The 144,179-nt window shown below is 36.7% G+C and overlaps 10 protein-coding genes and 1 pseudogene across 10 annotated transcripts in view; all 11 read right to left on the minus strand.

The window, feature by feature from the left end:
• Positions 1–37,144: 37,144 nt before the first annotated feature.
• LOC106548761 (vomeronasal type-2 receptor 26-like) lies at positions 37,145–47,503 on the minus strand. Its single transcript, XM_087714630.1, has 6 exons — positions 47,216–47,503; positions 45,719–46,585; positions 42,035–42,262; positions 40,512–40,638; positions 38,351–39,221; positions 37,145–37,721 (listed from the first exon to the last, which is right to left on the minus strand). Exons 1-6 carry the CDS (start codon positions 47,501–47,503, stop codon positions 37,685–37,687), a joined length of 2,418 nt encoding a protein of 805 aa, XP_087570756.1. The 3' UTR covers positions 37,145–37,684.
• Positions 47,504–52,818: 5,315 nt separating this feature from the next.
• LOC106548762 (vomeronasal type-2 receptor 26-like) lies at positions 52,819–58,048 on the minus strand. Its single transcript, XM_014066209.2, has 4 exons — positions 58,034–58,048; positions 57,643–57,870; positions 55,427–55,553; positions 52,819–53,720 (listed from the first exon to the last, which is right to left on the minus strand). The coding sequence occupies exons 1-4, from the start codon at positions 58,046–58,048 to the stop codon at positions 52,819–52,821; spliced, it is 1,272 nt and encodes a 423-aa protein (XP_013921684.2).
• Positions 58,049–58,296: 248 nt separating this feature from the next.
• LOC148046258 (vomeronasal type-2 receptor 26-like) lies at positions 58,297–72,529 on the minus strand. The gene is made up of 4 exons (XM_087714631.1): positions 72,500–72,529; positions 65,034–65,209; positions 63,547–63,838; positions 58,297–59,259 (listed from the first exon to the last, which is right to left on the minus strand). Exons 1-4 carry the CDS (start codon positions 72,527–72,529, stop codon positions 58,297–58,299), a joined length of 1,461 nt encoding a protein of 486 aa, XP_087570757.1.
• A 284-nt stretch (positions 72,530–72,813) lies between these two features.
• On the minus strand, positions 72,814–83,836 carry LOC106548764 (vomeronasal type-2 receptor 26-like). Its single transcript, XM_087714632.1, has 7 exons — positions 83,593–83,836; positions 82,445–82,649; positions 81,649–81,940; positions 79,060–79,929; positions 77,347–77,574; positions 75,412–75,538; positions 72,814–73,715 (listed from the first exon to the last, which is right to left on the minus strand). Exons 1-7 carry the CDS (start codon positions 83,834–83,836, stop codon positions 72,814–72,816), a joined length of 2,868 nt encoding a protein of 955 aa, XP_087570758.1.
• A 2,376-nt stretch (positions 83,837–86,212) lies between these two features.
• LOC148046259 (vomeronasal type-2 receptor 26-like) lies at positions 86,213–98,707 on the minus strand. The gene is made up of 4 exons (XM_087711967.1): positions 97,959–98,707; positions 94,835–95,056; positions 93,936–94,062; positions 86,213–87,108 (listed from the first exon to the last, which is right to left on the minus strand). The coding sequence occupies exons 1-4, from the start codon at positions 98,271–98,273 to the stop codon at positions 86,213–86,215; spliced, it is 1,560 nt and encodes a 519-aa protein (XP_087568093.1). The 5' UTR covers positions 98,274–98,707.
• LOC148046260 (vomeronasal type-2 receptor 26-like) lies at positions 96,116–97,913 on the minus strand. The gene is made up of 2 exons (XM_087712171.1): positions 97,899–97,913; positions 96,116–97,195 (listed from the first exon to the last, which is right to left on the minus strand). Exons 1-2 carry the CDS (start codon positions 97,911–97,913, stop codon positions 96,116–96,118), a joined length of 1,095 nt encoding a protein of 364 aa, XP_087568297.1.
• A 9,600-nt stretch (positions 98,708–108,307) lies between the features above and the next one.
• LOC148046261 (vomeronasal type-2 receptor 26-like) lies at positions 108,308–110,286 on the minus strand. Its single transcript, XM_087714633.1, has 2 exons — positions 110,232–110,286; positions 108,308–109,221 (listed from the first exon to the last, which is right to left on the minus strand). The coding sequence occupies exons 1-2, from the start codon at positions 110,284–110,286 to the stop codon at positions 108,308–108,310; spliced, it is 969 nt and encodes a 322-aa protein (XP_087570759.1).
• A 1,337-nt stretch (positions 110,287–111,623) lies between these two features.
• Positions 111,624–115,395, minus strand: LOC106548765 (vomeronasal type-2 receptor 26-like). The gene is made up of 5 exons (XM_087714634.1): positions 115,193–115,395; positions 114,572–114,863; positions 112,785–113,648; positions 111,882–112,103; positions 111,624–111,680 (listed from the first exon to the last, which is right to left on the minus strand). The coding sequence occupies exons 1-5, from the start codon at positions 115,393–115,395 to the stop codon at positions 111,624–111,626; spliced, it is 1,638 nt and encodes a 545-aa protein (XP_087570760.1).
• A 6,650-nt stretch (positions 115,396–122,045) lies between these two features.
• On the minus strand, positions 122,046–133,795 carry LOC106548766 (vomeronasal type-2 receptor 26-like; annotated as a pseudogene).
• A 1,731-nt stretch (positions 133,796–135,526) lies between these two features.
• On the minus strand, positions 135,527–138,913 carry LOC148046262 (vomeronasal type-2 receptor 26-like). The gene is made up of 3 exons (XM_087714635.1): positions 138,743–138,913; positions 137,202–137,328; positions 135,527–136,428 (listed from the first exon to the last, which is right to left on the minus strand). Exons 1-3 carry the CDS (start codon positions 138,911–138,913, stop codon positions 135,527–135,529), a joined length of 1,200 nt encoding a protein of 399 aa, XP_087570761.1.
• A 2,473-nt stretch (positions 138,914–141,386) lies between these two features.
• LOC148046263 (vomeronasal type-2 receptor 26-like) overlaps positions 141,387–144,179 on the minus strand; it is a 5,212-nt gene continuing 2,419 nt past the window's right edge. The window contains exons 3-4 of the mRNA XM_087714637.1: positions 143,485–143,776; positions 141,387–142,268 (exon numbers count right to left, since the gene is read on the minus strand). Coding sequence (XP_087570763.1) covers positions 141,387–142,268; positions 143,485–143,776 — 1,174 coding nt within the window. The remainder of the gene's footprint in view (positions 142,269–143,484; positions 143,777–144,179) is intronic.

Raw genomic sequence — 144,179 nt, forward strand, 5'->3', positions numbered from 1 at the left:
ATTTCAAATGGTGCTACAGTAGCCTTTTTTTAAAGCATTGTGTCATTATTTTCCTGTATGTAATAGACGTAACTTGCTGAGACAGTTGCCTTGCTTCTTCAATGATTTCTCCACTTAAGCTGATCCCGGTTGTTCAGTTCAGGCCTCGCAACAATGATGTACCATTTGGGGAAAAATATAAAACTTAGCAATCCAGCACCAGAAGCTAAAATAGAGAAAATCTCCACAGCAACCATGTATTTTCCTTTAGTGCTCAGGTAACTTGGAACAAATGACAACCACACACTGCAGAACACTAGCATGCTGAATGTAATAGATTTGGCTTCATTGAAACTGTCAGGTAAATTCCTGGCAAAGTAAGCCACAATAAAGCTGGCAGTGGCTAAAAAGCCTATGTACCCAATCACACTGTAAAACATGGCAGGGGATGCCTCATTACACTGCAGGGTAGTTTCACTCATTCCTGAGTGCATATCAGCATCCGGGAATGGGGGACTGGTTAACAGCCACGCAGTACAAATGCCTACTTGAATAAGAGAACAACAAATAACAATGGAATTGGCCAATCCTTTCCCCATCCTTCTAGTCCTCTTTGTTCCTGGTTGGGTGGCCATGAATGCCAGAACCACAGTGATGGTTTTGGCTAATACTGAAGAAATAGCTATTGAGAAGACTATGCCAAAAACAGATTGTTGCAGGACACACGTGATCTTTTGAGGCTGCCCAATAAAAAGCAGTGTAGAAAGGAAGCAGAGCAGAAGAGAGATGAGAAGGGTGTAAGTGAGGTCTCGGTTATTGGCTTTCACAATGGGAGTGTTATGATGCATTATAAATGTTCTTAATAAGGCAACTGTTATCAGTGAAAGGAAAAGAGCACCAATGGCTAAACCCATTCCTATAGTTTCATTATAGGACAAAAATGTTACAATTTTAGGAACGCAGATATTATGCTGCTTGTTTGGATAATGGCCTTCTTTGCATTCAACACAGTCAGGCATATCTGGAAAACAGAAGTTTATCCTTAGATACACAATGTTTGATACTTATGTAGTTCATATACAAGTTAATTTTAAAGTGTTAAAAGCAATTTTTTACAAGAAAAATTTTTCACTTTTCACAAATGAGTGATTGAAGAATGACCCATTTCTACAAAAACTCAATTTTGGATGCCTTATCTGGATTCTACCAAAATTCATTCACTCTTATGGTTTCTTCTACTGACTTCTCTAGTTCTGTCTAGCATAACTTAACTAGCATTTCAGCTATCTACCTGCTCAGCTGTTTAGCTAGCTATCATTTATCTAAGACAAACTATACACCACCTATCTATCATATTTTTAGGTTAACAAAAACACTGCGACCCAAAACTAATGCCAAATAATTCCAACAATCTGATTTGCTTTTTTCCTGAGTAAATAACAAAATTTAAAATGAAAATGAAATTTACTGAGAAATATAGGCTAAAAGATAGAATTTTCCTTAAGCTGAAAATTTTCATATTTAAGAAAATAACAGTCAATTATATTTCCTATTTTCCATAAGAATCAGTAAATTAAAAATGGAACGATTGAGTACTAACAACTTCATTGTAAATCTGAGAAACTTTAATTTATTCATTCAGTACTTTTCTCAATGACATGAGCCATTACTGATTAATAGTGACTAAAGTCATTGAGAAAAGCACTTTCTCGCTTACCTGCCCATTCAGAAATCTTGCCTTCTGGACAAGGAATGCAATCATAGCAGCAAAATGGCTCCCCTTCTTTTTTTTGTTTTCTGTAACCAGGTTGGCACTTTTCATTACAAACTGAGAAAGGTTGCACCTAATTCATCAGTGAGAGTAGACAACATAAACCAAGATAAACCTTCACAAGGATAACTTTAGATTCCTTACATTCAAAGGACCCATATTACTAGATAGGTTCTTTAGGTAAAAATATTAACCAAAAGTTTTCCTCTTCTGATTTGGAGGCAGCTTATCCAAGCTCACTGGAAAAATCTGAAACTAGAAACAGACTAATCCAACCTTCTATATTTGGAAATTCACTTACATTAAAAGAGTTATTTAACATTGGCTCCAATTTATGCCTCCAATTATTCCATGAATTGCTTTTAGAATGAGTTGCTTGTAAATAAACATTATGTATTAAATCTTAAAACTGAATATGGTTATCTTTTATTGCAGCCAATATAATATAATGCTATGTATTTCATGAAAACTTTTATGGATGTGTGTATTTCTTATATGAGTGTGTTTGTGCATTTGTGTGTGTGTGTATGTGTGTGTGTGTCTGTGGTTGTGCAAATTGTAAGTAGTCCTTAAATTACAACTGGAATGGAGTCTGTCCATTATGCTTGTCACCCAGGAAGATATTAAACAAATCATGTTAAGTGAACATGCCCCCATCCCTCTTCTCTTTCATATATTTGTTAATCAAATGCACAGGTCGTTGAATGTGCACAGAGTAACTCAGGTGTGAGGAAGACAAAGGGGTTGGCTAGTGAATGAACAAGATCACCTGCCTCCCCCCCAGCCTCTCCCCACCCACTAAGATACCTTATGTTCTGCTTCACAACCCTTGGGGTCCACACTGCTGCTTTGGCCTTCTCCATACCAATCCGACCACTGATCACTCATTTATCTTTGGAACATCTCCAAGAGCAGGCAGGGCCACATTGTACAAAATTGGCTGTCTTTTTCTCAGACCCTGGTGAAGCTGTTTTCCTTTCGTCGCTAGATGCTTCTCTCCCCCTCCACTATTAGCTTTGTTAATCTTACATTAGAGGAGTTAATGATTGAGGAGAGAAGGCAATAGCAAACCTCTTTTTCTTGTAGGCTTCTTGCATATACAAGAATGCTAGATCTAATACGTTCCTGCAGGCCTCTATTCTCATCACAAAAGTACCTTTGAGTCTAATGATTCAGAAATCATTAGAATTTTTAATTCTGCCTTGAATCTAAGCATATTTTTAAAAAATCCATTTTTAAAATTACTAAATATTTCTACATCACTAATATAGTCACTTTATAAAATGGGTCACCTCTATTTATTCATTTATGTGAACAAGCCTCTTTATGTATCTAAAAGAAGCTAATTATTATAACATCAAAATGGACAAATGGACAAAATTAAAAAAAAGCATAAATATCTTTTTCTAACTATTAAACTTTTTAAATAAATAAATAATAAAATCTCTCAAGTAAGTGAAACCCATTAAATGAATTTCACAAAAAGGTTGGAAGATGGGATATTGAGAATGTTAGTGATGGATATTATCTTTACCATTACTAGGTGACAATGCACAATCTTCTTAACAGCAATAAAGCATTTTTCATATAGACTGTCTGGAAAAGTATTCACAAACAGAAATGTATTTATGAATGTTTGCATACCATTTACTTAATTTAAAGGTATCTAAGAATAGGATAAATAATAGAAGGAGAGTACAATATAGAAAGTTCAGGAAGAAAGAAAATAGTATCTTAGTTCTGAGTTATGCCATGAGAAAAAGGGAAGTTTGAAAAAAGTGTCTGTTCATATACTTCAGTTTCAACAACTGAAACCCAAGTTGAAATTAATTTATCCTTCTATATTAGAATAATGGTAAAATAATATGTTAACATTTTAATACAAATTATGTGTGTCATACTGTAAATAAGATTTGAACAAATGTGCATTTTAGAGAAGTACAATGTCTATATATTTAGAAACATCCAGATGACAATGTTTTTATATGCACACCAAATCTAAATTGTTATACAATTTAAAGAAATATGTGGCAGATTCATTCTGAGCAATGACACATTTTAGCACACTTTATTAATAATAACCCAAAATGTGAAGGTTATGTCTTACGTGATTAAACCAAGTGTTCCAGACAATAAGATTTTCATTCATAGTCAGTTTTGGATCTCTTGATTCTTGGATGTTAATCATTCCAACCTTTATTCCAACAAAAGACTTGTTTGGAACCAAAACCCAATTTATAACATCAAATGCTGTTAGAAGCACACCATTCTGGTCAAAGGAAACTTTGTCCCCCATGGTATTGTTAAATGACACTTGTTTCAGGAAATGGAGGAGCTGGGGATGAAATGAAAAGCAAATACTTTGAAAAAGAGCTATAGAAATCCCCACCAAAAAATGGACATTAAAATAAAAATGGACATAAATAAGCACAAAATGGATCTACTGGAAAAGGAGGAATTAGCACAAAAAATTAGAGGTGCTAAATAGAATTACTTTGAAAATGCCAATAAACCAGGTAGATGGTTGGTGTATAAATTGAAAAAAGAGAGCGAATCAAAGGAAATATTGCATTTAAGAGATGACCAAGGGCAAATTTGTCTTGGAAATGCAGAGAAGAAGAAAATTATACAAGATTACTATGGTGAGCTGTATGAACAAGATAATATGGAAGAGGGAGGTGTTAAACAATACCTAGAAGAAACCAACCTTCCACAGATACCTAAAGAAATTGAGACAATATTAGAAAGCAGAATAACTATGATGGAGCTAACCAAAGCACTTAAAAAACAAAATAATGGAAAGGCCCCAGTTCCAGACGGGCTGCCAGAGGAATTCTACAAGACACTTCAGGAATTGTTGTTCCTCCCACCATTAGAAGTTATGAACAAGGTGATATCAGAGAGCAGGATACCTTAATATCATATATTACACTTCTGTCAAAAGAGGAGGCTGATTTATCACAAATTAAGAACTAGAGACCCATCTCTTTGTTAAACTCAGACTATAAGTTATTTGCTTCAATATTAGCAGAAAGACTTAAAAAATACTTAAATAGTTTTATCCACCCTGACCAAAATGGGTTTTTACCAAAAAGACAATTTAAAGGTAATATGAGAATAATTCTGGATACTTTGGAGTATTATGAGGCGCACCCCGAAAAACAAATGGCTTTGATGTTTTTAGACGCTCAAAAAACATTTGATAATGTGAATTGGTGATTTATGTTCTTACAACTGGAACAGATGAATTTTGGTAAGAAATTTACCCAAGCCATTCAAACCATATACTACAAACAAACAGCAAAGATAATGATAAATGGAGAATTGACAGATTCTATTGAAATAAAGAAAGATATGACACAAGGCTGCCCATTATCATCTCCACTTTTTGTTTTTACATTAGAAGTCTTAAATAGAAAGATCAGAGAAGAAAAAGAAATAAAAGGAATGAAAATTTAAAAAGAAGAATATAAACTACAAGCATTTGCAGATGACTTGGTTTGTTATTCTTGAGGACCCATTAGAAACGGCACCCAAATTGATAAAGAAAATAGAGGAATATGGAAGAGTAGCAGGTTTGAAAATAAATAAAGATAAAATGAAGATTTTGACAAAATATACCATCAAGACAAAAGGAAGAATTGGCAGAAGCCTTGGAATTCAAGTCACAAACAAGGTCAAATATTTGGGGATATACTTAACTGCAAGATGCGGCACACCTAAAAAGAATAAATATCATAAACTTAAGCAGCACATTGCAACTGACTTGATGAAATGGGAAAACCTACAACTATCAATGTTAGGGAGAATATCTACAATCAAAATGAACATCTTACCCAGAATTCTATAACTATTCCAGACAATTCCAATTAGATTAGGAAAAGACTATTTTGAGGAATTAAATAAAATAGTGCTGAAGTTTATTTGGCAGGGGGAAAAGCAAGAATAAAATTAAAATTGTTACAAGATGCTAGAATAAGAGGAGGACTGGGCTTATCTAACTGGGAATTATATTACCAGGCAAGAAGTTTGATGTGGGTTAAGGAGTGGATAACACTATGGAATTCTAGATTATTGACTGTAGAAGGACATGACTTACTGTTGGATGGCATGCTTTTCTATAGTATAAGGGAACTAAAACACAGGGTTATTTTAGAAGACACTATTCATGGAAAGCTTCGTTACTGAATTGGGAGAAGATCAAAAGGCAATATTATTTAAAAATCCCAGTCTGACTATCAACTATTGAAGCTTTTTCATATCCAATAATATACAAAAAGGAACAAACAGTTAGATATGGTGAAATATTGAATGAAGAGGGTGAACTTAAATCTATGCAAGAGTTGAAACAGGATGGAATATGAATGAATTGGTTTTCATATGTGCAAATACAATCTAGATATGATAAAGATAGTAAAACGGAAGGTTTCTATAATAAAATGACTGATTTAGACAAAATTTTGACAGGTACACATGAAACAGTAATTAAAAAAACTATATGGACATATACTATAGGTTAAGTTAAAGGAAGAACAAGTTAAAGAACCTAAGATAGCTTGGGAGGGGATTTTTGGATATGGGATTGAACTAGAGAAATGGCAGAAATTGTGGTCTCAAAATTATAGAATGACAATGTCAACAGCATACAAGGAAAATTTTTATAAGACGTTTTACAGGTGGCACCTACTCCCAACAAGAATAGCAAGAATGTCCAAGAATAAGTCAGAAAAGTGTGGGAAATGTCATCAGACACTGGGTTCATATTACTATATGTAGTGGACTTGCATAGAAGCTAAACGGTACTGGACTAAAATCCACATGTGGTTGGAGAAAATGATACAAAAACACATATACTTTAAACCAGAGGTTTTTTTATTGGGAATCATACCAGAAACATATAATAAAGATCTGAAATATTTGATTGTAAATGTTTTAACGGCGGCTAGAATTGTATTTGCAAAAAATTGGAAAAATGAGAAAATACCAATGCAGGAGGAAGTTATTTGAAAAACAATGGAATGTGCTGAAATGAGTAAATTGACATTCGAAATTAGAGAACAAGAAGATGAACAATTTTATAAGGTATGGGATTTGTTCTACCAGTGGTTAGATAAAAAAAATATAAAAATGAAAAATCTTGGAGAAGTTTTCATATTGTAATAATAAAATGAGATAGGTGATACCATAAAGGCATATTATTATTAAATAGATTTATAATGATGCAGTGGAATATATAATATATATATGAATCTAATATCTAGAATATTTTGTTTAAAATGAAGGAATAACAATTATAGTTGAATATATGATGTACAATGATAACAACATATCTATGTATATTTAATGGACAATTTGTGACTTTATATACAATTGAAAATGGTTATGGTTATGAAAATGTTGGAGATTTTTTTCATATGGTAAGAACAATAGAATGAGATAGGTGATACTATAAAGAAATATTATTACCATATAGATTAATAATGATGTAATGGAATGTTGGTATATACATGAATCTAATCTTTAGAATAGTTGTTTAAAATGAAGGAATAACAATTGTAAGCTGAACATACGATCTACAATGAAAAAAATGTACCTATGTATACTTGAGGGACAATCTGTGATTTTATATATAATTGAAAGCAGTGATGCACAAATGTTTTTAACCAAACGACATGCTATATGTATATGTAATTGGTGATGGTTTTATGTTTCATGTGTTGTTCATCTTCGTCTAAAAATAAAAAACTCTTTTAAAAAAGAAAAAAAGAAAAACAAATACTTTAGAAAGTGTTCCAACTCAGGGAACTGAAGAAAGATGTGAATATTTGTTTCACCTATCCACTTCCAGACACAACATGTATACCGTAAGTCATTGGAGGTTGGAATAATTTCATGTAAAAGTCAGCTCCAAATGTGTCTCACACTAGGAAATTCTATTGCCTTTGAACTGATTTTAAGTCAATAATTCAGATTGTCTTAATGAGCAATGGTGCAGCAGTAGCTAGATAGTGTAACTTGTTACTTTCTGACTGATTTTCTCCTTGTAAGCTTACTATAACAAAGTAAAAGAGGAACCCAGGAGAGAGGGAAGAAGGAAGGAAAGGAGGAAGAGAGAGCAAGTAAGAAGGAAGGGGAGGTAAGGAGGGGGGGAAGGAAGGAAGGAAAAAAGGAAGGAAGATTTCTGATGCTCCCAGCTCTCTATAAGGAAACTTAATGGGAAATCAGCAGGTAATCAGAATTGAGTTCTGTTCTGAGACTGTGAGTTCTAATTCTGCCTTAGGCATGAAGTGAAGTGGGTGATCTCTCCCTCCCAGACTTATGAAGAAGGCAAGGTTAAACCACTTCCAAAAATCTGGCCATGAAATTTTTGTGTAAATGATTAGAAGTCATTTACACAAAGAAACCTACGTGCACACAAACCCTAAATATTTAAGTGCATTTTTGTAGGAATATATTTCCTGAATACCAATTAATTATTGTGCAACAAATTTTAAATTTCAAATTAACTGAGCAGGAACTTTCCTTGAACTAACTAAATGGAATTGAACTACTTACTTAGGATTAAGCTCTATTTAACTAAATAGGAAATAATTGTGAGTAAACAATTTAATATTATATCAAGCATGAAAAGATACCCCAGATTCTGTTTTTAAACAAAAGATAATTACATCTTATATAACATTAGTCATGTAACAACTTTTTAAATAGGCCATTTAAGAATTTTATGTCAAAAAATGGATTGTGATCTTAATAAAAAAATTGTATACAAAATTTTCTAGAATTGTTTGTTACACAATAATAAGGGTAATAAATTTAATAAATATTGATAAAATTCATATGCCCCCCACCCGTGTTATAGAAAGCATTATACTAATACAAGGATTCCTATTAACAGGTTTGCTCACTGCAGTTTACTTAAATAATTACTTGTATGCTTTTATGGTATTAGCTCCACTACTGAGAATAAAGAACCAATGGGCCTTTCGAAATATTACCTTCCATGATTGCTGAGTAAGAGATGTCCATTTCCTCTTCTCCATCATTTTTTTGTACTTGAATCTGGAGGAATACATGGCATGCAAAGCATGAGCCACAGCAAAGGCAGCATTATAGATGCTGTAGCTATGCCCAGTAATGGTTTTCTCTAAAATGTTTTCAGAAATGTTCTCCAAGTCCTCCAGTCCACTGCAGAGGTTTCTATATTTACGGTTCAGAATCCAATTGGGGAAATTGCAGCCAAAAGCAGAAGACCAAAAGTCCCTCATTAAAAAATCTTCTTTCACATTGGAAGGCTTTCTGTCCCAAATAAATTCCTTAAATCCTTGTAGTTCACTTGAATGGATAGCCAAGGATAAAGCACCATGATAGATTAGTTCAGCAGTTTTTTGACCCCGTTTATTACTATAGTATTTAAGTTCTAGCTGAGCAGTCAAAATCCACACTTTACCATTGATCTTGTTTGTTCTTTCATTATCCCTTCCTAGACGTAACAACATGTCCAAAAATACTGGAGTGCGAATATCACCAAAGAGGAGAAATATATTAGCTGTGCTGGTCATGATTCTATTCCATAATTTATATTTCCATTTTTTAATATTCCCATATTCACTTTTCATTCCTATATTGTAGATTGTATCTATAAAAGCAAAGCAAAGTCCACAAGTAACAAATTCTGGAACCATAATTTGAAATATCCATTCAGAATTTATTCCATTTGCAATGAAAAATCCAACCCAGGTCCACCTGAAATAGAGAAGTAATTTGAGAATTTCCTTATACTGATGGGCTTCATTTGGAACCATTTGGTAGAAGTAAGTGGTTTGGGTGTGATTCATTGTCAATGGAGCAGAGCCATAGGAGAGCTAAAAAGATTGGTAATTGGAGACAAGGCAAAGAATGAAATGGAATGAAGCAAAATTAATGTGTACATCCACTTATTCTTTTTTTATTGTTTAATATTTCATATGCAAATTCATCAGTATTTAAAACAGAATAATTTATCCTTATGTTGGAACCAACTTTGTTAATATGCTAAAGAGATAAACTCTATATTTTCTAAAAAAAAATTGAAAATTCTTTTGGATAAAAAGTACCTTGTGATAAGAATTTATCCTTCACAAGAAGTATAAAGATTTGATAGTATTTCATAAAATATCATTTTTAACGTTATGAAGAGAACATTATAACGTTCTCTTCTTTAACTTCTAAATTTTCAGCTACACTAACAGCACTGAAAAACTGTTTAATGCTGGAATAATCTGGGATGATGCTTCTCAGATGAGCTATGTTGCCACACCAATAAATTTGATATGATTAGAGGAAATAAATCCAAATCTGTCTAAAGAATGTATCAATATCTGATTAAAAAAAGATAATTGGATCACTTCTAAATGCATATAATCTATACATATATCCTACCTGAGGAATTTTGTAGATGCTAAAAATATTTGGGATCTGAGAGGAAGATTCAATGCCAAGTCCTTCAATGATTGCAAGAAGATTGTCTTTACTATCACAATGGTAATTTGGGAGAAATTGCTCCTTTGGAGAAATAAGTTGCATTGCAGAACGAAAGGCCCACCTGGTATTGAAATGGCTATCATAGATATGGAATCCAACAGTGATGTTGGGTAAGACCTGTGGGTCTTCATTGATTTTCTTTATTGCAAAGTCCAAGGCCAGAATATGCTGGTAGTTCTGAGTCATAACCCTACAGTGGGAGTTTCATTATGTGTCAGACTAATTCAGTAATATATAGATATATATTCCATAGTTTAAGAGGCATACTTGGTACAAAAACGTGACCAATCACGCAGAAGTTGATCTATCAATTAGAGGAAGACAGGAATGGACCTCATCTATGTAGTTTCCAACAAACTTACATAAAATGTATGTGAAATTTCTAGAGTAAAAACAAATTAACTATTTATCTTTTTTGAAAGCAATAAGATTCTCTGCAATAAAGTTGAGTTCTACATAGTAGTTTAGGAGTCATGCTTGGTATAAAAATTTTAAAAGTTACCTCAGCATGAGGGCCCACAGCAATCTAAAGGGTGATATTTACTCTGCAAGGTTACTATTTACAGCAGACTATTTTTAAAACAAAGCAACATTTGCAAATTAAGGAGATGATTTAACATTTTATAATATGCAAGCTTCTGTTCTTTCACTCCCAGGATGATTTTCAAATTCATAAATGTATCTGTTGATATACACTATATTGCCAAAAGTATTCGCTCACCGATCCAAATAATCAGAATCAGGTGTTCCAATCACTTCCATGGCCACAGGTGTATAAAATCAAGTACCTAGGCATGCAGACTGTTTTTACAAACATTTGTGAAAGAATGGGTCGCTCTCAGGAGCTCAGTGAATTCCAGAGTGGAACTGTGATAGGATGCCACCTGTGCAACAAATTCAGTCGTGAAATTTCCTCGCTCTTCAATATCCCCCAGTCTACTGTCAGCTGTATTATATGAATGTGGAAGTGTTTGGGAATGACAGCAACTCAGCCACGAAGTGGTAGGCCACGTAAACTTGTCCAACATCAGTGTGTGACCTCACAAATGCGTTTCTGGAATAATGGTCAAAAATTCCCATAAACACACTCCTGAACCTTGTGGACAGCCTTCCCAGAAGAGTTGAAGCTGTTATAGCTGCAAAGGGTGGACCGACGTCATATTGAACCCTATGGATTAGGAATGGGATGTCACTTACTGTAAATTCATATGCGAGTAAAGGCAGGTGAGCAAATACTTTTGGCAATATAGTGTATCTCTACTGAGAACACCAGCTGATTTTGTCCCATCACCCCAAATACTACTTTCAGAGAATACAAAGATTATAAGTAGATAAAGGCTAAGGTGACCCCTTCTATACATAACTTTTTACCAAGAAAGTTATATCAAACATTTAAAATCTCTGGAAGTTGAACTTGATTTTCGTAAAATTTGCATTGCCTTTTTACCTTATGCATATTTGTTTATAAAGACTTTTTCTGATTGATTTAAGATTGTTACATATTTCAGGTTCCTATAAAGGGATAAATTAGCAATAGCAGTAGACTTATATACCGCTTCATAGGGCTTTCAGCCCTCTCTAAGCGGTTTACAGAGAGTCAGCATATTGCCCCCAACAATCTGGGTCCTCATTTTATCCACCTCGGAAGGATGGAAGGCTGAGTCAACCCTGAGCCGGTGGGATTTGAACCGCTGAACTGCTGATCAAGCAGTAGCCTGCAGTGCTGCATTTAACCACTGTGCCACCTTGGCTCATATTGAAAAACAATTGTACAAAGTAGAATTTTAATTTGAAACAACGGCTGAATTAAGAGAATATTGGTATAAATGAATGAAAATGTATTCCTTAGTAAGAAGTTAAATATACATGTTACTCTTTTATGTATCTTCCTAGTTATCTTTAGTAATCTTACTAAATTGTCTTCAAATGTAACTAAACATTAATCAATCTATAATATTTTGACTTCATTAAAATATCTTAAACACTGACTATATAATTAATATTTCCTTGGAGAAGCAGGGCAGCATGATCAGATTTGCAATCTTATTGGATTTCTAGGAAAAGAATGTATTATATCCCTTGCTACAATAAATCATACCAATAAAATTGATCTTCTCCATATAATCTGTGCAAAGGTATCTAATTCCTTACTGGTACTTTTCAGAGTATGTTGGAGGTGGTGATTTATCAAAAGATTTTGGGCTGGAGACAAAGAAGGTATGACGAACAAGGCCACCAAGAAGAAGATCCCCTGGCTTAAGGTACATGTGAAAAATGTGATGGTGATCCACAATTCGACACTTTATGTTCATCTGGTATGTCACACGAGGCAGCAGCAGAACAAACAATCCTACTACAATCAACATACTAAGTACAAATTGACCTTCTAAACTGAAACACAAATGCATGTATAGCTACATCTATGAAAAGAATAGCTGGATTTAAATGAAAATTGAAATGTAATGACTAAACCACAAAGAGCATATGTTTAGATCAATCCCTTTCAAAACCTATCTGTAAATCATTTTTATCCCTGTACTTATATATACTCGCTACAAACATTCATGCATACACCCACACACAAACACATAAGGATATGCTGTTATACTTGTCAACAAGTTGTAATAAAATCAACAGAGACATTGGAAAGTAATAGAAATAATTACAGTTATCTGATAGTTGCCTGGGGCTTCTAATTAGAATAGAATAGAATAGAATAACAGAGCTGGAAGGCAAATTGTAGGTCATCTAGTCCAACCACCTGCCCAAGCAGAAGACCCTATACTAGGGTTGTCAAACTCTAGGCTCGCGGGCTGAATCTTGAAAATAGAAAAGGATTGGCCTGCAGTGTATCTGGCAGCCAAAATGGGGGATGGGAGCTATATGTGCCCCTCTAGGTATTCAACCTAGATGGCCTCCTCCAGAACTCTTCCAGCCAAAATGGGACATAGGGGTCCACATATGGCCCCCTCACAGCCTGTGTTTCACCTGGGTGGCCTCCTGTAGCACACTGCTGGCCAAAATGGGGCATAGGGGAGAATGCACGGTCCTCATGCCACAATTTGGCTGGCAAAGTGCTGCAGGAGGCCACCCAGACCAAAAATGGTCTGTTTGGCCCCCACACCTCATTTTGGTCAGTAGGGTGCTAAAGGAGGTGTCTGTCCCATCTCTCCCCCCCCCCCTTGCTGGCCCACAGAGGAGAACTACAATGCTGATCCAGTCCTCAAAGAAATCCAGTTTGACACCCCTGCCCTACACCATTTCTAACAGATCCAAGTTTCTTCTTGAAAGCCCAATCTCTTCTTGAAAGCTTTCAATGATGAAGCTCCCACAACTACTAGATTCTAGAAAAAAATTAACAGAAAACTTTTTCTTGTGAAATGGAAAGGAGAGAAAAAAAGGGGAGGGGAGGAAAATTAGCTTCTGAAATGTATTTAAAATTATATACACCTATTTTTTTCCTAAAGTCAACCCATATTCAAATTATGGTCAGTTAAAACAAATTTCAGATTGTGATTAATTTTTGAAGCACAATTTACCTAATCTAAAAATTTTGAATAAAAAGTCAGAATTTATCGAATTTTTGTAAGGATCATGAGAGCTTTCTAACTTTGATAAATAAATAGACTTGTACAACAATCCTAAATAAACATTGTTAAAATAGATTGGATTCCAAAAATACATGTCCAGTAAATTTTACTGGAAGGCAATTAATTTCTAAAAATATACTTTTGGAAGATAGTATGATAAGGCTAGTGTCAGGCCTGGAAGCCATCTTTACATTGACCTTTCAAGCCTGCCACATTTTTTTAAATATATATTTTATTCATTTTCACATTCCATTTTACAGTCACTTATATACTGGATATTTGCTATAAGAAAAGAAATAAAATAAAATAAAATAAAAAAAGAAAAACACAACTCATCATCATTCACAACCCCACCTGACACTTCCATCCTCCATACACCCCATCTTCCCCCTCCAACTTTCCTTTCCTCCCTCTAATACTCCCCTTCCCTACTTCCCTTTCCCCTCAACCTTCCTTTCTCCCCTTCCTAGCATTCCCCTTACACCCTCCTTACATTCCCCTTACTCCTTCCTTACTCCTCCCTCTTCTTTCCCTCTACCTCTCCCCTTGGTGTATTCCTTTATTCAGCTCTTATTTATTAATATTGAACTATAATATGATAAAAAAAATAAAGAATAAAAAAATAAAATAAACCAAGGAAAAAAAATATAAAGAAAGAAAAAAAAGAAAGAACAACCGTATACAAGTGCATTCTTCTTCTTATTGAAACTATATTAGCACCCACCCACCCACCCCCCATAGATCCCCATCCCTAATCCCCCCGACTTCCCAGGGCCCACACCTGGCACTGCCCTCTGTCAAACCCCTTCTAAAGTATCTTATGATCGTATGAATTAAAAATAAAAGTAATATAAAAAAATAGATAAAAAGAAATTACAAATTATAAAAAGGAAAAGAAAAGAAAAAAAAGAGAAAAAAAGAAAAAAAAGAACTCTTTGTATTAAGCTCAGCCCCCCATCTTTATTTATGTTTAAACAGTATAAATCATTCTGTATGTATTTTATTCTCGTCTCTTGCTTCTTTGTTATTTACCCCAACCTCCTGTAGACTCTCCAGTTCATCTTCCTTAACCTTATATTCCAATAAACATTTATACAAATTTGTGCAGACATCAGTTTACAATCCAACTCAAAATAATCTCACCAAACTTTCCCTTCTAGTAAAATTTAAGCAGCGTGGGTCATTCCACATATTCAAATATTACTTTACACAAGAATCAGTTTGCATTCTATCTTAAAATAATCTCATCAAGCTTTCCCTTCTAATAGGATTTAAACAACGTAAATCATTCCGCATGCATTTTACCCTCGTCCCTTGCTTCTCTGATATTTACCACTATTTCCCATAGTCCCTCCAAATAATCTTTCTTAACCTTATTTTCGAACAGTAATTCACCCAAGAGTCAAAATTTATACAAATTTGTGCAGACATCAGTTTACAATCTAGCTCAAAATAATCTCACCAAACTTTCCCTTCTAGTAAAATTTAAGCAGCGTGGATCATTCCACATGTTCAAATATTACTTTACACAAGAATCAGTTTGCATTCTATCTTAAAATAATCTCATCAAGCTTTCCCTTCTAATAGGATTTAAACAACGTAAATCATTCCGCATGCATTTTACCCTCGTCCCTTGCTTCTCCAATATTTACCATTATTTCCCATAGTCCCTCCAAATAATCTTTCTTAACCTTATTTTCGAACAATAATTCACACAAGAGTCAGTTTACCTTTTAACTCGAAATACTCTGATCAGGCTTTCGTTCCCCCTCCACCTATCCCGCGTTACCCGGCTCCCTCCTCCCAAACCAAAGTTCAGTAAAGTTACCATCTCCACTCTCTTCACTTTAGAGTCCTGGACAATTTAAATTAAAGTTCAGACATACAAGTCCCGTGAAATATACTTTCAGCATCCACCTAATTCAGTCCCAATATCACACCACCAATATCCAATTCCGCTTTTTCTACCGGAGAGTGATCGCAAACCCCCATTCAATCCACAACTTTAACAAGTATTTTGGAATGTCTAAATCCTCGATCTCCGCTCTTCTGCTTCTCTGAAAGAGGGAGAGCTACCCCCTCCATCTTGCAGCCATGCGGTCTGCTGCTTGCCTTCTCCTTCGACTTGTCTTTCCTCTTTTCCAAGTGAATCAGGAAGTCCCACCTTCAAGGTCTTATAGTAGAAATCTCGAGCCTCCGAAACAGAATTAAGACAGAATCTTTGATTCTTGAATGTGACCGTAATGCCGGATGGTGCTTCCCATTTATACTGTATCTGGTGGTTTCTAAGCTCTTTAGTTAAGAAAGTATAGTCTCTTCTTGCTTTTAACTTCTGAGATGGTATTTCTTTGAAGACAATCAAATCCTGCCCATCAACTCGCAACCTGTTATTGTAAAACTTTTGTATGATCGCTTTCTGGATTCTTTTGTGGAGAAATATATAATTATGTCCCTCGGGAGCTGTCGCTGTTCCGCTACCAACGAATTCTGGCGATAGATTTTCCGAATCTGCCAATCAAAATTAAATCCCGGGCTTCCCACCGCATGGCTGAAGGCCTCAACAAAGGTCTGTTTCAGATTCTCTCGCTCCTTTTCACACAATCCTCTGACTCTTATTGCAAATGCCTTCTTGTTAAAATTTATCATAACAAGCTGTTCTTGAGTATCTCTAATTTTTTGTTGTAATGTTTGGATATTGGTAGTCAAATTAGAATTAGCCTCCTCCAAACTTTCCAATTTATTCTCCATTTCAGCGGTATAATCTGTCAGAGCAGACACGGCTACAAACGTATTCGTCTTCATTTGAGCAATCTTAGTCTCTAAATTATCATATAGCTCCAATACAAATTCTTTAATTTCCTGTTTAAAGTCATTAAGCATTTGAAAGAGAAATTCCTGTGTTAAGAATTCTCCAGTAGAGGGCGTAGGAGACAAGGGCAACGATTTCATAGCAGATTCTTTCATTATAAATAAACAAATAAACAGCGCTCTCGCTCCCCTCTGTTTCCAAAAAAAAAAAATCTTTTGTTTATAGATTTTGGATAATTAAGAAGGAGTGTTCTGCAGGAAGGTAGAGCCGGCTAAATAAATCCCCTATCAGTCACCAACGGAGAAAAATCGCCATTTTAAAGTGCGTTTAAACAAAGAAGCCTCTAGGACAAATGAGGCTGGTGTTTAAGATAGTAAAAAAAAGCAAAAATCTCTCAGGGGTGGGACCCGCTCGTATTTATCATAGCTTCAAACAACTTTGCTTTGTCCTGAGGGGGGAGTCACCTGTCTAGGGCTGCAAAAAAAGCAGCTGAGAAGAACTGGCTGGAGATAAGAGCTCAGCTTACGCTGGATCTAATCTCCGTCCACAGCCAAAAAAAGAAAAAGGCTGTGAACCATGAATAGACCCTAGCCACTGAGCTACTCCCTGCCCCTTTCTAGCCAAAAAGGGGTGATATCTATGATCTTATTTAGATATACAGACCAGTTCTCTGAGAGGAGCTCCACTGAGCCCTCTTCGGCGACAGCCTCCGCCCCCAGAAGCCTCCCCTGCCACATTTTTCTTGAGGATATTCAAGCCTCCAAGTCTTCTTTTGTTAGGAGTGTTACGTGGAAGCTTGTTTCCCAAATTTTGAGTACAGGTCCTTTGTTTTGTTTATTTAATATTTTCAGTTAATGTTTATAAACTCATAAGGAAGAAAAATTAGAGAAAGAAAAATACATATTTTCAGGTTTCTAGTGAGTTTTGAATTAAGTGCCATCTGCATGTCAGTTCAGTTATAATCACTATACCAGTGAGACAGGGGTGGGTTCCTCCCGGTTCGCACCGGTTCATGCGAACCGGTTTGTCAGTGAACCCGGAAGTAATTAACTTCCGGGTTCCTAGCTCTTAGCCCCTGTCGCTGGGTGCCTGCAGGGTTTTTCTTTTTAAAAAACGCCTCTCTGGATGATCTTGAAAACCTGCAAGGTTGCTTTGGAAGGGGACATATGGGCAGCATTTCCCCCTGCCCCCCTCCCCGGGAGCCTGCAGTTTTAAAGCAAGCCTTTGCACAGTAAAGAAAATCTCACGAGCGAGAGAAGTTCTTAATTTCTTTTACTGTGAAGTTGCAGAAGCTTCCGAGGCTGCAGGCAACCAGAGATGGGGTGGGGGAATGCCTCGCAAGTTTTCAAGATCGTCTGCAGAGAGGCGTTTTTAAAAAGAAAATCCTGAAAAGGATTTGGAGAGATGGGCAACTGGTCTTTTTTTGGGGGGGGGGAATCCCCAGAACCAGGAGCGCAGCCCATTCCCCCTCCCAAGAAGACCGTTTTCTTTTTAAAAACGCCTCTGCAGAAGCTTCTCTGTGGAAGCTTCCAACGCTACAGGCAACCAGAAATGGGGTGGGGGAATGCCTCGCAGGTTTTCAAGATCGTCTGCAGAGAGGCATTTTTAAAAAGAAAATCCTGAAAAGGATTTGGAGAGATGGGCAACTGGTCTTTTTTTGGGGGGGGAATCCCCAGAACCAGGAGCGTAGCCCATTCCCCCTCCCAAGAAGACCATTTTCCTTTTAAAAACGCCTCTGCAGAAGCTTCTCTATGGAAGCTTCCAACGCTACAGGCAACCAGAAATGGGGTGGGGAAATGCCTCGCAGGTTTTCAAGATCGTCTGCAGAGGTGTTTTTAAAAAGAAAACGGTCTTCTTGGGAGGGGGAATGGGCTACACTCAGAGGAGCCGGCGCTTGGGGCACCCTGAAACAACGCATCCCCGCCGCCTCGTTCTACTCAGCAAGCGGGGACATCCCATCTGTGCACACTTCTGCTGCCACCACCTCCGCTCCCAAACGCAACTGTCAGCTGCGAGCAGGTGACTGAAGCTGCTGCTTGCAGTCATTTATGGCTGCAGATAGATTGTGCCTGTAGCGGGAAGCTCTTCGTCCTGTGAGAGCTCCTCTCCAGCACTCCTAGTTTGGTAACATCATCAGTGCTAGAAGGGAGTGGGGTTGGGGGGGAGGAGGAGAAAGTTAGGACAAAAAAGAAAAAGATAAGGAGGGAGAGGACTGTGGGGTCCTTTGGTGTTCTCTGAACGTGGTAGTTTTTAATTAGTTTAGGGAATTTTTATTTATTTATTGTTTATAGAATGTTTATTACAAGAAATGTTATTCCTTTTTGCAAATGTTTTATTTGTGATGCAATATGTTGCTTTTAAGTGTTTAGACCAGGTTTATGTGTCTCAAAGTGGCTGCTTTTCTATGGGCAGGCCAGGTTTGTTGCAAGGCAGTGTGTTTCACCCTCCTTGTTTAGGTAATTCTGAAGTGGTTGATGGTTCTGTGAGTGCCTGTCCTTTATAATTTTCCACATTGCCTTGATGGTTTTTATTCCAGTGACTTTGTCTTTCCTGTTCTTAGGCTTAGGAAAAAAAACTGGTTTCATTGGCAGTCTTTTTTGGGGGGGGGGGGATTTTTATTTTTTTTGGTGTTTTCCTAGCACTGTCATAGTTTGTGGGTGTGGGTGTGGGTGTGGGTGGGTGTGTAATGTCCCGCAGTTATCTATGCATTAATAATGATCTAGTAATATTAATAATATCTAGTAATTAGTAATATCTAGTAATAACATCGTCTTCGCCATTCCCACCAGGTCACATGGGTGACAGGCCACTCCCATCTGGTCACATGGGTGGCAAGCCACTCCCATCCGGTCACATGGGCAGCAAGCCACTCCCACAAAGGAGGCCACGCCCACAGAGTAGGTTCGAACAATTTTTGAAACCCACCCCTGCAGTGAGAAAGACCTTCTGTAAAAGTAACTTTAACACACTTAATTGAGAAACAATCTGAGGAAATACAGGAAATGGTTTTGGTTTATTTATTTTATTCTAAAGTTATTTTTTAATTTGCATTTATTTAGTTTATTGCTTTCTGATTTATAGCAAAAAAGGAAAAGAATAAAAGACAAAGATAATAATGGTGCAAATACAATGCAAATATTATTCAAGTATGCATGTTTTGTAATACATTTATATGACTATCATTTTTATTTTTGTTTGTTTTTAATCTGCAGTATATTGTATAAATTCCATATTTCATTATATGTTTCATACAACATTTACATCTAAAGGTATTCCACTCATAAGTGTCAAGTGCAATCAGATCTTCAATCTATTGAAGAAATGAAGCCATATATTTATCTTTCCAATGCTGGAACATCACTCTTTTGTCCATACTAAACTTACAGAGAAAGCATTTACATTATCTGGTTATCATATTCCATGTACTATATAGTTCCAAATAATATTATCCTATGAAAACTTTAGTTTTTGTCTAAATTTTCAGTCATAATTACATAATCCAAACCATTATCATTACACATAAAAAGAATGAATATAAAGTTGGTTTATTTGATCAAAGTTAAAATAGATATGTTTTATCCCAGGTAACCTTTAATGGAAGTTACTGACAACAACACCATAACAACAACATTTTGCCTACTTATTTCTACATAATAAATAGGACATGGGAAGGTCATTTGACATAGGTCACTTGTATTTTAAGAGGGGCTGATAAATTTCTAAAATTATATTTGCAATGAAAATGGGAAGTAAATTGTTTATATATTTATCTTCATTTTTAGTATATTATTACTTTTCTTTTTTATCTCTCTTTTTTTCTTTTCTTAACTTCTACTCTTTTTTCTTCTTTTTTCAGTTTGAATTACCTTTTATTGTTATGGATATAATTTTTAATGTAAACTACCATACTAAAAGCAAACATTCAAATCCCATCAGAATCAGCCAATATAGTTTCAAATAGTTCATCAGTAGAATTTTTTTTTAAAAAAAAATTGCCATATTATCTTCTATCTGTAAGGGATGTTGTAGATTCTTTTCTTCTTCAGCGCTTTCTCCACTTAAGATGATCTTTGTTGTTCAGTTCAGGCCTCACAACAATGATGTACCATTTGGGGAAAAATATGAAACTCAGCAATCCAACACCGGAAGCTAAAATAGAGAAAATCTCTACAGCAACCATGTATTTTCCTTTAGTGCTCAGGTAAGTTGGAACAAATGACAACCACACACTGCAGAACACTAGCATGCTGAATGTAATAGATTTGGCTTCGTTGAAACTGTCAGGTAAATTCCTGGCAAAGAAAGCCACAATAAAGCTGGCAATGGCTAAAAAGCCCATGTACCCAATCACACTGTAAAACATGACAGGTGATGCCTCATTACATTGGAGGGTAATTTCACTCATTCCTGAGTGCATATCAGCATCCAGGAACGGGGGACTGGTTGACAGCCACACAGTACAAATGCCTACTTGAATAAGAGAGCAAAAAATAACAATGGAATTGGCTAATCCTTTCCCCATCGCCTTAGATCTCTTTGTCCCTGGTGGGGTACCCCTGAATGCCAGAACCACAGTAATGGTTTTGGCCAATACTGAAGAGACAGCCACTGAAAAGACAATGCCAAAAAATGATTGCTGCAGAAAACATGTCTCCTTCCGAGGCTGCCCAATAAAAAGCAAAGTACAGAGGAAGCAGAGAAGAAGGGAGGCAAGAAGAATATAAGTGAGATCCCTGTTATTAGCTTTGACGATGGGAGTATTGTGATGCATTCTAAATGTTTTTAACAAGGCAATAGTTATTAGTGAAAGGAAAAGAGCTCCAGTGGTTGAACCCATTCCCATAGGTTCGTTATAGGATAAAAAGGTTACAATTTTTGGAATGCAGACATTCTGATGCTTGTTTGAGTAAAGACCTTTCTTGCACTCAATGCAGTCAGGCATATCTGTAAAACAGAAGCTTAGTCTTAGATACACACATATATTATATTGAGATAGTTCATATAAGTGTTAATGAGGAAGAACAGTGTTTTTCTATAATAGACACTTTTCTCTTGGGAGATGGAACTTGTTTTCTTTATGCACATCCCACTGAAAGGCATTCAGTTCAATATTGGGTCTACTAACTTATCTTGCTCTTTTTTATCCCCCCTCCCATAGAAAGTGCTGTAGGATGGAGTAACCTGCATGTTCATTAATAGAAAGCATTATATCCTGTTATCAGATTTTTTCCACTTAGGTACGTATTTTTTTTTTCCAGTGAAAAAAGGTGCTAAGGTCCTGAAGAGCACTGAGACCAGAAATGATATTCAGCTTATTCTTTCTGGTTTGGGTGAACCGGTAGCAGAAGCAGCTGGAGGATCTGCCCACCCACCCAACATAAAGCACAAGCACTGAGCATGCGCAGAAGGCAGTGTGTGCAGAGATATGGCACATATGAGCGAAGCGAGCACACACTCATGCATGCTCACTAACACTCACATTTGCAAAATGGTAGGGAAAGTAAATGAATCTCACCACTTACTGAGACCATCTATTTCTCCTTTTACTGCCCAGAAATTTCAGAAAAAAACTGTATACTGTTGAAAAAGAATTAAGGAATAAAGGTTACCTATTTAGGATGCTAAACTAACTTACCTACTGGGGACACTGCCTATATGCATAGCCACCTACCTCTTTTATTATGTATTAATATATTTTATTAGAGAGCAATTAAAATGTTTGTCTCTATAATATTTTATTTCTATAATATTTGTTCTTCTAGTGTCTAACTTTTTTCTGTTTAGGCTAAGAAAATGACTGCAACTTAAAACCAATGTGAAATAATTCAAACAACAAACTCTGTTTTTCCCTCTAGGTAATAACACAATTAAAACAGTAAATTAAATTTAGTGGGACAAGTAGATAGGCACAATTTTTTTTAAGTTCATAAGATAAAGGTCCAATATCTAAACAATAGAAGAAGAAATTAGAGAAAAATATATAACTCTAGTGTAATCTTTGTAATAGCTCATGTTCTTTGAGAAAGCACTTTATCTCTTACCTTCCCACTCAGAAATCTTGCTTTCTGGACAGGGAATGCAATCATAGCAGCAAAATGGTTCCCCTTCTTTCTTTTGTTTGCTATAACCAGGTTGGCACTTTTCATTACAAGCAGAGATAGGTTGCACCTTCATCAGTGAGAGTAGACAACATAAACCAACATAAACATTCACACGCTTAATTATAGAATATTTAAGTTCAGAGGAGAATGTGGCAAACAATGGCATTTCACAGGTTATTGTCTTCATAATCCTTCAGGCTAAAATATTCTTATACAAAATTATCCTCTTCTGACTTTGGAACAGTTATTCTAAGCTCACTGGAAGGATACCAAATTTGAAATTGGTTATTTCTATATTTTCTATGAGGAAATTTACTCATTGCTAAAAGACTTAATCTTAAACATTGGTTCAAATTCATAGTGCCAATTATTCCATGGATTGCATTTAGGTACAGCTGCTTGCAGATATAGATTATGTATTAATTATTAAAATTAAATGCAATCTACTTTAAAAAGTCTAATACTATTAATATTCTGTTTACAATGTTAGGAAATGATAATATTTAGAGTCCTCATCAGAATTAAGCATTAAATGTAGTATTTGCATATTGTTGATTTAATTTTAAGGTAAGTAAGCATAGGGGTAGAAAAACAAACGAAATGTACAAAAGAAATGTACAGTATAGAAAGTTGAGAAAGAAAGGCAATAATGCCTTAGTACTGAGTTATGTCATAAAAAAGGGAAGCTTGAAAAAATCATATTTTCCCCAAAATATATCAATAACCAAAATTTAAATATGAACAAAAATAATTCATCCAATATTAGAAGAAGAGCAGTAAAAAGAGACTATCACAAGTAAGATAAAGTTATATTTAATATTCATATAAATGCATGCCCAGTTGAATTGTGTAAATGTGCATGTTAGAGGAGGAGCATAATGTTTGTATGCTTGAAGACATTCAGATGAAATTTATGTTTATTCATACATTAAAATCAGTAGCTAAACCCAAAATTTTACTAAGGTTGAAGAAAGAAGAAACAGAGTAAAACAAAGTATTTGACAAATCCACCATGAACAAGAAATATATTCTGAGTCATATTTTTAGACAATTGTGTCCTACCTGGTTAAACCAGCCATGCCAAACAATGGGATTTTTGTTCATCATCAATTTGTGATCTCTTGTTACTTGTGAGTTGATCATGCCAACTTTTACTCCAATTAAAGACTCATTTGGAAACAAAACCCAGTTTATAACATCAAATGTTGTTAGAAGTACACCATTCTGGTCAAAGGAAATCTTTTCCCCTACAGTATTATTAAAAGACACTTGCTTCAGAAAATAGAGCAGCTGAGGATAAAAGGAAAATAAATGCTTAAGAAAATGTTCCAACACATAAAACTAAACAAAGATGTGAACAATTATGTTATTCCCCCAAACTAGGAAAGATATCTGATAATTTCTTTGAAGCACAGTTCTTTATTGTAGCAAACCTATACTACTCTACTATATTCTTGAAAACTGTTAGGGAGGGGCTCTCTTCACCATTTCTCCCTCACACAAAATATCTGGACTAACCTGATTCTTATTCCTTTTAAATGCACTCCCCACACACTGGAAATCCAGTACTCTCACAGTACTGAGTTCTGTAACTTCTAAAACAATCTAACTATGTTTTAAAAATCAGGTTGTCTTAATGACCAATGATGAACATTTATCCTGCATGGCAATAATAATTTAAATCCAAGCTCCTATCTTCACACACACACACACAAACACATACACACATTTGGCAATATATTATTCACAGTGTTGAGAAATCCAGTAAATTGATATAAGTAAATGGAGATAATGTGAACATTGTGACAGAGAACTTTATGAAATTAGCCTTCATTCAAGAAGATTTATTCCAACTGAAACCTAAATAGTTTGTGTAAGAGCCAGTCTGGTGTAATGGCTAAGATAACAGGCTAAAAATCAGAGCATGAGTTCTGATTCTGCCTTAGGCGCGAAGCCAACTAGGTGAACATTGGCCAGCCCCTCAACCTTTTTTTGGGGGGGGGCACAGTGCTGTACCATATTTAAACATAAAGCCAAGAAAAGTGCAGGAACTAGTTGCCAGGAATCACCTACATGTACATAAATATCATGAATGTCTTTGTAATATGAATGTGTTTCTTGAACACCAGTTAATCTTTGTGGTATTAAATGTAACATTAATTAATTGAGTAGGTAAAGTTATAGCTATTATAACTCACTTTGTAGTAACTATAACTGTAACTATACTAAACTGAGCTCAACTATAGTATATCTAGAATTAAGCTCTATTTAAATTAGTTGTAAGTAAACCTTTTTAGTATTAGGTTGGAAATGAAAAGAAGAGAAGCCTTCCCAAATTCTACATTAAACATTAAAGAGGAAAAGGATATCTTGCAAAATATAAATAATAGTTAACATAGGATTCTTAAGAACGTCGTTAAAGGATGTAGTGTGATCCCTACAAAAGTGTTTCAACAGCAAAATATTTCCAGTATCTTTTTACATACTACTGATAATTATAATAAAAATGGATCAAAATATTGTACACACAGTATTATAGGCATGATTAGCTGACATATGAATTCTTACAACAAGTTGGCCCATCAGGGTTTATATAAACAATCACTACTATATGTTTATTGCAGTAGTGGTCCCAATCAGTGAAAATGATGCATTAGTAGACTTTTTAGATTTACATTACCTTCCATGACTGCTGAGTCAGAGATGTCCATCTCTCCCTTTTCAGCATTCTGTTGTGCTTGAATCTGGATGAGTACATGGCATGGAAAGCATGAGCCACAGCAAAGGCAGCATTATAGATACTATAGCTTTGCCCAGTAATGGTTTTTTCCAAAAGGTTTTCAGAAATGTTCTCCAAGCTCTCTAGTCCAGTGCAGAGATCACTATTTGTATGGTTCAGAATCCAGTTGGGGAAGGTGCAACCAAAAGCAGAAGACCAAAAGTCTTTTATTAAAAAATCTTCTTTTACATTGGAAGGCTTTCTCTCCAGAATGAATTGCAGAAATCCTGGCAGCCCATTGGAATGGACAACCAATGATAAAGCCCCAGAGTAGATAAGTTTAGCAGATATCTGACCCTGTTTATTACTATAGGACTTGGCTTCTAGCTGAGCAGACAAAATCCACACTTTACCTTTTGTTGTGTTTGTTTTCTCACTATCTCTTCCTTGGACTAGCAACCAGTCCAAAAACACTGGAGTTTGAACTTTACCAAAGAGGAGAAATACATTGGCTGTGCTGGTCATGAATTTATTCCATAGTTTAAATGTCCATTTTTTAAAATCACCGTATTCAATTATCATGCCTACATTATGGACTGTATCTATAAAAGCAAAACAAATCCCATGAGCAGCAAATTCTGGAATCATAACTTGAAGTACCCATTCAGAATTAATTCCAGTTGCAATGAAAAATCCTACCCATGTCCACCTGAAATAAAGAAGTAATTCAAGAATCTCTCTGTACTGATAGACTTCATTTGGGACCATTTGGTAAAAATAAGGTGATTGGGTGTGATCCATCATCACTGGAGCAGAGCCATAGGAGAGCTAAACAGAATGATATTTTAAGAAATAATGAAATAGAATAGAACAAGATTATTCTGTGCATGTGTGTGTGTGTGTGTATTAGAGGTGTCAAAGTCAAGGCCCAAGAGTTGGATCTGGCCTGCAGGGTACTTAGATCTGACCGACGGGGCCATCCTGGAAACACCAATGGACTGGCCCACGGTGCATCTGCCAGCAAAAATGTTCACTGGCAGAGGTTTGCAGGAATCCATCGCAGCTGAAAACAGAGCTTGAGAGCCTGTTTTTGCTGGCAGAGCACTTGGGCCATACAGGTGCCCCCAACACAAGTAACATCAAGCTGGTCACTCTCATCCTGGCCATGCCCCCATGGCCCCCATAAAGTGAAACACAATCCTGATGTGGCCTTCAATGAAATTGAGTTTGACACCTCTGTTGGTGTGTGTGTGTGTGTGTGTGTGTGTGTGTGTGTGTGTGTGTATTTTCAAAGGAATTGAAAACATATAGTCGCTGTGTGTATATATCAGAGGTGGGTTCCTACCAGTTCGCACCTATTCGGTAGAACCGGTTCATCAAATCTGCCGAACCAGTTAGAAGAGGTTCCACCAGTGGACCTGGAAAGCAGGCCACACCTACAGAAGAGGTTCCAAAATTTTTTGAAACCCACCACTGTTCCTTGGATATGATTATTCTACACTATCATGCTCATATTTATAAAACTCAGCGCCTCTGTGAAAGGTAAGGATGACTACTGCGTTTGTGGTGCAATCAGAACATTGTGTGTATTGAAGTTGTTTTAACGCAAACCAAAGATGCCTTTTAAAAAACAGGTTTACATCGTATTCTTATGCATGCTAGTGCTGTGTGTGAGGTAATTTAAGGTGGTTCTGACAAGTGTCTTCAGCATCTTCATATCCGGTCACATGGGCGGCAAGCCACTCCCATAAAGGAGGCCACACCCACAGAGTAGGTTCAAAAAAAATTTGAAACCCACCACTGGTATACACACACACACACACACACACACACACACACACACACAGAGTACAGTACAACACAGGTTCAATTCCCAGTAAGGGTATGGCTAACTGATGAAAGCTAAATAGCTTGAAATAGATCTATACTAGTCTCCCTTTATTTATTTATCAGCACAAATATATATATTCCAAAGAATTCAAGGGAAATATCTATACTGTTGCCTCTCCTATGTTCCACAAAGAGAACACTGTAGTAAAATTATATGGAAAGGCAATGACTAGCTCAATCTCACATAGAGAGCTTCTATGGCTGAGAATAGACTAAAGCAGAACATTTGAGCAATGGATGGTCTCTCTGCTTATTTCATTACATAAAATATCACAATGTGTCTCTTTCTATATGATAAACAAGAAACCTAATCTTTTTCTAGAACTCATACTTCATCAATACATTAAAAATAAATTATTTACTATAATTTATAGTTTAGAGTTCTTTTGGATAAAAAAACATTTCCACATTTTTTGACTATCATTTAACATTACTTAGTAAAAAGAGCTTTTAAAGAAAACAAATTTTATTCTGATAAATTATTCACAATTTTTAATATACATAAACATGTATAGAAATACATACATATGTACCATGCATATAACTATGAATACTCTTTTGGAAAAGAGACTTTATGTTTGGTGATATTATACTCAGTCATTTCAAAATATTAAAGAATTTCATAAAGGACATTTCTGCCAGCATATCTAACATGATATCAGTTAACCTGATATCAACTGGGAGACAAACTTAGCAACAAATGGGAGATCAAATAAATGCTGAACCAACAACTTGTATCAGCCAAAAGATAGAAGAAGCAACTAGAGGAAGAGCTATACTGTACCTAATTTGTACTAATAGAAAAGAAGAGAGAGTTGAAGTTGCCAGAACTTTGGGAAAGAATGACCAGAACATATTGGAATTCAATATAATGCAATTCCAAGCAATAGAACATAACCCAGTCAGTGTCTTAAACTTTTAAAAAAACTGAATTAACAAACTCAGAGAGTGCCTAAGAAAAATTCCATGGTGAAAATCCTAAAGGGGAAATAATACATGGGAAACTCTGAAAAATAGGATCATAAATAAGGTGAGCAGATTTTCAGATTGGTAAAGAGGAACACCTTTGACCAGGGGGGGGGGGGCTTGATTAAAAAATTTATACGGAGCAACAAAAATTTTCATACAATGCAAAAATAGTATTGTATTTTTTTTTATTTCATCATAACTACAATTTACAAATATAAATTGTAACTGTTGGCAAACATCAAAATTTTGAACACATGACCATGAGAATGCTGCAATGGTCGCTAAGTGTGAAAATGGTCGCTAAGTGTGAAAAATGGTCATCAGTCACTTTTTTCAATGCCATTGTAACTTTGGTCACTAAGCCCATTATACCACCTTTCTTGCCACAGTTCTTAAGTGAATAACTGCAGCTGATAAGTTCGTAACATAAGTGAATCTTGTTTCCCCATTTGACTTTGTCAAAAGGTCACAAAAAGCAATTACATGACCCCAGGACACTGAAACTATCATAAATACGAATCTGTTGCCAAACATCAAAATTTTGATCGCGTGACCATGAGGATGCTGCAACAGTTGCTAAGACTGTGGAAGAAGAAAAACACAGCTTGAATGATTACATCCAGAGAAGCAAAGAACCAATGATTAAAGAAGTAAATAAAGGAGGCCTTTTAAAGACAACTAAGTCAAAAGCTGAATATAACAAAGAAGTAATTGAGAAGCGAGCTGAAAATTGGAAAAACAAAGCTATGCATAGCCAATACTTAAAAAATATTGAAGGCAAAGCTGACCAAAAGCTAACTTGGAACTGGTTAAGATCAGGAGCACTGAAAAAAGAAACAGAAGGCTTTATTTTGACAGCTCAAGAACAAGCCTTAGCCACAAACTACATGAAGGCAAAAATTCAACATGTTACCCCCAACAGCAAATGTCGCTCTTGTGGGATTTTCGCATACAAACGGACAAAATACTGGCGCATAATACATCAGACATCACACTAGTTGGGAAAATTAGGTTACAATCATAGACATTGCAATACCAGGTGATAGCAGGGTCGATGAGAAGGAATGTGAAAAAAATTGCAAAATATCAGGAATTAAAAATCGAAATTCAATGACTATGGCACAAACCAGCAGTGGTAATTCCAGTGGTAATCGGCACACTGGGTGCTATTCCAAAAGCACTGGAATTACATTTAAAACAGTTAAAAAATTTGCATCAGTCAAATGCAAAAAGCCGCACTGCTTGGACCTGCACGCATATTACGAAAATATGTTACAACGTCCTAGGACCCTGGGTGGGGCCCGACTAGTAACCAGTGCCAAATCCAGCGAAACAACTGGCTGCTGTGATACAATTGTATAATAATAATGAACTAAGTTAGATACAATTGAAGTTTTGATTATTAGGGGGAAAATGTTATAATACAGGATATAGCCAAATAAAAGAGGGATAAGAATAACAAGGTATATATAGATATGGGTATAATATAAGGAAACTGGATGTAAACTTTAAACAGTGATTTGGAAAGGAGGATTAGAAAACTTTGTTATTAAATATTATGGATGTTTAGCTAGAATAGGACATAAGGATTTAGTGTTAGTGGAGGATTTTAAAAATAGTAATTGAAAGGCCAGTATGTGGTTATGTATTAAATTTTGGTATATTTTATGATGGACGCTTAAACAATTATATTTAAGGGAAAATGGAAATATAATGATGGTGATTTGTATAAATATTTGAGTTAAAATACTTAAGTTAATATGTATTATGTTTGTTGACTGTGGAAAAGATGCACGAAAGTCTTTTTGTAACCAACTGATACACTTTCTATAACATGTAAAGAAGAATGCTGTATTTATTTTAAGTTTAAAAATTTAAAAAATTATTAAAAAAAGAATTAAGACAGGCATGCCTCAAATTCAGGTAAGAACCTGGAAGATGATAATCATGCATTGTCTTAAAATGCATTTTTTTCTAGAGGGACTGTCCCCACTAGTGTTGACTGACAACTTCCCCTCCCCCTGAAAGCAGGCAATTGTTCACAAGCTGGGCTCTTATGGGCTCTCACTGGTATTCTTAATATATCTAGGGTTTGATCAAGCAAAGCAAGTAGTAATCAATAGAATGAAGGACATGGATTTCCAAGAAGAACTAAATAGGTTGCTTATCCGCAGTAGGGACAGAATCAAACAGGGTGTGTTGGAATTAGCAAGATATCTAAATGACCTGATCTTCCCAAAACAAAGAATAGCTTTCTTCAGAGCCAGATTTAACATTCTTCCTTCAGCACTCCTCCAGGGCAGATATAAGAGAACACCTATAGCAGAACGGGTTTGCATATGTGGTAAAGGAGAAGTTGAAGATATCTCACATATTCTAATACACTGTGAGCTATATACAAGTTTGTAAGTTTGCACATATTCTCCCCTTATTAGACAGATTGCCAGGGAGGGCAGACAATTTTTATGTAGGTTTTCTCCTCCAGGACATAAACCAGCTACCACGTATGTGGTTGCAAAATTCTGTATTCCTGCAATGTCCACAAGGAAAAAAATGGTTACAGAAGTATAGTTGTCATCTTGTGCCAATTATTTGGACATATCTCTAACAATTTCTGGACCATTGTATTTACTCCCATAGTTATCGGCTTTTCACCCAGATAAACCAGGGAGTGACCTGAACAATTTGAGAACATGTATGTTATTATCCACTTTTAACATCAATACTTTTAAATTATATTTTAATGTCAGTACTTTTTAACATATTGTAAAAAGTAATGTGTATTGTTGTTATTTGGCTGTAATAAAGATTTATACTATACTACAACAAGTAGTCTTTAATGATACTACATCTACATGGGGGAAAGTAAGTGATGGGGTGCCACAAGGTCTTAGCCTCAATACTCTTCAATATCTTCATAAATGATTTAGATGAGGGAAGAGAAGGGGTTCTCATCAAATTTGCAGATGACACTAAATTGGCAGGAATAGCCAACACCCCAGAAGACAAGCTCAGGATCTGAAAAGATCTTAACAGATTTCAACAATGAGCCCTATCAATTAAATGAAATTTAATGTGAAGAAAAGCATTACATTTAGGCAGGATAAATCAAAGATACAAGTACAGATTAAGTGAAACTTGGCTCAAAAATATTAACCTAGGAGTCCTAGTGGACAATCACTTAAACATGAATTAGCAATATGCAACAGCAGCCAAAAAAGCTAATACAATCCTTGGTTGTATAAACAAAGGTATAGAATCACATGAAGTATTTGTACTGATTTATTAATACTGATTAGTATTGATTTATAAAGCCTTTGTAAGGCCACAACTAGAATATCGCATCCAGTTTTGATCACCACATTACAAAAAAGGTGTTGAGACTTTGGAAAAAGTGCAAAGAAAAGTAACTAAGAGGGTTAAATGCCTGGATACTAAAATACAAAAAATTATTGCAGGATTTGGCTTTGACTATTCTAGAAAAAAGGACTGGGGTGGACATGATAGCATTATTTTAGTATCTGAGAAGTTGTCACAAAGAGGAGAGGGTACACTTATTTCCCAAAGCACCAGAGGCAAGACAAGAAACAATGGATGGAAACTACTCAAGAAGAGAAGCAACTTGGAACTAAGGAGAAACTTCCTAACAGTCAGGACAATTAACTATTGGAACAGCTTGGCGTCAGAAGTGCTTCATCGCTGGAGACTTTTAAGAAGAGAGAGGAAAATAACTTGCCTGAAATTATATAGGATCTCCTGCTTGAGCAGGGAGTTGGACTAGAAGACCTCTAAAGTCTCTTCCACCAAGGTGGCGCAGTGGTTAAATGCAGCACTGCAGGCTACTGCTAGATCAGCAGGTCAGCGGTTCAAATCTCACCGGCTCAGGGTTGACTCAGCCTTCCATCCTTCCGAGGTGGGTAAAATGAGGACCCAGATTGTTGGGGGCAATATGCTGACTCTCTGTAAACCGCTTAGAGAGGCCTGAAAGGCCTATGAAGCAGTATATAAGTCTACTGCTATTGCTATTACCTCTATTCTGAGTGACATAATGCATCTGCTGTGGCATCCTTTCCTGAACAAAACATGGCAAAAATTCATCCTTCTCAGATAGTGTGAAGGTTTTGATAGGTATTTGGCACTTTTGACAGTTATTTGACACTTTGACAGCTATTACTTAAATTTTGTGCAAGGAAAGATTTTTAATGATAAAACTCTCTTGGCTGACAGATTAGCTATGCTGCCACACCAATAAAATTAATATGGTTACTGGAAAGAACTCAATCTCTGTGTAGACAGGACACCAATAATTGATGAGAAGACATGATAATTGGATTACTACTAAATGCTTATAATCCATATAACTTACCTGAGGAATCTTATAGATGCTAAAAATATTTGGTATTTGATAGGAAGATTCAATGTCAAGTCCTTCAATAATTGCAAGAAGATTGTCTTTACGATCACAATGGTAATTGGGAAGAAATTGCTCTTTTGGAGAAATAAGTTGCATTGCAGAACCAAAGGCCCACCTGGTATTGATATGGCTATCATAGATATGGAATCCGAAGGTCAAGTTGGGTAAGATTTGGGGATCTTCATTGATTTCCCTTATGGCAAAGACCAAGGCCAAGATATGCTGGTAGTTCTGAGTCATAACCCTACAGTGGGATTTTCATTATGTGTCAGACTAATTTATTGGAAAAAATAAGCCACAGTTTAAGAGGCATACTTGGTACAAAAACTTGACCAATTACCCCAAAAGACAATCTATAGATTAGAGAAAGGCAGAGGTACATCCTTTTATATAGTGTCAAACAAAATTAAATAAAATCTATGTGTAATTTCTGGAGTTGATTTACAATATAGTTTACCTCTACATTTTATGTCTGTATATATTTTGTGTACAGACATTATCAGATTTAAAATCATTATATAGTTCTGATTCCTCTAGAGGAACAATTTTAGAATTAATTTTTTTGGAAGAAATATGGTGATCTGCCATGAAGCAAGAATTAAAAGAAACAATATAAATGAATAAGAATGTATTTCCTATTAGAAAGTTAAACATTGTAATTGCAATTTTTAACAAAGAAAAACTTGAATTAAGAAATGCTAGAAACACTATAAATGAATAAAAATAAGAAAAACTTGAATTAAGAAATTTTTAGTCTAAATGGATGAAAATGTATTTGCTAGGAGAGTTAAATATATAATTATTGCTTTTTATGTACTTATTTGGCTAAATATAGACATCTTAATTAAGTTGATATATTTTGGTTTCATTAAAATTATTTTAAATACTAGTATTTCATTAATATTTCCTTAGAGAAATGAAGGAGCAAAAATTCATTTCCAGTCTGCCCTTTATTTCTCAGAAACAATCTACTTCATTCCTTCATTTCATTAATCACACCATAAATTTGGTCCGCTACATATAATCTATACAGAATTACACGGAGGTCAAGCTCAATTCCTTACAGATATTTTTGAAAGTACATTGGAGGTGGTACTACATCAAAAAGATTTGGTCTGGAGACAAAGAGAGTGTGACAAACAAGGCCACCAAAGAGTAGATCCCCTGGCTGAAGGTACTTGTGAAAAATGTGATGGTGATCTACAATTCGGCACTTTACATGTCTCTGGCCTGTCATATGGGGCAGCAACAGAAAGAGGAATGCTGCTACTATCAACATATTAAGTACAAGCTGACCCTCTGAACTAAAGCACCAATGCATTTACAGCTCCATCTGTCATAACAATATCTAGATATCCATGAAAAGTGAAATATAATGACTAAATCCCAAAGAGTATATGCTTGGAACAATATGGCTAAAATTTGTAAATTTTAGCCCTGACTTTATATACATACAATATGTGCATACAAACACACATTCATATAAACAAAGATACACTTAAACAGGAATACATGACCGTGCTTGCAACAGTTTTTTTCCCCATAAAAACAAGAGGGAAATAGGAAAGCAATATAAATAATTATAGTTGTTTGATAGTTAGCTAGAATTTGTGAATCCTCTATAGCATTGGTAAGAACTAAGTGTGTTATATTTACCCTGAAAACCTATTGTATTCATTCTGTTCTGTAAATAAAAATAAAAATGTTTTTAGAAACACATTATTTCTAATAAAATGCATCACTCCAAAGAATGCTTTTTATTTCCTTCTTGGAACCAAATTAAAATATAAAGACACATAGAAAAATGCAAATTTTCATGTCAGAAGTTACTAAAGTATCTAGATGATGCACATAATGTCTATGGGAAAAGTCTACTTTGGGGAGAACCATTGCTCCATTTTCTTTCATCAGCATTTTCAGATCTCCTCCTCCTGGTGTGCTTTTTGTGGGGAGGGATCTATTATCATGGCCAAAAATCTACCTGGACTGAAATCCTCTGACAATAGGCTGGAAGAGATTCAGGCTGGATAGAGAACTACCATATCCTTCCATGTGATGATTCTATGGACAACTCTAAAATAATTTAAATCTCTATACTTGGAGTTCATCAAAAAGTATATCTCACATTTATTTCTGGCAAGGTTTTATAGATGTGGAGGTGATTCCGTCACCTTATTGACATGATCAAATTATATTATGACCCAGAGGTTAATGATAGCAAACTTTTATTTAAAACAAGTTTTATTTTTTTGAAAAAAATTAACATCACAGAGAGTATATAAAATGGTTTTTAAAAACAGTGATGAGTAATTCATGAATATTAATGTTACCATTTACTTAGTATTCCTTCTATAAGCCAGTCATATTGAAGTAAGAACAATCCTCAGATAATAAGGACCTATGAGATGAAGAACTTTAAAGGTGATCACCAACAGCTTGAATTGCAGTGAGAATCAGACCAGCAACCAATCCAGCTCACAGAACAACAATGTTATATGGGGCACTCTAGGGGCCCCTGCACTCTGCACAAATTGTAGCTTCCAAATTCTCTTCAACGGTAGCCCCACATAGAGCAGTAATTTAATTCCTGTAAATTTTACTGCAATTAAATTCATTTCTTGAAATATACTCCTGGTACATAGCAGGACATCATTAGCCTACTTTCCAAATTTTGAATGAATCTTTGTTTTGTTTGTTTAACATTAAAGTTAATATTTATAAACTCTTAAACATGCACAGTCAGGGAGACAATATATTGAATATTGCCACATAAGAAATCTTATCTACAAATCCTGGCAGTAGGGACAGCAACCATTTTTATAGGTGGAAATAGATGATGTCATCCTCTTGTTATGTGACAGATCATTGAACAAAGACTAATAAGGAAGGAACTTTGCTTTAGTTGGAAACCTTATACCCATTACGGCGAACCACAGGTAGCACACAGAGCCCTCTCTGTGTACACGTGAGCCGTCGTCCCAGCTTAGCTTCATCATGCATATGTGCGGGCCTCCCACTGGCCAACTGATTTTTGGGCCTCTGCCATGCATGCATTGGAGGAGAAGGGCACATGTGGAAGATGCACAGGATGCAGGCGGGAGATGCGCATGGGGTTTGGCGCATCTCCCCACAGCCCATTTCTGTTCCCAGGAGGTTGCAGAAAGGTCTACTTGGCCAAAAAAGGGGCATGGGTGGGTCACATGCACATGTATGGTGGGAAGAGGGAGTACAGAGGGGTCATGAACGCATGTGCAGGGGGATGGGGCACAGGGGAGGTGTCATGCACACATTGTATTATGGGTACGGGTGCATGGACACACTGTCACGTACATGCCTTTCAGCACATAATGACAAAAAGGTTAACCATCACTACCATATATCATTTCGGACTAGCAGCTGTCCAGTCTCTTCTTAAAAACCTACAGTTATAAAGTATCCACAACTTCCAAAGGCAAGCCATTCCACTAGTCAATTGTTCTCACTCTTTAGTTTTAGGTTGCTTAGCATGGAAATGGTTAGTCTCCATCCATTGTTTCTTGTCTTATATTTTGCTGCTTTGGAAAATAGTTTGATCCCCTCATCTATGTAGGAGCCACTCAGATATTGGAACACTGCTATCATGTCCTTCTTTTCATTAGATAAGGAATATCCACTTCCTACAACCATTCTTCAGATATTTTAGCCTCCAGCCTCCTAAGCATTCTTATTGCTATTCCCTGCATTCTTTCTAGAGTCTCAACATCTTTTTAATATTGTGCTCACTAGAAGTGTATGCAGTATTCCATGTGTGATCGTGCTAAGGCTTGGTAAAGCAATATTAGATCTATGGCATCCTGGCATATCTATCAATTCAGCCTCCAAAGTACTTTTTTCCTGCTTGGGCAAGTCATTGTTTTGCTTTTATTTTGCTGTTTATTTTTCCTTCTGGGCTTCACTTTCTTCTAGGACAAGGCCCACATGATGGCCACTTTGATGAGGCACTGTGGCCCCTCACCTTATTTCCCAAGCTTTCCATGAATGCATTCTCCTGCAGCTTACTGTTTTTTTTCCTTTTAGTTCTTATTGAAAAAATATCAATATCATGCAAACATTGGGCAGAATATCACTTCTCAGAATCAGCCAGGAAGATTTGGATGCTTTAGTTAAGGCTACTAGAACATATACATTTAAAAATGTGGAAATTGGTTAACTTGGGAGAAGAAAAATAGTTTCTTCCAAGGTTCAAGGAATTTTGAACTGGGTACATTCTGAATGTGAGCCCAGTGTTATAACCATTATATGATTGAAAAAAAAAGTGTTCTGCAGTTGTATCTTCAGCTTTTTCTTCGGAAACACTTGTGCAAATACAGGAACAGGTTTCAGGTTTTTTTAAATTGTAACTGCGTTTTTGTACTTTATTTCTTTACTTATTTATATGTTGCATATAATTAACAAGACAACAAAAGGAAAGGAACAAAACAAAATGATAATAATGACAGAAATAAATACATTGTCAAAGACAAGAGAAAGTGAAATACCTAAAAATTCCTTTAACCAACAAGTGAAAGAACAAGTGAATATTATTCAAGTACTATTATTTTCTAATTTATTTAAATAAGTATCTTGTTTTTTGAAAGTTTTTTTTAACATAATGTATTTGAATCCCATATTTTATTATGTTTTCCATACAAAGGCTATGTCTATAGATAATCTATTCATAAATAGCAAGAGCAGAGAGGTCTGTAATCTATTAAGTAAGTGTGGCTATGCATTTATGTTTCCAGTATTGAAATATCAGTACATTGGCCATAGTAAGGGAACAGATAATAGATTTATATCATCCAGGCATTAAATTTCATGTATTAGGTACATGAATGTACATTTTAGCTTTTGTCACACAATCACGTTTACATAATCTTTACATATTTACACATTCTCCGAATTTAATTTTTTAAAAGCTGATGGTTTGTACCCACATAAACTTTAGCATTGCATGTATGAATTCAGTTTCACTTTGTATTGTATAATTATATATGTGTGTGCCTATATTGACATAGAAATCTATATATGCCCTGAAAGACCTCAGGAAGGAAAGCAAGTAGTATATTTTGGAACAGAAACTTAGGAAGGTATAACAGATAATGAATTTTCAAATGAGATGACATGGTAAACTGAAGCATAAATCCAATATATTAAAAAGTGCTACCAAATATATGAGTCTAACCAGACCATCTTCTTTAAGAAAAATTCAGCATAATTAGATCTTAGGACAATTATAAGGCTACAGTGAAGATATGCATTGTATCAATGGTGGGAACATTTTCAAGTTCCAAATAGACTAACAAATTAAAAACTGAATTTTTAACTCTTAGAAAAATGTGAGGATGATCTACTCCTGTTCTGCCAAATAATCTTTAAATATGTAGATTACTGGAATTAAATGGAGTGACCATACCTATCTATTTATCTATTTATCTATTTCAATTTCAATCCATGTCCTATGATTTTAATCACGTTTTGTATTTTACCTGGAAGGGATATAACAGATGTATATTATTGAGACAGCTTCCTTCCTTCTTTAGTGGTTCCTCCATTTAAGATGATTTTTGTTGTTCAGTTCAGGCCTCACAACAATGATGTACCATTTGGGGAAAAATATAAAACTCAGCAATCCAGCACTGGAAGCTAAAATAGAGAAAATCTCCACAGCAACCATGTATTTTCCTTTGGTGCTTAGGTAGGTTGGGACAAATGACAACCACACACTACAAAACACTAACATGCTGAAAGTGATGAATTTGGCCTCATTGAAACTGTCAGGTAAATTCCTGGCAAAGAAAGCCACAATGAAGCTGGCAATGGCTAAAAAGCCCATGTACCCAATCACACTGTAAAACATGGCAGGTGATGCCTCATTACATTGGAGGGTAATTTCACCGATTCCTGAGTGCATATTAGCATCCGGGAATGGAGGACTGGTTGACAGCCACACGGTACAAATGGCTACTTGAATAAGAGAACAAGAAATAACAATGGAACAGGCCAGTCCTTTCCCCATCCATCTAGTCCTCTTTGTTCCTGGTTGGGTGGCCATGAATGCCAGAACCACAGTAATGGTTTTGGCCAATACTGAAGAGACAGCCACTGAAAAGACAATGCCAAAAAATGATTGCTGCAGAACACATATCACTTTCTGCGGTTGCCCAATAAAAAGCAAAGTAGAAAGGAAGCAGAGTAGAAGAGAGATGAGAAGAATGTAAGTGAGGTCTCGATTATTGGCTTTGACAATGGGAGTGTCGTGATACAGTACAAATGTTTTTAGCAAGACAGCAGTGATAAGAGCCAGCAAAAGAGCTGCAGTTGCTAAACCAATCCCCATAGGTTCTTTATAAGATAAAAAGGTTACAATTTTGGAGATGCAAACATTCTGATATTTGTTTGGATAAAGGTCGTCTCTGCACTCAGTACAGTCAGGCATATCTGGAAAAGAGAAGTTTAGGCTTAGTTGCACACAAATCTGATACTGAGATAGTTGAGAGTCTACTATTGAGGAAGAGGAATTTTCTGCAAGAAGCACTTTTCCCTTAAAGATAACCCTTTGATAGAGGAGCCCAATATCAGATGCCTTATCTGGATTGCACAGAAAAACATACAAGTCCATCTATTCATTACTCTAGTTCCATGGGTGAGCTGCTGGGGTTCAGAAGGGTTCAGGAAGAACCTCTAGCTAAGATTCTGTGCAATTAAGAGAACCAACTCCTGATCCAACTCCTGGATGGCCCTACCCACCCCACCCTTCCCCTCACAGGAGTCCCCACACATCCTGATTTGAATCCAGGAAAGTTCAGGGCATGCATGCAGAGGCTTGGGCAGGGTAAAAACACACCTACTGGAAGTTTGGGAATACAAAAAATGGGCCCATTTCCAGCTTCCAGAGGCCTATAGTGCCTTGAGAGGCTGTTTTTGCCCTCCTAGAGGTTCAAGGAAAGCCTCTGGAGCCTGGGGAGCAAACTCCCCCTGGGGTGCAGGAGGTTGACTAAGCCACACCCACCTAGAAAGTGGGCAGAGATCCACTTGCTAAAAATTTTGAAGCCCCTATTCTACTTTCTTCCTCCCACTGGCAATACTAAATGAGTATTGCTAATGTACTAAATGGGTACATTAATTCAAATGTTATTGTTGGGAACTTCTTTACCTTGAATATCTGCTGACTAAGAATTAAACCTAATATATCCAAGAACTTTTGGTGTCTTCATTAGCAATTTCCTTTCCAACTACCATATTTTTTCAGAGTATAAGATGCACCTTTTTCCTTCAAAAAAGACTGAAAAACTGGGTGCATCTTATACACTGAATATAGCATTTTTGCCTCCCAAAACCATGCCCCCTTCACCAAGATGGCCATGCAGAGCTTATAGAAGGCTTTCAGAGAGCTCCTGGGGCCTGGGGAGAGCAGAAATGAATGAAAAACAGGCTGTTTTTTGCTCAATTTCCCCCTGCAGCCACCAAGAGTATTCTATAAGGCCCCCAAAGGCTAACGCATTTTTTGGAAAAAATGGATCTATTTTCATAAAATACGGGCCGTTTTTGGGAGGTTTGCAGAGTGCAAAAACCTTTTTTTATTTGCCTCTTCAAAACCTTGGTGTGTCTTATACTCTGAAAAATATGGTAATGGGATTTTCCATGAGGTTACAGGAATTGCCTTGCAGCCTTGTATATTAATTGCATTGGTCACTGACCTGCTTTTGAAAATTTTACGGCCTATCTTACCTCCCCACTGAGAAATCTTGCCTTCTGGACAGGGAATGCAATCATAGCAGCAGAATGACTCTCCTTCCTTCTTTTGTTTTCTGAAACCAGGTTGGCACTTTTCATTACAAATAGAAACTGGTTGCACCTAATTCACCAATGACAAGAGATGACATAAATCAACACCAACATCTACCAGGGTGAGTTTTGAAGCCTTCCAGTCCAGAAGAGAACATGGCATCTTTTACTGGAGAATTTTTTTAAAGTTAAATTACATTGGACTCAAATTATCGAGTTCCACTAATTTCCTATCGAAATGTGTCTTCTCAATCATGGGAATAAAAAGTGTGGTTTTGGCTTTTTCTTTTTCTTTCTGTACTAAAAAAAGAAAGAAAAAGTAACAAAAAGAATTAAGAATGAAAAGTATAAAGAAAAAGTTTTTTTCTTTGCTCTTTCAATATTTTTTCAACGTTACAGTCAATAAATATGGGAATGGTAAAATATGTAATTCTTCTGAAGATTTTCCTTTTAAATTTTCCTTTTAAAAAAAAGCATTCTGATTTATGTACTAAACTTGAGAAATAATCTGGAGATAGAGATGTTTTTATTGATCTGAAACTGTTCTGGATCTAAATTGCTAAAAGTAAGAACAAAATATATTATTATAATCCACCACTGATATATAGGGTGGATTCTGGATCCTGTTCCAACTGATATATAGGGCGTGCACATGCATCTTAACACATCTGTGAGCCTCCATGTTTCTCCAGATGCTCAGCGGAGCATCACACAGGTGCTGTATGTGCCATGCGCATGCATGGAAGGACTGAAAACTTAAAAGACCGGTAAGGAGCTCGGGCGGGCGGGTGGGAACAGTATCTGGTGCTCTGGTATGCCTCTACCAGGATGTACTTCCTGCAACCCACCACTGATTTTATACACACACACATAGAGACACATATATACATACACATACACATACATACATACATACATACATACATACATACATACATATATTCAGGATCCAATATACTGCAACCCACCACTGATTTTATACACACACACACAGAGACACATATATACATACACATACACATACACATACACATACATACATACATACATACATACATACATACATACATACATACATACATACATATATTCAGGATCCAATATACTAAACCATTACACTAAAATTGACTCTAAAACAATGACTTATATTTTGGGGCCAACTTTAAAAACATAGATGAAGTATTCAGGAATTACACCAACTAAACTTGATATTTTTTTAAAAAAAGAAATTGAGTATAGAAAAAAGAAGAAAAGAAGGTTAATATATCCTGAATGAGATATATAAGAAGAGTCACATTTTAGAAGAGACAAAAAAGGGAGATGGGGTTCATTCATCATTTGTATATACACTATATACTCACAAACTGTTTGCACACAAACAACTATTTGGGTCATTTTTATGGCATTCCCATTCTTATTATTTATACTGCTTGGTAACTTCCCAACAGTTTGCATGTATATCCTACCTGGTTAAACCAATGGTGCCACAGAATGGAATTTTCATTAATGATAACTTTTTGATCATCTGGAATTTGAGAATTGATTATTCCAACTTTTACTCTAGTAAAAGAGTAGTTTAAAAGTAAAACCCAATTAATGACATCAAGTGCTGTTAGAAACACACCATTCTGGTCAAAGGAAACTTTATCCCCTACGCTATTGTTGAAAGATACTTGTTTCAGAAAATGAAATATCTAGAGGGAAGGGAAACAAATGTTTCAGAAATTTTTCTGTTAAGAAGGAATTGAATATTTGTGAAATATAGCCTCAAAACAAAAGGCTGTATTTTTTACAAAACAAATGTATTTTTTTTCTTAAAAAACACTTCAGATGTAAGATCCACTTCCAAACTTCTGGTGGCATTCTGTAACTTCTAAAATAAGTCACTTTAAAAAATAATAATCATCATTTTGTGTCAATTAGCAGAAATAAGCATTAGCTTTAGCTAGCATGGTCAGTTATGAGAGTTGATAGAGCCAGTGCAAAGACACCTGGCTAGGTGTCACTCATATTGTTGAAAAATCAATTAAGTTATTCCCAAAATTAGTATTACAGAATTGATGCTTGATAATATTATACTGGGGAATTTTAAAAATATAGATTTCATTCAAGATTGATTCTTAGTCAGAGAGAGGAGAGCTGACATAGCGACGGCACAACTTGCAATCTTGATACTCTGAGATTGCAGTTGAATTTCTGCCACTGGATGGTCCATTTGGACTTAAACTGTCCTGCAGAAAAGGTGATTGAGAAGGGCACCTCCTGCTGATCTTAGAGACACTGCAAAGTCCCTGAAAGATCCAGAATAGACCTTTTTTTTCCAGTGACAGAAATGCAGCTAATGAAGCTGTTGAAGTTGGGACAACTCCAGAACGGGAAGAAAGCAGAAAGAGAAAGTGTGTCATATTGGTGAGGAAATTTTATTATTAGACACTACCCAAGAAAAAAAATTAAGTTAAGATTGAAGACAGAAGACCGTAGACGATGAGATTGATCTGCATTCAACTTAGTGTGTTATCCAGTTTCTATTTTTTTTCATGGATGGAACTTTTGCAGGGGCTCCCTATTTTTTTAACTGAATGGATTAATTCTTTCTTCTTCTTTTTTCACTTATGCTTATCCCTATGGATTAAAATTCTCCTTTTTTATAATGCTTGATTTGATGATTTGATTGATTGGATTGCTTTTGATCTCCATTTAAAAGTTTTTTCTTTCTTTCTTAAGCTTGGAATATAAAGAAGATAATAAGAAGGATTATAAAGGGGGTTGTAACAACAGGAGGAAAAGCAGTTACACTGCCACTTAGAGGCTGGAGACTGGATACATTGTTTTTTCTTCTTTCTCTTTGATCACCTGATATTCAAGGTTCTTTCCAATTGTTTACTGACAGTGATAGTAGGAAGAGCACAAATTATTTATACAGGTGCCTTTTGGAAGTTCTATCACTAGCTATTGGAGGGAAGACAATATTTTGACTTGAAAGATAATAAATGAACCTGTTTGAAGTTTATTAAAATATCCTTGAATCCTATAGTGGCAGTGTCTGCAAAATTGAAAGAATGGCTCAGCAGGAAAAAGAAACTAACATTGCAAATGATTATGTTTGGAATTCAAAATTTATTAGTTGTGACAGAAGAATTGAAATGAGATTGGAGAATATGGAATACAAAATAGAAAAATCTGCTGGAGAAACTGAGGATGTTTACCAAATGAAGAAAGTGGAGGAGAGAGTTCAAAAGATGGAAGAAAAAAATGAGCAAAGAAATAAGAAAACTGTGGATATTGACAACAAAGTGAGTGTGGTTGATAATGGCAAGAGTGGAATTTGGAAAGGGGAGATAGATGGATTGGAACTCTACCCCAGACTTCAAAACACAGAAGAAGAAAAGAGAGAAAAATTGTTGGAGATAAGTAGAGAAATCTTGACAGAATCACTAGCGATGACCAAAGATAAGCTGATGGAAAGAACAATGCAATAATACAATAGCAGAATTGGAAGGGACCTTGGAGGTCTTCTAGGCCATTCCCCCTGGTTTTCAAGCTTTTATGAGATACGAAAGGAATAACATGTTGTCAATAGAAGTTTATGCAAGATTTATTAAGAAAGTAACTAGAACATTAATGCTACAAATGACAAGAGATATAAGACAAGAGATACTATTACAGAAAAGATACAGGTTGATGCAATGAAAATGTATAATAAAAAATTAAGCTAAATTTAGTTTACTAGTAGTGTATATAAAATGAAGTGACAATAGCTATACTTAAATAATGGTTAATAATGATAACAATATATATAGATATATTAGTTTGATAATATGAAATTTTATATAAACAACACATGGAGATTATGAGGGGAGGTTTAAAAGTTTTATCTAGTATATGTTATAAAGATGTATTGTGATGGATGATTTTAGGATGATTGAATGGAGTGTTATCATATAATCTATTCTAGATTTTGAATATTATATATAAAAGGATGTAAAAACAATTGTTAAATTAAGGTTGAGATATAATAATTGTGATATACATGAATATAGGTGAATTTAAAATATGCGATTTGATATGAAAAGCAGGTGGTGACTATGGAAGAGATGCATGGAAATACTGTAACCAACTGACACACTTTCTATAATTTGTAATGGAAGATGGTTTTTTTATGTTTGTTTGTCTTCGTTCAAAAGCAAATAAAAATTGTTTTAAAAAAGATTGATTCTTAGTGAAATATAAATATAAATGAACAAATCTGACTCTATTATAGAATATTATTATTAAGAACAGTGAATAATTGAGAAATTTATTAATCAATTTACCGTATTTTCACCCATATAACCCGCGGGTTATATGCGTTTTTTACATGCACAGCGCCCCCTGCGGGTTATATGCGTGGGCGGGGTATACGGAAAATATTTTACACGATCGGAGGCTTGCGCAGGCTTCTTTCTCCGTTTCTTCCCCCACCCCGATCTCAGCTGTTTCCTTCTCCTCCGTTCCTTTCCTCTTCCCCAGCTTGCGCAGGCTTCTTTCTCCGTTTCTTCCCCCACCCCGATCTCAGCTGATTCCTTCTCCTCCGTTCCTTTCCTCTTCCCCAGCTTGCGCAGGCTTCTTTCTCCGTTTCTTCCCCCTCCCATCTCAGCTGTTTCCCTTCTCTCTTACTCGTCGCGGGTTATATGCGTGGGCGGGGTATACGGAAAATATTTTACACGATCCCGAAAACCCGCGGGTTATTCGCGTGGGCGGGTTATTTGCGTGGGCGGGTTATATGGGTGAAAATACGGTAGTAGCTTTTGGGTAAAATTATTTATATTATCCTGTACATAACAGAATTCACATTTGTTTTTTGAGTATTTTTCAGAAGGAATTTGAAAGTATGTATACATTAACTAGATATCTTAATGAAACACAAAAATTAAATTTTTGCAATTTTCTTCTAGACTTTCTCTTTTACAAAACCTTCCATGTTTTAAAATGTTGGAAAGCATAGATAGTAAAACACTCAGAATTATGCTGATCTTGCATTTCTACAAATAAATTCTATCTAAGATTTTGCTTAAAACATTACTAATAGGCTACGGAAGATTTTTTTGTGTGGTGTTAATGGCCCCAGCACTGACAACAAAGAACCTGTGGATCTTTCAAATATACCTTACCTCCCATAACTTGGGAGTCAGAAATGTCCATTCCTCCTTCTCCATCATTCTTTTGAACTTGAATCTGGAGGAATGCATGACATGCAAAGCATGAGCCACCGCAAAGGCAGCATTATAGATGCTGTAGCTATTCCCAGTGATGGATTTTTCAAAGTTTTTTTCAGGAACATTCTCCAGTCTCTCTAGTCCAGAACAGAGACCACTATTTTCATGTTTCACAACCCAGTTGGGGAAGGTGCAGCCAAAACTATAAGACCAAAAGTCCCTTATGAAGTAATCTTCTTTTGCATTGGAAGGCTTCCTATCCTGAATAAATTCCTGAAATCCTGGCAGCTCGTTGGAATGGACAGCCAAGGATAAAGCACCATGGTAGACCCGCTTAGAAATTCTCAGTTCCTTTTTATTGCTGTAGTTTTTAAGCTCTAACTGGACAGTCAAAATCCACACTTTACCCTTTATATTGTTTGTTATATCACTGTCTTGTTCAAGAGAAAGCAACCAGGCCACAACCACGAGAGTGCGAAGATCACCAAACAGGAGAAATACGTTGGCTGTGCTAGTCATGATTCTATTCCATATTTTAAATGCCCATTTTTTTATACTTCCAAATTCCATAACCATGCCTACATTGTAGACTGTATCTATAAAAGCAAAACAAATGCCATGAGTGGCAAATTCTGGAACCATAACTTGAAAAATCCATTCTGAGTTAATTCCAGTTGCCATGAAAAATCCAATCCAGGTCCACCTGAAAATGAGAAGCAATTCAAGAATTTCCCTGCACTGATGGGCTTCATTTGGAACCATTTGGTAAAAGTGAGGAGATTGGGTATGATCCATACTCATTGGAGCAGAGCCATAGGAGATCTAAATAGATTGGTAATTGAAAAAATAACAAAGAAATATTAATGTGTACTGTATATCTTCTTGTTGTTGTTGGTAGTAGTAGTAGTAGTAGTAGTAGTAGTAGTAGTAGTAGTAGTAGCAGCAGCAGCAGCAGCAGCAGCTAGTACTAGTGATCCCAGTACCACTGGGGTCACATTTCAGTAATAAATTAATTGTTGAAAAAAATGTTGCCTGGAACAAAAGTATGGCAATTATTTGTCTTTTCAGGAAAATTGAAACTTTTGATAACAGTGGCCAGCCAAAGTCACTCCAACAGTGAGGTTGGCAGCATATAAATTTAAATATAAATCATGAATAAATGAGATATTGATTGATTGATCAAATTTCTATGGCCATCCATCTTAAACAAACCGGCTTTGTGGAAAAGAAAATAATAAATTTTATATTTATATTAATTAGTTTTAAATGTTATGAAGTGAGACAACTTTACACTAGCAATTTTGAAAGATATTTTAAGCTGACACTTCTTAGATTACTTCGGTTGCCTCACAAATAAATTCTATATGATTAAAAATACCTCTACCTATCTCCACATAAAGGATCAGGAGGGGGGGAGAAAGATAATCTTTAAAATCTGAGCATACGTCCTACCTGAGGAATCTTGTAGATGCTGAAAATGTGTGGTATATAATGAGAGGATTCAATATCAAGCCCTTCAAGCACTGTAAGAAGATTGGCTTTACTGCCACAGTGGTAATTGGGGAGAAAATGCTTCTTTGGAGAAATAAGTTGCATTGCAGAACGAAAGGCCCACCTGGTATTGAAATGACTATCATAGATATGGAATCCAAGGGTAATATTGGGTAGGATATGGGGATCTTCATTGATTTCCTTTATGGCAAAGACCAAGGCCAGGATATGCTGGTAGTTCTGAGTCATAACCCTACCTCATTGTGAGGAGCCAAAGCAAGTAAAAAATAAAACCAGTAAACTAGTAAATAGTTGGATCAGAGTATTTTAAAAATAAAGGAAAACTTGCAGATTAAGGGGGTGATTTATATTTTTTAAAATATACCTGCTTTTTTGCTTTCATATCAATTGATTTTAGAATGCATAAATGACATATCTCTATTCTCTTAGTGGAGCTAATATTGGGCAAATAACACAAAAGGCTGCTAACAGGGAATCCAAGACCTATAGATTAGAGGAAGGCAAGGTCGTATTCATTCTACACAGTTGTCAAGAAATTTGTATGAAACATGAGAACTCTCTGAGCATTGATCATGACTAAAATTAAACTACACACAATTGCTTACAGATAGCTTTCAGAGTACGTTGGAGATGGTGGTTCAACAAAAAAATTTGTACTGGAGACAAAGAAAGTCTGAGACATAAGGCCACCAAGGAGTAGCTCCTCTGGTTGAAGGTACTTGTGAAAAATGAGATGATGATCCACAATTTGACAATTAAAATTTTTCTGCCGTGCCATGTGAGGCAGTAGTAGAAAAAGTAACACTACTACTATCAGCATACTAAGTACAAATTGTCCTATAAACTAACACAATTACCACAGGCATTAAAAACCACTATAAAAGCAATGATTAGATTTGAATGAAAATTGAAATGTGTGTCCTTGAATTGATTTGACTGAAATATTTCAGTAAATTTTAACCCTAAGTATACAGAGCATACATATAACATATACGCTCAGAAAAATGAACATGTCTACCACACAAATATATACTCTTATTCTTGTCAACAAGTTTAATATTTGGCAGCACAGAGATTGGAAAGCAGGGAAATAATTATAGCTCTTTGGTAAATTATCTAAAATTGATGAATCCTCTATAGCATTTCTGAAAATTGTTTTTGTTATCTTCCCCTTGAAAGTTTATTATAACTGGTTTGGTTGTAAATAAAACTTTTTGTGCCAGATTTCATTTCTATTAACATGCATTACTGCAAAGAGCTATTTTTTATCTTCAGAGAGACAAATGTAGGCACTAGAAATTAGGCAAAAATTTGGAACAGCAGTGCTATATGTCTGAATATACTTAAAATACTGGAATGACAGAAGCTATAAGATATATAAACACATCTACTTTGGGATGACCCCTTGCCATCAACTTTTTCATCATCATCCCCAGCATTGTCATCAGCATTTTAAAGCAACCTCAGTGAAAATATGGAATGTTCACCTCATTCCTTCCTTCAGCTTTCTTAGATTTAATGTATGCAGGGAATTATGGCCCATGCCTTGGTCGATTCCGGGGCTACCACAAACTTTATGGATGCAGCGTTTGCTACAGCATACGATGTCCCTCTGTTTCCGGTGGACCCACCGATGCGGGTCGAGACTATTAATGGCCGGTTGCTTCTGTCTGGGCCTGTCAGGGCCACCATGCAGCCTTTGTGCCTGATTCTCGGGGAGCACGAGGAGGCCATCCAATTTTATGTTACTTCGGCCCTGCATTTCCCAGTGGTCTTGGGCTTGGCTTGGCTGCAGGAGCACAACCCTCAGATCTACTGGCCATAAAATCTGATCACGTTCTCTTCCCTGCAATGCTTTGACCACACTCAGCAGGTCTGTGCGGCCCAGGTACCCAGCTCGCCCAAGGTGTCTGTGCTGCCAGGTTTAGCGGAGTTTGTGGATGTCTTCAGCAAGCAGGAGGCAGATTAACTGCCACCGCACTGGCCTTATGACTGTCCCATGGACCTGGTACCTGATGCGAAGCTCAGTACAGGTCATCTGTATTCCATGTTCGAGCCAGAGTTGGCCACATTGCAAGACTTTCTTGACAAGAACCTCACCCAGGGGTTTATCCAGCCTTTGTCTTCGCTCTTGTCTGCCCTGGTTTTGTTCGTGAAAAAGAAGACTGGGGAACTGAGACTTTGTTGCGATTACCGGCACCTGAATGCCATCACAGTACATAACCGTTACCCACTGCCCCTGATTCCTGAGTTGTTGGAGCGGCTCCGGGAGGCAACGATGTTTACAAAACTGGACTTGCGTGGGGCTTACAATCTGGTCTGAGTCAGGGCGGGGGACAAATGGAAGATGGCCTTTGGCATCCGGTATGGACATTTTGAGTACATGGTCATGCCATTCGGGTTGACCAATGTGCCGGCAGTCTTCCAACACTTTATGAATGACATCTTCCGGGACCTTTTGGATCAGTTTGTCGTCATTTACCTGGACGACATCTTGATCTACTTGACGTCCCAGAAGAATCATCAACAACACTTGGTTTCTGGTCTTGCAATGACTCTGAGAACATCATTTGTTCGCAAAACTGGAGAAGTGTCAGTTTTGGCAGACTACCATCGAGTTCCTGGGGCACTGTATCTCCCCTGAGGGAATTGTGATGGAGGAGGTGCAAGGTGGAGGCATTGCTCAGTTGGCAACCTCCTCAAAGTATGAAGGATGTGCAGAGACTCCGCGGGTTTGCCAACTATTACCGGACCTTCATCCCCAGCTTTGCTTTCTTGACCGCGCCCCTCACTTGGCTCCTGCAAAAGAAAGTGCCTTTTCGCTAGGGGCCCATGGAGCAACAGGCCTTTTATGAGGGAGCCGATCTTAAAGCACCCTGATCCCCATCATCCCTTTGTAGTGGAGGTGGACGCATCTGACATCACAGTGGGTGCGGTGTTACTGCAGGCTCATGCCCCTTTTCCCTTGCGCTTACTACTCTCAGAAACTCAATGTTTCCTAATGCAATTACACCATCTGAGAGAAGGAGTTGTTGGCTATCCAGGTGGTGTTTGAGGCCTGGAGGCATCACCTGGAGGGGGCTATCTTGGCAGGCTGGATTGCTGCCAAGGTCAGTCTGTGCTGGATTTCTGCCAAGATCTAGTCTGTGTATTAATAAATCCTTGAAGTATCTTTGCCTCAGTGTGCTTTGGTGTATGAAGAGAGGGAGTCAGAACACTTAGACATTATTTCTGCATGACATGTCTTGATGTCTGACTTTTTCCTTTCTATTGGAGGTTTGTATTTGCAACCTTCTTTGTTTATCTTCTTTCTTGTTACTCATTCTTTAATTGATACTGGAGTGTCATGCTTATGATTAATTAATACTCTTAATATATTTACTGAAACTATGAACTGCAATTCAGTACAAAATATTAAAAATAAATTGATGTACTTTGGTTTAAATATTGGTTGTGAAATCTGACATATTTGCTTACTAAGAGATCAAGTGAATTGAATTACTTTATTATTTTGGATCTTTCTTCTATTACCTGAGGAAGTACTATATGATAGAAAGAAGTTAGAAGCCAAGATTGGTTAAGTCAGTGTTTTTCAACCTTTTTTGTGCAAAGGCACATTTTTTTCATGAAAAAAATCACAAGGCATACTACCATTAGAAAATGTTAAAAAAAAAATAACTCTGTGCCTATATTGATTATACATAAAGTAATTCTCTTGAATAGGAATCAAATAAACAAAAAGAAATTATTTTATAATTGTTCATATTTCTGTTTACTTACTCAGTGCGAAACCTGGGCCTGTTTTTCTAAACACAAAGCTGATATTTGGGGCCGCAGGGACTTAATAGAGGCATCCCTGTGTCCCAAAAGCAACTTTCGGGACACAGAGATGTCCCGAGGCAAAAACACCCGGCGGGTGTTTTTCCCACGGCACACCTTACACTATGTCACGGCACACTAGTGTGCCGCGGCACAGTGGTTGAAAAACACTGGGTTAAGTAATATGACTTTAAAGTCATTATCAACTTTTAATGACCATATGGATATATTTTCTCCATGAGAATCAGTCCCACATTTGAATGCCTATGATGATTCTCAGACATCCAGGTCATAGTTGTATCAAAAATGGTTTTTATTTTGAAAAGGCAAGTAACTTTTTTTAATTTATTTTTTTGAGGAAGAAGAAAACAATTCGCTTTCTATCCTGGAAGTTCCATCAGTTGTATTGGATGGTGTTGGAGATGGAAGGACAATTATTGACAGTTGAGATTAGTTGGTTGTAGTGGTGGAATCTTTCCATTCCCACCAGGAATGGTAAGCAAACTTTTAACCCAATGGTGTAGAGTTCTGAGCAATGGTTCCAATCTGGAACCATTTTGTGTTCCAGTGGGTGATAAAAATTAAAATGGAAGTATGTGTTAGTTTTTCTGCAAGTTTCAATGTCAAAATCCTTGTCTTCCTTAACTGCACAACACAATCCAGGAAAACCAAACAGTTTTCCTTAGCATCTTCCCTTGTTGTGAACTTAATGCATCTGTCCACAAACCTGATGTGCTTCGTGAAGAAAGCTTCCACTTCCTTGCTTTAATCTTGACCCAAGTATCAACTACATACCTTTACCAGTAGGTGGATGGAATTCCTGTGAAGGAGTTTAGGGTTTTGGTTTCTACATCTTACATGTAGAAATTTGACATAATGGGGGACACAAGTAAATCCAAAACTCAGCCATCTTCATTGTATTTAAGATAGGCAGAAGTCCAACATGGCAGAAATATGTCCTGACTGAGATTACCTAATATACCTAATGATACCTAATGTGCTATCTTGTAGCAGATGTGTCTACATACACAACACCTGCTTCTGTTAACTGCTGTTCCTAACATCAAATCAACAAAGATTAATTCATTAATATTTAATTTGCCACATGATTTTGCATTGTTGTTCTTTAACAGACTAATACAGATATCTTATGTAATATGAGTACCTAAATATTTAAAGATAAATATTTCAATCTAGTTTTCCAATATAGTTTTCTTAAAAGGTAGATTGCAGTTTGACTTAAAAGAAAAAACAGTATGCAGATTTTTTCCCCCAATAAATAGTTATGAATCATGTATTTTATAAAACACTCAAAAAATAAACCACATATTTGCCACATATCTTTTTATTGTAAATTCAATTTGTCAATACCAGTACAATGAAAAGTAGTCTCATATAAACTGTTTCAAAATGTAAAGAATACTTCACCTGTATTTATTGGAGGAAAAGCTATATGATTATTTGCTTAACTTTATATTTTTCTTTTCTTAAATAAATGGAAAAAGTCAAGCTATCTGGTATTTTCCTATCCCTTGTCTTTGTATGTGGTGGGGGGATGGTGAAGGTTGGGGGTAAATCTCAAGGAGATACAAAGAAGTGTGATGGGGGTTAAATGTGGGCAAATAGTAGTAGGCTGCCCACAACATAGTAATATCATTATAGAGGACAGACTGAACATGTCTCATCTCTAGGTTCTATATAATAGCAAAATACGTTTTTAGTCTTCAGTAATTCCGTCTAATCAGTTGTTCTCTCTTGTTCAGCTCTGGCCTCAAGAGAATAATATAGCATTTGGGGGGAAAAATAAATCCCATCAAACCAGCACTGGAAGCAAAGATGGAGAAGATCTCCACAGCAACCATGTACTTTCCTTTGGTGCTCAAATAGGTTGGAACAAAAGACAGCCACACAGTGCAAAACACCAACATACTGAATGTGATGAATTTGGCTTCATTGAAAGTATCAGGTAACTTCCTGGCAAGGAAAGCCACAGAGAAGCTGATAATAGCCAGAAAGCCCAAGTAACCCAGGACACAATAAAACATAATCACTGACCCCTCGTTACACTGTATTATGATTTCTTCATTCACTGAATGAGTATCAGTCTCTACAAAAGGTGGAGAAGTCCACATCCATGAAATGCAAATGCATGCCTGAATCAGGGTGCAGAAAAAAAGGACTGAGATGGCCAGTCTTGTCCCCACCCATCTTCTCATCTTGGATCCAGGTTTGGTGGCTAAGAATGCCAAAACTACTGTGATAGTCTTTGCCAACACACAAGAAACTACCACTGAGAAGATGGTTCCAAAAGCAGCCTGTCGGATAAGACAGGTCACATGCTCAGGACGGCCAAGGAACAAGAACACACAGAGGAAGCAAAGCAGGAGGGACACCAGAAGTGTGTAAGTGAGGTTTCGATTATTGGCTACAACAATTGGACTGTTGTGATGCTTTAGGAATATTCCCAGCACCAGAACTGTAATCAAAGAAAATAAAAGGGCAGAGAAAGAAAAACTGATCCCAAGAGGTTCTCCATAAGATAAGAAACTTACATATCTAGGCAGACAGAAATTTTTGTTTTTATTTGGATAGAATTCATTTCTGCAGTTGTAACAATCTCTCATATCTGAAAAACAAAAAAAATTACATGGTTTCAATTCCTATATCAAATCTATGTTTTGTTGTTTGTTTGTTGGATTTATATGCCATCCTTCTCCCAAAGGACTCAGGGCGGCGTACAACATTAAAAAACACATATTATAAAAGTTAAAAAGGAAATTAAATAAAGTATCAAAAAACAAACCCAATTAATATTAACAATAACATTTTAAAAATTAGATTAAAATTAACAATTAAATTAATCATTTATTTTATTCTGTTCAGGCCAGGCCAGCTTCCTGCAGAAGCCAACTTTTTAGGATGAGTCAGAAGGACCAGAGGTCAGGGATTATGCGAAGCTCAGGGGGCAGCTCATTCCAGAGGGAAGACAATCCCACAGAGAAGGCTCTCCCCCTGGGGGTTGCTAGCCAACACTGTCTGGCCGACAGCACCCTGAAGAGTCCAACTCTGTGGGATCGCACTGGATGGTGGGAGACTACTGGTGGCAGTAGGTGGTCTCGCAGGTACCCTGGGCCTAAGCCATGGAGCTCTTTAAAGGTCAAATTAGTACCTTGAATCGCACCCGGAAAACAACTGGCAACCAGTGCAGGCTGCCTAAAACCCAATTGATATCACAAATATAGTTTCTAGAGCCTTCTCTTTGCCCCAATCAGCGGTCCAAATGGGTCATTTTCATTTTTTTTTCCTCTGAAGGGGATCCTAGGAATGTAATTTTATTATACTTCATTGTTTCAAAAAGTGATAATTGACTCTTGCTGTTATTAATTCTGATTGCGGAACCATTCAATTATTAATACTGAAAAATCTGCTATCTTCTTCTCATGATGACAACAATAACAATCATGATAATGACGACCTAAGGATCTATAGAGCTATCTTTTTTTCCACTTTCCCTCTCGTCTATTTTTTTCTCCTCTATCATTTCAAAAGATAACATTAACCTAAATGTATGTATCATTTGTCCTTTTCTAAGCATCTTCTTTGTATTCAACACTTTCCTCTAAACTTTTCAGCTCTGACAAAAGCAGAAAATTACTGATTTATCATTTTATGTATATCCTACCTTTTCTTTAACAGCTAAAGATGATATATTTAAAAGCATCTCTCATTTTACCTCCCTAATAATGGAGACCCAATCGATGGATCCATTTGAGAGAGACTACAGTAATCTTTGATTTACAACACTCTGTTTAGTGACCTTTTGAATTTACGATGGTACTGAAAAGCAACTTATAACTATTTTTCACACTTATGACCACACATCCTGATGGTCACATGATCAAAATTTAGATGCTTGGCAACTGACTCATATTTATTATGGTTGCAGTGTCCCCATACACTGCAACCATTATCGTACATATGTACATATCTTCATGTGATCACCTTTTGCAACCTTCTGACAAACAAAGTCAATGGGGAAGCCAGACTCACTTAACAACTCTGTTACTAATTTAACAACTGCAGTAAATCACTTAACAAATGTGGCAAGGAAAGTCATAAAATGAGACAAAAATCACTTAATAAATTTCTCACTTAGCAACAAAAAAATTCTGTATCAATAGTGGTAATGTCAAGAACTACCTGTAATTAAAAAAAACACTTCATAACCTCCATGATTGAATAGGAATTTAAAGCATATTTTCACAGGTTCACATCCAACATCTTCTAGATATAATTTTCTGTGCATAGCCATTTATTTATCTTAATTTTTACCTTCGTTCTCTGAAACCTTCCCATCTGGACATGGAATGCAGTCATAGCAACAGAATGGCTTCCCTTCCTTCACTTTCTTGCTAGTACCAGGTTGGCAATGTCCATTACATATCGAGATTGGCTGGACCTAATTAGAAATGTAAGAAGAGAGTAAATTTGAGAACAATCATCGATTAAAAATTCAATTGATTCTTGTTCTTCTCCTTTTGTTATTAGAGTTACAGAATAATAAGATTTGAAAGAGTTCACATTTCTTTGTCAAAATGCAATCCTGTAGATGGGATCTACTTCTGATCATCTGATTGCTATACAAAGATGAATAAGTATATGAATTTAAAAGCATTTTAATGTTTGAAAATATTTTTCACTGATTTCCAATATATTTTTGTTTATTAGATTTGTTTGATACATGTATTTTATTCAATGGACAAGATATGTCCATAATATGTCAAATATTTAATAATTTAAACTTTATCAAACCATGTTCTTTTCTGGTCAGACTTTGCACTTTCTTTTTTTAAAAAATCTACCAAATGCTTGGATAAATGGTAAAATAATGGCATCACCAAATGTCTAGACTTATATAAATTAGGTACATTATATTATTACACATGAATGCTGGATCATTGGAAGAGCATGAGAATCAAGACTCTTGCTTTGTACCAAACTATGCTATGAATATCTATAGGAATATAGTAATACATCTACAATATGCATGTGTTTGGGCATCAAGAGACAGTCGTACAAGCATTATTTAAATAAGGAAGACTACCATAAGTAAGTTTTGTTTCCAATAAGGAGCCAGATCCAGAAACCAGCTCAATGAAATCCACCAAATACACTGTAGTCTCTAAAACTTCTCCAGTTATTCCACAAACATGCCCATATTTATTAAAGGCACACAAGAAGGAAGAATAACAAGGAAGTGCTTGGCTATACCAATAACCAGCCAGATGTAGTAGAATGAATATGGTTAATCTTTAAGAAAACTAGAGCAGATCTAAGTCAACAGATTTGGGTGAAATCAGTTTTTATAGTAATTATGCAATCAAAGCTATTATGACAAATGATGCATGATTTGAAGAAAACCCATTGTGTTTGGACTAACTCCTTACATTTTAATATACAGTAAATTGTCTTTGGAATTATTTATTTTTGTTCTTAACCTCTCTGATTAAAAACTTTTAATAATTATGAGCATGCATTAGATTGAAAATTAGATGATAAGCCTGATGCTGCAGTTCAAGCCAAATAAGCTTGTGAGGACTGGAAAGTATGCTTATACATTTAGCAACATGTAAACTCATATGTATTTATTTTCACTAAATATGCACACCTGGAAAGATTGTAACCTAAAACCTAAATTTGTATGACTTTTTGAGCAGGAATGATTGTTCCTATTATTCTTAATAGTTTGGTTGAAAATTGGAGCAAAAGACTTTGTTCTCAAAAATAATTCAATGTATATTCTGCTTTACATTTCCATCAACACATTTTCAGACAATTTCAAAACATGCTCCAGATATTATTTCAGTAGACCTTCATTTGTTATACCATAGAATTCTATGTAGATTTCTGAGGATCCAGTGGCAGAACAAGATGCCAGACACAGATGTCCACTCCAGAGGAGGCCTCCCATCAGTTCACACCTTGCTGATGAAAGTTCAGACACGTTGAGCAGGCCATGTTGCAAGGATGCCAGACCATCACATCTCCAAACAGTTGCTTTATAATGAACTGTCTCAAGGAAAGCGATCACACGTGGGACAAAGGAAGTGTTACAAAGACACCTTGAAAACCTCCTTCAAGTCCCTGGAATTTGACACCACCTCCTGGGAAACCCTGGCACAAGATCAATCAATATGGTGCATGCCGATCCACCAAGGCTGCCAGACATCTGAGGACAGAAGAACAACCATAGCACAAGAGAAGCAAGCACTCTGAAAAGCCAGAGCTGCAAATGCTGCAACAATGATGCCCACAGATGTCTGTCCGACATGTAGCAAAATATTTCATGCCCATATAGGCCTTAACAACCACCTGCGGACACATTGTGCACCGCTCACATCCTGTTTGGTGTCAAGGTCCTCTTTGAACACTATAGACAAATATCATCAGCATCATTTGTTAAAACAGTTAGTTTATAGTACTTTTTTTCATTTTTAAATCAAAAATTATTAGGATTAATCATTAAACTGAAGAACAGTGAAACTTACTTGGTTAAACCAACTGTGCCATACTATGGCATCTTTGTTGATGGTCAATGTTTCTCCTAGAGAAGTTTCATGAGCCATTCTCCCAATTTTTCTTCTATGAAAAGATAGATTTGAGGAAGTAATCCAGTTTATAATGTCCATTCCAACTAATAACCTCCTGTTCTCATCAAAGGAGATATAGTCTCCAGCACTATTGTTAAATGAGACACTACTGAGAAAGTGATGAAGCTGGTTTGAAAATGAAAATTAAATTTAAGTGGGTTTTTTTTCTTTTCCCTGAAGAATCTCCCTTCCTTTTCCCTTCTTTTCTTTTCCATAAGGGAAACCATAATGTAGGAACACTTCCTATCAGCCTTTTGAATTTGTGTTGCTTAATGGGGAGAAATCATACTGAAGAATTTATCATTGTGTTACATAGTTTTGCAAATGTTGATCTCTTGGTTTCTCTGTTCACAGATTAGATGGATTTTTTTTAAAAAAAAGAAAATCATTTACATCTTGGTCAAGTGCTAAGTTTACTTAAACAGAGTTAACATTTTTGCCTATATTCAAAGGAAGACATTACCACTGCATTTATACTAGTGAATTTTCCAACATTTTATTTATTCCATATCATGATGTGCATTAAATATTAACATTAAGCATGAATTTCCTCTAAAGGAAGTTCAAGTTCATGTTCAATGTGTCTGCAAATTTATGGACAATAGATGGAAAAGCTAGGGATAAAATTTCCCATACTGCAAATTTGAAGCCTTTTACCTGCAGAGAATGCATCATTTTGGATTGATCCATTCTTGCTTTTTGGCTGAGACTTGATGCAGTCATGGCATGTAAGGCATAGGCCACACTATGGACAGCATTGTATATACTGTAGCTATGGCCAATCATATTCATTTCAAAAAAGGGGCCAGGTACATTCTGCAGCTTTTCCTTGCCTGTGCACATGAGTCCTTCAACTTTATCCTGAATTCTATTTGGAAATGCACAATTAAAGACATGTTGCCAGAAGTCCATCAAAAAGCCATCCTCTTTGTTATTTAATGGCTTCTGACTCTGAATGAAATCTTGAAACCCATGAAGTTCTTTGGTGTGAATTGTAAAGGACAGAGCACCATGTAACAATCTTAAACTCCAGGTCCTTTGATAGTTCAAAACACTGAGCTCCATCTGAGTAGTCATTATCCATACTTTACCTTTTAATGGATTTATATATGATTTTTGCTCTCCAAATTCAGAAATGTGGGGAAACCATATCAAAAACAAAACAGAGTAAGATACTCCATAGAACACCACTGTATTGGCTTTGCTTGCTGTAATAACTTCATACATTTTTGCTCCTTGGTTTAACATGTTTTCATGTTCAGCAGAGTAATTTATTCCAGGGAACATTTCTATAAAGGCAAAACAGATGCCTTGATTGGAAAATGCTGGAATAATAGCATGCACAAATCTTTCTCCTTTGTCATCGTCCATAGCAAGGATCCCAATCCATGTCCATAAGAAATAGAGAAGCAAAGAGAGGATTCCAACATGCTGAAGATTATCCTTAGGGGCCATCTGGTAGAAAGACAGACCTGGAGATTTATCATTTATCTCTGGAGCTGATCCATAAGTGATCTGAATATAATTCATTAAATGAAATAGATTACTAACAGCATTTAGACAGCAAATTCTACATTGCTATACTTTGAAATCTACTACACTTTACACATATTTACAGAAATACTATGTATGATGATTTAAGATGATGGAAAACCTTAATTTCTTCAGACAATTTTAAAATACAGTTCAGATCACCTCTTGTCTACCTTGATACTATTAACTTCATCTAGTATCATCTCAGATACTGAAATGTTTTTTTTAAAAAAAATGTGTCCATGATCTATGACCATCTCACTCAGAAACATAACATCAATTCTAGTTTTACACCAAGTACACTTTCAATGATTATGAGATTATAAGAGGGCCTTCCATTTTTTTCTTCTGTTTTAATTTTTTAAAAAGCCAACACAATTCTAGACTGCACAAACAGAGGGATAGAATCAAGATCACTTGAAGTGTTAATACCACTTTATAATGCCTTGGTAAGGACACACTTGGAATACTGTATTTGGTTTTGGTTGCCACGATGTAGAAAAGATGTAGATACTCTAGAAAGAATGCAGAGAAGACCAATAAAGATGATTAGGGGACTGGAGACTAAAACATATGAAGAACTGTTGCAGGAACTGGGTATGTCTAGTTTAATGAAAAAAAGGATTAGGGGAGACATGATAGCAGTGTTCCGATATCTCAGGGGTTGCCACAAAAAAGAGGGAGTCAAACTATTCTCTGAAGCACCTGAGGGTAGAACAAAAAGTAGTGGGTGGAAAGAGAAGCAATTTAGAACTAAGGAGAAGTTGTGAATGCCCCAACACTGGAAGTCTTTAAGAAGATGTTGGATAGCCATTTGTCTGGAACAGTATAGGTTTCCTTCCTAGGCAGTGGGTTAGACTTGAAGACCTCCAAGGTCCCTTCCAACTCTGCTATTGTATTCTATTGTAATTGTGTCTGATTCTCAGAGACTGATTGGACAAGTCGCTGCAATTTTCTTGACAACTTTTTTAGAAATAGTTTGCTATCTCCTTCTTCCTAGGGTTGAGAGAAAATGACTAGGCCAAGATTACCCAGCTAGCTTTGTGCCTAAGGCAGGATTAGAATTCACAGTCTCTAGCCGGATGCTTTAATCACTACACAAAATTGTCTCTTCCATCAATTTACTTAATGGTAAATAAAGCAGTGAATTTAGCCGAGGTGGTGCAGTGGTTAGGGTGCAGTACTGCAAGCCACTTCAGCTGACTGTTATCTGCAGTTCAGCAGTTCAAATCTCACCGGCTCAGGGTTGACTCAGCCTTCCATCCTTCCGAGGTGGGTAAAATGAGGACCTGGATTGTTGTTGGGGGCAATATGCTGACTCTGTAAACCACTTAGAGGGGGCTGAAAGCCCTATGAAGCAGTATATAAGTCTAACTGCTATTGCTATTGCTATATTATTGGAGACAAATTCTTATGGCAGACATTTATTTTACAAATTAATGTGTTTTCCCAAAATTTAACATCAGTGGATGGAAGCTAGGATTTAAACCCATAACATCTGTAAACATTACAAAAATCCATTAAGAAAATAACTGGATTTGTCTCTATCCTGTAGATTCCATTAAATCAGGAGCATAAAATATATAATGATATTGGGGAATATCAGGAATTAAGTTATGATATACATTCAGAAAGATTATATTTAAAAGAACATTCTACAAAACATCAGTTGCACTCCTATCTAAATATACTTAAATGAAACAGAAGGAAGGAAGGAAGGAAGGAAGGAAGGAAGGAAGGAAGGAAGGAAGGAAGGTAGGTAGGTAGATAGATAGATAGATAGATAGATAGATAGATAGATAGATAGATAGATAGATAGATAGATAGATAAATCTACATCTCTCTGTCTGTCTCTCTCTGTGTGTGTGTCCCTTGACATGCAGGTGGCACACAGAGCCATCTCTGCAACCACATGAGCTGTTGCTCCTGCTCAGCACCACTGTGCATGGCACATGCCAGCCAGCTGATTTTTGGGTTTCTGCCAGACATGTGTGGGGACAGGGTGCATGCGGGAGATGCACACACATGCACAGATGGACGCACACATGCATAGAGTAGTATGTGCATGTACAGGATCATGCACGCATGCACAAGATCATGCCCAAATGTGTGGGGTACAGGAGGAGCACAGTGGCCCATGCTTGTTCCCAAGAGACTGCAAGGAGACCTACCAGACCAAAGGGGCATCATGGGGGATTCACGTGACACTATAGATATAATTCATTACTCTTCCTGTCTAATACAGGATTGGGATAAATAAATATCTGAGCAACGCTGGGTTATCAGCTAGAATGAAATAATTCACTACACTTGATTACATACTTGGCATACTGCTTCATATGTGCATGCACAAACCCTAAGTGAATATATATTTGTATATGATAGCAGTCAGTCCCAATCTGATATTAAACTAAAGTTTTTGGGGCTAAACAATCTCCAATATTTTTAAATACAGTTCTGAGAATTTTGAGGGAGTTTGGGAGGACTTTTGCAGTGCATTCTTTAATATGCTGTAGAATTCACTCTGTCAATTTTATCCTTTTTGTTTCTTCGATCCCATAAGCTCCCACCTCACTTTAAGACCTTGTGAAATGTTCTGACAGGGTAGCGATGTTCCAATATCTAAGGGGCTGCCAAAAGAAAAAAAAGGGTCAAGCTATTCTCCAAAGCACCTTAAGACAGAACAAGAAGCAATGAATCAAAACTAATCAAGGAGAGAACCAACCTAGAAATAAGGAGAAATTTCATTTGAGTAATAATAATTTCCTGAGGAAAATACAGAGAACTTTTCCACAATAAATCAGTGGAACAGCTTGCCTTCAGAATTTTTGAGTGTTCAATCACTGGAGGTTTTCAAGAAGAGATTGTACAACCACTTCTCTGAAATAGTATTAGTCTTCTACTTGAGCAGGGGTGGAACTAGATGACTTCCAAGGTCCTTTCCAACTCTGTTATTCTTTTATTTCTAATTCCTCTTTTAAAAACATGAGTACTTTTCTTGAGCCTATTTATCCAACCAAAGAGCTCTCATCTCACAATGTTAGTCTGAATCACCATCAAATTGATTATGAAAATCTATATATCTGGTTACAAAAATAATGTTTAATGGATAAACAAGTGATTCTAAGAGGGACGAGACATTTGAAGCATTGTTACAGAAGAAAAATGTAATATCTTGGATCAAGGCATGAAAAAATGAAATTTAGTAGATGCAACCGTCAATATTCTCCCAACTAGCAATTGAATCTGTACAGTATGCCCTGATGAAAATGTTATTTCTGTATGATGAAAGGAGAGGTGAATATTAGATTGTCTGCCAGATCATGACCTCTAGATTTTAAGACCTTGTGATTACACATTGAGTCATGCAATTGCTTAAAAATTCATATTTATAGGAAGGAAGGTGGCAAAGATGTTTCTCTCTGTTGATTCTAAAGAAAAAGAAGATAAATGAGCCTAATATATTGTTTCATTGCCTTTATTGGAACGTTTTCAGAAGAATAGATGATTCACATTTCTTTCTTGACAATTTTTCATTTTTCTATTGGAAGAATTCAGATAGAAATTTGACACTATAAAATCTTAGTTAGCTCACCATATCTAAATTGGCAACATTATATTAGCTCTAATGCCCAGGTAGGGTGGATCACCAAGTCAATGGATTCTCTGAAATATAAGCAAAGATCAATTGGGTTAATACGGTGATGAAAGGTATCAGGATTCCCAGTGTTGTGTACTAGAACTGAGAAATAAGTAGCAATTAGAGAGAGAGAAAACAAACTATTTATATATTGGAATTTCCATGAAAATTGGACAGGTAAATTCATAAGGTCACCAGGAAATTGAGCTTGATCTGGAAGATATGTTATCATTCTTCCAGTAATTGAGTAGGATATGTGGATTTCCAGAGGAATAAATACTTTCTGTCTGATATTAATTTTCTCCAACCAATATTTTTTTCAAGCTAGAATAGTTCTTTGAGTAGTTTTATTTTAAAATGATTGTTTATGTTATTTCTGATCCACTTATTTCAGTTTCTTGAATAGAAAAATCCAATAAGGAAAGATAAGAATGAAACAAAAGCTATGAAGGGCTAAAGATATTGTATATCTAAGAAGGATGAGAGACAATAAGATTGTAATTTCCTTCCTTCCTTTCATTTGATTTGTCTTTTATTTTAGGAAAAAACAATCTTAATATAAATAAATTAACAACAAAAATAAAGCCTAATTCCAATGTTACAGTATAAGAGAAAAGCCATTATCTTACCTGCGGAATTTTGTAGACATCCAAAATATTTGCCATATGAAGGGATGTTTGGGCATCAAGTCCTCCAATGACTACTATTAAGTTATTTTGGATACCACATTTATAATTGGGCATGAATCTATCTGATGTAGATATCAGCTGTGTTATGGCGCGATATGTTCTCTTTGCATTGAAATAGCTGTCATAGATGTGGAAACCCAAGGAAACATTAGGTAGCAACTGAGAATTTTTATTTATTTCCTTTACTGCAAATGCCAAAGCCAGAATGTGCTGATAATGCTTAGTCAGGATGCTAGAACAAGAGTTGCATTATAAATCAGCAGGATAGATTATATTCCACATTTCTAAATATTTCACATTAAATTTATGTTATTATTATTATTGAAACAAACCTTGCTCTGGCAGTTACATATTGATAAAAGATAGATTTTACCAGTGTAAATTATTAACTTTATAAGTAGAGTACTTCATTTGAGTTCTGTCTTTTTTTTAGATGATTATTTATCAAAATAATTTAATTATCAGTTCAAATGAATATGGAGAATCACATACCTTTGTACTAATAATATCAGGCCAAAATACTGGGCCCAGAAATACAGGATTCATTTGATAGAAATGCAAAGGAGGGGCTCCAAATACTAAATGGTTGCCTAATCAGATTTTGACCACACAGCAGTATATATCTCTTTTAGAAAAGAAAGATTTATAAGATCCATGTTGTATCTAGGTGTACATTTCAAAGAAAGTCATGCTCCCCAGGAGATTAAAGTGCTGTTCTGTATTGTTCAAAGGTTGAAAAACCAAAACATGCAAGTTTTGGATTGAAAGCCAGTTTGTTATAGTGATTAACCAGGCTAGAAACAATGACTATGAATTCTAGTCTGTGAATTCTAGTCACACCTTGGATACAAAGCCAACTAGATGACCTTGGATTATACCCTGTCATCCCCAGGAAGATGTCAATGGTAAACTGATTCTGAAAAAAAAATACCTGTAGGGACATGTCCAGCCAGTTTTTGAAGATTGAACAGAATTGAATGGAAGGGGAGGGGGAATTATAGATAGGGAGAGACCAAAATTACTGCTAATTGATGCTTTCTTCATAAGAGATTTTGGAAGTAGCTGATGCTGACTACAAAATGACTGGATGGCTTGGAAAAATCTCTATTTCTGATCATGTATAATGTAAATCTACAGTGTTTGATGGGGGTAAGCAAGGAAATTAATTATCCCTAGGACAGATGTATTTGTGATTTTTTGGCAATGAAAATAGAACAGGTCAGGGCATAGAAGAAGAGAGAATGGAATGACAGAACATTTGCTAAGGAACAAATATTTAAAGGCAGTTAAAATCAAGCAACTAATTTACTGCCAAATCAATACTTTATATATAGTAGCAATCTGCTTCTTAGTAAGCAGGCAGGAGACTATTGAAAATATCTATATTAAACTGTAGATGTAAGGAAGGAAAATGAAAAATTCCTTACCTAAGATCCTGATATACCACTGGTGGAGGTTCTACATCAAAAGTCAAAGGATCAGAAACAATAAAAGTTAGAGAAACAACAGCACCAATGATGAAATCTCCAAGCTTATAATACTTATGAACTGGAGGTTGTGGATCACGAACATAATGTCTGAATACATGAACCTGGCAAGCTATCTGAGAAAGTAGCAGCATCAATAGTATCATCATTTTGAGTACAGATACAAATAATCCAAATCAGGTCTCTTTTTTAAACTACAATGCTTTAATTAAAATCATGATTAAAATAATTTTATGAATAAACATTTCAAGTTTTTCAAGTTATTTAACTGGAATATATAAAGTAGGAAATCTGAGACCACAGACGAGTAATTTTGTTTGTCTCAAATCTTTAGCTCTTCATTATACCTTTTGTTAAGGCATAATGAAATTGCACAGGAGAATTAGACAAACAACAGGATTAAATTAGTGATTAACTCATAATAACCATTTTACACTTGGGAAATCCTTATGTTCAATTTGTTTATTACAAATGAACAGAACCTTACCAGCCCTAACAAAGGACACTTGAGTTTGAAAGATCTATTTCAAGAAACAGACAGAAATTTTAGGAATATTATTTGGGACTACAAAAGAAATGTTCATGCATAAAAATCTTTCACTTTTGTATTCTCTAATTTTTTTCAGGTTTTAATGTCTCAAATTCTGAGACTATAGTTCTGAGTGTTGTCATTCTAATCATGCAAAAATGATAAAGTACAGAGTTATGAATACTATTGTTATTATTTATATTATTATTTGTGTCCGTGTGTCTGCGCGTGTATTGCCTGGGTAAAATTAATTTTGAGAAGCCTGTGTCATCAGTGCTATATATTGTAAACATCTTATCTTGGTTATGGCAAGAAACCTTCAAAATTTTGATTTTATTCAGTGCAACAAAAAAAATTCTTTTTCCCTTCTCTTATAATTGTATTATGGGAATTTTTTATACTATCCTTATTTTTTATTTTTTTTATTAACAAACATGTAAAATACACACACACAAAACTTAGATGTATACCACATTTATATAATACAATACGAACAGGAACTTCCTGTTCTTTATAATAGCAATTATCAATCGATACCGCTCACCTTATATTATTTCCCTTTCTATTGTATTTCATTTGGATTTCACCATTCTTAACCCTCTTATTTTACTCATAACTATTATTTTTTGAGTTTTGTTATATTCCTTCATGATTTTTGTTTCTTTCCTCCATCCACCTATACCATTTATCCCATATCTGGTAGAATTCTGATTCTTCTTTTCCCTGTATTTCTTTAGTTAGTTTATCCATTTCAGCACAATCCATAACCTTTCTTATTATTTTATCTTCGCTTGGAATTATTTTGTTTTTCCATTTCTGGGCAAAGGCAATCCTTACCACCGTAATTATATGTAGCATTAAATACTGGATTTCTTTTTTGTATTTCACAGATATTATTCCTAAAAAAAAACAACCTTCAGGTTTCCATTCTATATTAACCCCTGTTATTGCCTCCAGCCAATTTTTGATCCTTTTCCTAAAAATTTTAGCCTCCTCACAAGTCCACCATAAATGGTAATAAGTTCCGTGTATTGATTCGCATTTCCAACATTTTGGGGAAGGTATTTGTTAAGATTTTAGCTAACCTTGGTGGTGACAGGTACCATCTGTAAAACATTTTGTACTGGTTTTCCTTGTTTGCAACTGATAAGTGTCATTTTTAAATTTGTTCCCAAAATTTTTTCCCATTTGTCTAATTCAATATTACAGCCAAAGCTCTGTGCCCATTTTATCATTTGTTCCTTCATAATTTCCTCTTCCATTTTATACTTCAGGAGGAATTTATATATTCTCCCTATTATCTTTCTATCTGAGCTTTGAATAATTTTATCTAATTTGTATGGTTCTGTTTCGATGTCATATAATTTAGTATTTTTATTGTATTTAGTTTTGATTTGGAGGTAAGTTAGCAAGTCAACTTTCATGTTCTGATCTGCCAATTCTTCAATTGTTTTTAAATTTCCCTGTGTATCAATTAAGTCTCTGTATCTTAGCATTTTGTTCAAATCTATAAAATTTGGGTGAGTTGTCCTTTCTGTCGGTGATAGCCAATTTGGGATTTTCACATATGGATTTTTTTGATTTTGAGCCATTTTTGCAATAACACTCTTCTGATTAAATGATTTTGAAAGTATTTGTGTGTTTTATTATTATCATCCCATAGGAATGTATGCCAGCCTGCTTGCAGATCATGGCCTTCTAAGATCAAAATTATTTTATTCTTTAGCTCTATCCAATCCTTCACCAGTGTTATTGTTACTGCTGATGTGTATAGTTTAGTTTAGTTTACTTTATTTGTATACCGCCCTTTTCCCTGGGGGGACTCAGGGTGGCTCACAATTCAGGGGGAGGGGAGGACAAACAAGTTACAGACACAAAGACAATACATCATTAAAAAAGCACAGCAGTCATACTATTCAAGTGGGGCTGAAGTCTTTAGCCCCAAGCCTGTCAGGACAGCCAGGATTTAAGGGCTACGCGGAAGATCTGGAGGGTGGTGAGGGTACGAATCTCCACGGGGAATTCGTTCCAAAGGGTCGGAGAAGCCACCGAGAAGGCTCTCCTCCGGGTAGTTGCCAGCCAACATTGGCCGGCTGATGGAATTCGGAGGAGGCCTAATCTATGGGATCTTATTGGCCTAGTGGAGGTAATTGGCAGTAGGCGGTCTCTCAAGTATCCAGATCCAATACCATGAAGGGCTTTGTAGGTGACAACTAGCACCTTGAAGCGCACCTGGAGATCAACAGGCTGCCAGTGCAGCTCGCGGAGGATAGGTGTTACGTGCATTGACTTTAGTTTAATCTTTGCTTTTCATCCCTGCCAAATGAACCTAGTGGTTATTTTGTTTAATTCTTGAAAGAATGTTTTACCCGGATTAATAGGTGCGCTTGCAACAGGAATAGGATCTTCGTAAAATATTCATTTTAATTGTCGCTATATGTTCCATGAGTGATAGCTGAATGTTTTTCCAATTTTCTAAATCTTTCTTTATTTGTATCACTAATTTATTATAATTATCTTCTTTAATTGTGGAACATTTTGCGAAACACCCAGATCCTCAAATATTTCACTTTCTTAGTTATTTGCATTCTGGTTGCTACTTCCAGTTCCTCTTCTTGCATTTTTGTCATGTTCTTGGTTATCATTTTTGTTTTGTCTTTATTGATCTTTAGTCCTGTCACTTTGCCATATTCTTCTAATTTTTGAATTAATTTCAGGCTGGATTCTAATGGGTCCTCTAGAACAAATACTAAGTCATCAGCATAGGCTTGAGCCTTATATTCTTCATTTTTGAGTCTTAAACCTTTTATTCCCTGGTCCTTCTGAATTTCATTTAATAAAATTTCCAAAGTTAATATAACCAGCAAAGGAGAGAGTGGACATCCCTGCCTGACTCCTTTTTTTATTTCAATTTTCTCTGTTAGATCTCCATTCATCAGAACTTTGGCTGTCTGGGTGTTATAAAATCGTTCTATCATTTTTATAAATTTTTCTCCAAATTTCATCTTGTCTAATAGTGTTATTATAAATTTCCAGATTACGTTATCAAATGCTTTTTGTGCATCAAGGAAAACCAGTACCATTTGTTTTTCTGGATGTGTCTCCTAATACTCTATTATGTTTAGGATGACTCTCGTATTATTTTTAATGTGTCTGTGAGGTAAAAATCTGTTTTCATCCAGGTGTATTTGTTCATTTAAAACCTGTTTAATTCTTCCTGTCATAATTGCTGCAAATATTTTATAATTGGAGTTTAGTAATGAAATTGGCCTGTAATTTTGAATTTCTTGTAGGTTGGTTTCTTTTTTGAGGATTAGCTATATTATTGCTTCTGTCCATGATTCAGGTATCTTGGCTTTTCCTAAAACTTCATTAAACATTTCCACTCCTAGCTCTTCCAATATTATTTTGTTATATTTGTATAACTCCACCGGTATTCTGTCTGGTCCGGGGTTTTTATTATTTTTCTGGTTTTTCAGGACTAATTCCACTTTGGCTAACGTTATTGGCATGTTTATCGCCTCCTTTTGTTCTTTTCAGATTGGTGTTATCTTTTCTGTGTTTAAATAATGTTTTATTTTGATTTCCTCAATACTATCTTCCGTGTATAGTTTTGTGAAGTATTTATGAGTAATATGCTTCTTTTCTTCCGCTTTATATTGAATTCTTCCCTCATCATCTTTTAATTGATATATCATCCTTTTTTCTCTTTCATTCTTCAATCTGTATGCCAGCCATCGTCCAGGTTTGTTGGCTTGTTCAAAGTAATTTCGTCTAGCTGCTTTAATTTTCTGTGCTAATTCCTTTTGAGTGATTAAGTTGATGTTATGTTTTATCATCTCTCTTTTTCCTTTTTTAATTTTATTCTTTGGATCTTTCTGTAGTTCACCTTCGGCTTCCCTAAGTTCTTTTTGCATACATTCTTGTTGCTCTTTTGGTTTTCTAGTTTTTCTTGCCATGTAGGCAATCGTGGGACCTCTTGTGTATGCTTTCATAGTATCCCAGAGATTTTGAATTGAGGTATCTTCTTTTTTATTTATTCTAAAGAATAGTTTTAATTCTTTCCCCAGCATTTCAGTGTATTCTATTTCATTTACAATATTTGAATTAATCATCCATCTTTTTCTTCTTCTTTGATCTTTCCATCTTAATGTTATTGGATTATGATCTGCCCACTCATTTGCTTCTATTTCAATTTCGTCTAATTGATTACATAACCCAGATGAGATCCAAGCCATGTCAATTCTTGATAGAAACTGATGAGGGTTCGAATAAAAGGCATATTGCTTTCTTGTTTTGTGCCTTTCTCTCTAAATATTCCATTACCATCTCAAAAAAAGGATTTGGGTATTGTATTTTTTTTGTTTTATTTTTCTTTTTGCTTTCATAGTCTATTTTTTATCCACTATTGCATTATAATTCCTAATTAAGGAAATATTTTCATAGTCTAATTCATTTATTTTGTTGTGTAATTTCCTATAGAATTCCTCTTGTTTCTGATTTGGTGCATATATGACTATTAATAATATTGGTTTTTCTGTTATCTCTCATTCAATCATTAGCATCCTGCCTTCTTCATCAAAGTAGATTTCTTTGGAGTTTATGATTTATAACACTTTGGCTTGCTTTTGGATATAATTTGTATTTTGTATGAAAAATGTAAGTGTAGCAGCACAAGAGAAACCTGTAGGCATGAAGTTAATGGTTACTATCCCAAGAGCAGAGATTCATTTGCACCTCTGTGGTTAGAGCTTTCCCCTTGAAGACCACATCTGATAGTCCACAGATGTCTCTCAATTGTATCAGTTATACAGGTATTCAATTCTAGTAATATGTATGTATGTATGTATGTATGTATGTATGTATGTATGTATGTATATATCAGCTTCTGCCACCATTGGTTTTCTTGCATCAGGCTTCATGGTTCAAATTTATAATCCACTAGGTGTCACCATCTCCTCAGTATCACTGTTAGTGTCAGTCAGTTAATACAACAAGTCCAGCAGAAAAGGGAAATAAAGGGGAGTGAGTAAAGTCACCCTCTAATCATTCCAAAACAGTCCTCTCTCTACTCTCTCTGGTACTGTTCTAAGTTCCGAGGTGAATAAATACCAAATACTTGTAAGTTCAACAATTCTTTGGGAAAACAAAACAATAGAAGAGCAAAAAGAAAAAAGTCAACTATCAACCCAACTGTTAAACAAACTTTTCTGTGCCTTCCAAGTCTTCTCAGCAGTTACTATGTTCTACTCCTGTTGTCCATGCCGGGTTTTCGTTCTCAGTTTGGCCAATTCCTTCAAGTTATTCAGCTGTCAATTCCAACTGTCTATGCTCTCACTTCTTTTCAGCAAAATTCTGAACTACAAAAACAGTCTCCTTCCCAGAGCCTTTGTGTTGTCCTCTTCTTCTTTTGGTTGTCAATAATAATAATTACTTTCAACTGCTTTCTCTCTCTGCTTCCTTCTTCTGTGGTCGCCATCGCTCCAGTCCTAACTAAATGGCAGGATAGATCCTCATCCATTTAGTGGGTTTCTCCTACCCACTGGGGGATTTGCCTTATCACCCCAACATCTTCAGAGTTTCCCCCTTAATCTGCTGGTCCCTTCAGGATCCACAGCGCTCAAAAATGAGCCCAAACAAAGAAGTTAGAGTTAGAGGGTAGGAGAGCTCCTGTTCATCAGCTCCAAGCATGATGACATCACCACAGGAAGTCCTATCTATCCTTATTTTTATACTACCCCTATTTTCTGTATTTGTGACATCATAAATTAACCCATATTGTACATTTTCTTTATATGCTTCTGCTTTTAAATCAGTGTATGCTTCCCAGAGTCACCATTTGAGAATTGTAGTAATATAAATCCTTAACACAAACTGTCAGTGTATTCATGCCTGGCAGGGACACAGTAACAAGGTCAGCCAATAAAAATGGCTCAGTAACAAGGTCAGCCAATGGAAGCTGAGACAGTAAGGATCCTGGGGGTGAATTGGCTGTGCTAAGCTCTGAGAACTGAAACTGAAACTAATCTGCTGCTGGAGTGAAATCAATCTCTCCTCTGCTTGTGTTTTGCTTGTATCTACCACATTGGAAGAATCAGATTTATATTTACTTCATGTATTATATCCAAAGCGAAGTTAATAAATCCTGCTGAATTAGTTACCTGTGTGTGCTTTTTGGATTTGATTTCTGCAACAAACTCTGACACAAACAAACACAGATATATATCAAAAAGGGAGAAAAAATATAAACAAATGTGAAGCACTACCACCAAATGATTTATAACACTTTGGCTTGCTTTTGGATATAATTTGTATTTTGTATGAAAAATGTGAGTAAGTGTAGCAGCACAAGAGAAACTTGTAGGCATGAAGTTAATGGTTACCATCCCAAGAGCAGAGATTCATTTGCACCTCTGTGGTTAGAGCTTTCTCCTTGAAGACCACATCTGATAGTCCACAGCAGGACAGAAAATTTTCAGTTCCTCAAGAAATGGTTTGAATGAAATTGAATGAAAGTTCATAGGTAAAATATTCTGAATATATAGAAGGATGCATTTTTGGCATCCCTTATTTTCAGTCTATTTATCTATCTTTTTATAGCCAGATTGAACAATACAGTTTCTATTTTTCAGCATTGGTATATACACACATTTCAATCTCTCTTTATACAGATGATGCTTTACTACTTTTACATGTGCATAGTGGCCTGATGCAGATATTTCATATGTTTTACCAAGTACTATTTAAAACAGGTCAAAATCAACTACCAAGATCATGGTGCTTGCTAAAAGACTAATGTTACATGTATATTAACTACATGTGTCTTAACCAAACATCATTTGATAGAGCAAGTCAAAGTACTCAAATGCTGACTTACTCTTTCTGTAACACCATTTGTAGAGCCCATCTTGACAATATTATGCGCATACACAGTCTCAGCTCTACAACTGTTCCATTTCTTCAAGGAAGCCCAATTTGTACCTTTACTGTTAAAGTTTTCTAAGCTAAGATGCATGTTCAACTCATTTTAGGAAGTCATTTAGACGATACATAATTTTTCACAAAAAGGAAATCTAACCATGCCAGCCATGCATAATATTTAACTTAAAGGGAAAAGAGAAAAAAAGTTATACATAGGAAACAAGAGAAGAAAACATCCAGAGAACCAGATTGTAAATTATTACCAAAACATTATTTCTTTCTTTTCATTAACTGTTTCCTACTGTTTAGCTCAGGCCTCCATAAAATAATGAAACACTTGGGGAGAAAAATGCATCCTAGCAATCCAGCACTGGAGGCTAAGATAGAGAAGATCTCCACAGCTACAGTATATTTTCCTTTAGTGCTCAGGTAAGTTGGAACAAAGGATAACCAAACACTGCAGAAAACCAACATGCTGAATGTGATAAATTTGGCTTCATTAAAAGTATCTGGTAACTTCCTGGCAAGAAAGGCCACCATGAAACTTACCATAGACAAAAACCCCAGATAGCTCAGCACAGAATAAAACATAGTCATGGAACCTTGATTACATTCCAGAACAATTTGATCTTCCATTGAGTCCATGTCAATATCTGGGAAGGGAGGAGCATTTGATAGCCATATAATACATATGCTTGATTGAATAAGGGAACAGAAAAGAACAATGGAATAAGCAAATTTTTTCCCCACCCATTTTTTCAATACAGAATTTGGCTTGGTAGCCAAGAAAGCCAGAACAACTATGATGGTTTTTGCCAGCACACAAGAAACAGCCACTGAGAAGATCATACTAAAAGTGGTTTGGCACAGGAGACACAAGATTTTCCCAGGCCGGTCAATAAAAAGCAAGGCTGATAGAAAGCAGAGCAAGAGGGAAATTAGGAGAGCATAGGTGAGGTCCCGGTTGTTGGCTATGACAATGGGTGTGTTGTGATGCTTCAGAAATATTCCAAGCATGAAGGCTGTGATCAGCGCAAAGGAAACAGCAAACAATCCTAAGCAAAGTCCCAAAGGTTCTTCAAAAGACAGAAAGCTTACAGTTTTCAGAATGCAGAAATCCTGGGTCTTGCTTGGATATTTTTCATTTGAACATTTGTTGCAATCATTCATATCTGGGGAGGGAGGGGGAATGAAAATTCACCTTCTAATACAAACCTTGCAAACAAATCACAAGGATTGCAGATTACATAATCAACATCTGTGACCTTCCCTGTTTAACAATGGCAACAAGGAGTGCTAGAATTTTCATTGATAAGTGGCATAATTGCATGACAGTATGTTTATGACCTCATTGACTAGCAGCAGAAATACTAATCCCAATCACTGTTGTTTCGGGAAGACTACCTTTATATTTTCCTTTCCTTCCATGTATGCCTATATATATATATATATCTCCAATGAATAAATTATATTCATATTTATGTGTGCATGCAGAAATAGATAGGATATGAGACAGATAGGAGGAGGGAGGGAGAGGGAGGGGGAGAAAGTGAGAAAAAAAGAAAGCGAGAGAGAGGGGGGAGAGAGAGATCTTTTTTATTACCCTTCTAGGTAATTATTGCATTATTTTTCATATGTACATTAGGTATATAATTAGCTAAAATAATTTAATAAATTAACTAAAAATAATTCAGTACTCATGACATCTAATTCTAATTAATTGAACTATTTTTATCAGGACTGTGAAAACTGTGCAATACTTCATCAGTTAAATAAAAATTTTGGCTGTTTAAAACAATTGCCTTTTCAAAAAAATCTCCAGAAAGTTACAAAAAACAATATAAGAGGTGGTGGTGGTGGTGGTCGTATCAGAAAAAAAAAGAAGCTGAAGAAATAGTCAACCATCTAGTTAGCTGCTTCAAGACTACATAGATTAGCTAAAATAGCAACATGACAAGTAGAAACAACGTACTTTTGAAGATATGCAAGAAATATTATTTTTCTGCAAGCAAGAACTAGTGGGACCATAAGATAAAGAAAGTATTAAAAATGAAGAAGCTAAATTGCACTGGTACTTTAAATTCAAATTTGAAAAACAGACACCTGCTACATAACATGCCAGATTTAATCATTGAGGTACATAGTACATTGGACCCTCCAGTCATGGCCATAATCCATTTCAGGACTTTGGTCAGCATCCAATTTGGTCGTGGTCAGAAGCATTTGTGACCTGAGGTTCTACTGTATGTAGTAACATCCATAATATATTCAATACATCTTCAATCAATTAAGACTAAAAATTAATCTAATGATGAGCCTACAATCTTCAGTAGCTTAATCTGTGGACCTGCATGGAGTTATTCAATATGTTTTTCAGGTGCAATGTTTTACGTCTGCATTTTCCCACTTCTTAGATGAAATTCATTTCTAAGAATGAGCTTGATATTCCTCAGGAAACACTAACCTATTTATTTCAGATAAATGTAAATAATATTATTGCACTCTAATTAACAATATTTTCCTTTCTTCTCATCTGATGCATGAGATTTGAGTGCTACATGTGGCTCTTATACCTTCTGCATTGCTTTTCTAGATAAGACATAACTTTCATTTGCCAAGCCTGCTTCAGATGATATAGATGGTACATTTGGGTTGGTTGCTTAAACTTTCAATAATAGGATGTGGTAAGTCAGCTGTGATTGTAAAGCACTATCATCATAGGTATCTCTTGAATCCTCAGTCAATAACATCTCAATGAATAGAAACAACAGACATTATTCCCAAAGAATCCTATCCAAACCACCAACAACACCACATTTTATGTTGTATCATAACATGACTGATAAATAGTTACATTAAGATGCTTACCCTTCTTGCTTGAAATCTTCCCTTGAGGACATGGAATGCAATCAAAGCAACAAAATGGCTGCCCCTCCCTCATTTTCTTCCTTGATCCTGGAATGCAACTCTGACTGCACAGAGAGATGGGTTGTGCCTAATCCTCCCACAACAAACAAACAAACACATTCAACAGATTAAACCTTAACCTGAAAATTATCCTCTTGGAAATTTCTCAAAGTTGCAAAAAGAAATGAAGGGAAATATCTTGTGTATTTCCAACTTCTTGAAAGTTAAATACATAGGAAAAGTGCACAGAGACACTGCGTTGCACAGAGGTTGTGATTGTGACTAATATAATTACATTTTATTGAAAGTCACCCAGAGTTGCTGGTTCATGGAGATAGGCAGCATATCAATTTAATAAATAAATCTCCTTTTCAAATATTCCCATCATATCAGGGGTCCAATACTATTTATCATTAATCAAATTTATTCATCACCTATTTCACTGTATGTGACTCTAGATTGTTTAAAAAAAGAAATCATAAAAGCCATATAAAAATAAATTTGAAAAAATGGCAAGAGAGTCCTAAAGTTACCAGCACACTCAGGGCTGTGCACCATTGAGTTCAAGCCTAGGTACTGGCAAATGTTTCTCTCTCCCAAAGTGAAAAGAAAAATATCTGCTGCAAACCCTGCAGGGTGTCAGGAAGGGCCTCTGGCCAGTAAATGCTCAGCTCTATCCAGTCGCCCTCACTTTACCCTGAATTAAGAAATTACAGGGACATAAAAAAGGAACTTTTTTTTCTTATACATTCTAATGAGCAATAAAAGTTGTAAGAACTTTTATTAAAAGAGGAGAATATAGTTCAAACATGGTTCCAGTATGGCCAATTACAGGCCAGGTGGAAAATAGACCAAAAAACTGGTTTTATCCAAGTTGAGGATAACTTGTTTAAACAAATAAGAGATCAAAGCTTAATGCATATAAAGAGGATATATAATGTATTAATACAGATGGATTCGGAAACAGAATTAGTTAAAGATTGTATGATAAAATGGGCTCAAAATATTGAAGAACCAATAATGTTGGATACATGGGAAAGAATCTGGGTAAGAAATGTGAAATTTACACAAGCTCAAAATCTGAGAGAAATTTTTTACAAGATGTTCTATAGATGGCATTTAGATCCTAAAAAGTTGGTTTGTATGTAACCGAATGTACAGCCTAAATGTTGGAGGTGTGGTTCTCTCGATGCTACATATTATCATATATGGTGGACCTGCCAAAAGGTTAAGGCATTCTGGATAAAAATATGGTGGGTTATGCAAAATATTTTTAAAAGAAGGATAAAGTTTATTCCTCAGTTATTTTTACTAGGTATATGTACTGACTTTACAATGGTAGAGACTAACTTGATTCTGCACATACAAAAAAATTGTACTTCAATGTTTTAATGATTGATGAATGATGAAATATTTGTGTTTTTTAAAAGAAATAAAACTCTTTTCTGAATTCAAAAAAAAAGTTGTAAGAACTTTAGAAGAGAATAATGACAAAGATAATATGAACTGTACATTTCTTCTTAAATAAACATAAAGTAACTTTTTGCATGTTAATATAATGTATATAAGTCATTACCAGCTTTAATGCATTGCAAAGGACTAAATCTACTTAAAATATTTTTTTCTTTCTGCAAACTAAATTTCTCAGTACAACCAATTTGACAAAACCAAGGTAAGCATGTTTAAAAAGATAGAAATCTAATAGAATAAAATGGGTTCCGGTTTCCTGTAATCATTTCAATTCAATCAATAGCATATCAAAAGTATAGAAGTTGGTTGAAATTCATTTGCTATAGATTGCCTAATGAGCGACATTAAGCTAAAGCAATATTTGACTTTAATGCACATGGGATTTCTTCTGAGGGATGTGCCTTTTCAAACATCAATAAATTATACCTGATTAAACCAACTATGCCATGTTATAATATTTTCAGTGATGGTGAACACTTTGCCTGGAATGGCCTGGGGGTCCACCCTTCCAACTTTCACGCGTTGAAAGGACTGATTGGAAGAAATGATCCAGTTAATCACATCGAATCCAGCTTCCAACTGTCCATCCTGATTAAAAGTGATAGTTTCCCCAGCACTATTGTTGAAGGAGATGGTCCTAACAAACTGGTGGAGCTGGATTGAAAGGGAAAAGACAAAAATAAAAGATAAGGTGAAAAATAAAAGATAAGGTACGATAAGGTGGATAGGTCATGCATAAAAACTTGCCAAAAAACCCATAATTTGATTTTTCTTTTCAAAAATTCCAATTTTACTGATACTATCGTAAAGGTAAAGGTTCTTCTTTCACATATGTACTAGTTGTTCCCCACTCTAAGGGGCAGTGCTCATCTCAGTTTCAAAGCCAAAGAGCCAGCGCTGTCTGAAGATGTCTCTGTGGTCAAGTGGCCAGCATGATTAAACCCTGAAGGGGCACAGAATGTTGTCACCGTCCCACCAAAGATGGTTCCTATTTTTCTACTTGCATTTTTACATGCTTTCGAACCACTAGGTTGGCAAAAGCTGGGACAAGTAATGGGAGCTCACTCTGTTAGACAGCACTAGGGACTTGAACCACTGAACTGCCAACTTTTTTGATCAACAAACTCAGTGCCTTAGACACTGAGCCACCAATTCCCTCTACTATCATACTGAAGACTAAAAAGACAGATGTCAATCATATTCTTTTAATGGCCCAATAATCCCTTGTAGAGTGGAGTCTGGGCAACTAAATGAAGCTGAATGTTTTCTGTTGCCCACACAGAGATTTTTTCCAGCAGATATATTCTCAGTATGAACTCACAGCCTCTTGATTGTGAGGCAAGACCTCCAGCTCCAGGCCACTGCACCGTTTCTAAATACAGACTTCAATGTACTCTTTAAACTCTAGTGAAGATGTTATCAAATACATATGTCAAGTTAAATATTTTCCTTTCTATCTAGTAATTTTCTCACCAGCTTTCTGGTACATCACCTTCATAGCTTAAGAAATATTTCAATAGTGAGTACAGGGATAAACTATGCAAATCAACAATGGTTTTGGAACATGAATTCATATATTTATTGTTCAAGACATATGATATTGGAAATAAGCTTCACCCACAAATGATTGCTAATAGTTCTTGTTGTAAAGGAATAGATTGGTGTTGTTTATTTACTGATTGTACTTTTATTGGCCAATGACAGAAATAAAATGCTGTTCTATCAAATATATGTTCCATATTAAACTATATTTGCCTTGTACCTTTAGAATAGACACACAGCCATTCTTGCTTTGACTTTTTCACCAGCTTTTTTGTTTAGTGCTGGAACTTTACTGCAGTAGAGGAGTTTCAATGCTGAGCACAGGAATAAACTATACAACATTGTAAAATGTAAAATGAATTCATATATTTATAATATAGTGCAAATGACATTGGAAAAGTGATTTCCATCTCAAATCTGCTAGAAGTGTCGAGCTTTTCTAGTCTTCAAAACAAAAATAAATGACTCTTGGGCCATACAGTAGTAGAAGCTATGCCTACTACTATTAAACTAGTTGGGATACAAAATAGATTGCAATGAGAAAACTCTTTCAACTTGGTTGAATGGGGAAAGTATTAAACTTATTTCAAAAATTACCTTCCACAAGTCATGAACCTTAACATCTACTCCTTTAGCCGTTCTTTTTCCCTTATATTTGAGTCCTCTAGTTATCGTAGAAGACATTTCACTTAAAGCATGGGCCACAGCATAAACAGCATTGTAGACATTGTAGCTTTGACCAGTCATTTGCATTTCAAAGAAAGTTGCAGGAAGACTCTGTAGGTCTTCTTTCCCTGTGCAAATTTTTCCTTTCACTTCATCTAGATGTTGATTTTGAAACACACAACCAAAGGCTTGTTGCCAGAAGTCCCTGATAAAACCATCTGGGTTGTGGATTGTTGGGCTTTGATTTTTAAGAAACAGTTCAAAATCTGGTAGATCATTGGAGTGAACTACAAAGTGCAAAGCTCCATTGGAAAATTCTGCATCCCAATCCTTTTGAAAAACAAATGAAGTGAGTTCCACCTGTGCTGTTAGTATCCATACTTTACCTCTTGGATTCTTAGTAACATGTTCTAATTCAGATAGATATGGAAACCATCTAAAAATAGCCACAGAGTAAGAATCTCCATTGACAACTAGTACATTGGCTTCATTGAGCATGATTTTATCATGTATTCTTGCTCCCTTTATCATATTTTCTCTTCCATCAATATCAAAAGATGGTTTAGGAATTTTTTCTATAAAAGAAAAACAAATACTACTTTGGGAGAACAGAGGAACAACTGTTCGGATAAATCTTTCTCCATCATCATTATCCATAGCAATGATACCAATCCACAACCATCTGAAATGTAGAAGCAAAGAGAGAATTCCTACATATTGGATTAATTCTCTTGGCACCATCTGATAGAAAGGCAGTTCTGGGGTTTTATCATCCATCACTGGAGGAGAGCCATATATGAGCTAAAGAGAGATATGGAGAAAAAGGGCAAGGGTCCAATAATGATGACATGACACATTGTCCAAATATTGTTGTTAATTTTTTTTTGTATTTTTAAACTGCCATTTGACCATGATATTTATCTCTTAACACAGAGTGTATTAAAAATTCATGTTCATTATCTTTCATTTCGTTCAAAGTAAATGGTTCAGTTTCATCCACTTTTTCCATATCATCATTTCCCCCAATTTTTAGTTTTTCCCATAAAGTCAATTTAGCATGAGAAAAATGCTAGACACTATATTACCTATGTTTCTATCTAACTGATTCCAGAGACTGTAGGGTATTAATTTATTTAGATCCTAATGCTGTCCATCCAACCAAATGTTTATTTGTGAGTATGTGTGTGTGTTCTCCCAAATCAAAAAATTAACACAGTTGTCTTCCTATATTTATTAGTTGACAATAGGTAAACTTAATGATATAGTTACAGATTTGGAAAACTAAACCATCTCTCATGAATTATAAATTACTAACTAGTAACTGTATTTTATTGAAGATATTCTCAGAATTGGAGAACCCTTAAAAATTTATAAAAGAATCTATTTCTGTAAAAATATTTTTCAGATATATAAAAATTGGAATCTTACATTATAAATTAATCTGGGAATAATATTCATTTTGTGAATATTCACATTTCCCCAACATTGCAGCAATGCAGCATTAAAAAGAAAAATGTATGCTCCATTTTACTTCAATTCAGCAGATTAAAAAAAGTATAATAATGATAGTTACTTAAATCTATTATAAATATAGATGTACTTTAATAACCACGCTTAGAATTGAAACTTTATTGATAAAATGTTATATTTTACTTTTTTTCTTTTTCTTTTGTTCTATTTTCCATTTTTAAAGCACTTTCAGTGTATTTTTTTTCTTTGACAATGTATCTATTACGTTGTGCTTTTCTCCATTTTTGGTTTTTATTTTAAAAGCAACAAAAGAACGCATTAAAATGTAACATTCTTGCTGACAATATAAACAGAGAATTATTTTCCCTGCATCTTGACACCTGTTAATGTATTACTGGTGTGGACTAAAAAAAAGGCATTTAACAGGTAATTATTTTGGCCAGAGGCATAATTGGAATTATAGTGTTCCTCTATAGTGTTCCTCTCATTAATTTATCTATTCAACCAGAATCACTCACAGGCTTGGAAATGCTTAACTCTATCTTAATTCATTTTGTCTTTCTGTGTTTTACATGCAATCCAGTTATTACTATTATGGTTAATTGCATAGTCAGCCTGATATTCAGACTGGGTTTGATATTTTTGTCTATGTATAAAGTCCTTTCCAAGGACCTGGGAGAGGCAGATATGGATGTTTGATAGTGTAACTGATATTGTTGGATGGAAGCTGTTCTGAGTATTTTTTTTACCTTTTACAATTGACTGATGGTGAATTTGTCAATGTCGAAGGTTATTATTATTCCTTTTCTACATTCTGCATCCATGTCATTAAGAATTTAATGACATAAGCTACAAACAACAGTATTGCATAGAAATAGTGTGCTATTTTCTTCCTTTTTTCAAATTGCTTCAACAATGGATGCTTTTCACCATAAATATCTTACTCCTTTAAAAAAATCAGAAATATCACTGGATATCTCTGCATATAGGCTTTTGTCTCAGATCCAATATTGCACAGATGTTTTATACATAAACAGAAATATATCTTACCTGTGGAATTTTGTAGATATCCAAGACAGTTGCTACATAAAGGGAGACATCTGGATCTAGTCCTCCAATGACTGCCACCAGATTATTCTGGGTGCTACATTTAAAATTGGGGACAAAGTTCTCAAATGAAGATAGGAGTTGTATCACAGCACGATAACTCCATTTTGCATTGAAATAACTGTCAAAGATGTGGAAGCCCATAGTGCAATTGGATAAAATCTGATGGTTTTCATTAATTTCCTTTATTGCAAATGTCAAGGCTGTAATATGCTGGTAATTCTTGGGCACCATACTATAAAGGAAGTTTTATTTTAATAGAGTATTTCTAAGAAAGGTGTCTAATTCTTATTCTATAACCTAGTGCATCAACAAAAATAATTGGACAGATGACTAACTTCATCAAACTATTCAATTTTTATAAAAACTAAAGAAAACATAATAATAGACCCCCTACAAATATGAGTGTTATAAATTGCTATAAAACATACCTACTATTTAAGAAAGAGGAAAGAATAGTCATTTCACAGTCTAACTGTGGGAAAAAGGAAAAACCTCAAAAGATATCATATTATCTTCCAGATTTGTCACATACAAAACCCAAATGCTTCCATACTTTTTTCTATAACAATAAATTTCACCCCATGTAAATAAGTAAGAAATATAATTTCTCTTCCACCAGCCTTTTTTTAAAAAAAATTGATTAACTTTCTGCATTACCCAAGACATATATTAAATTTGTAGCTGCTCAAAAATATGTTGGAATTTAAGAAATGAAAGTAGAATGCCAATTTCATACATAATTTCATCCAACACTGTTAGAGAAGGCTCTAGGTTAAAGGTTATTTTATCATCAATTATGTACGCCTGAGATGTAATGAAGCCAACAATAATATCTCCTGGTTGATTGTGTACATGAATTGGAGAATGTGGCTCCTTCTCTTTGCAGATCTTAGCATCAGTCACATTCAGTATTTTGGCAAGCAGTATTTGCAGCTGTAGAGCTAGCAACCCATACATATTAAAGAAAAGGATTGTGTACCCTTATTTCTTTGGAAATAATGTCTGTGAGTATGATAGCTTGACTTCTCCCCTTTGTTCCAAGATATCACCATGGTTTTTCTAAAATTGATGTGGTCTCAAGAAATCTGTAGAGATTTCAAGAAATATTATCAACTAAGGTTGTAATTAAAGAGAAATAAACCATGTTGGGAATTCCCATTGACGTGAAGTTGAAAACATGCCTTGCTTTAGAGGATCAACATGTTTATTGAAACTATAATGTTTTCACTACTTGTACAATAAGAAACTCTTCCGACTGTAATTCTTTCAAACATGAAGTAGCAATAAACTATGTGAACTAAATCTAGGATAAAATAAACTTTCTATAAGATTAGTAACAAAAGATTAATAACAAAAAGAGTTGATATACTAATGACTTTAACCATATTTTATATCACATTATTAAAGGGATCAGTAAGGTGGAAGGCAGAATATAGACAATATGAGAGTGAGCTACAGCCAAGGTAGTCAAGCAATTAGATCTCTCTCTCTCTCTCTCTCTCTCTCTCTCTCTCTCTCTCTCTCTCTCTCTCTCTCTCTCTCTCTCTCTCTCTCTCTCTCTCTCTCTCCCTCCCTCCCTCCCTCCCTCCCTCCCTCCCTCCCTCTCTCTCTATCTCTCTCTCTCTCTCTTTTGGGGGGGAGGTATGGAAAGGGCTGATGAGATTTGAGTGGCAAACCTGAGGGCTGGAGTTGACCACATACAATTCAGGAGTCAAGCTCCTTTCACCATCTGATCCCTCTTCCACTTGGAAATCAACCCTGTCTTCAGGCTGAAGATGGGACTCAGGCATGGAAATTTTACCATCCGTGTCAGTGGAGACCTCAGCGATGGGGGGCTTTGAGTTCTTGGAGTAGGGGCCAATGGAGATCTTAGGGGGCCCTCACAGTGTTTGGACTTGGTCCTGGCCTTGCGGGGACTTGAGTCCGTAGTCTTGCCCTTGTCTTTTTCTGGGGCCTTATCCTGAGGTAGTTTGGACCTAGAGGTTTTATCAGGCCTAGGAACATCCTCCCTCACCGGTCCACCCCTTTTCCTGGAAGCCACTTCAATAGGAGCAGAAGGAGGAACAACGGCTGGAAGGGAATCCCGAGGAGACCCAGGGAGACTGGCATCAGAGCCATTGGAAGCCATTTTACTCGTGATTGCAGAGTCACAAAATGGCCACCAAGGATTTTCCCCACCTAAACTGCTTCAAAATGGCCACCAGAATCTTCAATCCCCTGAGGGATAACAAGAGCGAACCAACAATGTCGGCTAATTTGCTATGGCCTCGTGATCTTCCTGAGGCCTCCATGCTGCCAGTGCAATGAAGATCTGTCCAGCAATGGCTGACAACCGCTGGCAAGGCAATGAAAGGCTGCAGCAGCCCAGTGGTGGCAGTAGTAGCTTGCCAGCAGCAGTGCAATGATAGCGGCCTGGCAACAGTGGCAGAGGTGGTGGCACTGGAAGCAGCACAATCAGCAAAAGTGGAGAAGCCACGAGAAGAGGTGAAGGTGGTGGAGATGATGCTTACTAATCACCATGCACTGGAACCGTGGGCCTATAGCTCCCTTGATGAGCCTGAGGGGCCAGGCAAGGGCCCTGATTCAGAAAACCACCCACAATGCTTCTAATCCACAGCAGATCCAATATAGGTGAATTTAAACTCTTTTTAAAAAGCCAATTAACTGAATGAAATGAAATTTAGAATAAAAATATAGCTAATTAGTAAAATTTTGCTGGGAGAGATCCAAGACATAGCCAGTCCAAGGATAAGGACTGAGTCTAAGCTGGGAGGAGCTAGCACAGAGGGCATGACTTATCAATTTGGTAGACACCGTCCCTATTGGATACTGGATGGAATAACCCATGTCTGGATGATGTCTTCACCGTCCTGAGAAGGGGCATATCAGGTAAGTAACCAATGCCCATTCAACCTTCGCCTTGTTGTATTTTGTTAGGTAAGCTCCCCATTGGGAGAGTGAGTACGTTCAGTGAAGCATTGTGAGAGTTGTGTTGGAGAACACACAAACCAGCATACAGAGACACTGCAGTTTAAATAGGCTTTTACTTTTATGGAAATAGAGATATCAGAGTCCATCGAACAGTCCAAGACATACACAGATAAGACAGTTATCAATGTCTTTCAGTTAATGGATAATCCAAATAAAATAGTGCAGTATCATATAATCAGTTCAGTACTCAAAATTTTGCAGTTGCAAAACTTACAATAGCTCATGGCACTTCCAGCTTCCCAAAACACTCAAATCAATCTAACAAAACAGAGAACTAACAGTCATTCTTGCTCCCTCTTATGGCCAATTGAGGAAAACAGCAACCAATCACATTTTACAGTATGTTTAAAGAAACAAGTACAACATTGTTATATGATTTATATATTGCCAACCCAACCATTAGAATTATATTCCTAACATATATTGCTTCCTTACTTCATTGTATGGTTACATCTTTGCTAAGTTTAATAGTACTATTTGTTTTTTAATATTTTGACATTTTGTATTGTTATATTTATCTTGTTGTAATTTACCTATAGTTGCTTGATGATGAGATGGAGGCATATAAATTTAATAATAAATAAAAATAAAGTGACGTACTGAAGAAACTGGATTATTTTCTCCAAATCTCTGTTTTTTAAAGCTTCATTTATTTCCCTAACTTTGGGGTTCCATCGTTATTTCAGGCTGGTAGGCTTTGTCTCAAATTTCTATTTTTCTAAATCTGCTTATTCTTTTCATGTTGCTTTAGGTTGGTAGGAATAAATAAATTGCTGAGAGTTTGCTAAGGGCACAAAATTACTGCTATTGCATATATTGTTTATATTCTTCTATCCAGAATCAGGAAATCCTAAATTTATTTCTCTAATCCCAGAAAACAAGATTGGAATCCCATAAGCTTTATGTTCCCAGTGATGGTTTGAGGACCAAATAGAAATAAAAACACCCATCATAAAAATGCATCAGTATGGTCCACTGATGTAACAAACACTTGATACCTATTGTCACACCAACATCACATAACATATGCTACCCATTGAATTACAAATTGTAGAAAGTGTCAAGTCAGCCACCCTCAGCAACCAAGAAAGAAACCACTTAACTCCATTTCATAGAATTAAGAGTACTTTTACTGGTTATGAAAAGATAGCAGCTAAGCAAAGCAAGATCTGAGGCAAAAGCCTGTGAAATCATACATATCAATATGTGACCCAACCCCCTCCATCTGGTAACCCCATTCCTAGTCCAATCTGCAAATCCCTCAGGTGTCATGTGAGTTCCATCTTCAAAAAACATCGTCAAGTTGGTGTACAGGACAGTTGGCCTTGGCAGGCCCATCCACTATCTCCAGCATGCGCAATAGATGGTGAGAACAAAAACCCCTTTTTACAATCTCTCCTGTACTTAAAACTTCCCTTCCCAAATACCATCCCCCCTCCCCATTTCAATGGAAGCCGAAAGCAAGTAGAGAAACAGAGGCTGATAGTAAGTCACTCATAAGCTTTATTCAATGTCATCTTCTTATTAGGTATTGTTTATTGTTCAGCTCAGGCCTCATAATAATTATATAACATTTGGGAGAAAAGATGCAAACTAGAAGCCCAGCACCAGATGTTAAGATAGAAAAGATCTCCACAGCAATCATGTATTTTCCTTTGGTGCTTAGATAGGTTGGAACAAAAGAGATCCAAACACTGCAAAAGACCAACATGCTGAAACTGATAAATTTGGCTTCATTGAAACTGTCAGGTAATTTCCTGGCCAAAAATGCCACTATGAAACTCACAATGGATAGAAAGCCCATATAACCCAGAACGCAATAAAACATAATCACTGACCCTTCGTTGCATTCTAATACAATTTCTTCAGTTACCAAATGCAAATCCTCATCTGGGAAGGGTGGAGTAGTCCCCAACCAAAAGGTACAAATACCAGTTTGAACAAATGAACAAGAAAAAGCAATGGCGATAGCTAGTCTTTTCCCTAACCATTCATTCATTCTGGATCCTGGCTTGATAAGCATGAAAGCTAAAATGACTGTGATGGTTTTTGCAAGGACACAACAGATAGCTGCTGAAAACACAACGCTAAACACAGTTTGTCGGAGAAGACAAGTCACTTTATTAGGCTGACCAATGAAGAGCAATGCAGAAAGGAAACAGAGCAGAAGGGAGATGAGAAGGCTGTAGGTCAGGTCCCGGTTGTTGGCTTTAACAATGGGAGTGGCATGGTGCTTTATAAATGTTCCCAGCACCAAAACTGTGATTAATGAAAAGAAAAGTGTTGCAGTGCATAAGCAGATACCCAGTGGCTCTTTATAAGACAAAAATGTTACAGTTTTGGGAATACAAAAATCACGTTTTTTGTTCGGATATGTTTTGTCTGTGCATTTATAACAGTCGTTCATATCTGAAAAAATGGAAAAGAAATATAATTTAAATCTCATAGCTCTGTTTTAAAATCAGCATTTGTTTGTTTGTTTGTGTAATTAGTTAGTTAGTTAGTTAGTTAGTTAGTTAGTTAGTTAGTTATAGCTGCACTTCTCACACACTTACAAGTTCAAAACAAGGAATCCCACCAGCTCCCAGTGCCCAAGGAAAACATAGACTCCATTCACTGCGAGCAATAGCAGAGCTCAACCAACCCCTGAACCAAACACCTGGGAAAACAGCTAGATCTTCAGTGTCTTGTAAAAAATTAACAGAGTTTAGGCCACCTGAACCTCTGGAAGTAATGCTGTTCTATGGGACAGGTGATACCACTAAGAAGGCATGACTCCAACAAAATTACATTAGTAGAAAAGACCTGGAACATGGTCTATCTACTCTATCTAATGGGAAAGGTAGAAACAATGAAGAGATGTGGTCTGGTCCTATGCCATGGAAGGCTTTATATATGATGACAAGCACATTACATATAAAGTGAATTGTATTTGGTAACCTAAATCAGACAAGTAATGATTTCAGTAAAAGAGAAACAAATGATATTATAATCAATATATGTTTTCGTAGATTTTCATGGGTGTAGGTATGCTGGTCTTGTATCGGGTCTTTTCCTGAGGTTAATCTCTAAAACTGAACACTTTAACAAGAGAATAATTATGGAAGCTATCAAAATAGAGAAATACTCCCACAACATAACCCAGCCGTTGCAGCACAAAACAACAACTGACACACAACCAGCGCCAATCAGCACCAATCCACCAATCATGATACAACCACACAACCAATCATTCCACTCACTGAAACAATGCCAACACTCCACACCGCTCCCCAAGTTTTATAGAAAGACGGCAGCTCCAACCATGCTTTAAGACCAAAACCCAGCCTGAAGATGGCAAGTGAGACCTCACCGAAATTTTGCCGTGACAATCTCAATCTTACATGGGAAAACACCCGAATACAACAAGACCAGCATACCTACACCCATGAAAATCTATGAAAAAAATATCTACCTCTACTTACCACTACCTCCATATATAGAGAGGCTGGAGTTTTCGGCTTAAAGTGTGGTTTGAGCTGCCGTCTTTCTATAAATCTTAGTGGGAGTGTGTGGAGTGCTGGCATTGTTTCAGTAAGTAGATTGATTGGCTGTGTGGCTGTATCATGATTGGTAGATTGTTGCTGATTGGTGATGGCTGTGTGTCCATTGTTTTGTGTTTTAGCGGCTGGGTGGTGGGTGGGGCTTGTTTGTTTACCAGGGCTGGTTTCCAGATGTCTCGTAGGTGGGCTGTCACTCTGGCTTAGATATGTTGATGACACTTTTGTGATTTGGCCACACAGGAAAGAAAAATTGGACAACTTCCTCACAAATCTCCTAATCTACAAAAAATCCAATGGTTCCCTAGGACACACCACCTACTGGAAAACACACACACACCTACTGCTATTTAAATGCACAATCCCAAAACCACCCTGCACAGATCAACTCAGTAGCCAAGACCCTCATCTCCAGAACCAAATGCCTAGCCAACAAAGACCACCTGAAAACTGAATTACACACTCTCACAAACGTATTAATCTCCAATGGATTCCAAAGAAAAACAATTACCAACCTAATCCAAAGGGAGACTCCCCTCAAAAACTGAGACACAGAACAGGACAACTGCATCACCCTCCTCCCTTACACCAAAGGCACCATAGATAAAATCAGCAAAATTCTCCACAAACACAATATCAAGACAGCCTTCAACACTGACCAAAAAATACCCAACATCGTAAGAAACCCCAGACAAAATCCAGCTAGAAAACCAAGGAGTCTACCAAACACCATGCAAAATCTGCCCTGTAACATACATAGGACAAATGTACAGGAGAATAAATGCACACATCGCAGAACACAAGAATGCAGTCAGAAAAAAAGGGAAAAAATGCCTCTCTTTTCAAGCACCTTAAAGCTACAGGACATGAAATTAATTTTGAAGGAACCAAATTAATCTCCAAAACTGAATACTTCAACAAGAGAATAATTATGGAAGCTATCGAAATAGAGAAACACCCCCACAACATAAATAAACGTGATGATACCTCTCACCTACCAGACATCTGGAAACCAGCCCTGGTAAACAAACAAGCCCCATCCACAACCCAGGCTGTTACAGCACAAAATAACAATGGACACACAGCCAGCATCAATCAGCACCAATCTACCAATCATGATACAGCCACACAGCCAATCAATCCACTTACTGAAACAATGCCAGCACTCCACACACCCCCACCAAGATTTATAGAAAGACAGCAGCTCCGACCATTCTTTAAATCGAAAAATCCAGCCTGAAAATGGCGAGTGACAAACTCTGATTCTCCCAGAGTTCTCCTTCTTCAGACGAAACTTTTTTAGTCTCCAAATAGCACCTTTGTTAACAGGAGATGGAAATGCTGAATTATATTTCAGATTGTTTATTCTTATGGAGCTTCACAGATTTCCTTCCCCACAATTTGATCCAAAAATTTTCTTTGAGATAGAAGTGGTTTTTTTAACTATCATTGAACAGTTAGAAATTGCATATGTGGGTATAGTAAAAACAACACAGGAAATTTAAAATAATTGGGATATTAAAAATAAGAAAAAAGAAAAGGGAAGTTATATTAACCTGTAAAATAGCATGGAAAAATCATAAGATAATAATTTGAGTGGACAAATTTTCTTCTCTTGTTCACTGACAATCAGAACACTTTTAATTGTTTGACAGATATTTTGCTGTGCCTGATATAATCTGAGCAGTGATGTGTGGTGAGGGTTACCGTTGGTGAGGCAAGAGCGCAGCAGTGGCGAGAAGCAATGTCCCCACCTCTGTGTCTGACAGCGTCTCGCGTTTATGGTGGACATAAACGTGAGATGCCTGTCAGACACAGTGGCGGGGGTGTTGCTTCTCGCTGCTGCCACGCTTTGCTGCCTCGTCCCCCCACCTATTCCAATGAACAATCCTGCAGCCAGCCCAACACCGAGTGGGGAGGAGGAGGAGGAGGAGGAGGAGGAGAGCGGTGAGTCCTTGTGCCGGCCGGCAGGCCAGGCAGGGAGCAGGTCGGGCCGGGGGGGTGGACTGGCTAGCTGGGGAGGGGGGATCAGGTAGCCCCCACCGCTGCTGACAGCAGCTTTGGTGTCCTGGCTCCATCCAAGCTGCTTCTCGCTGCCGTTGTACTCCAATGTCTTGCTCCCCCCGCCTCCTCCGACGAACAATCCTCCACTTTCTTCAGCTTGGATGGTGCCGGGACACCCAAGCTGCTGTCAGCAGCAGCAGAGGCCATCTGAGTGGCCATGATCCCCCCTCCCCATCCAGCCAGCCCACCCACTCCCTGCCCGAACTGCTTCCCGCCTGGCCAGCTGGCCGGCACAAAGACTCACTGCTCTTCTCCTCCTCCTCCTCCTCCTCATCTTCCCTGCTCGGTGCTGGGCTGGCTGTAGGCCGGGGCAGTGGGAATGTCGGCACTTGGCAGCTCCCGTGATGCAAAGTGCCCGGAGGGGCACTTTGCATCGCAGGAGCTGCTAAGGGCCAGGTCTGCAGCAAAGGCGCCAAGGCGCCCAGTAGAAAATGCCAGCCAGAGAAGAAATTGCTGCTGAAGAAACAGCAGCTGGCAGCCCAGAGCAACCTCTCCAGAATCACGCTTGATGGAAACTGCTAGATTGCGCAGTCGCTCAACTGCCCTTGCATAGGCATGATTCGCTGCTCCAAGATCAGGAGGTGGGAGAATCAGTGCCTCCTTTGCATACAATTTTTTTTTCTTTTTAACCCTTTCTTAACTTTTAAAAGGCAAAAAATTCCTTATGCAAAGGAGGCCCCGAGTTCTCTGGCCTCCTCCCATAGTTAACACTGAGCAGATACCAAGCCACTGTGACTTGGAATCTGGTAGCAACTACCCTGGCTTTAATTATTTTTAAAAAATTCTTTAAAATTCTTTCCTTTCCCTCAGGAGACTGGTGAGGCCCCAGGTCCCCTGCCTCTAGTGACTGCACATCCCTGAATCTGAGCATGTACTCTTCATAAGTACAAAATTTGGTCTGAAAGTTTCAGATAGTATGATACACACATTAATATTTCTGCCTGATAAATCTTTCAAAAGAAATGAAATAAAATGTCTTTTAAATATAGAAATTACAATGCTCTACATTCTCTTTTGCATGAGATCCATAAAAATTAATTAGAATTGATTGATTAATTGATTCATTAATAGATTCATTTTCATTGATTGATTGAAACAATGGATGGAAACTAATCAAGGAGAGAAACAACCTAGAACTCAGGAGAAATTTCCTAACAGTGAGAACAATTAATCAGTTGAATGGCTTGCCTTCAGAAGTTATGAGTGCTTCATCACTGAAGACGTTTTAGAAGAGACTGGACAGCCACTTGTTTGAAATGGTATAGAGTCACCTGCTTAAGTATAGGGTTGGACTAGAAAGACCTCCAAGGTTCCTTCCAACTCTATGATTCTATGTTCTGATTGAATGATATCAAGTTATTCTGGACTCTTAGCAATCACATTGAAAAAAAAATTTCCCCATGATAATTTGTCCCTAAACTTTCAGGTTTTTAAAAGTGCAATCATCACCATTTAACTGAGTCCAAAATTGGGAGGAAGGGGGGGGGGTACATGCACTTGGGGAGGGGGGGTTGCATGCATAGAATTGTGGGTGTGGGCCAGTGACGTGCGGTGAAGTTCACAGCCGGTGAGGCAAGCGGGCAGGACCTCTATATTCTCCTCCCCCCACCCCTCCAATCTAGGCAGGACCAAGCCACTCCGGAAAAAAAAAACCTGCCCGCCTCTTGCCTTTGAAGGAGAGGAGGAGGAGGAGGAGGGCTCCTGCTTGGGGAGGGGAGGTTGGACAAGCTGAAGGGTTCATCTCCCCATCGCATAAGGATCGGAGGGCTTGTCTCGGAGCCCGCCTCTCCGAGCGTGTGCTCGCTCGCTATAGCTGGGTGAGGGGGGCGGCGGGGGCTTTAAGGCAAGCGTCTGAACACAAGAAATGAATAATCTCCCCGAGCAGCCTCACACACCAGAAGCACCGAGGAGGGCAGCAGCGACTGGCGTTGACAGAGCCCCCTACCTCCGCCCACCCTCGCGCGCCAGGATTTTCCTTGTGGCATTTCACCATCCACCCCCTCACCCCAGCTGCAGCTGAGGAGAGGGAGGAAAGCCAAGGAGAGCCCCCCTTTCCCATGCAAAGCCCCCTTAAAGTAGAGAACAAGCCCGCTCTATGGCGGACAGGCGCGCTGGCACTTTAAAGTGCATGCCAGCACTTTAGCTTGTCCCTCGGCCGCCATTCAGCGAAACATGTTTCACTGAATGGCGGCCGAGGTCTAAACTGCCAGCTTCCCTTCGCGCCGGCCCGCCATTCAGTGAAACATGTCCTGGTTTGTGGACGGGCTGCACGCTTGCACTTTAAAGTGCATGCCGCCCGGCCACAAACCAGGACATGTTTCGCTCTATGGCGCACTGAGGCGGCATGGCTTTAAAAAATTAAAAAATGAAATGAAAAATAAAAAATAAAAAATGAAAAATAATAAATGAAAAATGAAAAATAAAAATAGATGTGCTAGCCCACACACCAGCAGAGGCAGGTAAAAAAAAAACCACACACACACGCACATACACATAATAAAAACAAATTACATTTATTTACATTACAAATAAATTGAATTCCTCCCCCCCTCCCTCTGACCCACATACCTTCCAGCTGCATCGAAAATGCTAGATTTGGTCTAGCCAGGGCCAGGCAGGCTAGGCTAGTTGCTGCTAGAGTCACCACGTGGATGACTCTGCTTAAACATTTTAAAATAGGCTCTAAACAAAGTGCCCTCTGCAGGAGGAGGCGGGAGTATCACGTGCCTCATTTGCATACATAATTTTCACGTTTTAACCCTTGGTTGACACTTAAAAGGCAAAAAAATCCTTATGCAAAGGAGGCCCATAGTTCTCTAGCCTCCTCCTATTATCTGCACTAAGGAGACTCAGAGTCACTGTGACTTCGAGTTTGGGAGCAACTACCTTGGCCTTTTTAATTATTTTGAAAATAGTTTCTTTTCCCTCAGGAGACTGGTGAGGCCCCACCTCCCCTGCCTCTAGTGACTGCACGTCACTGGTGTGGGCATGAACTTTTGGCACACAATGGGAAAAAGGTTAGCCATCACTGTCCTATACTATTGTGAAAGATGGATATTGATGCTGTACAAATATTCAAGGGTGTGATTTGTTTAGTAAACATTGAACAAGTCATCTCTTGAAACTGGTTCATATTGAAGTATGCAAAACTGTTTTCTTTGCATATCCTTGGAGAAGCCTGTTGTTTGGATTTGTCAACTGGCCAATGGGACAAAAGAAGAAGTTCTGAATGATTCAAATGACAGAATTACATCAAAATAAATTGCATTGCTTCTCCTCGAGAGCCGAGGTGGTGCAGTAGTTAGAGTGCAGCACTGCAGACTACTTCAGCTGACTGCAGTTCTGCAGTTCGGCTGTTCAAATCTCACCGGCTCAAGGTTGACTCAGCCTTCCATCCTTCCGAGGTGGGTAAAATGAGGACCCGGATTGTTGGGGGCAATATGCTGACTCTGTAAACTGCTTAGAGAGGGCTGAAAGCCCTATGAAGCGGTATATAAGTCTAACTGCTATTGCTATTGCTTTGCTGGGACAAAGAAATTCATATTGTCTCTGTAGTACAAGCTTATTTGTCCAGGAAAGTCTAAATAATTTTGCACAGATTTAATTAATACATTTGCACCAAATATGCCTTACCTTTCTCATCAGCTATCTTCCCTTCCGGACATGGGATGCAATCATAACAGCAAAATGGTTCTCCTTCCTTTACTTTCTTGCTGGATCCCGGAGAACAGCTTTCACTGCACACAGAAATAGGTTGTGTCTAATTAAAAACACAGTAAAAATATAGTATAAGTATATTTCAAATTGTACAGATACTACCATAAATCCAAGGTACTAGACAAAGTATCACTATGTTTATTTGTACTTGATATGAAGATCTATATTTTTTTCTTATTTTTCCTTTTTTTCCTTTGCAGTACATTCTACTTTTTACTTTTATTTTTTCTGACTTTAGTTGGTATTATATTTGTATTATAGCAGTAGACTTATATACCACTTCATAGGCCTTTCAGGCCTCTCTAAGCGGTTTACAGAGAGTCAGCATATTGCCCCCAACAATCTGGGTCCTCATTTTACCCACCTCGGAAGGATGGAAGGCTGAGTCAACCCTGAGCCGGTGAGATTTGAACCGCTGACCTGCTGATCTAGCAGTAGCCTGCAGTGCTGCATTTAACCACTGCGCCACCTTGGCTCTTACTTTTTTAGAAAAACAATAAATTGTTTTTTTAAAAAAACATTAGCCAGAATATTTCTGGGGGGAAAATCTAACTAAGTTTCATTTCAGGGATAAAATTATATTTAAAAAAAATAAACCTGGAAGAGGAACAGATATAAAGCTCAAGCCATTAAGGAAGTTCATTACATATAAATCCATCACATACCTAATAACACTGTGTACAGAATAACACTATGACCAATATTCATTCTCTCCCCCTCCCTCTTTCATCTTCATTGATAAAATATAGTAAAATAGATTAACTATTTCACTGATTTCCTCAACATCTCACATTTTAGTAGCTGAATCTTCTTACCTGATTGAACCAACTATGCCATGTGATAGCATCCTCCCTGATGATCAGCTTTTGATCTGCTGGAGTCTGAGGATCCACCCTGCCAACCTTCACTCTTGATTTGTTTGAGGAAGTAATCCAATTGATCACGTCAAATCCAGCAACTACTTCTCCATTCTGATTGAAGGCAATTTTATCCCCAGCACTGTTGTTAAATGAGACACTTTTCAGAAAGGGATGGAGCTGGATTGAAGGAGGAAAAGCAAAATTTAGAAGAGGCTGTAAAAAGTCTTTAATGGCATAACTAGAAAAAAGCATGGCTTCTTTGATGATGGAGGAAGCCTAGTGGAAGAAAAGTATATTTTATGAAGCAGAGATGCCAAAGAAGTAAACTAAATTGGATGATCCTAACTAAATCCTATGGATTTAAGAAAAATTTGATCAATTTATATTTTTCTAGACAGTTACCAAGTCCTAATGTCTAAAGCTATACATAGCTATACATAGACTGGAACATATTTGAATATGTTTCATTCTGTTGTTTTTGTTGCTATTGCTGTCATTATGACTGCTATAGTTAAGATTCATTGCATAGTCAGCCAAATGTTCCAAATGTATTTGGCATTTTATCCACTTTTGAGTTCTTTCAAAGGACCTGGGATAGACAGAGTATTGATGGTGTTAGAAGTATTGTTGCAGGGTATAAACTGTTGGAGCAAAGCTGTCTTTTACCATTGACTGATGGTGCCTTTGTCAATTCCGAATATTTAACTGGTGCTCCAATTGTTTTGGGATATCACCCAAGGTGCCTATTGCTATTGGTACTACATTTGCTTTCTTTTGCCATAATCATTTTATTTCTATTTGCAAGTCTTTATATTTTGTTGTCGTCTTCAGTTTTTTTCTCTTATATTTTGCTGTGTTCAGGTACTGCCATGTCCTGTTATAATTATGGCCAAATTAATGTCCATAGTATAATTGAATGAACATTGACTCTTATGATTCAGACCCAGACAAAGAGTCACAAATGTATTTCCATAAAATGTATGTTGTATTTGTAAAGAATTTGTAAAATTTCCTGCTCTAAATTCAGGAATGTGACTGACCACTGAAATACTTTTCATTGTGATATGGGATATAGGGCTTTCTGAGCAATTAGGATCAACCATACATTTGGGCTGGGCTTGAGTTAGATGTGAGCAACAGTAATATGAAGAATAAGGCATGAGAAGAATATGGAAAGCATGATGAAATGAAAGTATGTTAAAACTAATACTGGGAAGGAAAGTATGGTGTGTTCAGTCATACACAAAGTTTTCTAAGAGCCAAGTAAAAGATGTGAAAGAAAATTGAGCCATCCAAGATCAGAGGAGGTAGCGAAGTTTTTGGTCTGCTGAGGAGTGAGCCTGATTCAAGATCAGGAACACTAGACAGATACAAAAGAGATACAGTAATAGACAAAGTTTCTTTCAGCAAATTTGAAACAGGAATTCTGAGTTTTAAATTTCCTCCCAGCTGGGTGGGTCTATGTAGTACCTGCCAAAATTGTATACGCTGTCCTTTCCTGTGTCTTTTCACCATTGTTTTTTTGTCTTTGAATCTGAATAATGACATTTGCAGAGCATGAGCTACTGCATAGATGGTATTGTAGAGGCTATAGCTATGGCCAGTCATGCTCATTTCAAAGAATGAGTCAGGAAGGCTCTCCAGCTTCTCCTTCCCTGAACAAATATTCTTCATGTAATTGCCTCCAGTTCCATTTGGGAGCCTACAATTGAAGGCAACTTCCCAGAAGGTCTTTATAAAATCATCTTCAGGTACATGGAAAGGATTTTGTCTCTCAAGAAATTGGGAAAATCCTGGTATGTAACTAACATGAATTGTGAAAACTAGGGAGCCATCAAATAATTCTTCATTCCAGTCCTTTTGGTAGATGAATGAAGTTTGTTCCACCTGAGCTGTTCTTATCCACACTTTACCTTGAAGTGTATGGTCCTCCAATAAAATTGCAATCCATCTAAAATATGTCATAGAATAAGATTCTCCATAGGCCAAAATGATGTTTGCTTTTGTCTGTATTAGTTTATGTCGTATCTTTTCTCCCTCTTTCATCATTTTATCAAATGCAATAGCATATCTTAGTGTAGGGATTCTTTCAATGAGGGCAAAACAAACACCCTGCTGTGAAAACATTTGAACAATGGTTTGTAGAAATCTTTCTCCATTTTCATTATCCATCACAATGATCCCAACCCATATCCATCTGAAATGCAGGAGCAAAGCAAGAATTCCCTCATACTGAAGAGCCTCCTGAGGAATCATTTGATAGGAAGAAATGCTTTCAGCTTCCTTATTTCTCACAGAAGCAGGACTATAGATCAACTGAATATTTATATGTAAAGGAAAAGATTAAAAGAATACTTTACATTTTGCTTTCAAATATTCAAAAACCTTCACTCTCAGCACCTACTTTAAGTATTTTTCATTAATTATTCTTGTACTTTGATTGAGTGGAAAATAAGAAAACACTACAAGTTGTAGGTGGAAGGTTATCATACAAATGAATGTTTAAGTAGATGTGTTATAATTTTAGGAATGCAACCTTTGTTGCTTTTCTTTATTTTCTCTATATTTTATTTATCCTGATTTATTCCTATATGCATCTGTTATTTATGCTTCTGAAATACAACACTTTATTTTACCTTTACTAAATTTAATCAAAATATTTTTTTAAAAACACTTCATATACTTTATTATTTAAACTGAGGAAATACTAACCAGCCACAAAAGTCAATAAATTTTCAGGATCATTGTTGCAAGGAATATTTGAAAAGATAAACACTTTATACAACATATGAATTATCTATGTTAAAGGTTAGGAATATATAATTTTGCAAGTAAATTAAAAAGAATTTAAACATTGGCACTGGTTATGAAAGTTAGCCATAGGATCAGACCTTTGCTTATAACAAAAATGAAACCACTGATTTCTAATACTATTATTTAATTTGCCTCTAATTTTATGTGCTTTTAAATTTCAGTGTCCAATCCATAAAACAGAATCTATATAGGCAAACACTCATACTGAAGGCATCAACATACTGAACATATACATAGATTATTAATGAAAGCATGTAGACCTTACCTGTGGAATCTTGTAGGTATTTACAAGAGTTGCAACATGAAGGGAGGTTTGGGCATCAAGACCACCAATGATTGCTATAACATTATTCTGAGCATTGCATGAATAGTTGGGGACAAATTTCTCAAAAGAAGATATAAGAAGTAATGTGGCATGATAAGTCCACTGTGCATTGAAATAACTGTCATAAATTCGGAAACCCAGGGTAAGATTAGTCAAGATCAGAGGTGTTTCATTGATTTCCTTTACTGCAAATGTCAAGGCCAGGATATGCTGATAATTCTTAAGCAATAAACTAGAAGAAGAATTACAACTCATATTGGAAGTAAAAATTACTTTTAAAAAATAATTGTCACTATCACTGATCTACATTATGTTCATTAGAAGTTATTAGTATTTAATCTGTTTTTTATGGAAATCATTAACATAAGGTATGATAACCATTAAAAATCAATCTCAATAAGGTTAATCAGTATTTTATATAAAATGAATATTTGCAAGTATTTGCAAAATAATTATTATTCTAGCAATGGAAGACAAGGCATTTTTCTACTCATATCCCCAATTTTGTATTATACACATTCATTCTTTATAATATTTTAATTCTACTAACTGTCTATTAATAAGTACAGCAAAAAAACATTTCAATTTTTAATAGTGATAACAGAATAAATTGAGAGTAAGAAAAATTCAATTTATTTAATATTATAAATGTGAACCTCATGAAATAAGCTGTGATATATCAATGCAGTAATTTACATTGGGGAAATAACATCTGGCAAAATTTGTCACTATATTCCAAACATGTGGCTCTGCCTTATGAAGTTGGCTGCATGACTGATTTACTGCCTACCCAAATGACCTTCCTTAACTACATTAATATTATTCCTTACTTGAAATCATCAACTGATGCTGGCAGAGGATATTCTATGAACTCTATTTCATTATTAGATAAAATGAAATTTTGAGATACAACAACACCAATTATGTAGTCTCCTTCTTGATGATACTTGTGGATTGGGTTGTGTGGATGATTGATTCTGCATCCTACAAAATAAGGCTCGCATGTTGTATGAGGAATCATCACTAGTAGCAAGAGGTGTAATACCATCATCCTAAGTGAATCTTTTCTCATTATTTTTCCACTTATAATACCTTCATAACAGTCCAAAATTATGGTGAGTTGATATTAACATGAATTTATCATGTTCAATTTAGAGAGTGTAAAGGTTAAACCACCAGCCATATCCTTGTCTATTCTTCACTTGTGACAATTAGTAGACAAAGCTATGCATTCTCCATAACCCATGTTGTTATTGTAAAATGGATTCCATAGAGGAGGACTACAAAAACATTAATTATAGCAGTCTATAATTCAATAATTAAACAAAAAAGCAGTCTTCAAAAAATACACATGAAAATTACGGAAAAAAACAATTGTTGTCACATATTCTGAACAGAAGTCCTCTCTTCTACTTAAATGGAAAAGAATGGCCAGAATCAGAATAGAGCTGGAAGGTACTTTGGAAGTTTTCTAGTTCAACTCCCTGCTCAAGCAGATCTTATACAGTTTCAGACAAGTGACTTTCCAGTCTGTTCTTTAAAACTTCCAGTGATGAAGCACTGACAACGTCAGAAGGCAAACTGTTCCACTGGTTAATTGTCCCAATTATTAGGAAGTTTCTCCTTAATTCCATGTTGCTTCTCTCCTTGATTAGTTTCCATCCATTGTTTCTTCTCTTGCCTATAGGTGCTTTGGTAAATAAATTGACCCTCACCTCTTTGTGGCAACCTTGTGGCAATATTGGAATACTGCTATCATGTCCCGTCCCATCCCCTAGTCCTTCTTTTCTCTAGACTAGCCAAATCTGCAATCATTCTTCCTATGTTTAAGTCTCCAGGCCTTTAATTATATTACTTGCTCTTCTTTGCACTTTTTCCAAAGTCTCTACAACTTTTTTTATAATATGGTGACCAAAACTGGATGTAGTATTCCTGGTTTGATCTTACTAAAACTTTATAAAGTGGTACTTCATGTGATTTTGATTCTTTCTATCTGTTTAAAAAGCCAAGGATTGCATTAGCTTTTTTTGGCTGCTGCCACACATTACTTGTTCATGTTTTCATGATCGTCCATTAGGACTCCAAGGTCTCTCTCATACTTATTGTTTTTGAGCCAGGTTTTGCCTAATCTGTACTTGTACCTTTGGTTTTTCTTGTCCAGGAAAAAAAAACCTTGCTTTTCTCCACATTAAATTCCATTTTGTTGGATAGGGCCCATTGTTAAAGTCTTTTTAAAAAATGATCCTGAGCTTGTTTTCTGAGTTATTTGCTATTTCTGCCAGTATAGTGTCATCTGAAAATTTGATGAGTTCCCTTTCTATTTCCTCATCTACAGTAAGTCATTTATAAAGATATTAAGAGTGCTGGGCCTAAGATACAACCTTATGGTACCCAACTGCTTACTTTCCTCCATGTAGATGTAGTATCATTAGAAACTACTCGTTGAGTATCTGAGCAGAGTTTTTCACAAACTTATTATTTTGGTGGTAATCGTGCAGACTAAAATTATAAGTGAATAATAAAATTGTGCTCTATAAATATTGCAACATACATGCTGAAATATGAGGAAGTGGTATCATAATATATGACTACTGATCTTTACTGATTATCTTATAACTTTAATGAAGTCTTTCCCACAGTCAGCATTTCATGAGTGGAACTACATTGACATATGTAAGTGGCTCCTCTCAAAGTTCCCCCTTTCTTAATTAGTTTTCAATATAATTGGCAGAAATTATGACTAGATTAAATAAAAGAGTAAAATGTATTCATAGCACTGACCATCAATGTGGTGTGGCAGAAAAAAACTAAATGGTCCATGTGCCCCGTAAATACATTCATAATTAAGAACAGATATACACATTGGGAAAAGAAGACCTTCTTCCCCAATAATGAAAGTTATAACATTTAAGGAGAGATAATAGCAGTCCTTTTCCACACCACTTAAATGGATAGTCTTAGCTGCTATTGGACACAAAGTGATGGAGGTAACAGAAAGGAACATTTGGATTTGGATTGGATTTATTTCATTTATATGCCGCCCTTTTCCCCGAAGGGGACTCAGGGCGGCTCACAATTCAGTCAGGGAAAGGGGTACAGACAGGGGATAAAAAGACGAACATAACAGTACACAATTTAAAACACACAACAACCATACCATTCGAGGAGGGGGGCAAAAGCTCTTTAGCCCCAGGCCTGTCAGAACAGCCAGGTTTTAAGGGCTTTGTGGAAGGCCTGGAGGGTGGTGAGGGTTTGAATCTCCACGGGGAGTTCATTCCAGAGGGTCGGAGCAGCCACAGAGAAGGCTCTCCTCCAGGTAGTCACCAGTCGGCATTGGCCGGCGGATGGAATTCGGAGGACGCCTAATCTGTGGGATCTGATTAGTCTATTGGAGGTAATTGGCAGCAGGTGGTCTCTCAAGTACCCAGGTCCAATACCATGAAGGGCTTTATAAGTGACGACTAGCGCCTTGAAGTGTATCCGAAGACCAATAGGCAGCCAGTGCAGCTCGCAAAAGATAGGTGTTACGTGGGTGAACCGAGGTGCACCCACGATCGCTCGCGTGGCTGCATTCTGGACAAGCTGAAGTCTCCGAATGCTCTTCAAGGGCTGCCCCATGTAGAGCACATTGCAGTAGTCCAGTCTAGAGGTCACAAGGGCACAAGTGACTGTTGTGAGGGCCTCCCGGTTCAGGTAGGGACACAACTGGTGCACCAGGCGAACCTGGGCAAATGCCCCCCTGGAAACAGCCGACAAGTGGTGTTCGAAAGTCAGCTGTGGGTCCAAGAGGACTCCCAAATTGCGAACCCTGTCTGACCCCCCCAGCCTGAGAGATGGAAAACTTGGCCAATTAGTAGGAGGGAAACACACCAGCCACTCAGTCTTATCCGGATTGAGTACAAGCTTGTTAACCCCCATCCAGGCCCTAACAGCCTCGAAGCACTGGCACATCACGTCAACCACTTCACTGAGTTGACACGGGGCGGACAGATACAACTGTGTATCGTCCGCATACTGATGGTATTTTATCCCGTGCCGTCGAATGATCTCACCCAGCGGCTTCATGTAGATATTAAACAGGAGGGGGGACAGGACCGAACCCTGCGGCACCCCATAATTCAGGGGCCTAGGGGTCAATCTCTGCCCTCCGACTAACACCGACTGCGACCTGTCCGAGAGGTAAGAGGAGAACCACCATAGAACAGTGCCTCCCACCCCCACCTCCCGCAGTTGTCGCAGAAGGATACCATGGTCGATGGTATCGAAGGCCGCTGAGAGGTCAAGGAGCACTAGGACGGAGGCATGACCTCCATCCCTGGCTCTCCAGAGATCATCGGTCAGCGCGACCAAAGCGGTTTCCATGCTGTAGCCAGGCCTAAATCCCGACTGGAAGGGATCTAGATAATCGGTTTCCTCCAAGGACCGCTGGAGCTGAAAGGCCACTACTTTCTCAACAACCTTCCCCACGAAGGGGAGGTTGGAGACTGGACGATAGTTGTTTAAAACAGCTGGATCCAAAGATGGCTTCTTCAGGAGGGGTCTCACCACCGCCGCCTTTAAAGTGGGGGGAAGAACCCCTCCCGAAGGGAGGCGGTAACAACCACCTGGATCCAGCCCCGTGTCACCTCCCTGCTGTTAGCAACCAGCCAGGAGGGGCACGGGTCCAGCACACATGTGGAGGCACTTACGGCTCCCATGGCCTTGTCCACGTCCTCAGGGGTAACAGCTTGAAAATCAATCCAGTGATGTCCATCCCGATTCTCCCCTGGTGCCTCGGCTGGCTCTGCACAATTGGAGTCCAGGTCCGTCTGAAGCCAAGCAACTTTATCCGCGAGGAATTGAACATAGTGCTCAGCTCTGCCTTGCAAAGGATCGCCTGTTTTCCTCCTGTTTAGGAGGGAACGGGTTATCTTGAACAAGGGGGCTGGGCGCGACTCAGCGGAAGCTATCAGAGAGGCAATGTGTGTCCTTTTTGTCGTCCTGATTGCCCGGAGGTAGACTCTGATGCTGGATGTTAAGAGCGCTCGGTCTGACTCAGACTTACTGGATCTCCATCGTTTCTCTAGGCGTCTCTTACGGCGCTTCATCTCCCGGAGTTCCTCAGTAAACCAAGGAGCCCTCCTGGATCCACTGCCTTGGATTGGCCGTAAAGGCGCAATCCGGTTAAGAGCCTCTGCCACTGCTGAATTCCAGGCAGCAACCAGAGTCTCCATTGGACTGCGGGCGAGGGTATCAGGAACAACACAAAGCTCTGTCTGAAAGCCCAAAGGGTCCATAAGGCGCCTGGGATGGAACCACCTAATCGGTTTCTCCTCCCTACAGTGGGGGTTTGGTCTCCGAAAGTCAAGCCTCAGTAGGTAGTGGTTCAACCATGACAGGGGTAAGGTCTCGCTAATCCTCAAACCAAGATCACAACTCCACTGCTCCAAGAGGAATACAAGGTCGAGTGTGTGACCCGCCGAGTGAGTCGGGCCCCGAATTACTTGGGTCAAGCCCATGGCTATCATGGAAGCCATGAACTCCTGTGCTCCATCAGAGTGTTCACCAAGCGAAGGCAAATTGAAATCCCCCAGAACCATAAGCCTGGGGAACTCAATTGCCAGCTCAGCTACTGACTCGAGGAGCGAGGGGAGGGCTGCTGCAACACTGTTGAGAGGCAGGTACGTTAACAGCAAGCCCACTTGACCCTTGAGGTCCAACTTCACCAGCAAGGACTCACACCCGACAAGCTCCGGAGCAGGGATCCTACGAGGTACTAGAGACTCTCGGATAACAATAGCCACACCCCCACCCCTTCACTGGGGTCGCGGCTGATGAAGCACCTGAAAACCCTCTGGGCACATTTCAGTGAGGGGGACTCCTCCCTCCGGGCCCAGCCTGGTTTCAGTAATACATGCCATGTCTGCCCCCTCATCTAAAATTAGGTCCCGGATGAGGGGAGCCTTGTGAACTACAGACCTGGCATTTAGTGACAGCAGCCTGCGACCAGGGTCCTGATTACTCACACCATCTGGCCTTGGAGTGGGACTCATAGGGCCGGAAGGAGGGATCTCTGTAACATAGTGAGTCCTCCTTCCCCGGTAATGGCCAGCCCTAAAGTCCCCGTCATATCTGCCCCTCCCTGTTAAGCCTCTAATGCTCCGGCCCACTCTCGTATCCGTAGTCCCTCCACCCACCCGCATAGCCCCCGCATTTCCCCACAGGCCCTTCGAATCAGTCATCCTGAGATTGGAGTAGGCCCAGATCCCATCAACACTTCTGCAAAGCACTCAGTGTGGGGGAACCTGGTTCCCATCCCAATCTCGCTTACACCCCCAAACACTCACTCACACCCCTACAAAAATTTAAAAATACAACAATATAATATAAAAGGGAATTAAACAGTTAAAAAGTTAAAAAGTGTGGGATCATTCAATCAAATACATACGTACCACATGCACTCTCCATACAAAAAGAAAAAATTGCGCAGCTATTAAAAGATGTAAAAAATGTGCAAGTTCGAGTAAAGTTTGTAGGTGGGTTCGCAAAAAAGTCCAGTCCGGTGGGGTTCCCAGACATATAAATATAATATAAAGAGGGAGAAAGATTTTGTCTTCTCTCTTCTTGCGTGATAGATGGTAAAGATGGTATAGATGGTATTGGAATAGAAGCTCCAAAGGGGCTAAGATGAAGTCTCTTGACAACAATGGGTGGCAATGATCATACCAGCCAGGACCAGATCGTAAGTCCAATGTCCAATGTCCAGTAGCCGTGAGTAGGGAACCATATAGTAAAGTCCCGTATGAGTAAGAGCAAACCGAGGGCCAGGGAAGAGAGGAAAGGCCGCACTGTAGAAAAGGCCTAGGGAGTAGACTAAGGGGCCGTGGCAATGGCCGCAAGGCCAACTGCCAGGTCTTATACCGTCCCATATCAAACCAACTACCCCTTTATAAAGTCAGCCAACAGAGTCCAAAAAGATTCCAAGGAAACAGGGCCAAAGATGTCGAAAAATGCCAAGAGCATCCAGTAATGAGATCCGCCAGAGTAGAGGAGGAGGGGGGGCGCGTAGAGAGACTACGGCAGCCAGGGGGAAAAACCAGCTGCCTTGTCTCATCCAGCATCGTTCGAATCACCCATCTCCTTTGGTAGAACAATCATCCTTAAGACCATTGGAAAAAAACCTTTTGACTTCTAGAGGATATTTGTCTACTTACAAGAGCCATAATCATGGCCAACTTCATCCTATTAAATGATTATCCTTAAGAGTGATAAACTTGCTTAAATCTTAATACCTTCTAGGCTGGGTTTCAAAAAAATTTAGAACCTCTTCTGTAGGTGTTGCCTGCTTTATGGGAGTGGCTTGCTGGCCATGTGACTGGGTGAGCATGGCCAACTTGTAAAATGTGGTGAAACTCACTTAACAATGCTCTTGCTTAGCAACCACAATGTTGGCTCAGAAACTCTGGCATTTGATGCACGCAAGTCTTAAAGCTGTCAAGTTACAAGACCCTTGCACCCCTAACCCTTGAGAAAAAAACCCAGTGTGTTCAAACTTGACAGCTTTAACACTTGTGGACTTCAACTCCCAGAATTCCTCCTCTCACACTTCATCTTGATGATGTGTGGATGGGCGGGGGGAGGAAGGTGGAACTGGTTCTAAAAGGCACTGAAGATTTGTGGAACCTCTTCTATAGAAGAGATTAGAACTAGCAGGAACCCACCCCTGCTTCTAGGCCTACTCACTCATTGATACTAGATCCTTCATTAAAAATTAAACTTTTGCCTTTAATCAGGCACGGTAATCAGATACAGGGTTGCTAGTCAATTTCTTTAAATAGTCTATATGCAAGTAATCGCACACACTGTATAGTCATTAAAATTGCTGAGTCTATAATGCCAATTAGACACTACTGTTTTTTACCTAACTAGGAGCCAACGATGCTACATTTCCTTTCAAATCATATATACAATTAAAAAATATATTATTAGGATATCAGAGAACAAAAACAAGTTGTCTCCCTTTTTAGAATTTTCAACTTATTTAGCCACTCTTGAGATTTTACACTTTTCAATCCAGGCCAGAAGACAATTGCAATAGAAGAAAATATACTGTATGTAGGTCAATGTGGAACCAAGTATCATATACTTGGTCTCTATGAATTTGGTTGTTTGCTTGCAGATGTTTAAATACCTGACTAGTTGATAAGCCGAGCCGAGGTGGCGCAGTGGTTAAATGCAGCACTGCAGGCTACTTCAGCTGACTGCAGTTCTGCAGTTCGGCTGTTCAAATCTCACTGGCTCAAGGTTGACTCAGCCTTCCATCCTTCCGAGGTGGGTAAAATGAGGACCCGGATTGTTGTTGGGGGCAATATGCTGACTCTGTCAACCGCTTAGAGAGGGCTGAAAGCCCTATGAAGCGGTATATAAGTCTAACTGCTATTGCTATAAGGTAATAAAACATCTGCAACTAAACCAAAACCAAAGAACAGCATATATGCCGCTGAAGACCAATCCTGTTGAGACCACCATTCCAACATCAAGAGAATGAAATAATCCTTCCTATTTTTAGATGACCTTCCATACTCAGTTAAAGTACCTCTAAAAGAAATTGCAAAGGACAAAACAAAATTCTTCCACCAACTTCTCTTACCCCCTCATATTCCAACTCAGCTTCTAATTGTCTTCAGAATGTTGTAATTTCCCAACTGGTCTTCAAAGTGAAATTACAAAAGAAAAAAGTTTTGGGTCAATACTACCAGTACGAAAAAATAATAAAAGCTGCACACTTCCTCAAGCAAGAGTTTTGTCTAATTAGTTCTCTCTGAAACCATAATACTGACCAACTTGCCATACAATAACTTTCCATCCATCCATCCATCCATCCATCCATCCATCCATCTATCCCTCACAAATAATCAGTCTATCCTTAATTTTACCTTTCAGTCTTTGTTCCCAGTGAAAATGGCATAGGTAACTTTCTAGTTCCCTCTAAGATTCATGATCAACCAGCCATATATCATCAAAAACAAAAGAACCCATCTTCTATAAAATAGAAGTAAGTCTCCCTTCAGGATCTCTACCTCAAATCTAGCATTTGCTCATGAATAAAGTACAAGGAACAGGACTCTTACATTCAATATCCACAGCAAAAGGCCAAAGCAACCTAGTATATGTCAGAGGATCACAATCAACTAGAAAATTTCCTGAGAAAACCAGAAAATTTTCTTCATCCTTGTTCCCTTATGGAGGACATTGGATATGCCATTCCCATCTACAAAATTGTTTCTTTTATGATGCAGAACAGTGATCAGATTGTCTAGTATCCTGCTTTCCATCTCCATTCTGCCGATGTTACATATATTAAAAAGTTAAGACTGGAACAGCCAAAGATCATTCTCTTTTTAAAACAAAACAGTAAGTAATTATCATAAACTGATCCAAAAATCATTTTCTATGGATAGATGGATGGATGGATGGATGGATGGATGGATGGATGGATGGATGATAGATAGATAGATAGATAGATAGATAGATAGATAGATAGATAGATAGATAGATAGATAGATAGATAGATAGATAGATAGATAGATCTTTGTATCCTTTTACTCAAATTTGCTCTGCACAATTAGTTTAATTTGAGATATTTGTGCTTCCTATGATCTAGACGAAGTGTTTCACTGAGAGTGTGCTGAATGTAAATTATACTTGAAATTACAGTAATTTGCCAACAGAAGATTCATATGAAAGACATCCTGCATTTGTTCCTGTAGAGCATGGGTGTCAAATTGCAATTATGTTGCAGTCACATGATGTATCATGATGTTTTTTCCCTTCATGGACCTGGGGTGAGCGTGCTTCCCCTGCTATAGAGAACTGACATGGGGAAAACCATCATAAAGATTGGGTAATTATCTGTAATGTAACAGTATGGCCCTCAAAATATAAAGCAGAGTTTTTCAAACTTGCCAACTTTAAGAAGTGTGGACTTCAACAAATAAAACTGAATGTAGATAAAATATCAGAATATCTTTAGAGTTAACAATATTATGACTATTGAAATCTGTACTACTTTAAAAATAATACATCATACATGAATGTCTGAAAGTAAGAAAAAAGTGGAAATATGATAATTACATTTTAAAAGTGACTTCTAAATACACTCTTAATCAGTAGGCAACAGGGAGAAGAATTTTAAGAAAGATGTATTTAATAACATTATTAGGAAAGAATATTTTGCTTCACAGATGTAAAGTGCACAAACCTCTCTATGCTGAACACTATACCAAATAATTGGATTGTTTACATTTAATTCATTTAATTGAATTAGTAATATTTCTATTCTGTAGCTGCCTGATATTCAGCTCCTGTCTCAGAACTATAATGTAGCATTTGGGGAAAAAGATGCAGACCAGAAGCCCAGCACTTGAGGCTAACATTGAGAAAATCTCCACAGCCACTGTGAACTTCCCCTTGGTGCTCAGGTAGGTTGGAACAAAGGATATCCAAACACTGCAGAAAACCAACATGCTGAAAGTAATGAACTTGGCTTCATTAAAGGTATCTGGTAATTTCCTGGCAAAGAAAGCAGCTATAAAACTGATTGTGGCCAAAAAGCCCATATAACACCTTGCAAAATAAAACATAATCATGGACCCTTCCTTACATTCTAGGACAATTTTTCCAGCTTCTGAGTGCAGGTCAGCATTTGGGGCTGGAGGAGAAATCAACAGCCACAGAGTGCAAACCCCAGTTTGAATTAAGAAGCCAGATAAAACAAAAGTGTAGCCCAGTCTTTTTCCTACCCACTTTTTTATTCCACTTCCTGGCTTAGTTGCCATAAAAGCCAGGACCACAGTCAAAGTCTTCGCCAGCACACAAGAAATAGCCACAGAGAAGATGATGCTGAAACCAATTTGTCGGAGAATACACGTCACCTTGCTTGGCCGACCAATGAATAGTAATGCACAAAGAAAGCAGAGCAGGAGGGTGATGAGGAGCATGTAGGTAAGATCCCGGTTGCTGGCCTTGACAATGGGAGTGTTGTGATGCATTAGAAATGTCCTTAGTATGAGAACTGTGATTGTGGAACAGAAAAGAGAAAAGCAGGCTAAACTGATTCCCAAAGGGTCTTTATAGGACAAGAAACTTATGTCCTTGGGAATACATGAATCCTGGTTTTTGCTGGGATATTTTTCATCTGTACAGCTGTAGCAGTCATTCAAATCTAAAACAGAAAATATATAGTCAAAGTCTCAAACTATGCAAAAATATTCATAACCTTTGTTATTTCTTACATAAGTGAATAACTGATGAGTCTCTCTTCCATATTCAGCAATGAAGAAAACAATTTATATATTGGCTATAAACCATTAGGGAGCAATGTCCAACAAAGACTACTATCAATCTGATACCACCAGATGGTCAGAGAAAATGAGAAAGTCCAAAGAAAACCTGGTGCCAAACATTTCAGGAAAATGTGAAACTATCAACTTTAAATGGAAGTATGTGGAGACTAACTGTGGACTGAGAGCTAGGGTATATACTTGTAGCTCAATGGGAACATGGTAAGATAAACCATATCTATATACTTTGATTAAATGCAACAGTCCTAGCATACAAACAGCAAAACTCACAATAAATTACAATTTTAAGATTTAAAAATGTTGGCAGTTTGTAATTACTTTATAGTAATTCGTGGAATTTTGGCTTCTATATCTGGACTGAAAAAATATAAATGGCCACTGGATGGTGGCAAAGGGTAGAAAATTCTTATTATTTGTTATAAACTGATATTTGTGATATCCAAATTCTAGTTATGCAGGTAATCCTCAATTTACAAGCAACCATTCAAAGTTGCATTGAAAAAAGTGGCTTATAACCAGTTCTTGCACTTATGACCTTTGCAGCAACCTCATGGTCATGCAATCAAAATTCAGGAATTGGCAACCAACATAGCTATAATGGTTGCAGTGCCCTTGGGCCATGTGATCATTATTGAAACCTTCCCAGGTGGCTTCTGACAAGGAGGAAGCCACCTGGGAAGGTTTCCACCCTAATGGAGGAAACTGCATTTGCTTAATAACCAAATAATTCACTCAACAACTGTGGTGATTCGCTTAACAATCATGGTGAAGAAGATCATAAAATTGGGTGTGACTTACTTAAGAATCATCTTGCTTAACAATGGAATTTGTGGTTCCAATTGTGATTGTAAGTCAAGTACTACTACAGTACCCTTTAGCTGATCAACTGGGATAAATATCAGTTGGATTTCTCTATATTGGTCCATTATCTTGAGTCCAAATCATTCAGTGATTGAAGGCAGATGTAAGAGGCTTCTCAATTTGCAGAAGCCAACTACAGAATGAACAGAAGTTGCCCTAATTATTTCTCATTGATTTTATAATATCTGTACCTGTTGTGTTCTAAGCATGGTTAGATATCAAGGAAGGACAGGTGAGGGTAATAATCAACATCAAAATTGCATTTATGACTGGCTGGTTAAGGCATGAACTGCATGCATTTAAAAAGGATGGAGTTTTGATTACCTAGTCATAGCCATTAGTTAGTGGTTATTAACCTCCCTGCATATAATGCACCTAACACTAAGGAGTCACATTAAGTGTGCTGCATATTTTAAACAGGTAGTTGTTACAAACCAAAGATGTGTTTTGCAATCAAATAACAACAAAATAGCAGTCCTGAATGAGTTTTCTGAAATCAGAACCATTCATAACCATCAAAATACCTGATTTCACCCTTTCAAAATTTAAAAAAAGTGTTTAAAATGGTTACTTATTCATTTATTTGATTGAATATTTACTTAAAATGAAAAAGAAATTATAACATACCTGAGAAATTGAAATTTAAATAGAATGCTAATTATAAATAAAAAAAATTAGAACATTAAAAAATTGGGAGACCATTAAAAAGTCCAATGCTGAGCACAAGAAAATTCTTTGAAATAGAAAAGATATCCAGGATTAGAAAAGTAAAACCAAACTGTTCACTAGAAGCAATTGGAACAAAGCTAAATGTAAAATATTTGTACATGTAATGTGACAAGAATCCAGGAAGGCAAGAATCACTAAAATAGGCCTTGATCTTAGGGAAAATGGATTGAATAACAATGAAAAAGTGAATAACAGAAGAAAATGTATCCAAATATTTTCATGACTGACAGCTATTTGCAGGTAGGTCTTACAAAATGATATTCATCAGCTCATGAAGATTTGGAAACAACTATGCAACTGAAAAAAAATATTATCCTTACCCTCCTTTTCTGCAATTTTCCCTTCGGGACATGAGATACAAGAATAGCAGCAAAATGGTCTCCCTTCTGTTACTTGCTTCCTAGAACCTGGATTACAGCTAGGTGTACATAGGGAAACAGGAGTAGTCTAATTTATGAACCAAAACCAACATAAAAGAAAGCAATCATTTTTTAGTACTGTGATTCTGAGCTGTGGTTGTTCTCTTTAGCAAGGTTACATAAATGTACAGTTTTTTCAGCATACTGTCATAATAATACAGTAAAAAAGCTTTGTTGCTTTGTAACGAAGTAACAAGCTTTGGGAAATGTTGGGCTTCAGTGTTTAGTGACCATAGTCCGGAAAATAAATGCTATCAACAAATGTGGCTGGCATTTTCACAGGCAAAATTGTCTGCTATACATCCCAATAGCTTTAAGAAGAAAGAAGAAAGTCTGAATATTAGCAAAATCAAGTTACCTGCCCTGCACAATATCAATAACCTACCCAAGATATTGCCCAACCAGGAATCAGATGGTTTAACAGGTTAACAACCAATTTAACAACTAACCAACCAATTTCAATATTCATATACAGATTCGAAATTTCCAGATGTTCTGTTCCTGAAACCTACCTGATTAAACCTACTGTTCCATCTTATGGCATCTTCCTCAATTATGAATGTTTGGTATACAGGAGACTGAGGGCCTATCTTTCCAATTTTCACTTTTGACTGTTTTTCAGAAAGAATAAAATTTATTATATCAAACCCATCCACTAACATTCCATCTGGGTCAAAGGTGATTTTGTCGCCAAGGCTATTATTAAACATGACCTGTCTCAAAAATGGATGGAGCTAAAATTTAAAAAAAAGGAGAGAGAAAACCAATTAATGTAGAAAATCCTGTGAATCAAAATATATGTGCAGATAAAACATTCTATGGCTGGTTTCATTCACTTATTTTATTTTTTCTGTTATTCTTGCTAATACTGTTAATTGTCTTAATTCATCCCTCCTAACAATTCCAGTTTGTGAAAATCTTGCAAAATGATTCTGCCCTTTTAAAAAAAAAATCAAAACAGATACCATCAAATACCACTGGCAGCACATACAAATACATATAAGTATCCCTCCTCATAAAACAATAGGGGAAAATCTATGTTTGAAATGCTGACTCATTTTTATTGCAACCCCAATCTTGTTCTCTGTCCACTGAGAACTAATCCTGGTTTGCCTTCATTTCAGTTTTAGATTTATACAGGGGCACTAAAAGCCAGTTGTGTTTAATACTAGGCTGAGAACTAATAGATGGCTGACATTTAAGTATACCTGTGGCTAAAATGGTAAGGTTCCATGTCAGATTTTCAGTGTGTGTTGAAAGTGATTGGAGATGTAATTATTTTTCATGAATTTATACATTGTAGCAGAGACATTTCAATTGAATTAAATTACATTATACTATGTAATGTAAAGGAAACTGTATGACCGTGAAGAGAACCTGGAATTAGGACTATAGAATATTACAAGCACATTTACCTGCCAAACTGGTTGGTTATGTAGCTTCAGTTGACCTTCTATCTTTGTCCTGTGTCTGAATCCAGCTGTATGCATAGCATGTAAAGCATGGGCTATAGCAAAAACAGCATTGTAGACACTGTAGCTATTGCCAGACATGCTCATTTCAAAAATGGTATAAGAGAGGTTCTCGGGTTGTTCATCTCCAGTGCAAGAAGGTTCCTCCATTTCATCCACAAATGTACTTGGAAATACACAGCCAAAGGCCTGCTCCCAGAAGTTTTTGAAAAAACCATCTCCTTTCATAGTGAAAGGGTTTCGATTCTCTATAAACTGATGAAATCCAGGTACATCCCTGGAATGAAACATGAAAGCTAGAGAGCCACGAAACATGTCTAAATCCCAATCTCTTTGAAATACAAAGGATGCAATCTCCATTTGGGCTGTGATGATCCATAGTTTTCCTAAGGGTTTCCTAGGCTTACTATCTACATCTTCCTCTGATTGATAAGAGAGTATTCTAAAAAATCCGAATGAATTAGATTCACCATAAACAAGTATCACCGTAGCCTTACTACATGTCAATATATCATAAATCATCTTCCCTTTATGCAGTATTTCAGAGATATTAGTAATAAAAGTTATAACAGGGATTTTCTGTACGAATGCAAAGCAAATCCCCTTCTGGGAAAACATGGGTATCACTGTTTGTACAAATCTCTCTCCATTGTCAGTATCCATAACCACCACCCCAATCCATATCCATTTGAAGTGTAAAAGTAGAGACAGAATCCCTTCATATTGAAGCTCTTCCTTAGGAACCATCTGGTAGAAAGGAAGACCAGGAGATTTGTCTTTCTTCACTGGAGTGGGACTATAGGTGAGCTAAAGACATCCATGAAAGGTGAAAAAGAACAATTACAATTGGACCCATATCACATCCTGCATTAATTTGCATTGTTCTTATTGGTTCATAAAGATGATAGTTTTCAGTAACAATAAAGGAGAATATTTGTAATCAGGGTTGAAATGAAGAGTCCTTCAAGATCTTGCTTGTTTTCTTGAAGATGTTCCATTATGCTAACTAAAGTAACCTCATCATTTGCTGGTAAGGAGTTGGGTTTAGTTCTCAGTTTATATTCTAGTGCCTTCCCATGTCAGTGTTGGTAAGGGTGATGGTCTTATTGATTCTTTGGGTGGGATGTTTGCTGTTTGCTTATTTGGTAGTTTCTTGATTGGGGTATTGTTTACTTGATTGTTGGTCTGATGGTAATCTTGGAGTTAATCTATGCTGATATGGGTGCTGATTGCTGGTGGAAAGGTGCTTGTGGTTTTTTATTCCCTTTTTTGGGTGGTTGATTGTCTCTTATCATAGAATATAGATCTTGTTTATAGGTGTGTGTATTGATGGCGGATTTGTCAAAGTGCCAGTCTTCTAGAATTCCCTGATGGCTTGGTCTAGGATGGTCACATTTTCCCAACTGAAACTATGGTTAAATCTGCTATATGTTGTGAAATTAAAGAGTTTTCATTATGTCTTCTGACTTCTAGGTAATGTTCGTGGCTGTGTTCTGCCAGTCTTCTGCCTGTTAGTGTTTTTATATGGATTTAAATGTTATTGTTTGCTATGTAAAGAAAACCATTGATGAAACACACCTTCTCCATGGTTCCAGGTTTAAAACACTTTACAACTATCCTTGGATATCTTAATTATGTAAGCTGATTCCAGGATACTGAAAGAACAAAAGTAGACCCACCAAATCAAAGAAATGTTAAAAGAAGTGTTAAACTTCATTTGCAAACTTTACCTGAGGAATCTTATAGGTATCCAGAACAATTGCCATATCAAGAGAAGTAAGAGAATCCAGTCCACCAATCACTGCAAGAAGCTTATTCTGCATGTTACAGTTGTAATTTGGGAAAAAATGTTCAAGTGTATATATAAGCAGCATTGTGGAATGGTATGTCCATTTTGCATTGTAATAATTGTCATAAATATGAAATCCCAAGCTGATATTCGGTAAAATCTGAGGGTTTTCATTAATCTGCTTTACTGCAAAGGCCAAAGCCAGGATGTGTTGGTAATTCTTGGGAAGTATTCTAGAATGAGTGTCAGATAATGTTTTATAGTTCTGAAACATTTTGCAGCATTTATTACATTTATTATTGTATCTTATAGAAGATGTATATTACTTTGGAGTGTGTAATGTTAAATATAATGTAACATTCATATACTCAAATTCTTATATTGTCATGTTACATGATAGTTCCAATAATCATACAGAATAATATCTTTAAAAAATTCCACACCTTACTTATGGACAATGGAAATTGTCTGCCTAGTTTCTAAAGTTTCTTCAATTTCCTATAACATCATCTGGCATTCTAATTAACATAAATGCACATACAGACTAAAGTGAATTTCTTACGTAAGTTCCTCAGGCGTAGCTGGTGGAGGTTCCTTTATGAAATCTTTGGCATAGGAGAGGAAGATACCATGAGATGCGATACCACCAATAATGAGATCTCCAGATTGACGATAGCTGTGAAGTGGGTGTTCTGGATACCGGACATTACATTTTGCTGTAAGAGCTTCATATGCTGTGTATGGAAGCAGAGTTAACAGAAGCATCGCTCCTACCAACATTTTGAAGTCAGTAGAAAAATATTATCTCTGCATATTCTTTTATCTACAAAGCAGCCATTAGAATCTCCACTGATTCAGCAGCATACAAGCAGAATGAATTTTAATTACTGTTATTCCAATAGTAAATGATTAACAGTCTTCTGGCCAATCTAAAACTCCAAATATTGAATATTCAGGTCATATTGACAAACAGATATCCCCATCCCTTCCTTTAATGCTAAGGTTAAATTTATCCAATATTTCATTGACTGTGTTCAAGAGTTTATCTTTGAAAACAAACTGCAATTTCATAATCAGCTAATTTAATTATAGATATTATACTAATTGCAAGAATGGGAATACTTTCCCATGTAGAATATCTAAAAGAATCAACATATTTATCATGACTGAAGGGATTTGTTTTCTATCTTCTTCAGTAATAAATATATCCCTACCCCCATCCCAATACTGGGCTGTAGAAAAAAAGATAATCCCAAATATGAAGACTTTGTTGCATATCTGACACTTTATGCATATCATCCTAGAGTTAACCTGCTTTTCAGAATGGTTTCCAAATACCAAAATATTGACATTTCAATGCATAGAAACTCTAAGATGAATTGTTTTAATAGACTTTGTACTCCCCCCCCCCTGTGGTATCCTAGTGTAATGCTAGTTCATTTTCAGTGAACAAATGTGCCTTAACTGACTGAAAGCCTTTATTTTTAGACTATCTTCCTTCTATAAGAATATATTGATGGAATCAGCACAATTTTTCTTATTATTTTCTCCATCACCTTTCCAAATTCTCCAAGATGCTCCAAACCCATATGTACTCTTATCATTGATGTTTCTACTGGTATGCCAAAACCTGACTTGCCAAAATAAGTTTCTTGATGCTGCAGTATACAGTTCATAAAATGCTTAAATGCTGAATGACAACAAATAGAAATATCAACTCATTTTGGCCACTGGATTGCAAATACACATACTTTCTCTGGTAAATGAGCAGAAGCCATATGGTATATTAACTCTTCCAATGCAGTACTTATTTGTTAAGATTTTCCAGGAGTTAGCAGAGCAAAATAAGTTGTGAACATTTGTCAAATAGAAAATCCAGGTATTCTTCTAACATAGTTTGCAGTGCGTAATAGATGAAAAACTGTCTACTTGAATACATCCACAATAGCATAAATAAAACTCAATTTTCCTATAGGTTAGAGTCAATTTGCAATCATAACACAACACTTTTGAATGTAAATTTAGACAAGTCACCAAGAATTGCATTACTGCTGCTGGTGGAAAAATGGAATATAAATGAAACAAAAAAGGAATTGATTGTAAATTTGAAAATGGCAGCTAGATTAGTGATGGCTAACTATTGGGGACAAAATTGGAATATTCAAAGAAATGAGTGGTATAAAGAAATTTTGAATATGATAAATTAACAACAGAAATTAAATTTAAAATTTAAATTTAAATTTAAAATTTAAAAAAGGGATGACCAAAGCAAATAATTATAATGAAATATGGGGGGATTTTATAAAATCAGTGTTGCTGGAAGGCAAAAGGAATAAACCCACTCAAGAATATATGTTGTTTTGGAGGGGATAAGGACACAATTGGAATATATTGCATATATTTTAGTTGTTATAGATGAAGAAATATAAGAGGGAAAACCGGTCTCCAGGGAGGTGAGGGTGCACTGTAATATGTATTTTTTCCTTTTTCTTTCTTTTTTTATATTCAGATATACGTACTATGTTTGTGTTATTTGTATTTAAAAAATAAAAAAACAATCATAATGCAGCAGAAAAGTGGCTCTTTTCTGGTGGCTCCACACCAGTGGTGGGTTTCAAAAATTTTTAGAACCTCTTCTGTGGGTGTGGCCTGCTTTGTGGGAGTGGCTTGCCAGCCATGTGACCAGGTGGGAATGGCTTTCCAGCAATGTGACTGGGTGGCCATGGCCAACTTGTAAAATTTGGTGAAACTCACTTAACAACGCTCTTGCTTAGCAACCAAAATGTTGGCTCAGAAACACTGGCATTTGAAACACGCAAGTCTTAAAGCTGTCAAGTTACAAGACCCTTGCACCCCTAACCCTTTAGGGGAAAAAACCAGGGTTGTTCAAACTTGACAGCTTTAAGACTTGTGGATTTCAACTCCCAGAATTCCTCCTCTTGCTCTTAATCTTGATGATGTGCAGAGGGATAGGGGGAGGGAGCTGGAACCGGTTCTAAAAGGCACTGTAGATTTGTGGAACCTCTTCTATAGAAGAGGTTAGAACTGACAGGAACCCATCCCTGCTCCACACACACAAAAACCTAATCAGTATTATCTACTCCATTCTGAATGAAAATGTTTATCAACAGTCTGTTTCTTCAGAGCTTTGGTATACAATAAATGGTCACCAGTCAAAACAAGAAATACCATGGAATGGCATTCTGAAAGAGAATTATTGGATTCAGTCTATATTCAAAACAATATAATGTTTCTCTGAAAATCTCCTCTTCTTTGCCTAATTGCATTATCTTGGTGAAGGTCTTAGAATCTTAGGGATAGAAGTGATAATTTTATGGCACAGATTATCCCTTATAAAGCGGCATCATCCCATTACAATGAAATGATTTCTTTCAACCATCCATTTTCTTTCAATACTTATGACCCAGCCACGTCTTGTCTCTGATCTTCAGGCCCACGTGGAGAGATTTCTAGATCCGTGCCAGCTCGCTGCCTTCTTGGGCATGGCCAAAGGATTGCCGCCAGACACCAGCCTCCCTGCTCTGGTTCTCGGCCTCTTGCTTGCGGGAAAGCCCCCAGAGCTGCGAGTGCAGTTGCCAGTTTTGTTGGGAAGGAGGAGGTGTAGCCCATAGGAAGGAGCTGGAAGTGGGAGACAGATGCCACATTCGGGGCTCAGCGCAGCGCGAACACTCTGAGCTCTGCGCTGCTGCCATCCACTGCACAGGGGATCCTGCCAAGGAAATGGGGTGAAAAGAAATTCAGCATCGGTGCTCCTGAAGGGAAGCTGTAAGGGGAAATTCTTGCACTATGGAGGCGTCATTGTCCCTATTTGGAATGGGAAGTGAAGAGGGAACATGGCTTGTCATGTTTGGGGAGGGGCAGAACTTGGGGGGGGAGAACTGCCTCTTGGGAGCCTGCTTGGGGAGCTCCTCCCCCCCAGCTGGAAAGGGCAGAAGAGCAGAACAAGAGCAGAAGAGCATTTATTTCTAAGTAAATGGTAGCAAATGGATTTAATTTTTACCTTGCCTTTCCTGCTGATCAACTTAAGGGGATGTAGATGCCTAACATTCCCACCTCTTCCTTTTCCCCCACCCCAATGATTCCATATGGTGAGTCTGGCCCAAAGCCCCTCCAGGCTCCTAAGGAGGCTTCAACCCATAACTACTGGTTTCTAGCTAGACCTGGGCCACCATGGCTCTCTAGCCTGCTGCCAAGCTGGTCATGTTGGCAACAGCTCAGGAGAACAAGCAAGTACCAGAGGACCCTGCTGTGGGTCCAAACTGCAACAAATTGATCCAAAAGACAACCTTGCAAGGTGCATTCAGGGATCTCTGACGGGGGATGTGACTTCCTGGCCTGGCTCCCCTTCTGGCCCAAAGGCTCCCTCCCACCATTTCTCTTTTGGGCTAAGGAGAAAGGCCAGGAAAGTCCATAGCTGGCATGCACAGGGCCAACTTAACAGCATTATGGGCCCTCTAGGCAAAGAAGTGTTCTGGGGCCTCTATGACAACTACCCAGAGAAATAAAAATGTAAATGATAAATATTTCACAATATATAATTACATATTGTTTTTGTGATTAATCACTATGCTTTAATTATGTTTAATTTGTAATAATGAAAATACATCATAATATCAGATATTTACATTACAATTCATAATAGTAGCAAAATTACAGTTATGAAGTAGCAACAAAAATAATTTTATGGTTGGGGGTCACCACACCTTGAGGAACTGTATGAAAGGGTCATGGCATTGGGAAGGTTGAGAACCACTGGTATAGGTGCTTCTTTGCTCAATAGTAGTAACTGTGAGAGCGATCTTGGAGTCCTAGTGGACAACCATTTAAATATGAGCCAGCAGTGTGCAGCAGCTGCCAAAAAAGCCAACACAGTTCTAGGCTGCATAAGCAGAGGGATAGAATCAAGATCACATGAAGTGTTAATACCACTTTATAATGCCTTAGTAAGCCCACACTTGGAATACTGCATTCAGTTTTAGTCACCACGATGTAGAAAAGATGTGGAGACTCTAGAAAGAGTGCAGAGAAGAGCAACAAAGATGATTATAGCAGTGTTCCAATATCTCAGGTGTTGCCACAAAGAAGAGGGAGTCAAACTATTCTAGGAGCTGGGCTGCAAAAGGAAAGATAATGTAAAGTATTAAGACTGACACTTCATTCATGTTATCATAGGACTTACCCTGCGTTTCAATATGGTAACTGAAGGACTAAACTTCCACACCTAGAAAGTCTAAGAAACATTGATTCCTGCATATTTTAATTAGAAATAAAACAGTTGTTTTCTTCTAAACTGAAAACATATTTTTAAAATATTTTTCTTCTTTCCAAGAGAAGGTAGCATAATTTACTATTACACACTCAAATTTTCCAAGATCCTCCAAACCATGTGCACTTTTGTCATCAATACTGCTACTGGGAGGCTATAGAAAAATTATATATGCCTTAAGTTTATAGGCTCAGCAATTTCACTATAATGGCATTCCATATTACTTTATTCTGAATTAAATTTTTTTATCAAAATGTTTTTTGTGAGAATGTTCCCAATAAATCCAATGTGAACAAATGAAATTGGATTTTTTTTTTCTATTATAACCTCAAGAAATCAGCAAAAATGTTAGGTTCCAGTTTGAACTGACACAGACAAATAGCTGTTGCCATATATCTTAAACATTGAACGTTGACTCAGAAGGAAAAATGAAGCTTTGATTTTGAGATTTATTGATTAGACAAGGGTTATTTGTTATAGAAATGACATTTACAACATATAACATAGATATAGACTGTAACATTCATTTAACTGATGGGTCCTTGGTGGTCTCTGAACTTGCATATTTTTATGCAAACCTTTCATTACCAAACTAGGTAACATCTTCAGTGTTCGTAAGGAGTGCTGCTTGTTGTCAGTTTATATTTTAGTGGCTTGCCTGTCATTGCTGGTGGGAGTGGGGGGTCTTAGAGATTCTTTTATTGCATTGTTAGTTGTTGACTTCTTTGGCAGCTTCTTGATTGGGAAATTATTTATTTGTTGGTCTGATGTTAAACTTGGAATTAATTTATGTTGATTTGGGTGTTGTTTGCTGGTGGAAAGGAGTCTTGGTTCCTTTTGGGCTGAGTGATAGTCTTTTTTGCATAATGTATAGATGTTATTAATATCTATATGTCTATTGAGGGCTGATTTGTCAGAGTGCCAGGCTTCAAAAATTCCCTGGCATTTTTGGAATTGGCTTGGTTTAGGATGATCATATTTTTCCAATTGAAATCCTAAACACAGAAAAAAGGAAATAGAGAATCTATTCAAAATATTCCAACAAAATGGATACCCATACAACTTTATCAAGAAGTGCCTAACCACTCAAGCTATCAATAGATACACAGCCATTAACAACACTTACAAACTATGCAAAAGATACCCAACCCAAAAAGGAACAAAAAGACTCAAGCACTTCTCCATCAGCAACCAGTAACCAGACTAGCATAGATTAACTCCAAGGTTATCATCAGAGCATTAAGTAAACAAAATCTCAATTAAAAAAAATGTCAGGAAAGCCATTAGGTTATAAACTGATAGCAAACAACACTCCTTACTAGCAACGATGATGTTATCTAGTTTGAGTAATGAAACAACCCCTTGTGTCAACTCTGAGCTCCAAATATTCTCCTTTATTGGTTTATTTAACTGCATTGAAAAGACACAGAAGTTGATGGGTTTTTTCCCCCTTTAGTCTACATTTTTCTCTTTCCCTTTTTCCCCTTTCCCATTTTGTCATATATTATAAATTCTAATAAGTACAATAAAATTACATTATAAAAAGAAAGTCAAGACACAAAATAGCAGCTCATTGCGGGCTTGGGTGGGCAAATATACATACTTTATCTGACAAATGAGTAGAAGTCAATTGATGCATCAATTCTTTCAAGGTGGCAATCATGTGACCAACAATGCTGCAACCATTGTAAATACTTGTAATCATAATTAGTGGCCAAATGCCCAAATTCTTCTCATCTGACCATGGGGATGCTGTGATAGTCATAAGTGTCGTAAGTCAATTGAATGGTTGGTAAATAAATGATCACAAATGAAAAATCACCTGTAATGAAATTTCTGTGCAATACAAATTGAAGTAAAATGTTTTCTGTGAATTTGATGATCATTGTTATTATCTAAACTTTACAGTCATAATATTACCTCAAAATGGGAAAGGTGAAAGATGACTTGAAGATACATGCTGGTTACTTTTCCAGGTATCTTCAAAATGAATGCGTTCCTAATGAAATATAGTCCTTTAACAACACAATCAATATAAATGCTTGGAAAAATATTCAGCACAATTTCTATAGTAAAACACACATAAACATGGAAGTCTACCTGCATATTACATTTTAGGGCACATTCACTACTTTGTCTGTCTTCTTAGCTGTCTGTTGTTCAAATCTGGTCTCAGAACAATTATGTAGCATTTGGGGAAAAAGATACAGATCAGCAGCCCAGCACTCGAAGTTAACATTGAGAAAATCTCCACAGCCACTGTGTATTTCCCTTTGGTGCTTAGGTAGGTTGGAACAAAGGATATCCAAACACTGCAGAAGACCAGCATGCTGAAAATTATGAACTTGGCTTCATTAAAAGTATCTGGTAATTTCCTGGCAAAGAAAGCCACTATGAAGCTGATCATGGCCAAGAAGCCCATATAACACTTTGCACTATAAAACATAATCACGGAACCTTCTTTACATAGTAGAACAATTTTTTCAGTCTCTGAGTGCAGATCAGCATCTGGGACAGGAGGAGAGCTGGACAACCATATAGTGCAAATCCCTACCTGGATTAAAAAGCCAGAAAAAACAAAAATGAAGCCCAGCCTTTTCCCCACCCACTTCTTTATCCCACTTCCTGGCTTTGTTGCCTTGAAAGCCAGGACCACAGTCACAGTCTTGGCCAGAACACAGGAAATAGCCACAGAGAAGTTGATGCTGAAAATAGTTTGTCGGAGAATACATGCCACCTTGTTTGGCTGACCGATGAATAGTAATGCACAAAGGAAGCAGAGCAGGAGGGTGATCAGGAGCATGTAGGTAAGATCCCGGTTGCTGGCCTTGACAATGGGAGTGTTGTGATGCATTAGAAACATCCTTAGTACCAGAATTGTGATTATGGAACAGAAAAGAGAAAAACAGGCTAAACTGATCCCCAAAGGTTCTTTGAAAGACAAGAAACTTATGTTCTTGGGAATACATGAATCCTGGTTTTTGTTGGGATATTTTTCTTCTGTGCAACTATAACAGTCATTCAGATCTGTAATTAAAAGGATCTTATCTAAGTTTCAGATGAATGCATAAACCTTAGGAGTGTTCTTATATCGATACACATGAATAAATAAGAAATTGAAAATAATAACCTTATAGAAAGGACTAGATACAATATGCACTAAAGAAAATGTTACACGTCATAGAAAGTCTTCCTTTAACTGTGAATAGACAAATATTTCCTGGAAAGCTCTATGCTACTAAAATTCTCATTTTTACAACCTTTAACTGGGTGAAGCAATGTATCAAAGAGCAACATATTTGAACCGATAGAGCTCAAATGTGCTATCTTGCAAAATGGTTACAAAATCCAAGATCCACGCCTCCTAAGAGGATGACCCTTGGGAAATTATGTCTATTTTACCTCCCAGGCTACTGCTGCAAGATGCTGCTGTAGTCACGTGATTCTCTTTTTAATGATCTATGACAGTTCCCAATCACAGTCATAGTCCCTCCCTCCCCAGCAGCTGCTACTTATCTACCTGCTGGGAAGGGAAAGAAAGGGATGGAAAGAGCAAAAGGAAGGAAGGAGGGGAAGGAGAAATAGGGAGGAAAGAATCCACATATACTCCTGCCAGCCCACACAACCTCCCCATTTGCCTTTGCTGAATTGTTCCCCCTGTGCACTTTTTCCAACCCATTCACACCTATTGCACAACCCCATTAACCCTTCCCTGCCAATTCTGCTTGTGCCATCCCTGATTCTTACTGCCCCTCTCATGCACTCCCAAGTACTGTCATGTATCTTTCCCAACTTATATCAATCCCCCCAGTAAGGTATCTGATTCACATAGAATTTCTCACACATTCTAAAGCAACACCAGATGTCTTTCACAACTCACCCCCATTCTCCCAAATGCTCTCCTTCACCCATATAGTACTCACCCATCACCCTTCCCACACACCCTGTCAACCATCCACATATTTTCCCATCCACACACACCCATCATCTTTTGAAAACTCCTGGGCTATGTTTCTCTGCTTAAGTAATCATATATTGGTGCCACTTTTAAAAAGGCTGATTTAACATGAAAATCTTGTTTCCGCATCTTTCCTTTTTTTTGTTGAAAATGAAAGGAGAGAGTATGAATTCCACTCTTGGTCTAAAACTCACAGATTTCTGGTTTCTAGCCTGGTGCCTTCATTACTACACTGGTTCTCAGAATAATGAAAACAATAGAAAAAATACCTGAAAAACCCCAAGGTAGTTACATGCTACCATTATTAATAATATTATAACTGTATGAGAAGTCAAATAAATAATTAGACAATTTTTTTAAAAAATAATGTTTTTCACTTCATAAGGAGTTAGATGCAAATGAATAAAGTATTCTCACCCTCCTTTTCTGAAATCTTTCCTTCTGGACATGACATGCAAGAGTAACAACAAAATGGTTCCCCATCCATGACCTGTTTCCTGGACCCTGGATAACAGCTTGGTGTACATACAGAAACAGGACGTGTCTAACTTATAAATCGAAAATAACAAAAAATTGGTAATCTTTCAGCACTGTATTTCTGAACTCTTATTTATTATCTGCAGCATAGCTGTCATGAATTAAAATGTACCATGCAATGTTAACTTGAACATCATTTTCATGCTTATGTACAATAGCAACAACAACAAAAATTAGAAATCTAGGCTGATCAATCAATTTAACATTTGATTTTATGGCTAATTGTGATTTTATTTCTATACTTAAAAATCAATTTAATATTTCTGATTCAGAATACTTCCTAAAAAAGTATTTATTAGAGACAACACATAGTTTCAAATTAAATTAATAAACATCCCCAGAACAACCTTAACTGCCTTGTCAGTTTTATTGATCATCACTGAAAATCAGTGTTGATATCATATTGCAGCTTGTTGCTGCAACCTACCTGGTTAAACCAGCTGTGCCATGTTATGGCATCTTCCTCAATGAAGAATGATTGATCTGTAGAAGACCGAGGGTCTATCCTTCCAATTTTCACTTTTGTAATCTTTTTAGAAAGAATAAAATTGATGATATCAAATCCAGCTATTAACTTTCCATCTTGGTCAAAGGATATCTTGTATCCAACACTGTTATTAAATGAGACCTGTCTCAAAAAGTGATGGAGCTAAATTACAAAAAAAGGACAAATGTTGAGGGAAAAAATGTAGACTAAAACCAAGTGCCATTGGAAAGCCCCCAGTTCTGTTTTCATTCATTTAAATGTTTGTTTATTTATTCATTCAACGTAATTTTCATTTCTTACTGCATTGTTTTTTTGGAGTTCCCTTCCCATTCTGTCTGTCTTTAATTTTTCTGTTAATATTTTGAAGGGTGGAAGGGAAAATCTCTTAAAGCACTTTTGAATATTGCCCTAAAGTATTTGTTTTATGATAGTATTAATTACATAAAATGACAGCCTTTGCCTGAGAGGATGATATGTATGTGATGGTATCCATTTATCAATATCAAGTCCTAGGCATCCACAAAGAATTAGGATCAAGGACTGTACATAACTGGAGGTGGCTATTGGACTAATTAGCTGACTCCACCTTACCCCTTTGCTTCTTACTCCCCTTTTCCCTATATTTTAGAATTTAGCAGAATAACAGAGTTGGAAGGGACCATGGAGATCTTGTAGTCCAACCACCTGATCAAGTAGAAAAATGGTTGTCCAATCTCTTCTTCAAAAACAATGTTGGATAATTGACAACTTCTGTAGGCAAGTCATTCCACTCACTAGTTGTTCTAACTGTCAAGAAATTTCTCCTTAGTTCTAGATTGGTTTATTTTAATTGTTTGATTCCTTTGCTAGTGTTATGATTATATTTTTATCATTTTTCCCATTTTATTATTGTAAGCTGCCCTGGGTAGCCACTTGACTAGCCCCAATCAAGATAGGTGGCAAAATTTAACAAATAAATAATACATAAAAATATTAGTTTTGGTCACTGTGATGCCAAAAAGATACTGACACTTTTTTCTAGAGTGAAGAGAAGAACAGTAAAGATCATTAGAGGGCTGGGCACTAAAATATATGATGAACTGGATATTTCTATTTTAGTGAAAAGAAGGACTAGGAACTAGAGATGACATGATTGCAGTTTTTCCAATATTTATGAGACTGTCACCAGGAACAGGGGGGTCAACCTATTCACAAAGCACCTGAGGGCCAAACAAGAAATAACATATGGAAACAAGGAGAAATCCAACCAAGAACCAAGAAGAAATTTCTGACACTGAGAACAATTAATCAGTTGAACGAATTGCCTTCAGAAGTTGTGGGTACACCATCATTGCAGGTTTTAGAGGAGATTAGACAGCCATTTGTCCAAAACAGTATAGAGTGGAACACCTCCAAAATTCCTTCCAAGTCTTTATTTTGTTGTGGAAGATTGATAAAATGACTGAAAATCTCAAACTGAAACTGATACTATCAATAAATTGAAATTGTTTTTGAACTAAAAAAGGATAGTAGATGAGGCAAGACTCATTTCAATAGGATGATTCTAAGAATGGAAAGAAAAATAGATTTATTGTGTTTCTGTGCTGGAGAATCAAGATTCAAGAGAATGATGAACATATTACCTGCCAAAATGATTGTTTGTGAAGCTGCAGTCCATCACCCACCATCGTTCTATATCTGAATCCAGATGCAATCATATCCTGGAAAGCATGGGCTATGGCATAAACAGCAAATGCTGTAGCTGTGACCAGTCATATCCATTTCAAAACTGGGGGGAGAAAGGCTCTTCAATTTTTCTGTCCCTGTGCAATGCTTCACATTTATTTCATTTACAACTGTATCTGGAAATAGACAGCCAAACGTTTTCTCCCAAAAGGTTTTGATAAAACCATCTCCTGTTGCACCAGATGGTGTTTGATTCTCTATAAACTCATGAAAGCCAGGTACATGATTGGAATGAAAGTTGAAGGCCAAAGCTCCATGGAAAATTTCTAAATCCTAATCTCTTTGAAATCCAAAAGAAGTCAGCTCCATTTGGGCTGTGGTGATCCACACTTTGCCTAGGGGGTTCTTGTGTTTACTTTCTACTTCTTCATCTGAGAAATAGGATATAAATCTAAAAAATCCCAAGGAATGTGATTCACTGTAGGCCAGTATCACTTTAACCTTGTTATTGTCTCTCAGTGTATTATATATTATATTTCCCTGTTTTAGCATCCACTCAATATTTGTTATAAAGGTCGGGATGGGGATCTTTTGAATGAATGCAAAACAGACACCTTTCTGAGAAAACATGGGAAATACAGTTTGCACAAATCTTTCTCCGTTCTCATTATCCATAACTACCACTCCAATCCATATCCATTTGAAATGCAAAAGTAGAGCCAGAATCCCCTTGTACTGAAGGTCTTCCTTAGGAACCATCTGGTAGAAGGGAAGACCATGAGATTTGTCCTTCATCACTGGAGTGGGACTATAGGTGAGCTAAAGAGATCAATGAAGAAAGGATAGAAAAGTAAAAAGTATAGTAGTCACAAGTATGCCAAACTGTCTAAAACATGGGACATAAATGCTTTCTACTTAGAATTTATATTCTTTCATTATGTGCCACCCTAATTAATGAAGAACATAAAAGAAGTGCTTATACTGATACCTAAGGAGAATTGTAGTTTTTCTAGGAAGAAAACTACTTATAAATATATGATCATTAGCATATCTAATCCAACCCTGCTCTAGTTTGATCTTATGAAATGATAACTGCAATTGAATTAATGTATAAAAGCAGTGTGATTTTAATAATCATTTTTATCAAATTATATTTGTGCTTATCCAAGCAGAAAAGACATTCCATCTTCAAATAACTTTGAAGGCATATAATTCAATCTTCCTTTAAATAGGAAAGAGGGAGGGAGGGATAGATGGAGGGAGGGAGGGAGGGAGGGAGGAAGGAAGGAAGGAAGGAAGGAAGGAAGGAAGGAAGGAAGGAAGGAAGGAAGGAAGGAAGGAAGGAAGGAAGGAAGGAAAGAAAGCTCCTGTAAACCTTAAAGTATATGTCATACAACCAAGAGCTGGATTTCGGCTTCTGCTGGTTTGCTCCGGGATGTGCTATGGTGCATGTGTGCTTGATGTGTGCTATGCACGCATGCTCAGTAGTAACCAAAATGGTGAAGTAGTAAACAAAAGAACAAGATGGTAGTGCCAGTTTGGGGCATGGCAGGCTGAGTTACTATCTACTCGGCCGAACTGGTCCGAACTGGTAGGAACCCACCTCTGATACAATTTCTGTCAGAGACCATTTAAAAATATTAAGCAAATGCATGCTAAAACATACCAAAACAAATCCTTAGCAAATGAATAATTCTTTACATTTGCATAATTTCTTTTTCTATCTTCTTTTTTTTGGGGGGGTTAGATCTCTGCTTTTTTTTCTTATTCACATTGCATCAATATTCTTCTTTGATTTTAATTTTTTAATTTATCAAAATATAAAATACAAAAAATAAATAAAGTAATGAGAAAAAAAGGGAGAAAAACGGAAAGAAGAACAAATGTAGGGAAAGGGGGGAAGTGAGAAAAAAGTATCACCCTCAGACTGTTTGTAGTATAGTAGACTAGGATAATAAGATACACTCAACTTTTTAGCCATTTTTATAAAATGAACCTATCTAATCAACAAAATTCAAAGTCAATGTTTCATTTTTTCCCCACCTCAAACACCATGTTCAGAAGTGGTTTCCAAGTGGAAACAAAGTTAGCTGTATTACATCTCTACTAACTCCATCAGCTTTTGCAAAAATCCATTTTGGAAACTAAAGTATATTTCCATTTTTGCACAGAGAAATTCTTGCTGCTATCAGCATATATAACATCAAATTCTATTTTTTCAAATTCTTCGTCCATTAAACCTAAGAGAAAAATCTCTGGTTTTACTTTTATATTCACTTTAATAATATTTTGCATTACAATGTAAATCTTGCTTCAATGTTTGTTTGGTTTGTCACAGGTCCACCATAGATAATAAAAAGTTCATTCTTTACATTTACATTTCTAACATATTGGAAATATCTTTATACATTTTGACAGTTTATTCAGAATTAAATACCAATACATCATTTTATAAATAAATATTTTAAATTATAATTTACTGAAATTTTTAAACACTTCATTCACATGTTTCCCATTATTCAAGTATTAAAAGTAAAGGTTCCCCTTGCACATATGTGCTAGTCATTTCTGAATCTAGGAGGCGGTGCTCATCTCACTGAAAGCACACAGAACACTGTTACCTTCTTACCAAAGGTGGTTCCCATTTTTCTACTTGCATTTTTACATGCTTTCAAACAGCTAGGTTGGCAGAAGCTGGCACAAGTAATGGGAGCTCATTCCATTATATGGCACTAGGGATTCGAACCATGAACCTGCTGATTTTTCTGATTGACAAGCTCAGCACCTTAGCCACTGATCCACCATGTCCCTTTTCAAGAATTAATTATATGCAAAATTATTTGCCCATTGAGTCTACATTAATAAATGGGAAATGTTATCCACATTTATACCAGTTATTTTTTTAAGGAAATTCCTGTGAGAATTTTGAGAAAGAAAAAGACTGTTAGGGAGATATTTTTCTACCTTCCTAACAGTCACTCTGAAGAAGTGAAGGAGGGGGGGATATTTCACTTGAACAAACTTGAAGGACTGATATTTACTTATCAAGGACAAAGATTGAATTCTATAGAAAAAACCAAGGATTTCCTGATTAAACATACATTAATTTTGGGACTAACCAAGGAAATGGATATAGACTATCAATGGGAGGCAGAGCAACCTTAAATACCAGACATAGAAAAACAGGGAGACTATACAGGAAATTGCTGCATTGTCTATAAGTGAAGAATAAGTATATAATGTTGAATATTAATGTGGCAAAAGATACTGGGTAAAATTAGAAAGAAAGAAAATGAATTGCAAATGACACCAATGTATTCTAGAATCTTACACCAAGTTAAACTACTACATAAAAAAATTGTTCATATTAAAAGTTTGAGAAATAAAAACTAAAGTGAAAAATTATGCGAAACAAAACAATTTGAATTTGCAAATAAACCAGGAAAATGGCTGGCATACAATTTAAGAAAGGATAGAGAAAAGAAAATGACAGAGAAGATAAATGAAAATAACATGGTAATAACAGACAATGATCTCCTTAAAAATCATTTTATAATTTTTATTTCAATTTTCACAAGGGGCAGGAACTCAAAGGCAAAACATAGATGATTATCTGCAAAGATGATGAATATTGTCTTTGAAGAACCTAAATATTTACAAGTTCAGAGACAACTTATGAACAATCAAGTCAGTAGCCTTGAAATATTAGAATATTGAAAAAATGAAAATAAGTAATGCTCCAGGCCGAATAATACAAATGTTTTGAGGACCAAACTCCTACACCTATTAAAAGATATAATGGATGATGTACTTCGGGGAACAAATATGCCTCAAATTTGGAAAAAAAAGCCAGCATTGCACTACTACCAAAAGAGCACCAAGATGTTCTGAGGACAAAAATCTATAGACTAATTTAATTACTAACCAATGATTATTAATTTTTGCTGCAACATTGGCAGAAAGATTGAAGAAGATCTTACAGTCATATATCCATGAAGATCAATCAGACTTAAACCCAGTTAAGAGATAAAGTGAGATCTGTTTTGAATATTATTGAATTCTTACAATGAGAAACAAGCAGCTTTAATATTTCTGGATGCAGAGAAAACCATTGAAATTTAAATTATATTTTTATGTTCAAAGTATTGGAAGGTGTGGACTTCAGTTGACATTTATTCAAGGGTTAAAGTGATTATCATTAATGGAGACTTAACCAAACTATGTCAAATTCAAAAAGGCATGAGACAAGAATACATGTTATCTCCCTTATTGTCTATATTGGCATGGAAATTTTGAATAGGACTATTAGACAGGATTAGAAACTAAATGTCGATACCAGAGTGGTGGACCTATGATCAAATATTACAGGATGAACCTATCCTCAAATCCAAAGAAGAGTTGGAATCAGAAGAATGTATCACTGGATTCCATATCTACAATTGAAATAAAGTTTTGTATTATATTTAAAAAGTTATGGACTTTGCAAAAAATGAATTGAAAACTCTATTATGTGGTAATGATAAACATATTATTGCTAAGGTTTATAAGCTGATATTGAAGCTACATCATTTTTAATAGATCTCTTGTCCTTCCCATTTAGTTTTACAGTTTCTTTGTATTACTCATTTAGATATAACACTTTGTCTTTTCTTTCTCTTCTCTAAATTTTCCTATGTCTTTGTTTCAATTTACTTTCTACCTTCTTGAGATATTACAACATAATTTGGGCCGTGGTGGTGCAATGGTTAGAATGCAGTACTGCAGCTACTTCTGCTAACTGCCAGCTGTCTGCAATTCGTCAGCTTGAACCTCACCAGGCTCAAGGTTGACTTAACCTTCCATCCTTCCGAGATGTGTAAAATGAGGAGCCAGGTTGTTGGGGCCAATATGCTAGCACTTAGAGAGGTCTGTAAAAGCACTGTGAAGCAGTATATAAGTCTAAGTGCTATTGCTATAATTGTAGACACCAGTTCACCGCCTTTTAATGTTTGTATTTCTGTATCTCTTTGATTGATTTTACAATATTATGAAAGATACTCTAGAGTTTTTCAGGCATTCTATTTAACAAATAAATCCCAACATTTTTGTTGTAACTTTGCAGGAAAAGTTTCATGATCTGTGATATTATCAGGACTTGGTAATTTTCCCATTATCCAGAAGATAGAGTGTACAGTTAACAGTTTCTTCCCAATAACTTTTTTTCAGATGCTAAGAGTAATGTTCTCTCTGAAACATCATATTCATTTTATCTGTAGTTTTTGTAGGGAGTTGAAGTCTCTATTTTCATCCTCTTGCAAATCCTGTGTCTATAATATACATGTCTAATTCTACTCAGTTTTCAGGGATTTTTAAATATTTAGATTTATTATTATTATCAACACAATTGTATCACAGCGGTAAATTGTTTCATCGGATTTGGCATTGATTACTAGTCGGGCCCCACCCAGGGGCCTAGGACGTCGTAACATATTTTCGTAATATGCGTGCGGATCCAAGCAGTGTGGCTTTTTACATTTGACTGATGGTGATTTTGTCAATTTTTAACTGTTTTAAATGTAATTCCAGTGGTTTTGGAATAGCACCCAGTGTACCGATTACCACTGGAATTACCCCTGCTGGTTTGTGCCATAATCGTTGAATTTTGATTTTTAAGTCCTGGTATTATTATTATTGTAGTAGTAGTAGTAGTAGTAGTAGTAGTAGTAGTAGTAGTAGTAGTAGTAGTATACTAATATGCTGTGGAAAACTCAGACGTTGGAAAATTCATTTTAATAATTTGATTCAACTATATCTTTTATTAAAAAAGGAAGCTTAATAATATGATTTTTAATTAACTTTTTCTCAGATATGACAAATAATTGGTAAATCAAGTATCATATTTAAAAACTGAACAATGGTTCTACACTCTTACTTTGGATATTACTGTACATATAGTACAAGTATGCTGATTCAGGTACATTAAAATTGCAAAAGGGCATTCAGCATAATAACGGTAATGACAATTAAAAAACATAATGTGTTTTATGTATGTGGTACCTGAGGAATCTTGTAAATTTCCAGGACTATTGCCATATCAAGAGAAGTAAGAGAATCTAATCCCCCAATCACTGCAAGGAGCTTCTTCGTATTACAGTTGTAATTTGGGAAAAATCTTTCTAGTGTATAGGTAAGTAGCATTGTGGAATGAAATGTCCATTTTGCATTGTAATAATTATTATAAATATGGAATCCCAATGTTATATTTGGTAATATCTGAGGATTTTCATTGATTTCTTTTACTGCAAAGGCCAAAGCAAGGATGTGCTGGTAATTCATTGGAAGTATTCTACAATGAGAATTGTGTTGTATGTCAATGAAATGCTTTACATGTCCAAATATTAATGCAGTATTGTCATATTTATTACTGATTACTATTTTTCTTCAGTGTAATATTAAACATATTGAATGGTACCATAAAATATTTTTTTCTAAATTTGAGCATATATTATTACTTTTTGTAATCAACCTCATGAAAAAGATTTTTCAACAAAATGTTTTGACTCTTACGAAGGGGAGGAACTTGAGGGGAAAAAACTGGCAAATATATAGATATATATACCTTATAGAACAGTTAAACTGGAAATATATTGAATAGGGTAGAAAGTTGCATTGAAACCCAAGTTAGACAAATAGAGGAACTTGTGATACATGAGTTTGGAAGAGGGTAGATTTAATTTTATCATATTCATAATTCAGGACTTTTCTTAAAGTATTATATGAAAATGTTTTTCAAAAGCTTAAAGGTTAACTTGTTGGACCTGGAAAGAGTCTTTTTGGTTAAAAGAAAAATACATGGTGGTGAACAAATATTTCTGTAAAATAACATTTAGAAAAATTAAATACTTTATTTCTGCATTGTAGCAAACTTTACAGTGAAAGTTTTGTGTAAATATCCAAATCAAAGCTGCTACCTATTAAAAATTATTTTAGTTGCACTGATTTTTTATAGTTTGAATATAATAAAACACTAGAAGAAAAACATAAACTATGATGATGTACAAAAATGAATTTCTTACATAAGCTCTTCTGGTAAGGGTGGTAGAAGGCTTTTTGTGAAATCTTTGGCATGTGAGAGGAAAAGTCCATGAGATGCAATCTCCCCAAGAATGAAGTCTCCATTCTGATGATATTTGTGAAGTGGTTTTCCTGGATACTTGACACTGCATTTCATAGTGAGTGGTTTGTATGCCATGTATTGAAGTAGTGTTAACAAGACTATGACTGCTATTAACATGCTGACTACTAATAAAAAGCCTTTTAATAAAACATTTCCTTCACAGGTTCTTTTCTATCTAGCCATCGTTATCCCAGTTATCATTTTTATAAAAGTCACTTGTATACAAGGACAATTATGTACAGTTCTTTGTTTTAATATGGATGAACATATCAACAACCACATTTCCTTATCTCCATTTCAAATGCTTGAGGTTATATTTATGCTACAATAAACGGAGAATGTTACTGCACTGGTTTATGAGAACAGCAGCAGTTTCACATCTGCTAGTTTAATTATGCTCCTTAAACCAATTCAGTAAGTGGGGAACTGTTATTTATTCAGAATTGGTATTCTTTGTGGAATTTCTACAGAACACACACCTATCATTTGTTGGAAATTGAGTACTGGGAGGAGAGATAACAAAAGTCAAGACTACACTAGATGTGATATTCATGCACTTCATCATAGGTTTAATCAGTTTTTCAACATAATTGGCACAAACTAAAGGAATGGGTATCAGCACCTGGATTAACAGCTCATGGAAACCCTTTCAGACATATTTTTGTAAAATTTTCATTACAGTGGGAAGTAATGCTAAGTTTCTTTGCAGAAACTGGAGCATTTAAAGAGAGAAAGAGAGATATTCCAGATTTTCCTTCCTATTCTATTTCAGTAAAGCTGGATGAATTTCCACACTGAAATATATTTTCGTGGTACTCATGTATTTGCCTGCAATCTGTAGTAACTTTCGGTCACATTTTTACTGTGGCCCCTCTGTGGCACTCCTGTGCCCTGCAGCAACCACATATCTACCTGTGCTAACCATCATTTGTTCAGTATCATTATAACTTTAAATGGTCTGGGTTGATGGCCACCTGCAATTCATATATTTTGCCTCATATCAATTAAAATCAACTTTTCCTAATAACTGAAAATAATATTGTGTATCCACTCATTCACAATTCATTTCCACAGACAAAACAACCATACAAAGAACAAAAAACCAAGACAAAACTAAACTAAACTAAAAGCAACCATAGAATGATCCTAAAGTAAAATGTGAATTTTTGTAACTGCATTGTGTAAAGTGGAGCATAATCTACCTTTGAACACTGTAACTATTTAAACTATTACACTTTTACGGAATCCTTTTCTAATTTATTAGTATTCTTTTGAATTTGGAATATCCGGAGAGTTATACCATATCCAAAGGAATAATGTTTCCTCCTTTGAGGTTTATATCTTGGGAAGTTCATATATCACAGATTAAGAAACAAAGTAAGAAATGTCTCATCTTAGTTAACTGTATTTTAAATTTATTTTAAATGCTGAGAAACAAGATAGTGATATCTACTTTGGGTCAGGGTCAGCATAAATTTTATATCTGGATAATACAGAAAGAAAGCAGTAACTACATGTGTTGCTACAGGATTATTCTTAGATTAGTATTTGATCAATTTGAAAAAGATAAGAAAACTAATCAGAGAAAGGTGCTCTAAAAAAATAAACATCATCTGTCAAAGTCATTAAATCAAAAAGAAGTTACCATAATCGGCATGTTCATAAGTAGTAGTTTCTACACTTGTTCTTTGTAAAAATGAAAGCATAAACAATGGAGAATATAACTTTCTGACTATGTTTTCAATTTTAGTCCAATATTCTATGTATGTATAATAACACATATCAAAACAAAATGCTTGATTATATTCAGAAATTTCTCTTTATTCTTAGTTCCATTTTATTAAGGTCTGGTCTCAAAAAAATAATGTAGCATTTGGGGAGAAAGATACAGATCAGCAGCCCAGCGCTCGAGGCTAACATTGAAAAGATCTCCACAGCCACTATGTATTTTCCCCTGGTGCTCAGGTAGGTTGGAACAAAGGAGAGCCAAACACTGCAGAAAATCAACATGCTGAAAGTGATGAACTTGGCTTCATTAAAAGTATCTGGTAATTTCCTTGCAAAGAAAGCAACTATAAAACTGGTCATAGCCAAAAAGCCCATATAACACCTTGCAAAGTAAAACATAATCATGGACCCTTCCTTACATTGTAGGACAATTTTTCCAGGCTCTGAGCGCAGGTCAACATCTGGAACAGGAGGAGAGATGGACAACCATATAGTGCAAATCCCTACCTGGATTAAGAAGCTTAATAAAACAAAAGCATAGCCCAATCTTTTCCCCACCCACTGGCTTATCCTGCTTTCTGGCTTGGTTGCCATGAAAGCCAGGACCACAGTCACAGTCTTGGCCAGCACACAGGAAATAGCCACAGAGAAAATGATGCTGAAACCAGTTTGTCGGATAATACATGCCACCTTATTGGGCTGACCAATGAATAGCAATGTACAAAGGAAGCAGAGCAGGAGGGTGATGAGGAGAATATAGGTGATATCCTGGTTGCTGGCTTTTACAATGGGAGTGTTGTGGTGTATCAAAAATGATCTTAGTACCAGAATTGTGATTGTGGAACAGAAAAGAGAAAAAGAGACTAAAGTGATACCCAAAGGTTCCTTATATGACAAGAAGCTTATGTCTTTAGGAATGCATGAATCTCGCTTTTTGTTGGGATAATTTTCATCTGTGCAATCATAACAGTCATTCAGATCTGAAATGGAAAAAAATGTATTATCAAACTTATATGGATTCATAAATCTTGATAACTTGATAACATTACATAAGCTTAAATATTGCATTAGGCTTTACTCCAAATGTCATAGTTATGAGCAGGACTATGAAATCAGCATACATATATCTTATTTGCACAATAACATCATCATTAAACTCTTATTTGAAAGAACCATGCAAAAAGTCGATCATTTCAACTTCCCATCATAGGGAATGGAATTGTGGCTATATTTTATCTATGCCATATAGCCATGACCCGACAAATGCGCGCTGACAAAACTGCGATGTCAAAAGCGCGCCCACAAAAGCGTGATTAGGGTTAGGGTTAGGGTTAGGGTTATAACATTGTTTTCGCATCCTACTATGTTGTTTGTTGATGGTGCGCTTTTGTCAGCATGCATTTGTTGGCGCACTTTTGTGGGTGCGATTTTGATGTCGCAGTTTTGTTGCCGTGGTTTTGTCAGTGTGCATTTGTCGGGCATGCATTTGTCGGTGAACCCATATAGCAGGTCTCAAGATATTGTTTTCCTGTCTAGCCATGGAGTATAAATGAATAAAGTTTATAAAATCCCACAATTATCATTATTTCTGTAAAACATTCCAGAGAAAGATCTGTGTATCTTTTATCTAAATGCAATTTTTTTATGGGGAGGAGGAGGAGGAGGGAATGGGATGGAGAGGAGGAGACTGCGTTACACATTGGCAAATAGTATATCTTTCTGAAAGAGACAGACTATAATATCATATTCTTACCCTCAATTTCTGCAATTTTTCCTTCTGGACATGGGTTACAAGAGTAGCAGCAGAATGGCTTACCCTCTATGACTTGTTTACTAGATCCTGGATAACAGCTTGGAGTACAGAGAGAAACAGGCTGTGACTAGCTTATAAAGAAACAAACCAACAACATAAATTATAATCTTAAAAATGATTTTCTTATAATCATTGCTTTTAGGGGGCTTTTTATCATGTATTGTATGTTAACCATATAGTACATCCATGTCTTAAGTGCTCATTTCTACTACTAATAATAATATCTTCTTCTTGAAATATTGAACTGCCACTTAAATTTCATGTGCTATGCTTTGAAATATTTTTATAATATTACATAATACAGTTGTTTTCTGTCCTCAACAAACTATGTCATATACCCATTGATATAAGATAAATTTCAATTTTCAAGAATAAGTAAAAAAAAAAGTATCCCAAAATCAGTATACTTGAATGTGACCAAGAAAGTATTTCTTTTATAAGACATGTTGTATTAAAACTATTATACTAGACAAAGACTCAGTAGGATAATTGGGTCTGCATGAAGAAAGAAAACAGACATAATAATTATCTCATCTACGCTAAGGAATACTCAATATCCAGATAATAGAAAAATAATGCAGCCATCTTATTCTAGTTTGATGGTATCCTGTGACTGTTTCTGATAATGACATTTTAAGAAGGACATTAGCAAAAGTACAGAGGAAGATGAAGAAGTTGGAGCGTAATCAGGAAAACAAGTCTATGAGGAAGGGTTCATTCACAGAAGAACTTATAGAGACCCATAATAGCTGGAACTTCTACAGCTAGCTTTGCTCTTGTTCCTGCCACTCCCAATAACCAAAGTTGGAAGCCAGGATAGGGAATTGTATTTTGAGAAAACATTTTCACAATAATAACTTCCTTCTGGTGCTATACTTGCGCTAATATTAATACTGCCATCTGTAGAGGGAAACCTTTAGGGGTAACTTAGCATTATGCTTATTGTTTTTACTGACTCCTGTGTACATTTTGAAACTAATGATTTTTTTTTTTGTTTCCTTCCTTGTTCAAAGAAACATTTCAATGGAAATCAGAGGAACTAAACCACTCTAGATTTTCTTTTTCTGAAATTTTGGGAAGTATTCTCATATTTCTAATGTTATTCATCTCTGATATTATTAACTGTCAGTCCTGGTTGTACCCAGGAATACATTCAGCAAGATAGTATGAAAATTTAAAAATTGCATACTCTTGACCCATTTTAAATAGTGCCTAGTTTGCCCATATCTGTACATTTTAGCTAATTGTTTAGGTAAATTGATTTTTTTAGCTAAAGATGACATTTAACTATTCTATCTAACTGAATTTAATCCAGCCATTGTACACCAATTCCTATGAACTGTATTAGTTGGATAAGACAAAGATCCGGAACAAGTGAGATTTTATCATTTTCATAATTCAACAGGATTTAAAATAATCATTAAGATTCAGTGATCACAAATGGGACAAATATTTCCAGGGAGTCAATTCCTGGAACCCACCTGGTTAAACCAGTTGCTCCATGTTATGGCATCTTCTTTGATAATTAATACTTTGTTTGGAGGAGAGTGTGGATCTATTCTTCCTATTTTCACTACTGTCTGATTTTCCAAGAAAATAAAATTGATGACATCAAATCCAGCTACCAAATTTCCATCTTGATCAAATGCCATCTTTTCCCCAATACTGTTATTAAATGTGATATATCTCAAGAAATTAGGAAGCTAAATTGAAATGAAAATGTAATACTTATACAAATCAAATGCTCAAGGGTTCTTTTCAATATTTAAATAGCATGTCTTTAATTATTCATTGAAAGGATATTTATTATTTAAATTAATCCCATATTCCCTATTCTTGGTACAGTTATTCTTTGCACTGAATTCTGTCATATACAAGAGAAACACTGTTTCAGTGAATAATAAACCCTGTCAGATTGTCAGATTGTTAGAATGAAACAGAATGTTAACAGAAGTTAGGAACTTCTTTTGGAAATCAAAACATAATAATCCATATATTGTAATAGGATCACATAGCAGTAGCAGTTAGAATTATATACCGCTTCATAGTGCTTTTATAGCCCTCTCTAAGCAGTTTTACAAAGTCAGCATATTGCCCCCAACAATCTGGGTCCTCATTTTCCCCACCTCAAAAGGATAGGAGGCTGAGTCAACCATGAGCCTGACGGGATTTGAACTGTCAAATTGCAGGCAGCCAATAGTCAGCAGAAGTGACCTGCAGTACTGCACTCTAACCACTGTGCCAACGAGACTCATACATTAGAAACTATCATTTTTGTGTATTCGAACAAGGGTTGGCAACCCTTGGGTCATGACCCATTACTAGACCCTGAGCTGTTTGGAACCGGGTCACCAAAATGTCAGGTTAGCCTGCAACATTTGCAAATGGAACTGTGCACATGCACACACTTGCTTATTGCTCACGCAGAACCATCCCCTCCCCACCCCAACTCTGGCTGGGCTACAAACCTTGAATGATTGGGGAAGTGTATTAGCACAAACAGGAACAGTGAAAACCAGTGACGTGCAGCCAGGTGAGGCAAGTGAGACACAGCCTCACCGCTCTCATCATGAAAAGAAAAAAAAATGTAAAAGGAGCTAGCTGAGCTAGTTGCTGCCTCACAGTGGATGAGGTTCTGCTTAACTGTTAAAAAAAAGCCTTTAAAAAAAAGCCTCTAAAAAAGCGCCCTCTACTATGAAGCAAGAGAACTGCATGCCTCACCTTGTCTGACTTTTTAGGTGTTTTATGATCATTATGTGTGGAACGTGTTTCTTGTGGTGAGCGATCATAAAATGCCTAAAAAATCAGACTAGGTGAGACATGCAGTTCTCCTATCTCATAGTAGAGGACATTTGTTTAGGTGGGGCTTCTTCAGAGGACCCGAGGCAAGTGCAGAGTTGAAGTCCTCTCTGAAGCAGGTGGAAAAAGTACGTGTGGATCGGAGGGGTGGGGAGGAATTCAAACTTTATCCTCCTGGTGCTTTGCAGGGCTTTGGGCAAAGACTGGAAGGAAGGACCCTGGCTCACTTATGCTCTCTCTCCCCAAGTGTAGTTTGATTGCAGGCAGAGCCACGTTGCCTTTTCAAACCTGTAATCAGTGAAGCTGGGTTGGATTTTTACATAGTGGAGCCTTCTGGGGCTGGGGGAAGGTCTGTGCGCTACAGTTCTTTGCCTGGCTTCCTGCCTCCTCCTGTGGTCTCCTCACTGGTGCTCTCCCTCCCCAAGTGTAGTGACTTCCTCCCCAGCCCCCCATCCATTTCTCTCTCTCACACACAAAGCTGGATAAAATTATATAAAGAAAGTTTATGTGAAACCCAGCTTCACTGATTACAAGTTTGAAAAGGCAGCATGGCTCTGCCTGCAATCAAATTACACTTGGGGAGGGAGAGCACAAGCGAACACTGAGGAGACCACAGGAGGAGGCAGGAAGCCAGGCAAAGAGCCATGCTGTAGTACACACACTTTCCCCCAGCCTCTTTCTTTTGGAAGGCTCGGATCGGCTCCCCTCCAGCTTCTCTGTGTCTCCTCTCACCCCAGCCTGCCAGCAGGAGGTGAGTGGGTGGGCTTTATTGCATTCCAGGTATTTCCCACCCAGACACAGGCTGCATTTGCAATGGTGGAGGTGTTTGCGGAAGGCAGCAGGGGAATGAGGGGGATGGCAGAGGAGCTGCTTTCAAGCCACTGGAAAAGATATCCAATTCAACTTTTGTGTTTGTGTTTGTTTGTTTGAGAGTAAGTAAGAGAGGGAAGGGGGTAGGAGAGATAGTCCAATCCAACTTCTGTGTGTCTGTGTGTGTGTGCGTGAGAGAGAGAGGGGAGGGAGGGAGAGAGGGAGGAAGGAGGGGAAGGGAGAAGAAAAAGAAAATGAAAAAATGAAACTTCTTTCGCAAAGGAGAAAAACAAATGCTGTTGCTTTAAATCGGAACTGAGCATGCGTGGCTGTGGAATTCTGGGAGTTGAAGTCCACAAGTCAAAAAAAATTTGAAACCCACCACTGTGTCAGTGGCTCACCAGCCATAAACCTCACTGCATGTCACTGGTGGAAAGTGCAAGACTGCATTATTTTGAAATAATTTCATGAGATGGAAAAGAAAAGCAAGTCATTACCAGGTTTTTCAGTTGAGATTCAAGGTATTATATGCAACATTACCTGCCAGAATGAATGAATCTGTAGTCCATGGTCCATTACTGTTTTGTGTCTGAGTCCAGATGCAAACATGGTATGTAACGCATAGGCTATAGCATAGACAGCATTGTAGACACTATAGCTATAGCCAGACATGGACATTTCAAAAAAGAGTGCAGGGATTCTCTCCAGTTTCTCCTGGCCAGTGCAAATGTTCACCTCGTCTTGATGGATAGATGTACTTAAAAATTTACAGTTAAAGATCTGCTCCCAAAATCCTTTGAGAAAACCATCTTCTTTTGTGGTGGAAGGATTTCGATTCTCAATAAACTGTTGAAATCCAGACACATCATTGGAATGAAATGCAAAGCCCAAAGCTCCATGGAAAATTTCTAAATTCCAATACCTTTGAAATCCAAAGGAAACAATCTCCATTTGGGCTGTAGTAATCCATACTTTTCCTAGGGGTTTCCTAGGTTTACTGTCTACATCTTCATCTGATAGATAAGATATAAATCTAAACAATCCCAAGGAATAAGATTCACCATAGGCTAGTATCACTGTAACCTTTTCATTGATCAAAGCATCATAAATATTCTTCCCTTTATGCAGAATCTCAAACAAATCACTAATAAATGTTACAACAGGGATTTTTTGTATGAAAGCAAGACAGACACCCTTCTGAGAAAACATGGGAAATACAGTTTGCACAAATCTTTCTCCATTCTCATTATCCATAACTACCACTCCAATCCATATCCATCTGAAATGCAAAAGTAGAGCCAGAATCCCCTTGTACTGAAGGTCTTCCTTAGGAACCATCTGGTAGAAGGGGAGACCAGAAGATTTATCCTTCATCACTGAAGTGAGACTGTAGGTGAGCTAAAGAGATCCATAAAGATATGTTAAAGATGAAAGACAGGTTTAATATGGACAAATGGACAGTTGGAATTAAGAAGAAGAAGAAAACTGAAATTGAAATAGAGTTTGTACAAATGATATAAATATGGGCATATGGGAGAAAATGTGGCAAACTGCTGTTAATTTTTACATTATCATTTTAAAAGATTTTTTTATTAAATTATGTAGTGATGATATATAATTGTTTCAAGGAATACTAAACCAGTGTTGGAACTATGAAAAAGGCAAAGGAATACTTCTGGATTTATATTTGTTTATTTATATGCTACTTGTCAAACATTTTCAAACTTTAAAAAGATAAATATCAAAACAGTTAAATTTAGGAAGAGTTACATGAGAACTAAGACCAAGGAGATAGATGACCAAGAAGTGAGGTCTTCTTTCCCCCCTATCAACCATCTATACAAACAAACAAAAAGGCCCATGTCATCCCAAGCCAAATAAGCAAAACCAAATTTTAAGAGGTTTTTTTTTTTTGGAAGGCCAGGAGAGTGGGAGAAGCTGGTACAAGGTTCCATGAGGTGGGGGGCACAGCAAAAAAGGCTGTTCTCCATGAGCCCACCAGCCAAAATTCTTTAAGAGACAGAGTCCATAGCAAGACAGCCTAATCTCATTTGGTTACATTTATAGCAAGACAGCCTAATCTCATTTGTATACATTTATTGAATTGAAAAATTCTAATTCTAATAATATTACCCTTTGTATGACATTACTATTATTTATCCTTTCCTACTATCTGTGAGATATGGTCTGTGAATAGAAACAATCTAGTTTGCTGGGGAACAAGTTCCTGATTGATTTTTCACCCTCTGAAGTATTTTGCAATATCTGCACCGGTAAAGCTTTATGAAAAGTCCAATCTCTGAAATTCTTTGATGGATTTTTGTTTGGACTAAATATATGTACCTCATATAAGAACATTTTAAGAAAAAAAACTTTAACAAGAATGAATATCTGGTATGAAGCAGGAATTTTAAGATGAAAGTGCAAATAAAACTTTCCTTTATTTATTTATTTATTTATTACTATACTCCAAGTAAAAAGCTAAAGAACTTTTCCTTATCTTAGAGATTACCTTCATGTAATTTGATGAACAATTACTCAGACTCCAGCATTGTATCTAGTGAAACAGAGAACAGAGAAAAAAATGAAGAAAAACCTCAGAAGTGTTTCCTACCTGGGGAATCTTGTAGATCTCCAGGAGAATCTTCATAGCAAGAGAAGTAAGGGAATCCAATCCACCAATCACTGCGATCAGCTTCTTTTTCATATTGCAACTATAGTTTGGAAAGAAATTCTCCAATGTATACAAAAGGGACATAGTGGAATGATAGGTCCATTTTCCACTGTAGTAATTGTCAAAAACTTGGAATCCTAAAGTGATATTGGGAAGTATTTGAGGATTGTCATTAATCTTCTTTATGGCAAAGGACAAAGCCAGGATATGTTGATAATGCTTTGGAAGCATTCTGGAATGAATATTGTATTGTGTTTCAAAAGGATAATTCATACATCAAATATATCACATTTATCCTGTTGTATTTTAAATATTATATAATATCTACTACATCACACTTTTAAATAAACTGCTTTAAGAGCCTAGGTTGCTCAGTGGGTAGAGTGCAGTACTGCAGGCCACTTCAGCTGACTGCTATCTGCAGTTCGGCGGTTCAAATCTCACTGGCTCAAGGTTGACTCAGCCTTCCATCCTTCCGAGGTGGGTAAAATGAGGACCCAGACTGTGGGGGTGATGTGCTGACTCTGTAAACCGCTTACAGAGGGCTGAAAGCCCTATGAAGCGGTATATAAGTCTAACTGCTCTTGCTGTTGCTAAATACAATAAAAAGTGCCATTCACATAATTCTATGAAGA

Source organism: Thamnophis sirtalis, unplaced genomic scaffold (genome assembly GCF_051295495.1).
Source record: "Thamnophis sirtalis isolate CommonGarterSnake01/CBP01778 unplaced genomic scaffold, rThaSir2_p1.2 scaffold_4, whole genome shotgun sequence".
Classification (NCBI taxonomy): domain Eukaryota; kingdom Metazoa; phylum Chordata; class Lepidosauria; order Squamata; family Natricidae; genus Thamnophis; species Thamnophis sirtalis.

Excerpts from the sequence above, each read along its gene's own strand:
- LOC106548764 (XM_087714632.1), bottom strand. The coding sequence starts at position 83,836 with ATGGCTTCCAATGGCTCTGATGCCAGTCTCCCTGGGTCTCCTCGGGAT. Across the intron at positions 77,575-79,059 it reads AGGTTCATGACTTGTGGAAG|CTCCACCAGTTTGTTAGGAC; the intron begins GTAATTTTTGAA and ends CTTTCAATCCAG. Across the intron at positions 75,539-77,346 it reads GGCATAGTTGGTTTAATCAG|GCACAACCCATCTCTCTGTG; the intron begins GTATAATTTATT and ends TGGGAGGATTAG.
- LOC148046261 (XM_087714633.1), bottom strand. The coding sequence starts at position 110,286 with ATGGACCAATATAGAGAAATCCAACTGATATTTATCCCAGTTGATCAG. Across the intron at positions 109,222-110,231 it reads CCCAGTTGATCAGCTAAAGG|ATTTGAATGACTGCTACAGC; the intron begins GTACTGTAGTAG and ends TTTCTGTTTTAG.
- LOC106548761 (XM_087714630.1), bottom strand. The coding sequence starts at position 47,503 with ATGACTCAGAACTACCAGCATATCCTGGCCTTGGTCTTTGCCATAAAG. Across the intron at positions 46,586-47,215 it reads GCATCTACAAGATTCCTCAG|ATCTCCTATGGCTCTGCTCC; the intron begins GTAGGACGTATG and ends CAATCTATTTAG. Across the intron at positions 42,263-45,718 it reads TGACTCCCAAGTTATGGGAG|ATATTTCATTTTCTGAAACA; the intron begins GTAAGGTATATT and ends CCTTCCCTCTAG.
- LOC148046262 (XM_087714635.1), bottom strand. The coding sequence starts at position 138,913 with ATGGCATTTGATCAAGATGGAAATTTGGTAGCTGGATTTGATGTCATC. Across the intron at positions 137,329-138,742 it reads GGAGCAACTGGTTTAACCAG|TCACAGCCTGTTTCTCTCTG; the intron begins GTGGGTTCCAGG and ends TTTATAAGCTAG. Across the intron at positions 136,429-137,201 it reads AAAAATTGCAGAAATTGAGG|ATCTGAATGACTGTTATGAT; the intron begins GTAAGAATATGA and ends TTTCCATTTCAG.
- LOC148046259 (XM_087711967.1), bottom strand. The coding sequence starts at position 98,273 with ATGAGTTGTAATTCTTCTTCTAGTTTATTGCTTAAGAATTATCAGCAT. Across the intron at positions 94,063-94,834 it reads GGCATAGTTGGTTCAATCAG|ACACAACCTATTTCTGTGTG; the intron begins GTAAGAAGATTC and ends GTTTTTAATTAG. Across the intron at positions 87,109-93,935 it reads GAAGATAGCTGATGAGAAAG|ATATGAACGACTGTTATAAA; the intron begins GTAAGGCATATT and ends CCATTTTTTCAG.
- LOC106548762 (XM_014066209.2), bottom strand. Across the intron at positions 55,554-57,642 it reads GGCACAGTTGGTTTAACCAA|GTCCAGCCAATCTCGATATG; the intron begins GTAAGTTTCACT and ends ATTTCTAATTAG. Across the intron at positions 53,721-55,426 it reads GAAGGTTTCAGAGAACGAAG|ATATGAGAGATTGTTACAAC; the intron begins GTAAAAATTAAG and ends TTTGTTTTTCAG.
- LOC106548765 (XM_087714634.1), bottom strand. The coding sequence starts at position 115,395 with ATGCTTCTGTTAACTCTGCTTCCATACACAGCATATGAAGCTCTTACA. Across the intron at positions 113,649-114,571 it reads ATACCTATAAGATTCCTCAG|CTCACCTATAGTCCCACTCC; the intron begins GTAAAGTTTGCA and ends GGATGTCTTTAG. Across the intron at positions 112,104-112,784 it reads ATAACCAACCAGTTTGGCAG|CTCCATCCATTTTTGAGACA; the intron begins GTAAATGTGCTT and ends TTTAAATTTTAG.
- LOC148046258 (XM_087714631.1), bottom strand. The coding sequence starts at position 72,529 with ATGGGCTCTACAAATGGTGTTACAGAAAGA. Across the intron at positions 63,839-65,033 it reads GTGGTATATCAGGATCTTAG|CATCCTGACTAAGCATTATC; the intron begins GTAAGGAATTTT and ends CTCTTGTTCTAG. Across the intron at positions 59,260-63,546 it reads ATGTCTACAAAATTCCGCAG|ATCACTTATGGATCAGCTCC; the intron begins GTAAGATAATGG and ends AATTATATTCAG.